Source organism: Aquarana catesbeiana, linkage group LG10 (assembly GCF_042186555.1).
Source record: "Aquarana catesbeiana isolate 2022-GZ linkage group LG10, ASM4218655v1, whole genome shotgun sequence".
NCBI classification, from domain to species: Eukaryota; Metazoa; Chordata; class Amphibia; order Anura; family Ranidae; genus Aquarana; species Aquarana catesbeiana.
In genome coordinates this window covers 21,489,749-21,629,832 of record NC_133333.1, presented here as the reverse complement: position 1 = coordinate 21,629,832, position 140,084 = coordinate 21,489,749, and the positions used below count along the sequence as shown (strand labels likewise).

At 43.3% G+C, this 140,084-nt stretch overlaps 2 protein-coding genes across 2 annotated transcripts; both read left to right on the top strand.

Annotated features, from left to right (window-relative positions):
- Positions 1-37,354: 37,354 nt before the first annotated feature.
- LOC141109947 (phospholipase A2 inhibitor NAI-like) lies at positions 37,355-55,654 on the top strand. Its single transcript, XM_073601201.1, has 5 exons — positions 37,355-38,214; positions 45,289-45,405; positions 48,792-48,941; positions 53,362-53,502; positions 55,191-55,654. The coding sequence occupies exons 1-5, from the start codon at positions 38,163-38,165 to the stop codon at positions 55,382-55,384; spliced, it is 654 nt and encodes a 217-aa protein (XP_073457302.1). The 5' UTR covers positions 37,355-38,162; the 3' UTR covers positions 55,385-55,654.
- A 10,936-nt stretch (positions 55,655-66,590) lies between these two features.
- On the top strand, positions 66,591-81,363 carry LOC141109946 (phospholipase A2 inhibitor NAI-like). Its single transcript, XM_073601200.1, has 5 exons — positions 66,591-66,961; positions 71,481-71,594; positions 76,075-76,224; positions 80,561-80,704; positions 81,069-81,363. The coding sequence occupies exons 1-5, from the start codon at positions 66,910-66,912 to the stop codon at positions 81,260-81,262; spliced, it is 654 nt and encodes a 217-aa protein (XP_073457301.1). The 5' UTR covers positions 66,591-66,909; the 3' UTR covers positions 81,263-81,363.
- Positions 81,364-140,084: the final 58,721 nt, after the last annotated feature.

Below are 140,084 nucleotides of genomic sequence, written 5' to 3'. Positions count from 1 at the left end.
CTCCGTTCTGTCTCCTCTCAGGAGCGATCGCGGGGTGCCCGGTTCTGTCGTTGCACCACAGGCCGCGCCCCCCTGCTGCTCTTAAAGCGGCCAACGTACAGCTACAACGGTTCGCCCAGGGGAGCCAACCTACCGCAGTATAGCTGTGGCGGCTGGTCCTTAACAGGTTAATCTATGTACTGATATCTGTGCCTTAAAAGTCTCATTCTAAACTGATTTTATTAAATACTTCCAATTGGGGTCGTAGCATGGTTTATCTTGGTGGTCAAAATACTCAACGTTATTGTATATTTTCATTGCAGAGAATGATACAATCTTTTTTTTATTACTTACTTGCAGGTACCATTTTTTCAAAATCATATGTGAGGTTATGTGTAATGCAGGACCAGTGTGACACGACAGGAAGTATGAGCATTCCTAACAATACAAGAATGAAGAAGGGGACATCGTGTTGTAGATCTAATCTATGCACCCCGCCTCATCCTTCCTGTAAGTATCTCTATCTGCTCTCTTAATAGAAACCGCTAAATACACATACAGTACATTGTACAAGGCTGATTTACTTTGTACCCCTGTCTATCCAGTTCTGAGATTTACACAGCTCTGCCACCCAGCACAGTCCTCCCAGTCCAAAATGTTATTAATATAATTGGTCAAAAGCAGGAAAAAAAGCGAATGTGTTTTGGGGGCCAAACAGACTTACACCTTCATCAGGGCTACACAACAAATGCAAATATAAAAATGAAAATCGTAAATATAAAAATAAATATGCAGATTAACCACTTGCCTTCTGGAGACTTTTACCCCCTTCCTGCCCAGGCCAATTTTCAGCTTTCAGCGCTGTCGCACTTTGAATGACAATTGCGCGGTCATACTACACTGTACCCATGTGAAATTTTTATCGCTTTTTTCACACAAATAAAGATTTCCTTTGATGGTATTTATTCACCACTGGGGTTTTTTATTTTTTTCTAAACAAATGAAAACAGACCAAAAATGTAGAAAAAATAAATGTTTTTCTTAGTTTATGTTACAAAATTTAGCAAATAAGTAATTTTTCTACTATACTGATGTGTACTGATGAAGCACTGACGGGCACTGATAGGCGGCACTGATGGGGTGACACTGATGGGCACTGATGAAGTAGCACTGATGAGGCGACACTGATGGGCACTGATGAAGTAGCACTGATGAGGTGGCACTAATCGACACTGATGAGGCGACACTGATGGGCACTGATGAAGTGGCACTGATGAGGTGGCACTGATAGTTGGCACTGATGGACACTGATAAGGAGGCACTGATAGGCGACAAGGCTTGGCACTGATGGGTGCCGATAGGCAGCACTGATGGCCACTGATAGGCAGCACTGATGGCCACTGATAGGCTGCACTGATGGCCACTGATAGGCTGCACTGATTGGGCTGCTCTGTCCTGCATTATGTCTAGCATACTAGCTCATTATGTAATACTCACCTGAGATCGAAGCCCTCGCTGCAGTGCCCATACACCGCTCCGGCGGCCGACATCACTCCCGGGGGTTACTTCCGGGTATCGCGGATCCTGGGCTGTGATTGGCCGAAGCCGCGATGACGTCACTCTCGCGCATGTTCTCACTGAAGCAACGGCACGTAAGTGCCATTGCTACTCATTGTGTCAGTGCGCATGTGCCGAGGACAGAAAAGGACAGAAAAGGGGGGGGTGTAAGCCTTAACCATTCCAGGCCACATGCCCTAAGCATGGGGGGAGATGCTTTGGGGTAGGGGGCTTATTCTGGATTTATTGGCACCGGTTGGTGACGTCACAAGGGGCGGTGCCACCAGGGGACATCACCAGGTGGCCCTGCCCTTTACTTATTCAAAAATGGTCAAATGGCAGAGCAGGCATTCAGAAGTTAGCCTTCGTTGGGGGCGGAGCAAATTTTTTTATCGGGTCTGGCGGTGGCGGTGGGAGTCGTAATTGATGATGGATCTACATGGGGGGGCATTGTTTTTTTTAATTTTTTTAACCACTTCAGCCCCGGAAGGATTTACCCCCTTCCTGACCGGAGCACTTTTTACAATTTGGCACTGCGTCGCTTTAACTGCTAATTGCGCGGTCATGCAATGCTCTACCCAAACGAAATTTGCGTCCTTTTCTTCCCACAAATAGAGCTTTCTTTTGATGGTATTTGATCACCTCTGCCGTTTTTATTTTTTGCGCTATAAACGGAAAAAGACTGAAAATTTTGAAAAAAAATGATAATTTCTACTTTTTGTTATAAAAAAAATCCAATAAACTAAATTTTAGTCATACATTTAGGCCAAAATGTATTCAGCCACATGTCTTTGGTAAAAAAAAGTCAATAAACGTATATTTATTGGTTTGCGCAAAAGTTATAGCGTCTACAAACTAGGGTACATTTTCTGGAATTTACACAGCTTTTAGTTTATGACTGCCTATGTCATTTCTTGAGGTGCTAAAATGGCAGGGCAGTACAAAACCCCCCCAAATGACCCCATTTTGGAAAGTAGACACCCCAAGGAAATTGCTGAGAGGCATGTTGAGCCCATTGAATATTTATTTTTTTTGTCCCAAGTGATTGAATAATGACAAAAAAAAAAAAAAAAAATTTACAAAAAGTTGTCACTAAATGATATATTGCTCACATAGGCCATGGACATATGTGGAATTGCACCCCAAAATACATTCAGCTGCTTCTCCTGAGTACGGGGATACCACATGTGTGGCACTTTTTGGGAGCCTAGCCGCGTACGGGGCCCCGAAAACCCAGCACCACCTTCAGGATTTCTAAGAGCACACATTTTTGATTTCACTCCTCACTACCTATCACAGTTTTGAAGGCCATAAAATGCCAAGATGGCACAACCCCCCCCCAAATGACCCCATTTTGGAAAGTAGACACCCTAAGCTATTTGCTGAGAGGCATGGTGAGTATTTTGCAGCTCTCATTTGTTTTTGAAAATGAAGAAAGACCAGAAAAAATTTTTTTTTTTTTCTTTTTTCAATTTTCAAAACCTTGTGACAAAAAGTGAGGTCTGCAAAATACTCACTATACCTCTCAGCAAATAGCTTGGGGTGTCTACTTTCCAAAATTGGGTCATTTGGGGGGGGTTTGTGCCACCTGGGCATTCCATGGCCTCCGAAACTGTGATAGGCAGTGAAGAGTGAAATCAAAAATTTACGGCCTTAGAAAGCCTGAAGGCGGTGCTTGGTTTTCGGGGTCCCGTGCGCGGCTAGGCTCCCAAAAAGTCTCACACATGTGGTATCCCCGTACTCAGGAGAAGCAACAGAATTTATTTTGGGGTGTAATTTCACAAATCCCCATGGCATGTTTGAGCAATATAACATTTAGTGACAACTTTGTGCAAAAAAAAAAAAAAATTTGTCTCTTTCCCGCAACTTGTGTCACAATATAAAATATTCCATGGACTCGACATGCCTCTCAGCAAATAGCTTGGGGTGTCTACTTTCCAAAATGGGGTCATTTGGGGGGGGGGGTTGAACTGTCCTGGCATTTTATGCACAACATTTAGAAGCTTATGTCACACATCACCCACTCTTCTAACCACTTGAAGACAAAGCCCTTTCTGACACTTTTTGATTACATGAAAAAATTATTTTTTTTTGCAAGAAAATTACTTTGAACCCCCAAACATTATATATTATTTTAAAGCAAATGCCCTACAGATTAAAATGGTGGGTGTTTCATTTTTTTTTTTCACACAGTAATTGCGCAGCGATTTTTCAAACGCATTTTTTGTGGAAAAAAACACACTTTTTTAAATTTTAATGCACTAAAACACACTATATTGCCCAAATGTTTGATGAAATAAAAAAGATGATCTTAGGCCGAGTACATGGATACCAAACATGACATGCTTTAAAATTGCGCACAAACGTGCAGTGGCAACAAAATTAATACATTTTTAAAAGCCTTTAAAAGCCTTTACAGGTTACCACTTTAGATTTACAGAGGAGGTCTACTGCTAAAATTACTGCCCTCGATCTGACCATCGCGGTGATACCTCACATGCATAGTGCAATTGCTGTTTACATTTGACGCCAGACCGACGCTTGCGTTCGCCTTAGCGCGAGAGCAGGGGGGACAGGGGTGCTTTTTTTTTTTTTTTTTCTTTATTATTTTTTTGCTTTTTTATCTTATTTTTAAACTGTTCCTTTCATTTCTTTTTTTAAAATCATTTTTATTGTTATCTCAGGGAATGTAAATATCCCCTATGATAGCAATAGGTAGTGACAGGTACTCTTTTTTGAAAAAATTGGGGTCTATTAGACCCTAGATCTCTCCTCTGCCCTCAAAGCATCTGACCACACCAAGATCGGTGTGATAAAATGCTCCCCCAATTTCCCAATGGCGCTGTTTACATCCAGCGAAATCTAAGTCATAAAATGCTTGTAGCTTCCGGTTTCTTAGGCCATAGAGATGTTTGGAGCCACTCTGGTCTCTGATCAGCTCTATGGTCAGCTGGCTGAATCACCGGCTGCATTCTCAGGTTCCCTGTTGAGACAGGAGAGCCAGAGAAAAACACGGAAGACGGTGGGGGGGGGGGGCATTCCCTCCCACTGCTTGTAAAAGCAGTCTAGAGGCTAATTAGCCGCTAGGATTGCTTTTACATGAAAGCCGACCGCTGGCTAAAAAGAATGATACCAAGATGATACCTAAACCTGCAGGCATCATTCTGGTATAACCACTCAAAGTCGTGAATGGCGTACCTGAAGACAAAAAAATGGTTAACAATAAAGCACAGTAAACGGTAAAGTATAAAAAATTGCATACCTGAAAAACAAACATGATAAAACATAATAACAATAAAACATTGCAGAATAGAATACAGTAAAAAAGAGCAGAACAATAGAGAGAGAATAGAGAGAGAGAGAACAATAAAACGACAACTATTTTTTTTTATTTTTGTTTGTGTTTTTTTTTTTTTTTTTTTTTTACACTTTTTTTTGTAACTGTAACTTTTATAACTGTAACCGGTTCCAGGTTCGGGTATCTCAAAATGCGATGGCATCTTGGGAGACCCTGTGAAAGTGTGCCTAGTCTGTGCAATGCTGTACCCTACGCTAATACTCAACTAGTGAATGGTAGCGTTCAAAACATTCACCAATGCAAAGACCAGGATTATCAGGACAGGAGGGACAATAATAGCGGGTGTCACGTCTATATCCGCGCTTGCTGCAGACATATCTTTTTTGGGGGGGTTCGTTGGGTAGGGGTACTCGGGAGGACATATAAATGCCTCTCATGCAGCCGACTGCATTTGGTTGGGGATGTGAATGGGGGAAGTACGGGCGCTGCAGAAGCGGTGGGTTCACAAATTAGGATTGGCGAATGCAGCAGGAAGGGCACTATGGGCACGACAGGCCTGTGTTTGTCTTTTTGGTGGCAGCGGGACACTACTTGTGCTTGCCACCTCACCAGCTTGAACTGCACTTATGGGACTCGCCACGTCACCAAGTGTTACTGCAGTGCTGGTTTGACTACGACCGGGGTGTACTAGGCCGCTGGCGCTTGCCAGTTCACCAAAACGCTACAAAAAAAAGTGACAGTGATCAATCGATACTGCACTTGGGTGGGCTGGGCTAGGCCGGGCGGAGGGGCAAAACACAGGTGCTAGCAGGTATCTGGGCTGATCCCACTAACACTGCGTTTTTGAGAACCCTAAACTGCTGGGGACGCTAGTATAGATCTGATCGGATCAGATATTGATCCGATCAGATACTATACCACTAAGGGAGGTGTACGGTGCGTGCGTGGGTGTTAGCGGTACTGGCGCTAACCTGACGCTGCCTGGGGCTGGTGCTTGCCAGTTCACCAAAAAGCTACCAAAAAAAAACTGTTAGCGATCGCAGGGATCAGGCCTGACTCTGCGAACGCTGCAGTTATGCGTTTAGTGTTTTGTAAGTGTCAGTGATCGATCGATACTGCACTTGGGTGGGCTGGGCTGGGCTGGGCCGGGCGGAGGGGCAAAACGCAGGTGCTAGCAGGTATCTGGGCTGATCCCGCTAACACTGTGTTTTTGGGAACCCTAAACTGCTGGGGACGCTAGTATAGATCTGATCGGATCAGATATTGATGCGTTCAGATACTATACCACTAAGGGAGGTGTACGGTGCGTGTACGGTGCGTGCGTGGGTGTTCGCGGTACTGGCGCTAATCTGACGCTGCCTGGGGCGACGCATATCACCGCCGGGCGATCAGGGGGCTAAACCTTTATTCGGTAATAAACGGCGGGTGCCCTGACACTATATAAAATAAACAAACTAACCAGCGTCACCCGTAACAGTTATACGGTGATCAGTGGTGAAAGGGTTAACTAGGGGGCAATCAAGGGGTTAAAACATTTATTAGATAGTATATGGGGGTCCCTGTCGCTATAAAACGCTGACAGCGAACCTAAATATTTACGTCCCTAACTAGCGTCACCAGCGACACTAATACAGCGATCAGAAAAATGATCGCTTAGCGACACTGGTGACAGGGGGTGATCAAGGGGTTAAAACTTTATTAGGGGGGGTTAGGGGGGTACCCTAGGCCTAACACTAACTGCCCTACCACTGCTAACTGTCACAAACTGACACTATGCAGTAATCAGGAAAAAAACAAAACAAAACAAAAAAACCTGCTTGGTGTCAGTTTGTGACGGGGGGGGGGGTGATTGGGGGGGGATCGGGGGGCGATCGGGGGGGATCGGGGGTGTTTAGTGTGCCTGGCATGTTCTACTGTGTTGTGTGTGAGTGTTGGTGCACTTACATGTCATCTCTCCTCGGCGCTGGAACGGAAACTGGCCAGCCGAGGAGAGATGACATCACATCCTCTGCCTCTGTGTACTATACAGAGGCAGGGGATGTTTCTCATTGGCTGGGAGCGATCGCGAGGGGGGGGCCACGATCGGATGGTCTCCCACTCATCTCTGATCGCTTCCAACCAAACGCCGACCGCCGATGGCACCGGGGGGGGGGGGTCCGATTGGACCCCCCGCCCGCGGGAAGGCAATCACGTACCAGGTACGTGATTTTGCCTGCCCGTGCCGCTCTGCTCACGTATATATGCGTGAGGCGGTCGGCAAGTGGTTAATAAGAAATTGTCAAAAACTCCTGCCTTTATTTATTTTTGACACTTTTATGGCCGCGGACCCCCCCACAACCACAGCCCAGGGTTATCGGGAAGAGGCCCTTGTCCCCATCAACATGGGGATATGCTGCTTTGGGGTGGGGGGGAGCCTCCCCTGCCCCAAAGCACCCCTTTATGTTGAGAGCATGCGGCCTGGTATGGTCACCCCCCCTTTCCTGACTTGACCAGCCGGGCTGCATGCTAGGATAAGGGTCTGGTATGAATTTTGGGGAGGGGTCCATGGCATTTTGTTGTTTCCATTTTGACGTGACGTTCCGCTTAAAATACACACCAGACCCATAGGGTTGTTTTTTTTAACCTATTTGTATTTCCGCCAATAATAATGTATTTCTGGCAATTTAAATGTCACTTTTTTTCTTTATAAATGTCTCTTTTGCTGCAGCAGGTTCTATGCATAGTACAGATGCACCACTTTACAGGCACCAGACTAAGGGGATCCCGTAGGCACTATATTTGAAGAAATTTTTCATTTTTATTGTTTCATTTTAAGCATCATTAAAATCACTGCTCCTTTAAAAAGTATCTATTTAAAAAAAAATGCATTAGTACTCCCCAGGGCAGTAGCTTAGCCCCCATACCCTTTTTATGACCAATAACTTGCATATAAGCCTTCAAAATGGGGACTTTTGATTTTTCAAGTTTGGGTCCCATAGACTTCAATGGGGTTCGTTGTTTGGGTCCGAACTTTTTCAATGTTCGAGAGTTCTGGCGTGAACCAAACTGGGTGTGTTAGACCCATCTCTATTAACTTCTTCCCACCTGGCCACCAGTGGCGTATCTAGGGTATGGCAGATATGGCAGGTGCCACGGGCGCCATGTGAAGGGGGCGCTCGTGAGTGGCCAGGCAGCAAGGCACTTACCACATACTTGCCAGCAACAGTCACAATTTTGTTAGGACACCGCTCTCCGGGAGCCTCAGCACCGTGCCCGGGAGGAGGGAGGACGCCATGGCCTGTGCTGGACTGAAAGACACCATCAAGCAGAACGGGTGAGTTATACAGGCTGACCGGGGGGGAGGGAGGGAGATCATAGATAAGGTGAGAACAGGAGAAGGTGGTGGGAGCTCATTACAGAGCTGATACCAAGAGGAGCTCCCGTTTATGTGACACCTAATGAGAATGGAGTGCTCATAGATAAGGTGATACCAGGAGGTGGGTCTCTCTCTCACAGCTGCAGAAGTCTAAGCAGTAGCTCGCCCGTCCTGTATGCAGATCAGCCAGCACTCACACTGGTTGGGAAATTATTCCCTCGCTCTTCTCTTTATCTATTTACACTGCACACAGGATGGGTGAGCACACTGATAATTAGACTTCTGGAAGATGCTGCAAGAGTGTGACACAGTATTCCTGACGATTCGCAGCTGGTTCTGGAGAGCTCTTAGCGCCAGAGTCCTGTGTGCTCTGCATGATTTGTTTTATTTTTTTATTGCCTTTCAGGATTTATGCTGGTCAGGCTTGGATCTTCACAGACTTTTTAACCATTTATTTTCTTACTAAATGTGCTTGGAAAATAGACTGTTAGTAAGCCAGAAACTGCAGTCTTTGAGCTCCTGTATCACGTCCGCAGTCTGACCATCTCTTGTAATGCGTCTGCACTCTCTGACCATCTCTTGTATTGCGTCTGCACTCTCTAACCATCTCTTGTAATCACATCTGCACTCTCTGACCATCTCTTGTAATCATGTCTGCACTCTCTGACCATCTCTTGTAATCACATCTGCACTCTCTGACCATCTCTTGTAATCATGTCTGCACTCTCTAACCATCTCTTGTAATCACGTCTGCACTCTCTGACCATCTCTTGTAATCGCGTCTGCACTCCCTGACCATCTCTTGTATTGCGTCTGCACTCTCTGACCATCTCTTGTAATCACGTCTGCACTCTCTGACCATCTCTTGTAATCACGTCTGCACTCTCTGACCATCTCTTGTAATCGCGTCTGCACTCTCTAACCATCTCTTGTAATCATGTATGCACTCTCTGACCATCTCTTGTAATCATGTCTGCACTCTCTGACCATCTCTTGTAATCAGATCTGCACTCTCTAACCATCTCTTGTAATCACGTCTGCACTCTCTGACCATCTCTTGTAATCACGTCTGCACTCTCTGATCATCTCTTGTAATCACGTCTGCACTCTCTGACCATCTCTTGTATTGCGTCTGCACTCTCTGACCATCTCTTGTATTGCGTATGCACTCTCTGACTATCTCTTGTATCGCATCTGCACTCTCTGACCATCTCTTGTAATCGCGTCTGCACTCTCTGACCATCTCTTGTAATCATGTCTGCACTCTCTGACCATCTCTTGTAATCACGTCTGCACTCTCTAACCATCTCTTGTAATCACGTCTGCACTCTCTGACTATCTCTTGTAATCACGTCTGCACTCTCTGACCATCTCTTGTAATCACGTCTGCACTCTCTGACCATCTCTTGTAATCACGTCTGCACTATCTGACCATCTCTTGTATTGCGTCTGCACTCTCTGACCATCTCTTGTATTGCGTCTGCACTCTCTGACTATCTCTTGTATCGCATCTGCACTCTCTGACCATCTCTTGTTATCGCGTCTGCACTCTCTGACCATCTCTTGTATTGCGTCTGCACTCTCTGACCATCTCTTGTATTGCGTCTGCACTCTCTGACCATCTCTTGTAATCGCGTCTGCACTCTCTGACCATCTAGTGTGTGTGTGTGTATATATATATATATATATATATATATATATATATATATATGTGCACCAATGTATTTTAATGAGTGTGCCAGTGTGTTGGCATCATCAGTGATTTTTGTATCAGTGTGTGCCCACGGGCCAATGTGTGTGTGTGTGTGTGTGCGCCGAGTGTAGAAAGAGAAGAAACAGAAAAAAAATTACTTTGAGCACATCATAGACCAGTTTGCATCAGTGAAAGTAAGGAAGGTGCAGTTGTAATTTTTATGTAGTGCCAGTCCATAATTTGTTAATTGAAAGATTAAAGAGCTTAACTTGTCGTTTTGTTAGCTGTTTTTTTTGTTAGGTTATCTGAAAGATGGGTTTCAAATGTTTTGACAGGGGCGCAGTTTCAGTGCTTGCCATAGGCGCCATTTTCACTAGATACACCTCTGCTGGCCACTGTACATAAACGGCCGGATGGGTGTTTTGTCCTCCTGAGTGGATGTTCCTGAATGTCCCTCAGAAGGAGCGCAATTATGTGGCTGCATGCCCGCGCAACCGCACGATCTCAGTGTGCCTGTGTTCCCCGGACACAGAGCATCACCACTCAGCAGGAAGGCACTGTGATTGGCCCTCCTGATCACATGATGGCCGTGTCCAATCACAACCATTGTGTGATGTAAACAGAGCCGGCTGTCAGTTGATCGGATCTGCTTCTCCTCACATGGAGCCTGTCAGTGAGGAGAAAGAAAGTCAGTCTGTGTTGTCGGCGGGGCTCAATGATTGTAAAGCACTTTACACTCACTGATCACAAAGTAAGTGTCCCACACAATGTCCCCACACAGTAAAACACATCTGTCCCAGTGATCAACATCTGCACACATCTGTACATGTGATCAACATCTGCACACATCTGTCCCAATGACCAAGATCTGAACACATCTGTCCCAGTGATCAACATCTACACACATCTGTCCCAGTGATAAAAGTCTGCACACATCCGTACATGTGATCAACATCTGCACACATCTGTACATGTGATCAACATCTGCACACATCTGTACATGTGATCAACATCTGCACACATCTGTACACGTGATCAACATCTGCACACATCTGTACATGTGATCAACATCTGCACACATCTGTGCACGTGATCAACATCTGCACACATCTGTACACATGATCAACATCTGCACACATCTGTACACGTGACCAACATCTGCACACATTTGTACATGTGATCAACATCTGCACACATCTGTACATGTGATCAACATCTGGACATATTTGTAACAGTGATCAACATCTGCACATATCTGAACATGTGATCAACATTTGCACACATCTGTACATGTGGTCAACATCTGCACATATCTGTACACGTGATCAATATCTGCACACATCTGTACATGTGATCAACATCTGCACACATCTGTACATGTGATCAACATCTGCACACATCTGTACGCGTGATCAACATCTGCACACGTGATCAACATCTGCACACATCTATCCCAGTAATCAACATTTGTTGAATGTGGTCATTTTGTGGGTAATTCCATTGTCCTGGTGCTCTAGGGCCTTCAAAATGTAATAACTAGTCAGGAAATTAGATGTGTAATTTCCACAGGCTGTGTAAAAGTCTCACATTTGTGTTATTGCCATACTCAGCAGAAGTAGCAGAGTGTATTTTGGGTTGCAATTTTTGCTATGTACATCTTACATGTTAGAAAAATCTTATACATTGACAACTTTGTGTAAAAAAAATGTGTTTCCATATTCTTTCCACATTTTCCAAAAACTTGTGGAAAAAAATGACATGTTCAAAAGACTCATTATGCCTCATAGAATATACGTTGGGGTTTTTGTTTTCCAAAATTGGGTCATTTTGTGGGCGTTTCCATTGTCCTGGGGCTTCATGGCCTTCAAAAGTGTGATAGATTGTCATGACATTAGATGGGTAATTTATGCTCCTAGAATGCCTGAAGGTGCTACTTGGATGTTGGGCCTCTTTTTGTGGCCAGGCTATGGAAAAGTCTCCCACATGTAGTATCATCATACTTGGGGTGTAATTGCAAGTATGCCTATACCGTGTGTGAGAAGTAACTTGTAAATATGACAATTTTGTGAATATATATATATATATATACTCAGGAGATATATATATATATATAATATTTCTTCATTTTCGAAAGCATTGTGGGAAAAAAATTGCAACTTCAAAAAATTCACTATGCCTCTTACTAAATACTTTGTACTGTCTTCTTTTTAAAAAAGGGGTCATTTGGAAATGAGATAAGCCGTCAGTACATCAGGATTGATCAATTTTCAATGATACATAGCATAGCTTGTAGACTCTATAACTTTAACACAAACCAATTATTATACACTTACACTTTTTTTTTTTTTTTTTTACAATTTGCGCTTATATCGCAAAAAATAAAAAAAAACCTAGTGGTTAATAAATACCACCAAAAAAAAGCTCTATTTGTGTGAAAAAAAAATTATAAAAATCAAATTTGGGTACAGTGTAGCATGACTGAGTAATTGTCATTCAAAATGCGAGAGCACTGAAAGCTGAAAATTCGTCTGGAAATGAAGGGGGTGAAAGTGCCCAGAATTGAGGTGGTTAAGGATGTGCCGGCTGGTTTCCTGGCCTGCTCCTTAACAACCAGCTATTCTTCACACAGAATTCAAATCGATTGATGATTTTATAACCAATCCGAATTCGAATCGTTACGAAAATTTGGAATTCATTTGAAAATGAATAAACAAAACTAAACAAAACTAAAATAATTCCGAAACGAGTCAACAAAACTAAATTAGTAACATAACGAATCTATCCAAAACAAAACTAAACATGTTTTTCCATTCTGCACATGTCTACTACATATAGTGCTCAGCATAAATGAGGGCACCCCAACAGATTTGTCAGAAAACCTTTACTTTTCTATCAGAATCAACATTTTCTATGGGACACTGTAGTACAAAATACCCCCACAAATGCGGGCCATTGATTGCAACGAAGATTTGTTAATTTGCACATACAAAAAAAGTATTTTTCCTAACAAATTCATTCAAAGCCATTTTGCAAAAATGAATACACCCCAATGAAAGTCTTAGGAGCAAAGCTAAATTTTAGACAACGAAATCCTAATGAACAAGAATTCAACTACAGGTGAGTTAATTATTCATTAAATAGGTGTCTAGCAGACAGTTGATTATAAAAGGGCATTACTTAACAAAGAAAACCCCTCCCATTTCATGCTGTCAGCAATGGCACCAATGGCACCCCCCACCCCAAACCTACTCGAATGTTGAGGGCATATGGCCTGGTATGTCTGGGGGGTGTGTGCTCGCTCTACAGGGCTGCTTGCTCAGATAAGGGTCTGGTATGGATTTTGCGGGGATCCCTCACAGTTTTTAAAAAAAAATTGACTTGGGGTCCCCCTTAAAATCCATACCAGACCCAAAGGGTCTTTTTATGAATCTTTAATTGCCGGCATTCTTTTCTTTACATTTCAGCTGTCAGTGGGGAAACCCTCTCAGCCCTTCCTTCTTAGCTGTCGGTTAATTGCCAGTACTCATCGTTCCACAGTGGCTCACCTGTTGATCATCTCTTGCTCGTCAGTCAAGCCCACAGCCAGCCCCTTCTGCCTATTTAAACTGCCTGGTTAATTTCTTTATTGCCTTCTCCTACTGTCAGGAACCATGAAACAGACGGAGACAGAAAATGCTGTCAAAATCACACCTTTTAATATGGTAAAAATAGTACAACTGGTAAACGTAGTAAAAACATAGCCAGGGATCGATAGCCAAATTGGATAGTCAGAGCAAGCCAGGAAATCAGGAAGCCAGAGATCAGCATAGTAGAGAGGGTAATTGGAGCGCTAGCAAAAAGCAACTAATAAAATAATTAAATAAAAGGAACAATTGTCCTGTAGAAGTCCATATGCTCCTAAAAACCAGACCTGTGTTAGAAGTTCTGGACGGTGTCAGCAGCGGCAGCCAGCTCTGGAAAGCAGAAGAGGCTCTGTAAACAATAAAAAGAGAGGAGAGAAAGAGCAGCGCCACTCTAAGTGCAGTATATAGATTTAAAATAACAGGTTTATTCATTTCATGTTGAACTCTCATTTGAGTGCCAGCAAACAAGCATTGTATGGGGTCTTTTAGCTTTCCTGGGTGCTCCCTTAGTGTCCAGCTAGGCAGCAGTGATGGATCAGTCCCCGGCCACTCCGGTGGTATCCACAGCTCTGAGGCTAAAGTGTGTCACACAGCAGGTATGTTAGCAGGCACGTCGGCACTTGTGGATGGTGGGAGTGGTTTGAGCTCGTGTTCTGAGCATGCATGCTCCTTCATCAGGCATGTAGTTCCGCCATCTCTAGTGATGTTCATATAAAGAGAGAAAGGGGTGGCGCTGTAGGACTGCAAGGCACAGCAGGAGTCAGAGGCAGCAGACAGGATCAGGAACCAGAAGGGACGTCAGCCTGGCAAGTCTTCAACAGGAACACAGCAGAGAGTTTCTAGATATGTTGACCAAGGCGAGGGCAATTGATGAAATGAGCCAGGAGGGGCTGGCTGTGGGCTTGACTGATGAGCAGAAGATGATCAACTGGTGAGCCACTGTGGAATGATGAGTACTGGCAATTAACCAACAGCTGAGCAATCTGAGCAAAGAGAAGGAAGGGCTGAGAGTCCAACCCTGACACCCGCTCCTTAACAACCAGCTATTCTTCACACAGAATTCAAATCGGTAATCGATAATTTTTTGACCGATCCGAATTTGAATCGTTCCGAAAATTTGGAATTCCTTAGAAAATTAGAACAAAACAAAATTAAACTAAATGAAACAAATCAACAAAGCTAAGTTAGTAACACAACTAATCTATCCGAAACTAAACTAATTTTTCCCTTCTACACATGTCTACTTCATTGTCAGAAGGACCAAGCGTAGTGATCTTTTGTTTATTACTAAAATAAATGTGCTCTATAATCTCATACTAGTATATCCTTGTTATATATTTTTTTTACCTTAGTGCAAAGAGACAGCTCAGTCCTGAATGGATTGACGTGCAGATCCTGCATATCTACTGACTCCAACTGGTGTTACACATCAGATATGATGCAGTGTAAGGGGGATGAGAACATGTGTCTTCTCCAGACCACAAAAATATCAGGTCAGTATTACAGACAGAGACAGTGTTATTTATATATATATATTTTTTTTAACCTTAAGGGCCCATTTACATTATCGCTTTGCAGAAAAATATGGTGAAACACATGAATTATTATTCGTTATGGTACACATTCCACACAGAGAGGTACATTAGGGTACGGTGAAAATGCATTTCTTTATTTTTGGAATTATAAAAATACTGCATTATGGCCAAAAGGTGGCGCTGAAGATCATAGGAATTAAATGTATTAGGCAATAAACGTAGATTATTCTTGACAGTTGAGAGGATCCTTGAGACATTCACACAGTGAATTTTTTATATGAAGACCCCTTCAACTTCACAACATTTATATAAATGTTCATTTAAAAAAAAAAAAAAGTTTTAACCACTTAAGGACTGAGCCTCTTCTGAGATTTGTTTACAAGTTAAAAACTGTTTTTTTTTTGTTAGAAAATTACTTAGAACCCTCAAACATTATAATTTTTTTTTCTAACACCCCACAGAATAAAATGGCGGTTGTTGCAATACTTTATGTCACACCGTATTTGCGCAGCGGTCTTACAAGCATACTTTTTTTTTTTTTTAAATACACTTTTTTGAATTGAAAAATAAGACAACAGTAAAGTTAGCCCAATTTTTTTTTATACTGTGAAAGATAATGTTACGCCGAGTAAATTGATACCCAACATGTCATGCTTCAAAATTGCACCTGCTCGTGGAATGGCGACAAACTTTTACCCTTAAAAATCTCCATAGGCGACGTTTAAAAAATTCTACAGGTTGCATGTTTTGAGTTACAGAGGAGGTCTAGGGCGAGAATTATTGCTCTCACTCTACCGATCGCGGCGATATCTCACGTGTGTGATTTGAACACCGTTTTCATATGTGGGCGCTAGTCACGTATGTATCAACTTCTGCACGCGAGCTCAGCGGGACGGGGCGCGTTTAAAATTAAAAAAAAAAATTCCTATTTATTTTACATTTATTTTTTTATTTTTACACTGTTTTTTTAAAAAAAAATGTGTCACTTTTATTCCTATTACAATGAATGTAAGTATCCCTTTTAATAGAAAAAAAGCATGACAGGACCTCTTAAATATGAGATCTGGGGTCAAAAATACCGAACATCTCATATTAACACTAAAATGCAATAAAAAAAAAAAAGTGCCATTTAAAAAAATACAATAAAAAATGGTCCTTTAAGAGCTATGGCCTCCATGTCACACAAGGGACAACATCTGATCACCTCCGCTGCTGCCGACGGCTTAGGTAAGCGGCGGAGGGCACCTGAGCATGACGGGAGCCTCTCCAGACGCCGATAAAAGTGATCTCGTGACGAATCCGCCACAGAGACCACTATTATCTTGAAGCGGACCGCCCGCTGAAGAAGAGGAAACCGGGGTTATGACAGCTAGCTGCTGCCATACGCGTTGGGTCACATGTCACGTGACTTTATCAAGGGACCTGCTGCCGTAACAACCATACACCTCTTCAAAGTACCGACGTATAACGACGGTGGGCAGTCCGCAGCAACTCCACATATTTGGAGCGTATATTGTTGTAGATCGCATTGATATGTGTCGGTGTTATTGAGATGAAAATGCCATTACAGTTTTATTTTTAATATACTTTTATGTTTTTTAAATATTTGTTGGGAGATGTAAATTTCACAAACTTCATTATGCATTTATTTTTTTTTACAGGAAAAATAACGGTATCAACAGCAGTACGTGGCTGTGCCACAAAAAACTTTTGCGAGTTTGGCAGTGTATCGCTTAGCGCCAAAGGAGTAACGACAGACGTTAAATTTATCTGCACTAGTGGAAGTACTGGTCTCCAAAAAGGCTTCTACCTCCCAGCTGTGATTTATATTTTCTTTTTTAAGTTATTGATCTGAAATGTTTGAAAAAAAATGTCCTCTAGACCAGAAACTAGAACAAAATGGCTGATTTGTGCGCATTTTTTTTTTTTCTTAATGTGTCAGAATTAGAGAACCTTTATATGATAACCACAATCCTAGTAATTTTATTATTCATTTTGCTGAACACAGTATACATGAATACTATAAAGGCACTAGATTGATTTAATTTTCACTTTTTTTTGCAGATTTATTTCATTTTTTTCCCCTTGTTCAGTCTTTTTATTAGGAGAAACAAGCATAGTACAATCATAAGTAAGAATGGTACTTTTGCAGTTTGAAGTGGGCATCACGCCCACCTTGAGTACTATACAAATTACAATTGAACCAATGTACTGTATAGTAGTGACTTACAGATTGACCAATAGCATCTAAACAAAAATAACAATAAAGCCTCGTACACACGATCGGATTTTCGGACGGGAAATATGCGATGACAGGCTGTTGGCAGAAAATCTGACCGTTTGTACGCTCCATCTGACAATTGTCGGATTTTCCGCGGACAAATGTTGGATGGCAGGTTTTCAAATTTTCCGCGGACAAATGTCTGTTGTCGGATTTTCCGAGCGTGTGTACACAAGTTCGTCGGACAAAGTCCAAAGTACAAACACGCATGCCTGGACAAGGATGAGGCGGAAGCGGTCGGTCTTGTAAACTAGCGTTCGTAATGGAGAATTAACATTCGTGACGCAGCAAATTATGAAATCTGGAAATGCAGCGCACAATTCTCTTCTTCTTTAATGGGATAATAATGAAGCTGCTTTGCTGGTGATACTGATGGAGTTATTGCAAACAAAGTTTCAAAGGCTTTTTTTCTAGTGATATCAAGAATAATATTATTATGCTTTTTTAACATTTTTTTATTTGTGCAAGTTACCACAACACCATTATCCCGTAGTTTTTAAGATCAAAGATACAACTATGTTTGTGTCCCTTGTCAATTTTGTAACTGCCGACTCCCAAACTGTCATTTGAAGTAACACACATAGCCAAGTATTATTCTCCACATTTTTTTTTATTGTGCATTAAAAAAAGAAAACAAAAAAAATTAGACATGATATCTGCCAATAGAACTTAACCAAAAAGTGCATTCTATGCATCCAAAAATATAGAAAATATAACAAATCAAATCATTATTATTCAACCAAAAAATAAAATAAAAGCTTCATGCATGTGTCCTGCTTCTTAATATAGGGGGTCAGCAATGCCAAGAGTTGGTGAAAGCAGGGGTCCGTCATCCGGAGATAATTCCGAAAATCATCTGAATTATTTCTCCTGGAGCTCCCGCAGCAAAGGCATATGACATAATTGGTCACGATTAATAAAGCAACCAATTTTTGGTCCAAGAAATCCTCCTCCTGTTCCTGGACTGGACTTGGGTCAAAGCAATAACTCCTAGGCCAATAATAAATAACACGTTATATCCTCCGATTCCGCAACATGTCTGGTTGACGAACGACCGTTCAGAAACGAACTGAAACACACGAAATGAAAAGCGTGAACCGAAAAGCGCAAAATGAAAAGCGTGAAATGAAAAGCGCGAATCAACACTCACCAAACTTCTACTAACACGAAATTAGCAGAAGGAGCCCAAAGGGTGGCGCTAAAGATCTGAAAAACCACGTTCGTGTTTGTTGGCCGACAATTCCTTGCCGTTTGTATGCAAGACAAAATCCAGGCACACGCCTTCAGACAAAAGTCAGAGGTTTTGTCTGCGGAAAATCCGATCGTGTGTACGAGGCTTTAGAAGAAAACCCACAACAAGGGGACATCTTGAATACTGAATACTCATAAGGATATATTTAACCATTATGACCACATTGTTGCTTCCAAACTGCATAATTTTTAAGATAATTTACAGGATGAAGTACATCATTAATGATGTTTTGTAACAGGCAGCTAATAAGACATTAAACCTTTCCAATCCATTAGCAACAAAGAATACAGTACAACCTAATGCATTGTGGCCGGATTATGGTTACGATAATATGGCTTCTGACAATAATCTTACCAATTATACCTATTTTATGAATAGTTTATTGTTTTTGTATTTATTATATACTTATGTTTTTAATAAAGTGGCTGATTTAAAAAAAAAAAAAACAAAACAAAAACAAAAAACCTGCAAGGCAATGGCATAATGTGCTAGTATTCATTGCATACCAGCAGATTATAAAATACTCACCTTGGAACGTAGCCCTTCAGCGCTGTAAAGTCACCGCTGAGAGGGCTGACATGTTCCCCCCTGTCTGTCTTCCGAAGTTCGTGAGCTTTGGCTATGTGATTGGCCGGAGCAGCGATGAAATCACTCCAGTGCATGCGCGGGAGCCGCCGTTTCCGGCACGGGCTCTGAGGGTCCGGCACCCTAAGCTGTGCCGATGATATCACCGGCTGCATGCACTCTAAATATATCCTAAATTGTGCATGTTTAGGAGATATTCACAGTACCTACAGGTAGGTCTTATTGTAGGCTTACCTGTAGGTACAAGTGGTAGTACAGGGTTTACATCCACTTTAACCACTTGCTTATTGGGCACTTAAACCCCCTTCCTGCCCAGGCCAATTTTCAGCTTTCAGCACTCCCACTCTTTGAATGACAATTGCGCGGTCATACAACACTGTACCCCAATTACATTTTTATCATTTTTTTCACACAAACAGAGCGTTCTTTTTGTGGTATTTAATCACTACTGGGGTTTTTATTTTTTGCTAAACAAACAAGGTAATTTTTTCTCCTTCACTGATGTGCACTGATGAGGCTGCACTGATGGGCACTGATAGTCTTCATTTATAGGCACTGATAGACACTGATAGGTGGCGCTGATGAGGCCTCCAGATAAGCACTGATAGGCAGCACTGAAGGGGACTGATAGGTGGCTCTAAAGAGCACTGATAGATGTCACTGGTAGGTGACACTAATAGGCGGCATTGATATGTTGCACTGATGATAAGGCACTGATGGCCACTGATTGGCAGCACTGATGGGCACTTGTAGGTGGCACTGGTGGGCATTGCTAGGTGGCACTGGTAGGTGACACTGACAGGCAGCATTGATAGGTGGCACTGATGATGAGGCACTGATGGGCACTGATTGGCAACACTGGTCGGTGGCACTGGTGGGCACTGCTTAGTAACAATGGGTCTCGAATGTGTGGGACCAATGTCCCGTTTACTCCAGACAGTAATCGGCTTTTTCTTTCCTCCTTATCCTGTCAGAGGAAAAAAAAAAGCTGATTACCGTCTCTGTTTACATCACGTGATCAGCTGTCATTGGCTGACAGCTGATCACGTAGTAAGGGGCCCCTTACTCCAATCTGTGATCAGCCGGGATCTCATTGACCCAGTGATCACAGAGCAAGCTGCACGTGCCCAGCAGGGGGTTTGCAGGCATCACATGCACTGGGGGACATACATGGATGCCCTCGCGGCAATTTAGGCCCGCACTGTAGCCGTCTTTCCACTATAGCGCGGATGTGAAAAGGTCAATTATTGACACCACACTGACACACCAACACCACACACACATAAAAACGAGAGTTATTTACTAAAATTAAATAAGAGAAAGTACTCCAAGCTTCCAATGTAGGAGATCAGAGCGGGGGGGGATATGATAAGTGTTACTTCACATATTATAGACAGTTAAAAATAAATCGTGCTTTATTGGTGCAGTAAAAGACATAGCGTTTTTAAAAACAGTCCATATCCTAAATACACCAACAAGGTAATACGATTTTAGAGCTCGACGCGGTTCGCACGAATACAGTGCTTCATCAGGATCCATGTGCCCTTGGTTCAAACAGATATGGAACATGTAGCATGTATCACAATCTATAGCAAAGAATATAATATAAAATCAGTTTAGCCAATATTACAAAGGTTAAATATATACGCTGCAAAGGGACGGAGGGCTAAAGATGTAAAGAAAATGGGAGAAAAAAAGAGGGGGGGGGCAAAAGAGGGGGGGACAAATCAAAATAATGTTTCTCCAAACAGTGGGGAAGGACCCAGGAGTCTCCAACTCCGGGGGGACAAAAAAGGACACAGGCAGAAGAACACTCCTCCTCACTCAAAATTATTTTTTTTTATTTTGCTTCCCCCCCCCCCCAACTTTTTTCTTTCTTCCATTGTTAGCCCTCCATGCCTATATTACATTTTGGGGGATAGTGTCCAAAAATATATATATATTTTATTGTAAATATTATCTTTTTGCCCACATTTAGTAGATGTTATTTACTAAAACTTCATGGTGTAAAGTCTGATGAAGCTGTGCATATCAATCATTTTCCAGGTTTTATTGTCAAAGCTTAACTGAACAAGCTGAAATTAAAATCTGATTGGCTACCATGCACAGCTGCACCAGATTCTAGGTGTACCAGTTTTAACCGCATGCCGACCAGCTGCCGCAGTTGTACTGCGGCAACATGGCTCGGCAACGTGAATCACCGTCATAGTACGTCGGTACCATAGGCGGCCACTAGGGGGCACGTGCGCGACACCTGCTCGCCCACGGAGCCGATGCGAGTGCCCAGTGGTCGTGATCACCGCCGGGCTCCCGCGATCGCTCGGGGCACACCGAGAACCGGGATCTGTGTGTGTAAACACACAGTTTCCGGTTCTCTGAGGGGAGAAGAGACAGATCATCTATTCATACAGAGTATGAACAGCGATCTGTCATCTCCCCTACACAGTCCTCTCCCCCCCTTCAGTTAGAACACACAGCAGGGAACACATTTACCCCTTCACTGCCCCTAGTGGTTAACCCCTTCACTGCCAGTGACATTTTTACAGTAATCAATGCATTTTTATAGCACTGATCGCTGTAAAAATGCCAATGGTCCCAAAAATGTGTCAAAATTGACCGATGTGTCCGCCATAATGTCGCAGTCATGATAATGATCGCAGATCGCTGCCATTACTAGTGAAAAAAAAAAAATAAAAATGCCACAAATCTATCCCCTATTTTGTAGACACAATAACTTTTGCGCAAACTAATCAATATACGCTTATTGCAATTTTTTTTTACCAAAAATATGTAGAATACATATCGGCCTAAACTGAGGAACAAATTTGTTTTTTAATATATTTTTTGGGAATATTTATTATAACAAAAAGTTTAAAATATTGCTTTTTTTACAAAATTGTCGCTCTTTTTTTTTTTTATAACGCAAAAAATAAAAACCGCAGAGGTGATCAAATACCACCAAAAGAAAGCTGTGAAATTGTGGGAAAAGAAGGACATCAATTTTGTTTGGGTGCAACGTCGCACAACCGCGCAATTGTCAGTTAAAGCGATGCAGTGCTGAATCGCAAAAAAAAGGGCTTGGTCAGGAAGGGGGTAAATCCTTCCGAGGCTGAAGTGGTTAAGCTGAAAATACCGTACTTGGAAATTTTGGCTGTGATGAAGAAGGTATCACCTTTGACTGAACCCTGGTGAGGTCCACCTTCTAGAACCTAGAGACTAGGGATGAGCTTCGTGTTCGAGTCGAACCCATGTTCGACTCGAACATCGGCTGTTCGATCGTTCGCCGAATTGCGAACGTTATGGGCCGTTCGCGCTAAATTCGTGTGGCGCGTCACGGCCCATAATTCACTGCGGCATCGCAGTGCATTGCTGGCTGATGATTGGCCAAGCATGCACTATGACCCGCATGCTTGGCCAATCACAGCGCTGTCAGTAGAGAGAGCTGTAATTGGCCAAAGCCAGGGTGGCTTTGGCCAATTATGGCTCAGGGGATTTAGTACACACCCCACACTATATAAGGCCGCCTGCACGGCGGCCCTGTGTAGTGTGTGTTCCGGTGTGCTGAGAGATAGAGAGAGAGAGAGACAGTGTCATTTGATTTGAGTTAGATAGATTAGGCAGAACAGTCAGTCAGTTAGCTGCACTTACAGTGTATTGTGTATATATATGCATCCCAGGTGTTGCATATATATATATACACTGTATTCAGTTTAGCTAGATCTGTTCCTGTTATCTTCTATCTAGACTATTTACATTTAATGCAGTGCGTCCTGCTCACAGTGTTCAGCTAGATCCGTTCCTGTTAAATTCCTACTGACCGGCAGGCTTGTCTGGTTACAGTATATAAAGCTACCTGAAGAAAATTACAGGTGTTCTATTTGATCCTATTAGTACCACGGTCAGGCAGCTAGACTATTTACATTTAGTACAGTGCGTCCTGCTCACAGTGTTCAGCTAGATCCGTTCCTGTTATCTTCCTACTGACAGGCAGGCTTGTCTGGTTACAGTATATAAAGCTACCTGAAGAAAATTACAGGTGTTCTATTTGATCCTATTAGTACCACGGTCAGGCAGCTAGACTATTTACATTTAGTACAGTGCGTCCTGCTCACAGTGTACAGCTAGATCCGTTCCTGTTATCTTCCTACTGACAGGCAGGCTTGTCTGGTTACAGTATATAAAGCTACCTGAAGAAAATTACAGGTGTTCTATTTGATCCTATTAGTACCACGGTCAGGCAGCTAGACTATTTACATTTAGTACAGTGCGTCCTGCTCACAGTGTACAGCTAGATCCGTTCCTGTTATCTTCCTACTGACAGGCAGGCTTGTCTGGTTACAGTATATAAAGCTACCTGAAGAAAATTACAGGTGTTCTATTTGATCCTATTAGTACCACGGTCAGGCAGCTAGACTATTTACATTTAGTACAGTGCGTCCTGCTCACAGTGTACAGCTAGATCCGTTCCTGTTATCTTCCTAATGACAGGCAGGCTTGTCTGGTTACAGTATATAAAGCTACCTGAAGAAAATTACAGGTGTTCTATTTGATCCTATTAGTACCACGGTCAGGCAGCTAGACTATTTACATTTAGTACAGTGCGTCCTGCTCACAGTGTTCAGCTAGATCCGTTCCTCTTATCTTCCTACTGACAGGCAGGCTTGTCTGGTTACAGTATATAAAGCTACTTGAAGAAAATTACAGGTGTTCTATCCCAGCTTAGTGCAGCTACAGGCCATTAGTATGTCTGGAAGGCCAAGAAGGAGAGGCAGACAGTCACAAGCCAATAAGAGAGGGCAAGCAGGCTCTGTGTCTAGTGCTGGTCGTGGAGACGGTGCATCCTCATCAGCACGTGGCCATGGGACACGCTTGGCCTTTTTTTCGGCAGCTGGCCATGTTGAGCCGCAACATGCGGAAGACTTGGTCGAGTGGATGACCAAGCCGTCCTCATCCTCCTCATCCTCTCTCACCCATGCCCAGGGTGCTTTGTCTGGCAAAGCAGCGGCCTCTTCCCTCAGCTCAATGTCATCAGTGACTCCTTCCCTAGCTCCACCATGTCCTCATGAGGATTCCCTCGAACTGTTTGACCACAGTGTTGGGTACATGCTCCAGGAGGATGCCCAGCGTTTGGAAGGCTCTGATGACGATACTGAGCTCGATGAAGGCAGTAACATGAGCGCGGACAGAGGGGGTGCCCAAGAAGGACAGCAATCTGGCAGTCATGCTCCCCCTGCTGCAGCATACTGCCAGGTTTGCTCCAGTGATGAGGAGGGAGGGGATGATGAGGTCACTGACTCAACGTGGGTGCCTGATAGGAGAGAGGAGGAGGAGGAGGAGGAGGAGGAGGAGGAGGAGGAGGCGGCAGCACATCACCAACGAGGCAGGATGCCCTCCAGGGGCCAGCCTAAGGGCAGCACATTGACTGCATCACACCCCAAAGCTCCACATGTGCAGGGCGCTGCAGTCTCTGCGCGTTATTCAAAAAGTTCTTTGGTGTGGGCCTTTTTTGAGACGAGTGCATCAGATCGCACCGCTGCTATTTGCAACATATGTCTCAAGCGTATCTCGCGTGGCCAAAATATCTCCCGCTTGGGTACCACATGCTTGACCAGACATATGTTGACCTGCCATGCAGTTCGTTGGCAAGCGTATCTAAAAGACCCACACCAAAGAACAAAGAGGATCTCTCCTTGCTCCTCATCAGCTGAGATTTCCAACCCCACTAGACCTTCAGTCCTCTCTGAGACCTGCAGTGAGAGGAATGAAGGTGTAGAATTAGGTGTGTCACAGCCAAGTACTTGTGGGCAATCTGCTTTTGGTACACCGACGTCAGATTGTACCAGGCAAATTTCCCTGCCCCAGCTGCTGCACCGCCGAAAGAAGTTTGCTCCCAGCCATCCACATGCCCAGCGGTTGAATGCTAGCTTGGCAAAATTGCTAGCACTTCAACTGCTGCCTTTTCAGTTGGTAGACTCTGCCCCCTTCCGTGAGTTTGTGGAATGTGCGGTTCCTCAGTGGCAGGTACCCAAACGCCACTTTTTCTCACGGAAGGCGATTCCGGCTCTCTACCGGCATGTGGAAGGCAATGTCCATGCCTCGCTGGACAGGGCGGTCAGCGGTAAGGTGCATATTACCGCTGACTCATGGTCCAGCAGGCATGGACAGGGACGTTACCTAAGTTTCACGGCGCATTGGGTGACTCTGCTGGCAGCTGGGAAGGATGCAGGACAAGGTGCAGTAGTGTTGGAGGTTGTTCCGCCACCACGCCTCCAAAATGCTGATTGTGACACACCTCTCTCCTCCACCCCCTCCTCTTCTTCTTCCTCCATGGCCTCTTCCTCGGAACCAGCGGTGCTCCGTAGGCGTTCAAGGGGCTACGCAAGTACGCAGGCCAAAAGATGCCATGCGGTGCTTGAGCTGGTGTGCTTGGGGGACAGGAGCCACACTGGGGCAGAGGTTCTGTCAGCTCTGCAGGGGCAGGTTCAGAGGTGGTTGACGCCACGCCAACTTAAGGCAGGAATGGTGGTTTGCGACAATGGCACCAACCTCCTCTCTGCCCTCCGACAGGGACAAATGACCCATGTGCCCTGTTTGGCTCACGTCCTTAACTTGGTGGTGCAGCGGTTCTTGGGCAGGTACCCGGGCTTACAGGATGTCCTGAGGCAGGCCAGGAAAGTCTGTGTGCATTTCCGCCGGTCATATAATGCCAGTGCTCGGCTGACGGACCTCCAAAAGGAGTTTAACCTGCCCAAGAACCGCCTAATCTGTGACATGCCCACCAGGTGGAACTCAACGTTGGCCATGCTGCAGCGGCTGCACACGCAGCAGAGGGCCATAAATGAGTACCTGTGCGACTATGGCACCAGGACAGGGTCAGGGGAGCTTGGTTTTTTTTCCCCACGCCAGTGGGCCATGATCAGGGATGCATGCACTGTCCTGTCACCATTCGAGGAGGCCACGAGGATGGTGAGCAGTGACAGTGCATGCATCAGTGACACTGTCCCCCTTGTCCACCTGTTGGAGCACACGCTGCGTGGAATAATGGACAGGGCACTTGAGGCAGAACAGAGGCAGGAAGAGGAGGACTTCCTTAGCTCTCAAGGCCCCCTTTATCCAGACAGTGTTCCTGCGTGCCCGCCGATCACACAGGAAGAGGACGAGGAGGAAGAGGAGGAGGAGGAAGATTGTGTCAGTATGGAGGTGGAGCCTGGCACTCAGCATCAGCAGCAGTCTTTAAGGGATCAGTCCCAAGAAACACATGGACTTGTACGTGGCTGGGAGGAGGTGGCTGCGGACCATGTCGTTCTTAGTGACCCAGAGGACTCCGGACCGAATGCCTCAGCAAACCTACGCTGCATGGCCTCCCTGATCCTGCAAAGCCTGCGTAAGGATCCTCGTATTCGTGGTATCAAGGAGAAGGACCAATACTGGCTGGCAACCCTCCTTGATCCACGTTACAAGGGTAAGGTTGCGGACCTTATCTTGCCATCGCAGAGGGAGCAGAGGATGAAACATCTTCGGGAGGCCTTGCAGAAAGGTCTGTGCAACGCGTTCCCAGAGACTGGGAGGTTACAAACTCCTGTTTCTGGACAACGTGTTGCTGAGGCTTCGGTCAGTCAAAGAAGGAGCGGTGGAGAAGGTGGCCGTCTGACCGATGCGTTCAGACAATTTTTTGGTCCGCAGCCCCAAGGTATGATCGGTTCCAGCAACCATCGCCAGCGTCTGTTTTACATGGTGCAGGAATACCTAGGGGCAAGATCAGACTTGGACACCTTTCCCACCGAAAATCCTCTGGGTTACTGGGTCTTGAGGATGGATCACTGGCCAGAGCTTGCACAGTATGCAATTGAGCTACTGGCCTGTCCTGCATCCAGCGTTCTTTCGGAACGCACATTCAGTGCTGCTGGAGGCGTGGTAACCGATCACAGGGTGCGTCTGTCCACCGACTCGGTCGATCGGCTGACCTTCATAAAAATGAATGAGTCTTGGATCACCACCAGCTACCAAGCACCTGATGCTGATGTAACCGAATAATTTTTTTTGAAATCTCAGATCCCTTCAAAGACTGCCTATGCTGATGCTGAGTGACTATCCCTGAGTAATTATCCTCTTCCTCCTCAATCATCACGCTGATAGCTTGTTGCAGTGTTGTGGCACCAGCACCAGTGCCTAAGGCCCAATTTTTCTGCCCCTGTCTAACAGGGGCGTGTAATTACAATTTTTGATGCAATACTTTGCAGCAGGGCTCGTTCCTGCGTTCCAACTAGAGTGTCTGTGAGGGGTTGCAGTGTTGTGGCACCAGCACCAGTGCCTAAGGCCCAATTTTTCTGCCCCTGTCTAACAGGGGCGTGTAATTACAATTTTTGAAGCAATAATTTGCAGCAGGGCTCGTTCCTGCGTTCCAACTAGAGTGTCTGTGAGGGGTTGCAGTGTTGTGGCACCAGCACCAGTGCCTAAGGCCCAATTTTTCTGCCCCTGTCTAACAGGGGCGTGTAATTACAATTTTTGAAGCAATAATTTGCAGCAGGGCTCGTTCCTGCGTTCCAACTAGAGTGTCTGTGAGGGGTTGCAGTGTTGTGGCACCAGCACCAGTGCCTAAGGCCTAATTTTTCAGCTCCTGTTCAACAGGGGCATGTAATTACAATTCTTGATCTAATATTTCACAGCAGGGCCCTGTGAGGGCTTACAGTGTTGTGGCCACAGCAACACCTAAGGCCCAAATTTCTGCTGAGTATATAGGGCAGGACCCTACTTTCAAACATCTAACTTACAAACGACTCCTACTTGCAAACGGAAGGAGACAACAGGAAGTGAGATGAAATCTACCCCTAGGAAGGGAAATTCTCTCCTGTAAGAGTTAATATGGGAAAACAAGTTCTCCTTTCCACTGATGCTTTCCAATCCTTGTTCCACAAAAAAACCCAAATTTTCAAAAAACATTTTTCATTGGGACAAAAAAGTGAGGTGAAATCTTCTGAAGAGGAGGAAAGACAGCAAAACAAATGTCACAGGGGTGATAACCCTTCCCTATGTTTTCCAAAAAGCTTAGAAAAGATTTTTTGGCTGGAGCTAAACACGTTAAAAATGTTCAAAATTACAAACAGATTCTACTTAACAACAAACCTACAGTCCCTGTCTTGTTTGCACCGCCTGTATACTGCTGTTCAGAGTATATAGGGCCTGGTGGCCCCACACCTTTCCTTATTTTAATTTGGGTGCGGGGTTCCCCTTAATATCCATACAAGACCCAAAGGGACTGGTAATGGACTGGGGGGTACCCATGCCGTTTGTCTCACTGATTTTCATCCATATTGCCATGACCCGACATGACATTAAACCCGCAAGCAGTTTTAAATGAGATTTTTTCCTTTAAAAATGACATTTGGTGCAGGGACTGTTCTAAACATGGGAAACACGCGTCACTTTACAGGCATACTATAGACACCCCCCAGGTACGATATTTAAAGGAATATTTCACTTTTTTTTTTTTACTTTAAGCATCATTAAAATCACTGCTCCCGAAAAAACGGCCGTTTTTAAAAGTTTTTTTTGCATTGATACATGTCCCCTGGGGTAGGACCCGGGTCCCCAAACCCTTTTTAGGACAATACCATGCAAATTAGCCTTTAAAATGAGCACTTTTGATTTCGAACGTTCGAGTCCCATAGACGTCAATGGGGTTCTAACGTTCGTGCGAACTTTCGGTCCGTTCGCGGGTTCTGGTGCGAACCGAACCGGGGGGTGTTCGGCTCATCCCTACTAGAGACCAGTAGCTTGATAAGCTATGGAAATTCACTGACTGACATAAAACCTGATATTGTGTCCCTTGTAAGAAGTAAAGAAAGTCAGTGTTCACACTCGTGTCATCCACTCTTACTTTTTTGATTGTGATTAAACAGTGCGGGAACATCCAATGGGGGGGGGGGGGGGGGGGGTTGGTCCCACTGGAAATGATGATTCTGGTTGTTGTTTAAGAACTTCATTATGCTATTTAAAATAATAAATGTGAAATTCTGAACCGTTTCATTTTATTGCGGACTGCGACCGGTTACCAAGTGACTTCAGTGACCCTCACTCTTCAAAAGGTTGACCGCCCCGATTTAAGCCTTTTTTTTGTTTTGTTTTGGATAGAGTGGAGTTTTTTTCCGTTTTTATTACTGTCTGTGCCCCCTTTAGGGAGATTCACCCTCTTTGTTTGTCCTGTTTACCATTATCACCAAAAGTAAAAGAAAATCCCAAACTTTGGGTTGACACCAAAAGAATAATAGGGGCAAAAATCTTCTAGTGAGAACACTATTATTAGACCCCTTTGGCTGCCATCTTGTGGACATACAAGCTCCCTGCATGCTTTTGAACACAGATTTAGAGGAGTTGTAAAGGCAGAAGGTTTTTTATCCTAATGCATTCTATGCATTAGGATAAAGAACCTTCTGTGTGTAGCACCCCCCAATTACCTACCTGAGCTCCTTCTCTCTCCACAATCCCCTCAGCCATTCAGTACACTCCTCCTGATTGGCTGAGCCAGAGCAGAGGCGCTATTGGCTCCCACTGCTGTCAATCAAAGCCAGTCAGCCAATCAGGGGAGAGAGGAGGTGGGGACAGGTAGGGGCTCTGTGTCTGAATGGATACACGGAGCTCTGACTCGGCTTCGGTGACCCCTATAGCAATTTGCTGGCTGAGGGGCACTCAAAAGAGGGAGGGGCAAGGAGCACAGAAGAGGGACCCAAGAAGAGGAGGATCTGGGCTGCTCTGTGCAAAACCAACTGCACAGAGGAGGTAAGTATAACATGTTTGTTATTAAAAAAAAAAAAAACAAGCCTTTACAATCACTTTAAGAAGTGAGTGTTCATTACTGATTAAGAAGAATTAATTAAAACATTATTTAGAACTGCGCTCTCTCCAAAAATAATTAAAGTGCAAGTGCATAGACCAATGTCAGTAAACACAATCATATACATGTGTGTAAAAAAGTAACGTCCACAAATTATCTGATTGAGTGTCCAAATCAAAATAATCAAAAAATCAAAAATCAAAAATGTGCTTGTGGATCTTCCAGTTCTTGGCAGACAGCAAGGAGTAAATCTTCCACCACCATCACCAGCCACACATCCTACTCACCAGAATCTGATGACACCCATTACAGGTAGTTGTATACGCTTGTAAATGATGCCAGTGGAAAACCTCACAGCCACAGATCCCAAGAAACCTATTCCAGGTAGTCATAAACGCTTGTAGGAAATCCCGATGTGGAAATAATCAAAACCACAGTATCAATCCGAGCAGGTAACCAAGGATTTAAAAGAAGAAAAGGGCTTCCATGGTGAAGTTTGTCGAAATGTAATCAAAAATTGAGGTAAAAACAGATAAAATCAAATCTCCATAACGGCTTGACACAACCATGTGTTGGAGACGCCGTTAGCGTCCCAGTTGCGTTACAAATGGCGGAAGTGACGTATCACGCTCAAGCCACCCTACGCGTTTCATCAGCACTCTCTGACGTCATCAGGGGTAGTGGAGGAAGCAGGAGGGGGGCCGAACACCCGAGGGATGGCGTGCGTCACCTTCTCCGGAAGTGGGGAACAGGTACCTGTCAAAAACAGGTACCAGTTCCCCCCTCCCCCCGAAAGGTGCCAAATGTGGGAGGGGGATGGATAAGCGGAAGTTCCACTTTTGAGTGGAAATCCTGCTTTAAGCTTACTGTATTATACTATAGAGAAAATACTAGGACTCATTTGGGAAATTTATTATGAACTGTTTATTTTTTTATCTAGATCCATATTGAAATCATTGCGGTTCTATACTCTTCTCTGCGGGAGGTCCGGTTGTAGGGCTTTTGGCCCCACCTGGTGGATATACATCGGCACACCTGGACAGACACATCTCATATTTACATTCACTACAATAACTCCTTTCCTCTTTTTTTTTTTAATTTTTTAATTATTTTTTTTAAATGTTATTTGTATGATTTATAAAAAAAAATTTAGGAGCCCTGTTGGGGGGCTTTGGTAAAATATCAAGGGTCTAAACAGACCCACTGATGTCTCACTTTTGAGACAGAGAAAGGGACTAAGAATAGAGATTCCCCAGTCCCTTTTCCTGCAGCCTCAGTTGCACTGGATAGTCAGTAAATGGGAAGTGCTCTGTGCTGAGTGGCTTCCTGTTCATTCACAAACTTAAAATGGTTGTAAACCCTCCACTACAAATTTTGCTCTTTGTAATCTATATAGCACAGGCAGCTTATTGCTGCCCGTGAAAGTTCACTCACTGTATTTGTTGCGATAGAAATCATCCTTCAATGTGCAGTGACGTCAGCCTCGCTTGCGCATTGCGTATAAAGCTTAACGGCGCCCAATGTGTGCCGTTTCTGTCTCCTCTGCATGCCGGGTCATTATCTTACACTGAGAACGGCACAGAGGGAAGCCTCGCGATACCGCCTTGCAAGTGATTTGCCGTCATTATTGTCTTAGCTCAATTGCCGTAGTAATGGCAATCGAGCCAGAGGCTTGGTATCGACGCTATGGCGCATGCGCAAGATTTGGACAGGGAAGACTAAGTAAGGGCGGAAATGACATCCACAAACGATACAACATACAGGGATATGAATGGCGCGGCCAATACCCGGAAGACACTAAATAATAATAAAAATGCAAAATAGGGTATTTGCAAACCTCGTTTTTGAGAAACTTAAATGTGTGTGGCTTAGCAATCATTTACAGCATTTATATATTTAAAAAAAAACCGCATGGGGTGATCAGGTTGTGCCCAGGCACACACTGCACATCCCATGTGCACATCTGTGAGATCAGACCCCAGGTGATCGTATAGAGGAAAACCCACTACATCCAGAAATATATGGAAAAGGGGACTTTTTGAGAATTGAATACTCAGGAAGAATATTTTGACTATTATGACCACTTTGTTGCTTCCAAACTGCGTAATTTTCAAGAATGTACATGATGGAGTACATCATTAGAGATGTTTTGGAAAGGGAAGCCAATAACACATTAAACCTTTCCAATCCATTAGCAACATAATATAGTACAACCTAATACATTGTCACAGGATTGAAGTTATGAGAACATGTCTTCTGACTATAATCTCACTAATATTTGATCATTTTTAAAAAAATGTTTATTGTTATTGTATTTACTATATACTTACAGTATGTTTTCATGAATTATTGGTTAAATGTAATTATTTGTGCTTTCTTCTTTTCAAGTGGAGGTAACTACTAAGCTTGCCTTGCTCTTTCGTCAATGTTTTTTCAGGGTTCCAGGTCTTCATCCACCCGTTTGTCAAGCGCTAGACAATGTAACGCATGCCATGCATACAGAAGTTCTGTCATCCAGCGGCGGCCCGTACATTAGGGCCCCCCCCATCTATGCATATTGCCCCCTGATCTATATACAGGGCACCGGACGCATGGATTCCAATGGCGAGTTTTTTTAAGCACGTTATTAGAGCCACACCGATCCTCCTCCCGGGCCAATCAGGAAGCGGGTCTTGAGAACCATCACCCTATTGGCTGAAAGGACAGGCAATCCTTTTGGATGCCTAGGAGGAGGAGGGAGGAGCCGCACGGCGGAAGCCCCCAAAGCCAGGAGCCGCTGCCTGCAACCCGCCCGCTGCCTGCCACAAAGCCAAGGAGGAGAGAACTCAGGAGCCGCTGCCTGCAACCCACCCACTGCCCTCCGCCAAAGACAAGGAGGAGAGTACACAGGAGCCACCGCCCGCTGCCCACCACCGAAGCCAAGAAAGAGAGGACACAGGAGCCACTGCCAGCAAACCCGCCCATTGCCAGTCGCCGAAGCCGAGGAGGAGAGTACACAGGAGCCATCACCTGCTGCCCGCCACCAAAGCCAGGAAAGAGAGGACACAGGAACCGCTGCCCGCAACCCACCCACTGCCCACCACCGAAGACAAGGAGGAGAGTACACAGTACCCACCGCCCGCTGCCCGCCACCAAAGCCAAGAAAGAGAGGACTCAGGAGCCGTTGCCAGCAAATCCGCCCACTGCCCTTTGCTGAATCCGAGGGGGAGAGGACACAGGAGCCGCTGCCCACAACCTGCCTGCTGCCCACCGCCCGTAGGAGCCCACAACCTGCCCGTAGGAGCCCGCAACCCAGCTGCAACCTAGATGGGGTAAGTGCCGGGGAGGGGGGTGCCACCGACCGAACAACCTGGAGGGGTGGTTGTTTGCCGCCCCCCTAAAAAAAAAAAAAAAACACCATCCGCCACTGCTGTCATCTCAGATCTCTATCATAAACAAACCATTTGATTTTGCACATTTTATCGGGGGCGGGGGTTCAATCATTTTTCTTGGGTATTCACTTAGTTTTATTGTATATATTTACATGTTTTCCAATTAAAAAAAAAACATTTTTTTTTTTCAAGATGTAGCACCCTCCTGATGTAGTGTAGATTATTAGGTAATTTTAGTTAGCTCCTCTATAATCAATGGAGCGAGGATTGATTTTTCAGGCCTGGGGCATGAGGCAGGAGGTGCAGAGTTCCTGGGTCCAGTCCTGCTAGAGGAGACCCTTGTGTAGGGGTTCTGCCCCTGGGGCAGAATTTCTGAAGGTGCCACATAGAAGACATCAAGCAACCTGGAAACTTCAGCTGGGGGTCCTATCTGCAAACGTTTAGTCCCGGAGTTTGTTTGGATTTGGAGAAGCTCACTGGAGAACCAGGAGTAAGTTGGGGAAAAGGTGTCCAGCTGTTCTATGGCAGTATGTCTCTCCCTCACTGGAGAGTTGTTGGCGGATATCGGAAGGAGGAAACTGATGATCCTGTGGCCGGTTTAGTCAGTGCCTGGACAAGGTCATCCAGCACCCAGGGTAAAGATGCCAAACTGCACTCCCCCCTTCCCTTAGGGTTAGAGTCAGGGCACCCCATCCCTGCAATAAACCATATGTGCCCAGGGCAGTTGACCCTCCTGCCCACCCTTTGCCCCGGCCCTGGTGTGAGTAAATGACACAATGCTGGAAGTTAGTGACTGCGTGCAGGTTTTGGGTCCCTTGGGAAAGTCCTAGTCATCTGTCAGCATTAAAGACTCTGTGGGACTCTGTGGGAGGACGGAAGAGTCCTCAAGCATTCAGCTTTTCTCAGTTCTGGGGTATCCAATGCTCCCTGACCCCATTCAAGTTCTATGTTTCAATAAAGCCCTCCAAAAAAGACACTCGCAGACTGTTCCTTCGAGGCAGTAAAAGAGTGAAGAAAATGCTGTGCGCTTGGCAGTGTGTGCCCAAACTGGGGGAATAAAATTAAGTTCACTAGCGGCTCTTACAGGGGTGCACTACAAAGATTTGTCAATAAAATATATTTTGGATTATGATATTATGATCTAGTATTAAGTTTTCAATGATAATATATCTTGTCATCTTACACCATTTCTTACACCATTTCTGAACAGAGCTTGCTTGCATAATATACTATACCTGTACTAGTTCAAAGGGTTATGTAATAGATGTATATTATTGATGTATATTAATGAACAAACATGTTCTACTTACCTGCTCTCTGTAATGATTTTCCATAGAGCAGCCCCTATCCCCCTCCTCTGGGGTCCCCTGACAGCGCTCCTGGCTCCTCCTGCCTTTTGAGTACCTTCATAGCAAGCTGCTTGCTGGGGGGAGGGGTTGTCATGCGGACTCAATCCCAAACTGCACTGTGTGTATCTATTGACACACACAGCATTCCAAAAGATTTAAATACCATATTAATGGGACTTTATATATAGTTACATAGTTAGTAAGGTTGAATAAAGACACCAGTCCAACCTGAGCGAGTGTGGGTGCGTGTCCACAATCATCCCTATTTTATTTTTAAGGTACCCATATAGCGCCGCCAATTCACGCAGCACTCCACACATACATCGTACACCCACATCAGTCCCTACCCTCAAGGAGCCCACATTCCAAGGTCCCCAACTCACATTCATATTTTAGGCCCAATTTTGAACAGAAGCCAATTTACCTACCCACGTGTCTTTGGAGTGTGGGAAACCCACGCAGGCACAGGGAGAACATGCAAACTCCAGGCAGGTAGTGTCATGGTTGGGATTTGAAGCAGCGACCCTTTTTACTGCTAGGCGAGAGTGCTACCCACTACACCACTGTGCTGCCCAATGCATCCAATAGTAAAACAAACTCAGGAAAAAGAGGGGAGGGGGGAGGGGAGAGAAGACAAGAGGGAAAAGGGGGGGGAGCGGAAGGGGGGGGGGGGCATTCACATCATGAGAGACCCAATATCCTCAAAAGTATCAAAACAAACGGGGTATCTCCCCTTTATTACATTCAGCACACAGGGTCTGTCTCAGCCCCACGCCCCCTGCTGGATTTGATTGACAGCAGCAGGAGCCAATGGCTCCCGCTGCTCTCATTGAGTCCAGAGAGGAAGGAGAGCCAGAGAGAGGAGCACCACAACTCTTGGGCACAGCGCTGGATCTAGATCGGGCTCAGGTAAGTATTTAAAGGGGCATAAGGGGAACTGCACCTAAAAGGTTTTTAAGCCAAATGCAGAGAAAGAAATAAGGTACAAAACCTTAAGCCTTTACAATCCCTTTAAATAGCATGGCCCCAAGAAGTTTAAGTGAAGACCTAGAAATAGCCCTAGTGTCTAACTTTCACTTTGTGGTGAAATGTTATCTGATTACTTTTAATAAAATACTTTACTATGCTAGTACTATGCACAACCGTTCTCCTTTTTTTTTTTCCATTTTTATAACTGACTTAAATTTTTATGGAGTGTTAGTAAAGGATAGCATACAGGAAAATTGGAAAATATAAACTAAGAGTATACAAGAACTTGTAAACTTAGTGTAGAGGCATTCACTGTCAAGTCAATACAGAGGACTAGGGGCACTCTTAATGGCTGGTGGAAAAGAGATTTAACCTTCACATAAGGAAAGGATTCTTCACAGGAAGAGCTGTGAAAATGTGGAATAGATTCCCTCAAGAACTGGTTCTGGCCAACTCAGTACCGTTCAATATTTTTTTGTCAGATTCTCAAATTATGAAAATTAAAACATGATCGGGTCTAAGAAGTTCAATCCTTGAATCCCTGAGACCTCGCAAAAGAGGACAGTATGGATGACCTTTGATCTGCATATCTATATACATTTTTTTTTTAAATAAAATGTATTTCTTTTTAATCCCTAATGCATTTTATAACTTTAATCAGCTCTAAATAACTCCCTCATCATCTTCTTTCATTCCTTAAACTGTATAGTAGTGTTCTGATTTTTTTTTTCTATTTTCATAATTTTTAACCAATAGCATTTTAAGCTTTCTCATTTTCATTTTTTTTAGTGTTAAATTAAAGGTAAGGTTTTGGGTATATAAAAAAATAAACATACTCACCTCTATTCTACAGCATCACTTTGATCCCACGTTGGTTCCAAAGCCCAAGAACTGAAAAATCACATGACTACTGATCGCTCAGTTCTCTGTCTTCTCAGAGTGGAGAGCGGTGACTGTCAGTCACCGCTCTCCGCTCTTTCCCTCCAGCGCTTACTGGAACACCAGGTTGGAAAGGAGGTGGGCACAGTTGACTTTGGCTCTCAGCCGCGCACTGAGAGCCAGAGATGGCTGTCAATCAAGCATCTGGTTGGATCCTGGGAATATGGTCGTGATCCTTTTGGAGCAGCCATCCTTGAGGAAACTTTCCGGTCCCAGGGAACCCCTGCTTAAAAATACTATATTTTAGTAGCGGCTGGTGCTGTATATTTTGGGGGGGGAGGGGGCAGCAAACAAGACACCTGCCGCCAACACCCCCCCTAGTTGCTCAGTCAAACCTCCACCCCCCATCGCTCGCTTGTCCCCCCACCCCACCAGCCCCGCACTTACCCCATCTAGGTCCCGAGCAGCTTCAGCTCCTTCCTGCGTCTCTTCTTCCTTGGTGGTGGCTTCCTTCTCTGCAGCTTCACCCTGCGTCTCCGGCTTCATGGCGGCTTCCTCCTCGGCGACTTACCTCTTCCTTCCCTCGGCGGCCAACATGATCGCTTCTCCTCTTGGCCAATCAGGTCTTAAGACCTGCTTCCTCATTGGCCGGGAGGAGAATCAGGAAGACAATAGCGAATATTAATTTGCTATTGTCACACAAGTGGGTGGGCAGGGGGCGCATAGCCCACCCTTTTTTGAAGCCAATTAGATATAGCTACAACTCATGATACATTGGTGGAAGAATGCTCCTTCAACTTGTGGTCATTGGGAGGAATTATCCCCTTATAGATAGCTAAAATGATGAGTGGTGTCAATGGGAACTTATCTGAGAGGCAGAAATTGTTTATTGTTTAAGGAACCCCCAGCACCCTTTGGAGGAACCCCTAGGGTTCCATGGAACCCTGGTTAAGACACCCTGTTCTAGAGCCTGGAATGACCTTAAGGCCTTATCCCACAGCAGACTTTAGTCCCCTGTCGGCAAGCACAAGTACATGGACTCCTGTGACCCAGAAGAGAAGTATGGCCAAAAAAAAGCTTTGCCCATATTTCTCTTTTAAGAAAGTGCTCCAAATTAAAACAAAAAAAGTAAATAAACTACCTTTATTTCTGTTGGAACATACTTTTGTAACAGTTTAATTCCTTTATTGTCATTATAAATAAAAATAAAAAAATACAAAATAATATCTAAACTTTTATGCCCAGGGACACTCGTTTCTTTAAAATGAACGCACCATACATTTGGCCCTGCATGAAAACATTAATGGATACACTATAAAACGTAATGGAATATTACATTTTCATCTCTCAGAGGCAGTCATAGGACTTTCTGTTTAATGCACTTCTCAGACTTGGCAATCTAAATTTGTTTAGAGGTATAGAACTCAAGGGACGAAAAAAAAAAAAAAAAACATGGTCGGTAATGTTTGTGATGGAAAAATATTATATGTAACTGGTCCAAACATTACCACACCCAAATTACAAAAAGGATAAATAAGACGTTCTCCAGCAAACACAGAGACAGATCCTTCTTCTACCAACATAGACGTACTTCATGCTCTCAAAATGTCACCACTCGTACATATTCTCGGTGTGTTCTTGGCTTTGGTAGCATCTGGTAAGTGTTTATTAATATCTTTGTGAAATAATTTATATATGTAATTTATAGATTTTTTTTTTAATTTTGTGTCAAGGTATATAATCTCTCCTAAAACTAATAAAAATAAGGTATGTCAACATTATGTTAACATTAAAATGATTTAACTCAATTTACTAAATTCCAAGCCCCAGGAGCTCTGTATATAACTTGTGCTGCATGCAGCTACAAATATAAAGCCCCGAATTTGTGAAATTGCTTGTTATTTACTGGGATTTTCATTTTCTGTAAAAAAATAAAAAATAAATTAATAAATAACAAGGCTACTAAGAAATAAGGTCTATTTGGTGGAGGGGAAAAAAAACAAAAAAACAGGTCCAGGGTTTTCCAAAGGGGCTTCTGTAACCCTTAGGAACTCTTGGCTTTGGTAGCATAAGGTAAGTGTTTATTAAATATTTTCTTTTAAAAAAAATATCTTTAAAAAAAAATGTTTTTTTTTTTTTTTAATGCATCTAACCTCTCCCAAAATTGATAAGAGTAAATTATATCAGCATAAATGAAACTCACCCTAAACAGTTAAACCAATTTACAAATAAAAAACAATTACACACTGTCCATGATACTTTTTTTATTTGCAAAAAAATCTACATTTTCAGGGTGTGCCCCCTTTTTCGAGGTCCAAGAAGTACTCTGCTTGGACCTTGAAGAAATTGGACACACCACAAAAGCTTGTCCTAAAAATGTGGATGTTTGTGCAAATAAAAAAAAAGTATCATGGACAGTACTTAATTGTTCTTTTAACAAATGCACTAATATGGCTATAATCACTTCAACCAATTTACTGAAAATAGAAAAGGCTGACATATATATATATAGACTTCCCCATTCCATTCCATTCCCCATATATAGCCTTCCCCAAATATATTAGCCTTCCCCATTCTATATATATATATAGAAAGGGGAAGGCTAATATATTTTTTTGTGTTTTAAGAGTGCATTGGGCTTTAAAGGGCTTCTGAGGGTTACAGAAGCCTCCTTGGGAAACCCTGGACCTGTTATTGTGAGAAAGATGGCTACTTATAAACCTTGTTATTTTATTTATTTTTTCTCAGATATTCTTTCTATATAGAAATATATAGATGTGTATATATACTGTATACTTTTTATACTCTTTAAGCAATTTATTTAGAGTACACATTTATATACATCTTTTGGCTGAACGGTCCTATATGTATATTTAGCGCTGCATATTGCAATTTTTTGCTAGGTGCATTGGAATGGGGAAGACTAAAATAATATTTGTTTTTTAAGGGTGCATTGGGCTTTAAATGGCTTCTGAGGGTTAAAGAAGCCACTCTGGGAAAACCTGGACTTGTTATTGTGCCAAAAATGGCTACTTATTAGCATTGTTATTTTATTTATTTTTTGTCATAAAAATAAATGAAATGTATATGTATATACTGTACATGTATATATATATATATATATATATATATATATATATATATATATATATATATATATTTTTTTTTTTTTTTTTTTTATTACATATATATATATATATATATATATATATATATATATATATATATATATACATACATACATACATACACTCCCACAAAGTAAACTACCAGTGCGCAAGTGAAGGTAAATAAATATGAATATAAAATCACAAAGTTCGTAAATTCCAGTCCAAAAAAAATGTACTTTGAACAAATTTAGTACAATAAAAGCTGGACTTAATTTGTTCAATATATATCTGTATTTTTTAAAGTTCTTTAAGCAATTTATTGTATTTAGAGTACATATATATATATATTCTTTTTTTTTTTAAATTATGAATCCTATATGCATATTTAGCGCTGCATAATAATTTAAGGTCAGATGGGCTTGCTTTCATCTAATACAGCTACACTTTTTTTGCATTTCCTGCTATTTTATAAGTATTTATTTGCATTATTTATCCAGAAGCATAGATGAAGGGTGGTGTTATTAAAAATGGCAATGGTTTACAGAAAATCTCCTAATTTTTAATCATTAGATCTTAGGGAAATTAAAACTCCTACATTCCAAGGCAAGATGTGATTTCGCAAATTGTGAAATGTGAGTCATGCAAAATCTATATTGCCAGGGCTGTAAACGGACAGTTCCTATCTTGAGGACTTAGAAGGAGAGTGGGAAATGTGGTGGCAATTGTTGGTAAATGATTTCACTTTCTTGTGAGTTTTGCTTTGAAGGGTATTTCCAGCTGCTATGAAATCAGGAGCAAACAAAGTAATGCATTTTGTAATGTGCGTGTGGTTAAATTGATGCTTTATATTGAATAGGTTCTATTATTATTAGGTAATCTTTTGGCAAAGCCCATTGGTAAACTGAACATTTTTTTTTTTTTTTGTAACATAAATGAAGTCATATCTGGGCATATCGGAAAAACAGAAGAAGACTAGACTGACATACGTGATACAACAAACTCAGAGCTCAGAGCTTTATAAACGCAACGCCCAGTGCAAATTTCTGGCAAAAACCCCCAAAAATCTTCTTCCCAGGCATTCTTTGTAGCTTTTTATGACTTTTTAAAGTATATTTAAACTCAAGAACGAAAAGTTAATAAATTGCAGCATACCAGTCCTTAAATGGAGAGGATCTAATGACTGTGTTTGTCTAAAGCTTGTAATGTTTACCGAAAATGTGCCACACCCCTAACATAATGACCATATTACAGAAAGGTAACTCAAAAGCTGGACCTTTGAGGCACAACTCACATCAATTCAATAGGATATACCTTTTTTTTTTAAATAGAGTTTAAAACAAGACATTCTTTACGTATTACTCCTTAAAAGATACAACGCATCAATACCCTCACTTTCCAATTTTTCAATTTCATATTGACATGTATTATATTCATAACACTTTGTGGAAAAATGACTTTTTCAGCAAATCTTGATCAAGATAGTCATAAACAAGCAAAGAGGGGACGCTTTTTCTGGACAGTATCCACTTCCTCAGGAGAAGACAAAGGGGGTAAAAAAATCAACTGTTCTGGGGACACTCCAGAGAGAAGCAGATAGTATAAACCCCCCCCAAAAAATAGTTCAGAAGCATTGGTGTGCGCACAGGGTGTGCCGGAGGTGTGCTTGGGCACACCCTAATCACCCTGTGCGATGCAGATTCCCTTGGCTGAATGCCCCTCCCCCCATGGCAGCTGAGGCTACAGAGAAAGGAACTGGGGAATCTCTGTCCTTAATCCCTTTCTCTACTATTTCACCAAAGCCCCTTAATTGGGCTCTTTACAAATTGTAAAAAAAAAAAATAATAATAATAATAATATTTAAAAAAAAATAAAAAAATAAAATTGTAAAAAATAATAACATAATAAAATAATAAAAACTACTGACACCAATCTCATCTCTACTGACACCATCCACTGCTCTACTGACACCATCCACTGCTCTACTGACACCATCCACTGCTTTACTGCGCATGTGTGTTTGAGCTTTGGGGTGCACACCCTAGTGCAATAGGCTGCGCACACCTATGTTCAGAATGGAACTAAAGCACCCCCACCATGGGCAGAAGGACACCGCCAGACCACACCTTCATTAACCACCTGCTGACCACCCACAGTAAGTATACTGCGAGCAGAAGGCAGGTGCAGGCACAATCATGTACCTGTATTGGCTGATTCTTCCGGGTTCGCCCCCTGCCAATCTGTGCCGTGATTGGACACATCATGAGTTTGGCAGCTGATTTCAGCCAATGATTTTGGCTGAATTCAGGTGATCGGCCGTTGACCAATCACACACAGAGTTCTGTGTTTATAAAAACACAGAACTCTCTGTACAGGGAACAGTGACCTGGCTGTTTCTTCTCCCTGCAAAGAAGGGAGAAAAACAGCCAGATAATAGAGTAAAAGCAGCATATATTACACATTGATATGCCCTGTACACACAAGCAGAAATTCCGCCAGCAAAAGACCGATGTGAGCTTTTGGCCGGAAATTGCGACCGTGTGTATGCTCCATCGGATTTTTGCTGGCAGAATTCCAGCCCGCAAAAGATTGAGAGCAGGTTCTCTATTTTTCGGTCGGAAAAAGTCCCTATCCGAAAATGCGTTCATCTGTATGCAATTCGGATGCGCAAAAAATCACGCATGCTCGGAAACAATTCGCGCATGCTCGGAAGCATTGAACTTAATTTTCTTGGCTCGTCGTAGTGTTGTACGTCACCGTGTTCTTGGCGGTCGAAAATTCAGAGAACTTTTGTGTGACCGTGTGTATGCAAGGCAAGCTTCAGCGGAATTTCGTTGGAAAAACCATCCAAGATTTTTCCGACGGAAATTCCGCTCGTGTGTACGAGTAACTGACACTAAGATCATTAGTGTCACTAGTGATCTTAGTGTCAGTTACTGACCCTCACAAATAGTGTCTCTAAGCGTCAGATTGGCCGCCATCCTGTCACAGTCACATTATAATTTGCTAATCACTGCTATTACAGTATAGCGTCTATCGCCGCGTAAATTCCAGTATATATTTACCATAGTTTGTAGACACTATAACTTTCACACAAACCAATTAATATACACTTATTGTTTTTTTTTTTTTTTTATCAAAAACATGTTGCAGAATACATTTTGGCCTAAATTTATGAATATTTGTTTTTTTTATTGAATATTTGTAATGAAAAATAGGAAAATATTGTATTTAAAAAAAAAAAAATGGTCTTTTTTCATTTAGATCGCAAAAAAAAAACACCCAGTGGTGATCAAATACCACCAAAAGGGCTATTTGTGTAAAAAGAAAAATGCTAAAAATGTCATTTGGGTACAGTGTTGCATGACAATTTCCAGTTAAAGTAGAGCAGTGCTGAATTTGCAGAAAATGCTCTGGTCATGAAGAGGGTAAAACCTTCCGGAGGTCAAATGGTTAAATACTCCGTTATCAAGACTAATGCCGCGTACACACAATCGGTCATATCGTCGGAAAAAGATATGACGGCTTTTCCGATGGGATTCCACTCTTGTTTGCCTTGCATATACACGGTCACGCAAAAGTTCGTTGAAATTGCGACCGTCAAGAACGCGCCGACGTACAACACTACGACGAGCCGGGAAAATGAAGTTCAATGCTTCTGAGCATGCTTCAAATTGTTTCCGAGCATGCGTAGAAATTTTGCGCGTTGGAATCGCCACAGACGTGCCACAGACGGTCGCATTTTTGGATAGGAACTTTTTCCAACCGAAAAGTTAAGAACATGCTCTCAATTTTTTGCTGGTTGGAATTCGGCCAGCAAAAGTCCGATGGAGCATACACACGGTCACATTTTCCGACCAAAAAAAATCTTCGGTCTTTTGTGGGACGAAATTCCGCTCGTGTGTACGTAGCATAAGGCTTTGTGCCACCCTTTATAGCCTATATAAGAGTCCAAATATTCTTACCACAACGGGGAGTATGTACAAACATCAGAACCTCACCTCCATGGCACTAAATTGTCTGCTTATAGAGTGCAACCATACACATAGATCTCCAGTATACCTGGTCACTCTCGTAAGGTTGCACTTACCATTGTCCAACTAAATGTGTTTGTCTTTGTCCCTCAGGCCAAGGGTTGCCAGTCTTTGGTAGGTTCTTCCAACTCAATCACCAATCTCTGTGAGGAATCTCACTGCCAATGCATCATTTAAGCGTTAAATCTTTTCAGTGAAGATACCTGCTTTTAGGCAAACAGACATTTTAAAGCTTAAAACCTCGTACACGCGATCGGATTTTCGGCAGGGAATTGTGTGATGACAGGCTGTTTGCCTAAAATCTGACCGTTAGTACGCTCCATCAGACAATTGTTGTCCAACTTTCCGCCAACAAATGTTGGATGGCAAGCTAGTAAATTTTCGGAGGACAACGGTCTGTTGTCAGATTTTCCTATCGTGTGTACACAAGTCCTTCACACAAAAGTCCAAAGTACAAACACGCATGCTCGGAATCAATGCTTACCAAATACGACATCAGCAGAAGGTGCCCAAAGGGTGGTGCACAAGAGCTGAAATTCCACGTAGTACCACACGTGTTTGTGTTTGTTGGCCAACAATTGTGTACTGTTTGTATGCAAGACAAGTTCCTGGCACACGCCCTTCAGACAAAAGTCTGATGCTCTGTTGGCCAACAATCTGATCGTGTGTATGAGGCTTTACTTTAATATGCATCTACCCCCCCCCCCCCCACAATAAGCATGCTAATTAGATCTTTACATTAAAACTTTGATGGATGCTGTCAGCTTCTATACAAATCCCAACACTATGGGGAAGGTCTAGAGCAGGGGTCCTAAACTGGTGGCCCTCCAGCTGTTACGAAACTACAAGTCCCATGAGGCATTGCAAGGCTGACAGTTACAAGCATGACTCCCACAGGCAGAGGTATAGTGGGACTTGTAGTTTCGCAACAGCTGGAGGGCCACCAGTTTGAGACCCCTGGTCTAGAGGCATGGTTGGGTATAATGTCACAGGTTCACAGAGGAAAGGTGTGAGTTAACTTGGAGTCCTGTAGTCCAAATGCCAGAATGTGAGCAGGGCAGGGAGATATATATACTATATTACCAAAAGTATTGGGAGACTTGGCTTTACAAAGATAGGTCCATAAAGACATAGATGAGCGTGAATCGAGGAACTTGACTGACCTCAAACAGATAGAACACCTTTGTGATGAATTAGAGCGGAGACTGCGAGCCAGGCCTTCTCGTCCAGAAGAATGGTCAAACAATCCCATAGACACACTCCTAAACCTTGTGGACGGCCTTCCCAGAAGAGTTGAAGCTGTTATAGCTGCAAAGGGTGGGCCAACTCAATATTGAACCCTACGGACTATGACTGGGATGCCATTAAAGTTTATGTGTGTGTAAAGGCAGGCGTCCCAATACTTATATATTTTTTAAAATGTTATGTTTAACAGTTAAAAGGAATTAAATTTATTGGCATACATGTTAAACTTGCACTGGAAATTTCAAGTTTCAAAAAGTTGGAAAGCAAATGAGGTTCTCAATTCGGTAAAACATCACCTGGCTTCTGTGGTTGATTCTCATCCTGTGCTGTATTTTCTCTCTTTAGGATACTCGCTCTCTTGTACACACTGTGTTTCTTCATCAGACTCATGTACCGGCACCAGTATGCCTTGTCCTTCTGGCTCTGTGTGTGGAGCCCAATATACAGAAACCTGGGCTTTGGGTAAGTTATTCAATAATGCTGTGTGAATTTTTACATCAAGAGTTTTACAAGCGTCAGTTCACATCATAGGAGATGCCCCTTGTTCTGTTTTATGTGCACAATGTGTGAATAGCACACTCAATTTCAGTAATGTCACCGGAACAGCAAAATGGTATCTGAAGTATATAAGGGGGTGTTTTTCCCTAGATAAAATAAATATATATAGTATCTTGTCTGTTCCTATAAGGTGTTTATATTTTATTTACAATGAAAGTAGAATACCAATACTTAAAGATCTAAAGCAGTGTTTCTCAAACTTCTTTGTCTTGCAGTGTACCAAAAAAGATCTAAAAATTGTCATGGCACACCTGAAAAGATTTAACAATTTTTGTTCATTTTTATTTTTGATTTTAAATTAAATGTGAAGGATGTGCCTGTTTTTCGAGAACAAATCATATTGATGCGATTGTAATCTTTGTACTTTAAAAACTTCAAAAATAAGTTGCGCCAAGCAAATAAATAATACAAATAGTGAAAGTTAATTAGGTAATTGAGTCCATCCAGTGAAGTGATATCCAAGGTGATCTCACAATTATAAAATGAAAGTGCGCCAAGAAATGAGTGATGTTTAGAAACCTCCTAAAGAATGGTCGCTTACCAACTCCCTATGATCTCCTATTACGGGAGATCATACACGCTTTTGGCTCTATACCCAGCAAGGGTCTTTCATGAACCAGGGAAAATCGCACTTCACGAACTTCCACCACCCCTATTGGGCACAATCGTAGAGGAACCCCAAAGAAAAATAGAAGCCTCCATAGCATAAAATCTTTGTGGAGTTTTGGTTGAAGCTCAGAGCTTCAGGTAGCGGCTTCAAACAAAACTCCACAAAGATTTTATGCTATGGAGGCTTCTATTTTTCTTTGGGGTTCCTCTACGATTGTGCCCAATTGGGGTGGTGGAAGTTCGTGAAGTGTGATTTTCCCTGGATTCATTTTTATTGGATTCAAATTAGGCGGTCGCCTAAGGCCTCGCACTCACAGGGGCCTCGCGGCTGCCTAATTTGCCTATTGCAGTGTTTCTCAACTGAGGTTTCCCAGTTGTTCTGTGGTGAAGTCCCCAGGAGGTCCATGATGATCTACCCATCAATCACAGACAGCTGACGCCTGACATGTAGATCGTGATTCAGTCAGCATTCAAAGTAGCGTGGGAAGCTGCTGTAATAACTCTTCTCTCATGTCGTTCTGCTCCCCGCTGGCCCCTCCTCTCTTCCAGTCCATCCCAATTTGCTTGTGACAACACCTGGGATGGACAAGAAGAGAGTAGGGGCTGGTGAGGAGGGGCTGGCGAGGAGCAGCGTGACATGAGAGAGGAGTTACTCTGCATTTGAAGAAAACAGCTTGGAAACACTGTACCCTGATGTGCTTTGCCCCAGTACCCTGATGTGCTATGCCCTGATGTGCCCTGAGGTGCCCTGTGCTCTGATGTACCCTGATGTGCTGTGCCCTGATGTGCTTTGCCCCTGTATCCTGATGTGCTGTGTCCTGATGTACCCTGTACCCTTCATGAACTTCCACCACCCCAATTGGGCACAATCGTAGAGGAACCCCAAAGAAAAATAGAAGCCTCCATAGCATAAAATCTTTGTGAAGTTTTGGTTGAAGCTCAGAGCTGATGTTCTGTGCCCCTGTACCCTGATGTGTCCTGATGTGCTTTGCCCCTGTACCCTGATGTGCCCTGATGTGCTTTGCCCTGATTTTCTGTGCCCCTGTACCCTGATGTTCTATGACCCTGTGCCCTGATGTGCTGTGCCCTGGTGTCCTGTGCCCTTATGTTCTGTGCTTATGTTCTGTGCCCTGATGTACTGTACCCTGAGGTGATGTGCTCTGATGTGCCCTGTACCCTGATGTGTCCTGTAACCAGATGTGCTCTGTACCCTGATGTACTGTACTCTGATGTGTTGTACCCTGTACCTTGCTGTGCCCTGCACTCTGATGTGCTGTGCTTTGTACCCTGATGTGCTGTACCCTGATGTGCTGTACCCTGCTGTGCACTGTACCCTGATGTGTGCTGTACCCTGATGTGCCCTGGACCCTGATGTGCGCTGTGCCCTGATGTGTGCTGTGCCCTGATGTGCCCTGTCCTGATGTCCTGTGCCCTGATGTGCCCTGTACCCCAATGTCATGTGCCCTGATATGCTGTGCCCTTATGTTTCCTGTACCCTGATGTGCTGTGCCCTGGTGTCCTGTACCCTTATGTTCTGTGCCCTGATGTACTGTACCCTGATGTAATGTGCCCTGATGTGCCCTGTACCCTGATGTGCCCCGTACCCTGATGTACTGTACCCTGATGTGCTGTACCCTGTACCCTGCTGTGCCCTGTCCTCTGATGTGCTGTGCCTTGTACCCTGATGTGCTGTGCCCTGATTTGCCCTGTTCCCTGATGTGCTGTGCCCTGTACCCTGGTGTGCTGTACCCTGCTGTGCCCTGTACCCTGATGTGTGCTGTACCCTGATGTGCCCTGTACCCTGATGTGCGCTGTGCCCTGCACCCTACTGTCCCCTGTATCCTGATGTGGCTGTGCCCTGTACCCTGATGTGTGCTCTGCCCTGTACCCTACTGTGCCCCATACCCTGATGTGTGCTGTACCCTGATGTGCCCTGTTCCCTACTTTACCCCGTACTCTGCTGTGCCCCGTGCCTTGCTGTGTGACCTGTACCCTGCTGTATGTACTGCTGTTCCCTGTACCCTGCTGTGTGCCCCATGTTCTGCTGTGTGTCCTATGATGTGCCCCATGTTCTGATGTGTGTCCTATGATGTGCCCCAAACCCTGCTGTATGCCCTATGCCCTGCTGTATGCCCTATGCCCTGCTGTGTGCCCTATGATGTGCCCCATGAACAATTAAGGCGTCAGCATACCAAGACATTTTGAACAACTTCAGAGAGCACTTAGATTATTTTATTTATCCACATGTGTATTGAATCCATTTGAGTTTCAAGACCCCCGCTGACTTCCACATTTACCCCAGTGCTTTTGACCTTCTGTTAATTCAGGGGTCCATTGGTTAGGGTGAGCGAGCAATCTGCATGGTGGTTACATAGTTAGTCGGAACAATTCAGAACAAGTCTGATCATTGGAGGAGAGTAGGTTGAGATCCCAGCACAGCTCGAGAACTGACAATGCGGTCCTCTCATGCCTAATGTGGTCATTTTTTAATAGGAAAGCAGAGGTACTGGCAGGAACACCAGTGATTTCACACGAAGGAAGCAATACAAAGAGAACAGGATCATTTTTCAAACAAGTACATGCTACAGCAGGCACATATCAGGAATATGAAATGTTGGGTTGACATATTCTTCAAACCTTTATTTTCATAGCAGAGAATGATACATTTTGTTTACTTGTAGGTGCCCCCACTTCAAAAGAATACATGATGTCATGTATACCACAGAACAAGTGTAACATTAAAGGAAGTTTCACCCAACCTAAAAATGTAAGAGTGAAGATGGGTATATCATGTTGTACAAGTGATCGATGCACCCCATCTCTTCCTTCCCGTAAGTGACTATCTGCTGTCCTCATATAAACCGCTAAATACACGTATGTGACTGATTTACCTGCCAAAGGATTTTCATTCTTGTCCATCCAGTTCTAAGATTTTCACAGCTCTTCCACACAGCACAGTCCTCAAATATACAGTCCAATGAGAGTGTCAAACACACATCTGAGTGTCCAGAATGCTATTGATAAAATTGGCTAATAGCAATAAAAAATCCAATGTGTTTTTTTGGGGGGGTTAGAAATCCTGTATATAGCCCTACAGAACAGAGAATGCACAGTCCACATGGGCTTTACAGTATCTGCTGCGACAGACAGGAAACAGGAACTTTATTATACAGAGAAAAGGCAGAGTGTTACCATAGATGTAGCTACAAACTTGTAAACACTGGCATCTTTTGGCTGATGTAGTTGTTGCTTAAAATACAAATGAACATTGTATTCCAACACCCCCACTCAACAACTACTCCTTATATTAGTCCCTTTTTGGATCTCAGTTCTATAAATCTGTTTCAGTTCACTAAGAGATGTCATCTCTTCACTGGCAACTCTAAACCACTTTTGTTTCTCATGAGGTGGAAGTCTTTGCATCTTATCCCATGAATCTGGCTCTGGTTTTAAAGCTATGCGAGCAAAATAGGACAGCCATTTGACTGGGATGTCTTTATTGTTTCTGGTGGATTTCTTCATTTAAGCCTCTTGTAGCCTGGTTTCTTCTTTTACAGTATTTGGATTGTCTGCGTTAATTTCTATTTCTGTGTCACTTTGTTGCTTATCTTCATGTGACGCTGATGTGGAATTTCCCTCAGTCTGAAGCGTTTGTGTTAGTTAATGAAATTTTTAATGCACTGAAGTTGACTTTGACAATTACGCTTCTACTGATGGTTACCTTGTTTGTGTCTTGGTGTAAAATTCTGTATCCCTTTTGAGATTCACTGTACCGCACAAGCACACCTTCCTTTATGCAAGCATCCCATTTTGTAAGTTTTTCTTTTGGGGTGTGTGCATAGGCTTTGCTTCCAAACATTTTTAGATGGTTCAAATTTGGGGCTTTTCTATTCCACAGTTCATATTGAGTTTTCTCAGTTTATTTTCTTGGTAGTCTATTTTGGAGATATCATGCAGTCATAATTGCCTCCCCCTGATATGTGGTTGGCATATCTGCATCAAACAGCATGGCTCTTCCACTCTCACATAGAGTACGGGTCATTATTTCTGCAACTCGTTTTTCTCTGGGTTGTATGGTACAGTAGTTTGAAATATTATGTCATACCATCCTCGGGACTATTAAAGTTACATAACCTTGTTACTTCCTCTACTTTTCTCCCCTTCCTGACTCTTAGCAAATCCTCTAATCTACCCCATCAGAATTGTTTCAATGCCTCCAAATCAAAAACTTTTACGCACCCAACATAAACACTGGTACCCTTCTCAATCGTCTCACTAGTTTCGAATCCACATGTAAAAATGAACCACATGCTAGAGGATTGATCTCATCCCTTTACTCCCAACTCTTAGTCAAACCTGACTCTGAAAAATTTCAATATACATGGAAATGGGAGGTGCACCTTGGATGCACCCTCAACATTGCAGACTTGTCTGAGATCTGGTCAGCTACTAAATCATCCTCACCTAATATCCTGTCAATGGAAGTCAACTATAAAGTACTGACCCGCTGGTACCTAGTGTCCCCTCCTACTCAGCTCTCAGTTTTAGAGGCTGTTCGTAACAAGGTACACACCTTCATATTTGGTGGACTTGCCCAATAATCCAAGGCTTCTGGAATGACATTTTTGCTCTTGCCACCAAACTGTTTGACGTCCCCGTACAACCAGACCCAACCACAGCACTTCTTAATCTAAAACCGGATTCCCTGTTGTGCACGCAATTTAAGCTTCTTATTCAACTTCTTACAGTTGGGAAACATACTATAACTAAAGCATGGAAATACCCCTCTTTAGTTGTAGCTGAGACCAAGCATAGAGTAACCCGTTCCATGATACAAGCCAAAATTGAAGCCATGGAAAAAGATCTGGTTCCCAAGTTTGACCAGATTTGGAAGCCCTGGGTCATACACTGTTTACCACCAACCTTCAACTTGACACTTGACACTTTTGGCCTTTTGTAGTTTAGTTTGTTTGTTTGCATTCCAGCTTTTTAGATTCTGCAATCTGCTTTTAAATTACCTTGTTGCTTGCACAAAAAAAACTCACGTATTTCTTGTTGCATGTTACTGTTTTTATTCCTATCTTTTGTCTCTATAGCAGACTCTGCAACAGGGGAACTGTCACTATTAATGCTTTCTGTTTTAAGCTTATGTTCACCCATAATCTTGTCCTTAACAATGTCAGTTCATCATCTGGTCATGTATCAAGTGCTGTGACAAGTGTTTCATAACTTTATGGTAAGCCACGTATTAATAGTGCTGCGACACGGAAAACTTTTCCTGGAACTGCGGCTAGACTACAATATATTATTGCACCTCATCCCTAAATTAATAAGAATAGAGTAAATAACTAGTGGGATTATAGCGGTGCCAAAGACAAAATACATCCAAGTAAAAAAATTTACAAACTTTAATTAATACATAGTAAAAACATGATAATTTGAGACAAAGATAAAATACACATGTCCATGGTGTGTTCACATTGATATGTTAGGTAAATTCTGGTGACCACACCATAACCAGAAAAATACTGTTTTGTTTCAACTCTGTCACCTTCTCAAAAACAATTGTATACAAATTGAATTTTCAATTTATTTTGTTTCACACCCCATAAAATATAGTATTGTAGTATTGAGAGAACTGCATGATCTTCTTTCTATGCTCATTTTAACTGTATTTTTTTTATTGCCTTCTGCTTCTAACTTCTTGCTTGTTTCTATACTGTACCAGATCTCCTGCTGTAAGTTCCATTGAGTGCATAGTCTACATACTGCTGCATAGTCTACATACTTTTTTCATAGATTGCACCCGGGCCAATACTTCTACAAGCATGTGTGGTGGGCCATCTCCACACTACCTGTAACAGATCTTATTTATTTGCTTTGGCCTTAGAAGACCTGAAAGCTCCTGATCCCAGACAGGGCCTCCAATTGTGGAGATCTGTACCACCTCTATATTTCATCAGCCAATGAGAGTTCTGTTATTATCTATATAAAGTGATCTTGCGCAAAAAATAAATAAATATCACTGTAAAATACTGTGGTAAAATAACCCAACAAATAAATCACTAAAAAAGAAAAAATATAAAAGAATACCTCCACGAGTAGTGAAGTAATGATAAATATAAATATAGATGTGCAAAAATGCAATAAAGTGTCCAAAATAATCCTGAATCACGTGAAAAAGTAATAAATCACACAAATGTAATATATCACAAAGATGTACATAAATCACAGAAATGTATAATGAGGCTAAATAGTCCTCTAAAGTAGTGAATAAAGTGTAAAGCTTCTGCCGTCTTCACAAGTTGATGGATCCGATATATGTGATGTTGCATAGATACACACACATATAGATGTCCATATATATTCCTAGGTATTCCGCAAATAGCCTCTTAATGCTAAAGTCTCGCCTTAGTTATAGAAGTAAATCGCATCCATAAGCAATAAAGGGTCTCCACTATCATCTTTGGGCACTTCTTTCAGATATACACACTGAAGATGAGCTCATAGGTATTCCTCCAATGAACAAAGTAATCCACTCAGTTGCCCCAATTTTAATCCAGTACACAATGCCTCAGTGTAAGAAAAGGGAAACAAAAACAAAAAAGCCTCCAATAGTGTAGTGTGTTATGGGCCAAACAAGATATTTATTAAGTACCCAGGTGGACTCTTACATTTAAAAACGTGTAAAACAGACAGAGAACAAAATCGGCGTTGTTCGGCGCCTTCTTACGTCACTTCCGGTATACATCTATTCTGGCCAATCTCTACGCATTACGCCACGTCTCGTGACTTCTTCTGGGGAGATCCGGTGTAGAAGGCAGTACTAGATCTTTTTGGCTGTTGGTTGTGAAAGCCAGATGTCTGTGGACCACGGGAGCAGGAATCACCCGCAAGAACACTAGGATACCAGAAGGCTGAGTGAAGGAGATAGGTGGAAGATGGGAGTGCTACACTCCCTATTACCACTTCCAGGGGTATTGGACAAGAGGTGCAAGAGAAGACCCTAAAGTAGTTTGGTCCTCACCAAGTACATGATGCTTAGCCACAAACTAATCTCCTTGCCATAGCACCTGTGGCAGCAGACAAGCAGCATGGAAGCACTAAAGACTGAAGTAGGCCTTCATCATAACATTTCATTAACATCTTCATTGTTTGAATGACCATGTGTAGTCACCCTTTGTTTATTACTAAAATAGAAGTGCTCATTAATCTCATGCCCTTATACCCATGTTATTCTTTTTACCTTAGTGCCAAGGGACAGCTCAGGATCCAATGGATTGACGTGCCGATCCTGCATGTCTACTGACTCCACCTCGTGTTACACTTCAGATACGATCCAGTGTACGGGGGATGAGAACATGTGTCTTCTCCAGACCACAAAAATATCAGGTCAGTATTACAGACAGAGCCAGTGTTATTTATTTATTCATTTATTTTTAAATCTTAAAGTGATATTAAAGGTTTTTTTTTTTTTAAATAACAAACATGTTATACTTACCTGCTCTGTGTAATGGTTTTGCACAGAGCAGCCCGGATCCTCTTTTTCTTGGGTCCCCCGCCGATGCTCCTTGTTTCCCCCCTTGACCGGTAACCCCAATAGCAAGCCGTTTCCTATGGGGCCACTGGCTCCCACTGCTGTCTCAGCCAATGAGGAGAGAGAGAGTCGGACAGCTGAGGTTCCCGTGCACATTGCTGAATCGAGAGGGGGTTCAGGTAAGTATTGGGGGGTTGGGGCTGTGGGGGGGTGGGGCAGCACACGGATGGTTTGGCTTTTCATCCACCATCATTGATGTCACTTTCTGTTGGGTCTTGGGCATCACTTCCAGTTGTTGGAAGGAACTCCGGCTCTATAAGAGCGGCTTGAATTTATAACAAGGCTGGTTGTGATGGTGCTAATCCCAAATTATTTGAGGCGTGTTAAATATTTATGATTGGTGAGTGTGCATTTTATACACACTGTGGTGGAGCACTAAGTGAAGGAGGTTTAAGCACTTTGCATCTTTAAACATGGTGGCTGAAGAGTTTTAAAAGGACTATATTTCTTATGGGACTTTTTTTGCACATATATTGTATATGAATTAAGATATTAAAGTGGTTGTAAACGTTACATTTTTTTTTCTAACAAACATGCCTATACTCACCTGCTCTGTGCAATGGTTTTGCACACAGCAGCCCTGATCCTCTTCTTCTGGGGTCCCCTGCCAGCACTCCAGGCCACTCCTCTTCATCAGGTGCCCCCATGGAAAGCGCTCCCGTGCTGCGCCCCCCCCTCCCCCAGCGCCCATGTCACAGCTTTTAATTGACAGCAGTGGGAGCCAATTGCTCCTGCTGCTATCAATCTGTCCAATGAGGAGAGCGATAGTGGCTGGAGTCGCTGCACTCCTACACATCGCTGGATTGGATCGGGCTCAGGTAAGAAAAAGGGGTTGGGTCTGGGGGCAGGGCCGGGACAAGGGGTGGGCAAAAATGCCATTACAGATTAAATGTTTTTTTAAATATTTGTAAAAATTTAAATTTTCCAAACTTCATCACCTATTTATTTTTTTACAGGAAAAACAGAAAATCGATATATTTTGAGCCTAATTTTTTTAAGACCTTATTGAAATGTGTTGGTGTTATTGCGATCAAAAATGCCATTACAGTTTAAATTTTTTTTTTTAAATATTTGTTTATACGGTTTACATTTTTTGTAAATATTTGTAAAAATGTAAATTTCACAAACTTTTTTATGTATTTATTTTTTTACAGGAAAAACAGAAAATCGACAAATTTGGAGCCCAATTTTATTTTAAGACCTTATTGAGATGTGTTGGTGTTATTGCGATCAAAAATGCCATTACAGTTTACATTTTTTTTTTAAATATTTGTAAAAATGTAAATTTCCCAAACTTTATCACCTATTTATTTTTTACAGGAAAAACAGAAAATCAATACATTTTGAGCCTATTTTTTAAAACCTTATTGAAATGTGTTGGTGTTATTGCGACCAAAAATGCCATTACAGTTTAAATTTTTTTTTTAAATATTTGTAAAAATTTAAATTTCCCAAACTTTGTTATGTATTTATTTTTTTACAGGAAAAGCAAAGGGATCAAAAGCAATACGTGGTTGTGCCACAAAAAGCATCTGCGATTCTGGCAGTCTATCTAGTAGTTCCCAAGGAGTAAAGACAGACATTAAATATATCTGCACTAGTGGAAGCGCTGGTCTCCAAAACGGCTTCTACCTCCCAGCTATGATTTGTATTTTCTTTTCGAAGTTATTATTCTGAAATATCTAATAAAATGTTCTCTAGATAAAAAAAAAAAAAAGAATAAAGGCTGATTTCTGTGCAGACTTTTATTTTATTTTTATTTTATTTTTATTTTTATTTTTTTACTTTTGAGTCAGTAGTAGAGAATTTGCTAGAGAACCTTTTTTTTATGATGACCACAATCCAGAATATTTTTCTGTACACAGTATACATAAAAACTACAAATATATTCAATTTATTTATTTGTAAAATCTCATTGTTTAGAGACTACTGATTTATTTATTTTTTATTTTTTGTCAATATATGAATAAAACACTTTTTGCTTCAAATAAAAATGTAATACAAATTTTTTACTGGCTTTCAAAACGTACAGTTTTATTTGAAAATATAATGTGCCCAGCAGAGAGGGAAGGGTTTGTGCTTTCAAATATGTTCAGTAGTTGGGAGGCTGTAGCGTTTTTTAACACCCCCCCGCCCAACGTGGTTGTAAACCCTTACATATACCCAGTGAAGTGACTGGCCTCAGATGATACGCAGGGATGAGACAAATCTCCCTACATACACTATATTACCAAAAGTATTGGGACGCCTGCCTTTACACGCCCATGAACTTTATTGGCATCCCAGTCTTAGTCCGTAGGGTTCAATATTGAGTTGGCTCCGCCCTTTGCAGCTATAACAGCTTCAACTCTTCTGGGAAGGCTGTCCACAAGGTTTAGGAGTGTGTCTATGGGAATGTTTGACCATTCTTCCAGAAGCCCATTTGTGAGGTCAGGTACTGATGTTGGATAAGAAGGCCTGGCTCGCAGTCTCCAAAATTTATCCCAAAGGTGTTCTATTGGGTTGAGCTCAGGACTCTGTTCAGGCCAGTCAAGTTCCTCCACCCCAAACTCGCTCATCCATGTCTTTATGGACTTACAAACTCACAAAGATGGAAAGAAAACCACACTGTAACAATCTTTGGCTTGTGAAAATCCGTCTACTGATAGCAGTCTCCAGATCCTGAAGAGAGGACGTGCGGACCACTGCTGCCTGACGCGTTTCGAAGGATTACCTTCTTCCTCAGAGCCCATGTGCTATAGCTCCCTCCCCTGTCACCTTTTTAGCTCTGGGTGTCAGAAAAACGTGTCAGAAGTGACTCATTCTGATAACAGAGGAACTAGACAGCAGAGAGAAATGACACTTAGTGCATTGGGAAGAGGCAAGTAAACATGATAGAAATATGTGCTTTGTTCCTTTTTCATGCCTGAGGTTTTACAGCCACTTTAGGCTACAAAGGCAGCTGGACAAGGCTGCGCACGATGCCGCGATCATTTGCTTTGCAGTGCCACCAAAATGATCCCCTCAACCAGTGTGACACGGTATTCTTATTCAAAAACCCTGTTCAGATGTAAGATGCTCCCTGAAACAATGATCTACCGCGGATCACTCTTCAGACAGCAGCATGAGTGTAACTATAATGCCGCGTACACACGATCGGATTTGCTGACAACAAAATCCATGTTTTTTATTTCCGACGGTTGTTGGCTCAAACTTGTCTTGCATACACACGGTCACACAAATCTTGTCGGAAATTCCGAACGCCAAGAACGCGGTGACGTACAACACGTACGACGAGCCGAGAAAAATTAAGTTCAAAAGCCAGTGCGGCTCTTCTGCTTGATTCCCGAGCATGCGTGGCACTTTGTGCGTCGGAATTGTGTACACGCAATTGGAATTTACGACAACAGATTTTGTTGTCGGAAAATTTGAGATCCAGATCTCAAATTTTTGTTTGTCGGAAATTCCAACAGAAAATGTCCGATGGAGCCTACACACGGTCGGAATTTCCAACAACAAGCTCCCATCGAACATTTTCCGTCGGAAAATCCGACCGTGTGTACGGGGCATTACAACCTAGACTTTTCATGGCAATAAATGAAAACCACAGGCATCTCACAAGAGGAATTTGTTGCAGCAAATTGGACACAAACAAGATACAATTTTTATGAATAAGGATAAAACATGTATTATACAACAAGATGAACCACTTCAATACCGGGCACTTTCCCCCCTTCCTGCCCAGGACAAATTTCAGCTTTCAGCGCTGTCGTGCGCATTTTGAATGACAATTTCGCAGTCATGCAACACTGTACCAAAACAAGACTTTTATCATTTTTTCCCACAAATAGAACTTTCTTTTGGTGGTATTTGATCACTAATGGGCTTTTTTTTTTTTTTTTTGCGCTACAAATAAAAAAAGACTGAAAACTTTGAAAAAAATAAAAGTTTTACTTCGTTTCTGTTACAAAACTTTGTAAATAAGTACGTTTTCCCCTTCACTGATGGGCACTGGTGAGGCAATACTAATTGGCACTGATGAGGAGGCACTGATGAGGTGGCACTTATATGCAGCACTGATGGGCACTCATAGACGGCACTGATAGGTGGCACTGGTGGGCACTTGTAGGCGGCACTGATGGGCATCACTGATCAGGAGGCACTGGCAGACATCATTGTTGGGCACAGAGTGCCATCCTAATGGGCACTGATTGGCACCCCTAGTGGGCTCATTTGGTGGTCTGAAGTGGGCATCCCTGGTGGTCTGAAGTGGGCATCCTCGATGGGTCTGCACTGATAATCAATGCGCTGTCAGGAGAGTAGCCGATCGTTTCTCCTCTACTCGCACCTGTCAGTGTGAGTGGAGGAAAAGCCGATAAACGTGATTGGATCACATGATAAAAAGCCCACGTCATAGGCTCTTTACCAAGATCGAATTAAATGATGAAAAAACTGCGCTTTAGGGCCTGGCTATAGGGTCAGAAACCACAGGTTGCTCCCTCCCTTTCCACAAAGTCCCTATAAGGTTCTTTGCACAGTGTATAAAGGTAAAGAGTTAGGGTATATTGGCGCTACCTATAAGCATAATATACTGGGATAGCCTAAAAGTATATCCCCCCCTTACTAATAGTGATAACTCTATAAAATGTATAGGGTATCTAAATTCCCCTTATAGTATAAATGATACCCCAGCAAACAATTATATGCCTACTACTCATAAATTATGGTAAATATGTAACACACGTCAAGTGTCGCACACCATAGAAGGTCCTACAGCTTCTAGAGAAAAGGCCAGAGGCTATATTCCATTATGTGCATTTACTAAAAACCATATACCAATGCGGTGATGTGCATATAGGTTATATATACTAAATTAATACCATATGCGTTTTAGACATAACTTGAAATCGCATACAAACAGAGCAGCTAGTAAAAACACAGAACATCCAGCAGTTAGATCTCCAATATATATTATGACAGTCCATATACTGATATTACTATGACAATATTCAGATTTCCAATGGTGACTTTGGTGATGAATCAATTTGTCAGGTGACTCTCGTGCTCCCCCTATTGGTTGCCTACTCACCAGCTTCCAGAACCCCACCAGGGGTATAATGCCTGTGGTGTAGTATGCTGGGTCACTTCACTTGCTGCTTCATCTGGTAGATATTGCTGTAATCAGCTCCCCAGACCCCACGCCGGGGAAATGCTCCTATGTTGGAAAATGGGCCGTCTAGCTGTTGTATATTGTGCTGGGTGACTCCTATATTTTTCAATCCATAGAGGCGTTGCTTCCCCTCATATATTCAAAAAGAAAGAGCTTCCATAGCGTAATAAAGTATGACCACTTTATTTAAAAAACATATATGCCCACAAAACAAGCATACTGGGCTAAAAATAGTAAATTCAAACAAACAAGGCTAGACCACAGAAAATGATTTGCAATAAAAAATTAAAAGTAAATAAAAAGTAAAAAAGGAAAGATCCAGGTACTATTGTGTATCTCTGTCCAGATGGAATAGGACAGCAGTAGACCTGAGCAATATAATATTTAAAAAGTCCCTCCAAACAAGCATAAACAGCGAGGTGGGGGTATGTATCCACCAGCCGCTACACAGCGTCCTCCTCTCTCGTATGCCCTGGAGCTGACTGACAGAGCGTGATGCCATTGTGCGCGCTTCGTCACATGACGTCCTCAGCAACGGTATCACACTCATGCTTCTAATGGGTTTTATAAGGAGAGAGTGTTCATACACAGCCCGCACTTCAGATTACAGGACTATGGAGATAAATATATCCACTCTGAAGTTAATATATGTATAATCCAAATTAATCTGCTATTTATTATGTGTTAGAAACTTATATACAATATATATATCTAGATTATTATATGTACGGATCACGAAGGCGCTCTCCATTAAACCAGAGAAAGTTCATTCACATCAATTATAATATCCAAAACTCCCCCTGCTGGTTCAAAAAGGAACAGCAATCAAATTAATTCAGTATACCACTAATACAAGAAAAATTCCTGAGTAATATCTCATATAAAATTAATACATCGTGCTTAAATATAGACATAAAGGTGCAGTTACGTTCCCAACATGTATATTATATATATATTTATATGCTAACCCCCACTATTCTATCATGAAGAATTATATATTATAAACTAATAAAATTGTGTTTTATGTCAGGATGTCTGACCTCTCACAGAATGGGAAATATAGTGATAGTCTAAACTCCATATAAAAAACATATCATAATAAATCTAGAAAGATGATTATATGTAAAATTAATAGTTATTAGTGTCGCGTGCTAATATCACCCATGTGCTAGTGATTAAGTGTATTGGTGAGTATCATCATACAAATTATGACGCCATACCATGCATGATCTGTTTAGGAATCCTGCATAGTAGGAGTTAAATCCTGATATTGTAAATATTTAATATATACTCTAAGAATGTGGATGCCTTATTCAAACTAAACCACCCATAGTATATAGGCATGTACATAACCCTAAGTACATGTGAATAGTGTGCCCCTATGGGTAGTGTTAGAGAACAAATCCCAAAATTAGTAATTAATATGTGTATAAGTAGTGCCTATATAAGTAACGTAAAAACCTATTTAAAATTGTGTCTATGTATGGGCTAGGTTAGCTCATGAAAGAGAGAGAGCCAGGCATATAGGGAGCTTGTTATAATTCCTACATGTCAGCTAAGGTGGAGATTAACTGTACCCCACGTCCACGTATGGTGAAAGTATGAGAGTATCAGGATTCGGCTATAAAACAGTTCAAATCTATATCCAGGTTGAGGTCCCTAGGCGCCAGGGACCTCAACCTGTATATCCAAGCCGTTTCATTCTGTGAGATGAGGGTGGTCTTGTTCCCTTCTCTCTTTACCAAGATCGGAGATGCGGTATGTCAGACGCGGGGGCGCGCTATCGGCTTATCCTGCTGGGCGCCATACGACGCCCAGTCAGGGTAATGCAACCACTTTCGGCAGTCATTTTGCTATATGGCAGGCGGGAAGAGGTTAAAATATTTCTAGTCTATACAATCAAGTTCCTGGTCTAATATTTAATATTCTCTCATACTCTCCTAATGGGGGGTGGAGATACCAAATATCTGTACATAATCTGATAGTTGGATAACCACCAAAATGCCCCAACGCATTTTGACTTTGTTCAGTCTTCCTCAGGGGATAGGTGAGGTGGAAATATTCCTAGATTAATAGAAAAATAACAAGTATATGGATCCAAGTATATTACATATAGCCATGGACTACAGGGTCACCAACTTTAACTCGCATAAGTAGACAGACAAGATGTAAAATAAAATGATTGGTTGCAGCATGTCTTGTGGGACTCCAGGGTGCAGTGGCGGTTGATGCTCAATATTTGGGGGGGGCAGAAAACCAAAGCCAAACCCTCTCCCCCCCGGCGGCAGATGGATGGGAATACGGCGATCTCCCCCACTCCCCCGCGAGAGATGGATGGGAATGCGGTGGCGATCAGAGACCTCCTTACCTTAGGAAGGAGGCAGATCAGGCAGACATAGATCTGAGCTGCAGCTCCTCACTCGGGGGGCCATTGCTTCTCCTCCAGGCCGAACAGAAAGTGGGTCCTGACTGAGACCCGATTGGATGGAAGTCCTAAGACTCCCTGGCCAATCGGGTCTTAGGAACCTCTTCCTGATTGGCCAGGAGGAGAATCAGGAAGACAATAGTGAATAATAATTCGCTATTGTCACACAAGTGGGTGGGCTTGGGGCGCAGTGCTCTGCGCCCCAAGCCCACCCTTTTTTGAAGCCAATTAAAGCCTCAGGCTCTAATCATGTGCTTAAAAAAAAAAAAATGGAATCCATGTGTCCGGTGCCCCGAATGTAGATTAGGGGGCCAGACGTATTGATAGGGGGAGCAGCCGCCACTGCTAGTGTGGATTGTAAGGTCATGCAACCCACAGGGGATCAAGGATGGCCAAGCAGAGGCAAAGAATGTGAATCTAACCATACACTTGTTAAACTGGAATATAAACATAAAGGCAAATACTAGTACATTGTGTATTGAATAGATTTATTATGGTGAGGCAATAAGATTCTATATAAAACATACCCAGCCAGTGGTAGGTAGGCATGTGAGGGAGGTGGAGTATACTGGAATGAAAACAGGGGAATATAATGTAAGTGATCAATAATGAGCACTATGTATATGAAAGATGTTACATGGTAGTACGTGCAAAAAAAGTAAGACATACCCAGCCAAGGGTAGACGGACATAGATGGACATATAAAATGGATAAGATACACTTATGACTAAGGTAGCCCACATAGATCTAAATAAAACATAAATGAGATGCGTCATCACTTTTGTGCACCTGCTCCTCATTCCAGCACAGTGGCGGAGTTACCAGGGTCGCAGCAGTCGCATTTGTGACTGGGCCCTCGGGTTCCGCCACTGTAGGGGGGCCTGCTGCCTGGGAGATAGTACAGTAATGTACACTCACGGTGTACACTACAGTCATTCATGGGGAATCCACTCCACCCATCCTCTCCGGCCACTCCGCCCATCCTCCCCAAGCACACTCACGGGCACACTGCACAGGCTCTGCCCATCCTCTTCACCCATTCTTTCATCTCGCACTCAGGGGCATAGTCCCCGCCCGCTTCACCCATCCTATCCGCCCATGCTCTCTGCCTGCACTCACGGGCACAGTCCCCACCCGGTCCGCCCATCTTCTCCAGTTCCATCTGCACTCACAGGCCCCGCCCATCCTCTCTGCTTGCCCAAGCAAGACCCAGCAAGGAGGGGGAACCAAGTGATCTGCAAGTAAGTGGCACCCATCCCTCTATATCAACACTGCCACTGATCCCCACACCACCACTACTGCACCGATTCCCTCCCACACCACTACTGCCACTGATACCCCCCACACCACCACCACCACTACTGCCACTGATATCCCCCCACACCACCACCACCACTACTGCCACTGATACCCCCCACATCACCACCACCACTACTGCCACTGATATCCCCCCACACCACCACCACCACTACTGCCACTGATACCCCCCACATCACCACCACCACTACTGCCACTGATACCCCCCACACCACCACTACTGCCACTGATCTCCACACCACCACTACTGCCACTGATACCCCCCACACCACCACTACTGCCACTGATACCCCCCCACCCCACCACCACCACTACTGCCACTTATACCCCCCAAACCACCACCACCACTACTACCACTGATACCCCCCCACACCACCACCACCACCACTGCCACTGATGCCCCCCACACCACCACTACTGCCACTGATCCCCACACCACCACTACTGCCACTGATACCCCCTACACCACCACCACTGCCACTGATACCCCCCCACACCACCACCACCACTACTGCCACTGATACCCCCCACACTACCACCACCACTATTGCCACTAATACCCCCCCACACCACCACTACTGCCACTAATCCCCACACCACCACTACTGCCACTGATACCCCCCACACCACTACCACCACTACTGCCACTGATCCCCACACCACCACCACCACTACTGCCACTGATCCCCACACCACCACTACTGCCACTGATGCCCCCCACACCACCACCACCACTACTGCCACTGATACCCTGATACCACCACCACCACTACCACTACTGCCACTAATCCCCCACACCACCACCACTACAGCCACTGATACCCTGAACCCCCCACACCACCACAACCACTGCTGCCACTGATCCACCCCACCATGACCACTATTGCCAGTGATCCCATCCTTGCCACTGATACAATTCCCCTCCCCACCACTCATCCCATCCCACCCCCCAAACCACCACCCTCGCCACGGATCCCATCCTCCCACCACCGCTGCCACTCATTTCATCCAATGTCCACCACTGCTGCCACTCATCCCATCCCACCCTCCTCCATCCATCATATACAAATCATTCATTCATTCATTCATTCATCACCCTTGCCACTGATCCCATTCCCCCAACCACCTCTTCCACTAATCCCATTCAATCCCCCTACCACTGATCCCACCCCCCAACCACAACCCTTGCTACTGATCCCATCCCCCTCACCGCTGCCACTCATCCCATCCCCACCCAACCACCGCTGCTGTCACTGATCCCATCCTCCCACTGCTGCCACTCATCCCATCTCTCCCTCACCGCTGCCACTCATCCCATCTCCCACCACCGATGCCACTGATCCTATCCCTCCCCAACCACCACTGATCCCATCCCCCACCAGCACCACTGCCACTCATCCTAGGGGCATAACTACAGGAGTCACAATTGTAATAGCACACATGTTGCCCCTGAACACCTGGATATGGGGGGGGCATTTAGAGGAACAAATCCCCTCCATTTTTCTCCTGCAGCCATTAAAAATCTGCTTCTCCTCCTCTCCCTCTGATAGGCATTCAGTGGCTGCAGGAGGAAAACTGAGGGGATTTGTCCCCCCTCCTATCCAGGTCCTGCTGCCCCTGGGATCAGTGGGAAGGGCCCTGGCTGGAGGTCAGGGGGGTTCTCCATGGTTTCTTGCACCGTGGCCCTGAAGGTTCTAGTTACACCACTGTTCCAGCATCCAGGTGATTGCTGTTGCATTCTCCCTGTTTGTGTCTACCTGCAAGGTGATTGATATGGTCAGTCACCTGTTATAAGCAAACTGAACACTCTATCCCTTGCTTGTGATAGAGACAGTATACCTGCATTGTTCCTGTTCAAGCCTCCCATTTGTCTGCCCCGCTTTGCTAGTCTGGATTTCCCTGTGCATGGCCTGGATCGGATATTGGACTATTCCCCGAACTCTGCCTGCCTTTTACCTGGACTCTTATTGGATCGGATATTGAATAAAAATATTTAGCCAGCAGTATTGAGCAAAAAATGAGTGCAACATCCTGTATTAGAAAAAAAGAAAAGAGAATCCCCTTGTGGTGGACTTTTAAGACACAATATATTGAAGAAGATAATGTTATTTTTAAGGTTTCAAGATATTTATTTAGAAAAATATAGAAAACATAAAAAACAGGGAATGCTTAAACATGTCTAAAACTTTGTCACCATCATTAGAAATACAATACAGTCTATACTTCTTGCAACCGACGCATTTCAGAGTACCCTCTGTTGCCAGTCTTATGGCAACAAATGTCCGATGGAGCCTACACATGGTCGGAATTTCCAACAACAAGCTCACATTGAACATTTGTTGTCGGAAATTCCAACCATGTGTACACGGCATTAGTCCGTAGGGTTCAATATTGAGTTGGCCCACCCTTTGCAGCTTTAACAGCTTCAACTCTTCTGGGAAGGCTGTCCACAAGGTTTAGGAGTGTGTCTATGGGAATGTTTGACCATTCCTCCAGAAGCACATTTGTGAGGTCAGGCACTGATGTTGGAGAAGAAGGCCTGGCTCACAGTCTCCGCTCTAATTCATGCCAAAGGTGTTCTATCGGGTTGAGGTCAGTTCCTCCACCCCAAACTCATTCATCCATGTCTTTATGGACCTTGCTTTGTGCACTGGTCCAAATCATTTGGTGGAGGGGGGATTATGGTGTGAGGTTGTTTTTCAGAGGCTGGACTTGGCTCCTTAGTTTCAGTGAAGGGAACTCTTAAGGCGTCAGCATACCAAGACATTTTGTACAATTTCATGCTCCCAACTTTGTGGGAACAGTTTGGGGATGGCCCCTTCTTGTTCCAACAACCCTACAGCATAATCCCCGCTCCACAAAATGATTTGGACCAGTGCACAAAGCAAGGTCCATACATGGATGAGTGAATCTGACGTGGAGGAACTTGACTGGCCTGCACAGAGTCCTGACCCCAACCCTTTAGAACACCTTTGGGATGAATTAGAGCCGAGAATGCAAGCCAGGCCTTCTCATCCAACATCAGTACCTGACCTCACAAATACGCTTGTGGAAGAATGGTCAAACATTCCCATAGACACACTCTGAAACAATGTGGACAGCCTTCCCAGAAGAGTTGAAGCTGTTATAACTGCACAGGGTGGGCCAACTCAATATTTAATCCTACGGTCTAAGACTGGGATGCTATTAAAGTTCATGTGCGTGTAAAGGCAGGCGTCCCAATAGGGGTTTTATTTAAAAAGAAACGGCACCCTCCGAATCTGGTGCAGCTGTACATGGTAGCAAATCTGCTTCTAACTTCAGCTTTTTCAATTAAGCTTTAACAATAAAACCTGGAAGCTGATTGGTTTCTATGCAGAGCTGCACCAGATTTTGCATTCTCCAGCTTTAGTAAATCTCCCCCCATTGTGTATCTTTAGAATGGCTTGGCACACAGAGACACTGTACCCAACCCATCCGAGGGTCTGGGTACCATGTGATTGCTGTGATTGCTTCACGCTATCACAGCAATCACATGGTACTGTTTACAGTACTGATCCTTCCCCTTACAGCAGGGAAAGGATAGAGATCAGTACTTATGAATTTTTACTTAATGAATTAACTTTTACTTTTACCTAATTACTTTTGGTAATATAGTGTAATTTCATTGTCATTATACTGTAAATAGGAAAAAAAAATACAGAATATTATTAAAATGTGTATCCACAGTGACACTAGTTGTTTTAAAGCTAACAAATGGTCAGAAGTAGAAAAAAATGCCAAATTTTGTTACATCTTTTTGTCTATAGATTGCATAGCAAATAAAATATGTTTTTGCAAAACAATATCACTAAACACATAAAAAAAATGTATTACTTTGTTCATTTAGATGTGACTCTCCACTTGGTCCTTGCCCCTTTTAGGTTGGAGACCCCTGTTTTGTCTTTTAGATGGAGATTAGAGAGGCAGTTGGAGGACCTTTAATGGTTTTGTATAGGGCCCCACCCCACATTTTGCTATGCAAAAAAAAAAACAACTTTAATGTATAAGAATATTAAATTTTAATCTCTCAGATGGTAATAAGACTTTCAAACTCTAATGCATTTTCAGACTAGGAAATCCAGTGTCCATTTAAAGGAATAGAACTCAAAGGCATTAATAAATAAATAAATAAATAAATAAAAAACATTGTCAGTAATGTTTGTGATGCAGAAATATTATTTGTAACTGGTCCAAACATTACCACACCCAAATCACAATAAGCAAGGCGTTCTCCAGCAAACAGAGACAGATGTCCCTTCTACCAATGTAGATGTACTGCAGGCTCTCATAATGTCATCATTCTTACATATTATTGGTGTGCTCTTGGCTTTGGCAGCATCTGGTAAGTGTTTATTAATATCTTTTTGAAATAATTTATAAATGTCATTTATAGATTTTTTTTTTTATTTTTTTTTTTTATATATATTTTTTTATTTGTTAAGGTATATTATTATTATTATTATTATTATTATACAGGATTTATATAGCGCCGACAGTTTACGCAGCGCTTTACAACAACAATTAGGGCAGACAGTACAAGTACAATACAATTCAATACAGGAGGAATCAGAGGGCCCTGCTCGTTAGAGCTTACAATCTAGGAGGGAGGGTCAAGTTATACAAAAGGGTAATAGCTGTGGGGGATGAGCTAATGGAGAAAATAATGCAGTTGTTAGATGGAGGCAGGATAGGCATATAAACTCTCCTAAAACTAATAACAGAACGGTATGTCAACATTAAACTGATCTAATTCATCTAAACCAATTTACTAAAAATGTAAAAGCTTGAACATGCTTTTATTTATTTATTTATTTTTAATAATTATTATTCTGAGTACTCAAAGATCTGCACCAAGTCCCAGGCTCTGTTTGCAACTTGTGCTACATGCAGCTACAAATTGAAAGCACTGGATTTGTGAAATTGAATTTTATTTACTGTGATTTTCTTTTTTTTTTCTGTAAAAAATAATATAAATAAATAAATATTATAACAATATTAAAAAAAATAAAATAAAATAAATAAATACTATAACAAGGCTACTAAGAAAACAGGTCCAGGGTTTTCCAAAGGGGGAACCATTTAAAGCCCATTGCACCCTTAAAAAAATGCCTTCCCCGTTACAATGCATCTTGCCAAAAAAAAAAAAATTTGCAGCTTGCAAAAAATCTTTTGATTTTTACTCAAGATTTTAGGGAAATTACTGTAAAACCCAAATTATGTACATTTCGAAAGTAAGATGTGGGTATTGCAAGGGGTGAAGGAGCCATGCTAGATCTCTAATGTTAGGGCTGAATATGGACAGCTCCCATCCTGGACATGTAGGAGGAGAATGATAAATGTGCCCAGGCACTTCTTACTTAATGATTTTTACTTTCTTGTGAGTTTTGCTTTGAAGAGTAGTTCCAGCTGATATGAAAGCAAAAACAAACAAATGAATGTGTTTTGCAAAGTACATGTGATTAAAGCGGAACTTTACCAGTAACAAATTAATAAAAAATAATGATTTTTAGCAATGAACATACATTGCACATTAACCACATGCCGACCAGTGCACAACGATATACGTCGGTAAAAGGGCGCGGCTGGGCAAATGGGCGTACAGGTACGTCCCCTTTAAGAAGCGGCATTGTGGGCCCTCCGCGTGCTCCGTGACCGCGGGTCCCGCAGACTCGATGTCCACCGGGTGCTCGCGATCATGTCACAGAGCGGAAGAACGGGGAGATGCCTGTGTAAACAAGGCATTTCCCCGTTCTGCCTTGTGACATGACAGAGATCACTGCTCCCTGTCATCGGGAGCAGTGATCGCTGTCATGTGAGTTGTAGCCCCTCCCCCCACAGTTAGAATCACTCCCTAGGACACACTTAACCCCTTGATCGCCCACTAGTGTTTAACACCTTCCCTGCCTATGTCATTTCTGCAGTAATCAGTGCATTTTTATAGCACTGATCTCTGTATAAATGCTAATGGTCCCAAAATAGTGTCAAAAGTGTCCGATCTGTCCGGTCGCAGTCACGATAAAAAAATCACAGATCGCCGCCATTACTAGCAAAAAAAAAAAAAAGGAAGAAAAATGCCATAAAACTATCCCCTAGTTTGTAGACGCTATAACTTTTGTGCAAACCAATCAATATACACTTATTGTTTTTTTTTTATTTTTTTACCAAAAATATGTAGAAGAATATATATCGGCCTAAACTGAGGGAAAAAAAATATATACAGAGAGGCAGAGAGCTTCATGCTTGTTAACAGTTGGGTTGGACGGCCCTTCAGGGTTGGATCGGGGTGCGCCAGGGGTGTCGGCTGAGCCCTTTGCTATACATCTTCGCAATCGACCCCATTCATCAGAAGGCTAGAGAGCGGACCGTTGTGTGGGGTGCTGGTGGGCATTACTGGTGAGCCGCCCTTGAGGGTTGTAGCCTATGCTGATGACGTTTCTGTCTTTATCTGTCGGACAGAGGAGGTGCAGGAGGTGGTCTCAGTTATAGAGCAGTATTCCGAGGCATCAGGATCCAAGGTCAACCGTGATAAAAGTGACTTTTTTTGGATGAGTGAGGAAGGTGAGAGCTTTGCACTTCCGGACACCTACCCGAGGCCTCAGCAGAAAGTCAAAGTATTAGGCATCGAGTTTGTCCCTGATGATTACAGTAGGTCAAATTGGGAAGCCAGGCTGAATGATGCTGATGTCAAGGTAAAATGCTGGAAAGGGTGGCAGCTCTCCTTGAGGGAAAGGGTGGACTTGATTAAGACCTACCTGATTTCTACCTTTCTGTATGTCAGCTTTGTTTGCATCTTGCCAGAGTCTTGCTATACCAGGATTTATAGTTGTTTCTTCCAATTATTATGGGGGAACAGGCTGAATCTTGTGAAGCGGAATGTGACTTACCTATCTAGGTGGAAGGGTGGCCTAGGGATGGTCAACCCAGTTGTGTTCTTCGCTCTGATTTTTTGAAACATAATTTTGGTAACATGCTAGCAGAGAGACCACCTGGATGGGTAGGTATTTTCCAGATCTGGTTTAGACCTTTTCTGGGCTATTGGGAGAGTGGCGGGCCAGTGAAAGGCCTAAGGGTCAAGCATGGTAAGCTCCCGGCTTATGTTGCCCCGTGCCTGAAAATTCTTACATGGTGGCATGTGACAGCAGAGGATATCAGGTCCCTCCCTAGGAGACTCCTGGGTGAGAAGATCAAGGATACTGTGTTTCATGTGCCACTGGCCTTAAGGGATTGCCCAGGTCATATTATGAGGGAAAGTTTACATTTGATAAATTCTGAGCGGATTCCCTTGAAATTTAGGGACCAGGCCTAGCTCACTTTCCACGATAGGCTCTATGTGAGGGGGAACGTGAAGTGCCGCTCTTTGGACAATCATAGTTGTCCAAGAGTGGAGTGTCAGGGTGAAGTGTAAACCATGGACCACTTCTTGCTTCAGTGCCCTTTCAATGTAGAAGTCTATAAAAAGGTGGGGGGGGGGGGCTCTGAATATTCCTTTCTTGCCTAGCATGTCTTATGCTGAGTGGGTGCATTGAGCATTGCAGAATCACAAATGGATTTGATTTGGACACTCTTTTTGTAGTCAGCTTAGTAGTCCGATATTACACCTGGAATGCACGGTGTCATGGTATCCCTTCGGCAGAAAGTCCTTCCTGTTCCAGTGGTGGTGTGTGAGATTCTTGGTGAGGTAGGGAAAATTCAGGGTCTCGAGAAAGACAGATAGCGGCAAAGGGTCTGGATAAAGGCGTGGAGGAATATCAGGCCTGTAGCTGCTGTTTGTTGATCTCTGGGTGTTGGGTTCTTTCCCTGTTTTCTATCTGGACACCCCCTTAGATTTTCAAGGATAAACATAATTTTGAAGAAAGGCTACATACACATGATAATCTATGTTTCTTGGTCTAAATGTTAATCAAGCTGAGTAATGGAGTAATGTGTAGAATTTTTGAATATTATATACTGTGTGTGTATGTATATATATATATATATATATATATATATATATATATATATATATATATATAGTGTAAGATAATACAGTGATATTGCTCTTGGTTGGAAAAAAAACAAAAAACTTTTGTTCATAAATTATAGGTTGAAGTAAGCCTTTATTATTATTATTATTATGTTTAGTCGTGTATACAGTAAGTTATGCATACATAACTTACTGTTATGTATTAACCCTTTCATGCCCCCCTCTTCTCCAACACATCATATCTGCATACTGTCGTCATGTGACCTCTATATTAACCTTTTCACCTCCCTTATCCTACACATTAGCCCTTTTACCTCCATCCTGCCACTGTATGTGACCTGTAAATTAACCCCTTCACCCTCTTCTTCCTCTATGTATAACCCATACATTCATTTTTCTAGTGCACCATTCTCTAACTCCGTGTTTAAAGAGAAATGAAACTGTATCTGAGCACCAGAAACTGAAAACACTGTTTAATTCACTTTTAATATGCAAAGAAAACTCTTTCATCCATATCTCCAACCTTTATTTTGTTGAGAAATCACTTCAAATCTCTACTATCCTGCCATTTTAATTTCTAACACAAAGTAAAGAAAACGTTTTTTTTCTTTTTTCCAAAATGTTTGTTCATTTTTTTCTTTTTATAGTAAAAAAATAAAAACACAAAACTTACTTAATACTACTATAAGAAATCGCTATCTGGAAACCTAATTTGTTAATAGCTTTGCATGATTGCGAAATTGTCAGTCAAACTACCATAGTGCTGAAAACTAAAAAATGGCCGGTAATGAAGGGGTATTAAAGGCCGGTACTCAATTAGGTAAATCCCTTTTTAGTAAATGATAAAAGGGCTTCTAGGACTGCTACTCACTTGGTGTTGTGATTTCTCTCTATTTAGGCTGCTCTCTCTTATGCACTCAGTGTATATCTCGATCAAAGTCGTGTGTCGGTTCCAATGTAAGTTGTCCTTCTGACTCTCTTTGTGGAGTTGCATACTCAGAAACCGGTTATGGTAAGTTTCTTTTTTTTTTTAAATACAAAAACTGGTGCTAACCTTCAAATGCGTATTTGATGGTAGAGCTTTAAGGGCATCAGTTAGTATGATGAGTTGAAGGGAGATGATGAAATGGGGGTTATGGAGTTGAGGAGGAAGGAGATGATAATGATGAAGGGTCATGGTGATGAGGAAGGGGTGGATGATATTGAGAAGGGATTATTGAGATGGGGGGGGGGGGTGTGATGAAGAGTTATAAAGATGAGGCGAGGGGGAGATAATGATGAGGAGGGGTTATAGAGATGAGGTGAGAGGGGAGATGATGATGAGGGGTTATTGAGATGAGAAGCAGAGGTGATGAAGTGTTATCGAGATGAGGATGGGTTATGCAGATGAAGGGGGAAGATGAACAGTTATGGAGATGAGGAGAGAGAGACATAATGATGAGGAGGGGTTATAGAGATGCGGAGGGGTTATTGAGATGAGGAGAGGGGGAGAAAATGATGAGGAGGGGTTATGTAGATGAGGGGGGGAAGATGACCGGTTATGGAGATGATGAGAGGGAGAGATAATGTTGAGGAGGAGTTATAGAGATTAGGAGAGGGGGAAATAATGATGAGGAAGGGTTATTGAGATGAGAAGGGGTGGCGATGAAGTGTTATGGAGATGAGGAGAGGGGGAGAAATGATGAGGAGGGGTTATGTAGATGAGGGGGGGAAGATGACCGGTTATGGAGATGAGGAGAGGGAGAGGTAATGTTGAGGAAGAGTTATAGAGATAAGGAGAGGGGAAAATAATGATGAGGAGGGGTTATTGAGATGAGAAGGGGTGGTGATGAAGTGTTATGGAGATGAGGAGAGGGGGAGATAATGATGAGGAGGGGTTATTGAGATGAGGAGGGGGGAAGATGATGGTGAGGAGGGATTATAGAAATGAGAAGGGGAGGTGATGAAGTGTTATGGAGATGAGGAGAGGGGGAGAAAATGATGAGGAGGGGTTATGGAGATAAGGGGGGGGGGGGAATGACCGGTTATGGAGATGAGGAGAGGTAGAGATAATGATGAGGAGGAGTTATAGAGGTGAGGAGAGGGGGAAATAATGATGAGGAGGGGTTATTGAGATGAGGAGGGGGGAAGATGATGATGAGGAGGGGTTATTGAGATGAGAAGGGGTGGTGATGAAGTGTTATGGAGATGAGGAGAGGGGGAGATAATGATGAGGAGGGGTTATGGTGATGAGGAGGGGGGAAGATGATGATGAGGAGGGTTTATGGAGATGAGAAGGGGTTATAGAGATGAGGACGATGGAGATGATGATAAGGAGGGGTTATGGAGAAGAAGAGGGGGAGGGGGAAATGACGGTAGGTCTATGCTCCTTGTAATCCATTAAAGTGGAGTAGGCAGGGCTGACACCACATATTTAGGAATTAGGGGTCATTTATTCCATCACCGTTTTTCTGTCTTGCGCAATGTTTCTGTAATAATGTCGCCAAACAATACAACAGATATGCAATGCACAAACAACAGTCACCTATAGTAGCCAATAAATAATCACCCCTTAAAGTGACGCTGTCATTAGATTACAGCATATGTATAGCCAACACTTTTTTTTTTTTAATTTTTGAAAACAGCAAGGAAGTGTAGCGCTCTTTTGGGAGTGGGGGAATGTTATGAGAAATGGCACTGCAACCAGGATATAACATTGATCGTAAGTATGTAGATGCACACCAATATGGAAATAATACAAGCTGTATATAAGACAAGAATAATAATTGTACATACCTCTAATGTACACACAGGTATTATCAGGGCTCAACAATAGTCATGACGGAATTCTGCACATATACCCAGGTATATACCCAGGTATACAGTATATATTTATTAATAGAGATACATCCTGAAGTACATTGCAGCAAAGTCCAGTTGCAGGGGCCCTTGGGGATCATCACAATGTGGCATTCGTATTTTTGTCAGAGACCTGAAGACAAAATCTGCAGTGATGAGGAGCCATTCTACAACTCAACTGGAATGCAGTTTCTCATACACAGAAACTCTGGTGTGACACTGAAACTAAGAGCTTCCCAGTGGCAGCCCGTCCATTAGGGGTGCACAGGCGCCGTCCTCCCTATCCATGCGTCTGGCCCCCTAATCTACATGTAGGGCGCCAGGACACATGGATTCCAACAGGGTTTTTTTCTTTTTTGAAGCACATGATTAGAGTCTGAGGCTCTAACAGGCTTCAAAAAAGGGTGGGCTTGGGGTGCAGAGCACTATGCCCTGAGCCCACCCAGTTTTGTGACAATAGCGAATAGCGAATATTCGCTATTGTCACACTGAGGAACACACTGAGGAAGCGGGTCCTAATTGGCCTAAAGGAGAAAAGAGTCCATTGTCCTAGGAGGAGGAATAGGGAGGAGCAGGGTGGGGACAGTATAGCGGAGGGCTCTGGAGCTGCTGGAGAGTTTCACGGCCATGGAGCTGTTGATCAGAGCCATGCAGAGTATGGGCAGAGAGGAGCAACAGTCCCCAGTGTGAGTACTGTACTGAGCCTGAACTGACAGCTATGTAACCAACCGACCCACGGGGGTGGCTGTGGGTGCTTTGTTTGCCACCCCCCTAAATATACCACCAGACGCCACTGGAGTTACTCTATTCACTCTGTTCTTAGTCCCTAATAGTGTCTAATATGTCACATAACTGGACCTCTAACTACCAGAAGTGGCTGCCTGGATGCCTAACCTGGCTCTAGCCTATGCTGGTGATCGAGTCCTAAGCTCAACCTAGCTACAGAATCCCAGACCAGAAATACCTAAAATAACCGGAGCTGCATATAACTAAAATAACAGGAGCTGAATATAACTTCTATTGCAATAAACATGTTCACCTACTAATATACAGGAAGGTGACCACTACATATATAAGCAACAGACCTAGTTGTCTGGCACTGTGTATGTAAGATAATAACAATAGGACAGAGACTGGTCTGTCACCAGGATTCAGATTAAGGTGTTATAGACAGCTACAGTTCAATAACCAGAACACATGAACAATTACCTAATAGTCTCTGCTTCTGGCCTGGATAAAATACAACAACAGCTCGTGTATGTGGGCATGTAGTCTCCAAAAACCTCTCTATCTACTTGCTTCCTCTGGGGTATTTTAACCCAACCTCCCAGAGACAGGAAATGCATACATAATAAACTGTGTATAATAAAAGAACAGGTATTTACATTTACAAACTGTAGGGGGCAGCAGATTCCTACAGAAGAGTTGAACCCCCTTAGTTTATGCAATCTGTATTCAGTTAGAGAGATTTCTCTGTACTTTTTGCCCCAGAGATGCAACAGAATTTGAAAGAAAATCTCTGCAAAGTGGGGGAAATCCCCTCTTTAGACTGTTGTCACCAGAACTGGTGTCCTAAATAAGGGTTTTACCCTCACTACTTCTATTGGCCACTGTCTTATAATTCTAGATTTTCTATTATCTCTGCCTCAGTGGCAGCGGTCACCAGAAGAGGGAATCTACCTAGCTGGACAGAGATAGCAATAAAAATCTCACAGGGATTCTAACCTTTCCTTACTCTATATAAATTAGGAAAAAAAAAAAGTTTTGACTATATATTTATTGTGTGCATATCAAAAAATACATCATAGTAAAATAACTGTAGTATACCTACCCATTGCATCCAAATATTTACTCTTTTCTCTTATGCCCCATACACACAATCAGAAATTCCGTCAGAAAAAACTTGGATGGTTTTTCCGACGGAATTCCGCTCAAGCTTGCCTTGCATACACACGGTCACACGAAAGTTCTCTGAACTTTCGACCGTCAAGAGCGCGGTGACGTACAACACTACGACGAGCTGAGAAAATGAAGTTCAATGCTTCCAAGCATGCGTGATTTTTTGCGTGTCCGAATTGCATACAGACTAACGCATTTTCGGATAGGAACTTTTTCCGACTGAAAAATAGAGAACCTGCTCTCAATCTTTGGCTGGCTGGAATTCTGCCAGCAAAAGTCAGATGGAATGTACACACGGTCGGAATTTCTGACCAAAAGCTCACATCCGACTTTTGCTGGCGGAATTTCTGATCGTGTGTACAGGGCATAAGGCCAGAATTGACCACGTTCCTGTGCAATTCTTGTGTGCTCCCCTGCAGTGCAATTTTGCAGCCCATTTAAATGGGCTACAAGTCATACCAAAATGCACAAAAAGTAGTGCATGCATTACTTTTGAAGAATGAGCTGCACCAAATCGTATGGTATTACGGCACCATGTGATCTGGTGCCTGTAAATGCTCTGCAATCGGGGTGCCCGTTAACAATGTTTTTCAGCAGGTTGCGAAGGCAGTGCATTTTGAAGACAGTGTGGGAACGTGCCTTTTCCTGCACCGCTTTTTGGTGTGAGCCATCCCTAAATGCGCTAAGTACTTGTTTGCTTTTAAAAAATGTGTTTATATTCATGGCAGGAAATGATATGTTTTGTTTAATTCTAGGCTGCGATACTACAAACCTCTATGTGATCTCATGTTTGCCTCAGGACGAGTGTGGTTTGAGTGGAAGTGCCACCTTTCCATCCGGGGTGACATTGAGGATGGGTACTTCATGTTGTTCTACCAGTCTTTGCATACCAAAGTTTCCTTCCTGTAAGTGACTTTCTTGACTTCCTCCCTGGCAGTACTTTATTGAAAAGTTAAATGCTCTGACTATCGACATTAACCTATTGCTGCTGCCTCCCTCTAGCCCTTTAAAGTGATTCTAAAATCTAAACCTTCTGTGTGCAGTAGCCCCCCTCAGCCCCCCTCAGCCCCCCTAATACTTGCCTGAGCCCATCTTCATCCAGCAATGTTGCAAAAGAGTCTCGGCTGTCCGGGACTCTCCCCCCTCATTGGCTGAGACAGCAGCAGGGGGCCATTGGGTCACGCTGCTATCAATCAAAGTCAGTGAGCCAATGAGTAGAGAGAGGGGAAAGGGTTGAGCCACAGCTCCTTGTTTGAATGGACACACAGAGCAGAGGCTCGCCCCGCCCCAGCAAGCTGCTTGCTGTAGGGGCACTCGGCAGGAGGGAGGGGCCAGGAGTGCTGGCGAGGGACCCGAGAAGAATAGGATCTGAGCTGCTTTGTGCAAAATGACTACACAGAGCAGGTAAGTGTGACATGTTTGGTGTTTTAAATGAAAACAAATGAGACATTAGTATCACTTTAGGTTGGTTTTAATTTGATATTTATGGCAGTTTTTGTTAAATAACAATCATGTTATGCTTACCTGTTCTATGTAGTGGTCTTGCACAGAGCAGAGCAGATCCTCCTCTTCTCGGGTCCCCCTCCAGTACTCCTGGCCCCTCCCTCCTACCGAGTGCCCCCAGAGCAAGCACCTTGCTATGGGTGTACCCAAGCAGGCTCGCTCCTGAGCCGCTGCTATGCATGTCCATTCACACACAGAGCCGTGGCTTGTCCCCGCTCCCACTCTCTCCTGATTGGCTCAGTGGCTGTGATTGACAGCAGCAGAAGCCAATGGCTCCTGCTGCTGTCTCAGCCAATGAGGAGGCTCTTGTGCACATCGTGATGTAAGGTAAGTATTAGGGGGGCTGCTGCATAGAGAAGGTTTGTTACCTTCATGCATAAAATGCATAAAGGTAAAAAAACCTTGAGCCTTTAAAACCACTTTAACTCTGAGAGGTGGAGTTCCTGATCATGTGATCACTGTATTTGACTTTCACAGGAGTCACATGATTGGGAACCTGTCCCATTGACTCCCAAATATAAGCAGTGAAAGGGAGCTGTAAGTGACAGACCAGCCAGTGTGCTGGGATAGTGCTCTCAGCACAGAACAATGAAGGCCAATGGCTGCATATGTATGGCAGTCCAGGTACCTCTGGGAAACATTCTACTACTATACATGCAGTGGATCTCCCCCTTCAATGCCAGGGTTTAAATGCTCATTTTTGTCTGGTACACAGTTTTACTTATGTAGCGCTCTCCCCAACCTCCAGAGGCCTGGTGGTGACCCCCATAGAGTGGGAGGGCTGATATTCCTCCTCTGGGTGCAGGTTACTAGGCATGGTGGTAGCTGTGCAGAGTGGAAAGATGGGCTATTTCTCTTAACAGGAAAATGCGGGAGAGAGGGGTAGGCAAATGCAATAGCAAATTGGCAGACGCCTCAGACAAATAGTAGAACAATGCCGACAGCAACACAGAAAAAGTGCCTTTAAGCTGAACCCAACAATCTGTATTCTTTAGCTGTCTCCTGTAGCAACAACTTAACTCACAGTATCCCACTGAATTTCCTCAGATGAGTTCTCTCCTGAAGCTTTTCCAGCCACTTTATAGTCCCCGGCTTATGAAGAGTCTCCTCTGATACTCATTCAGAACTCCCTCCCTCTCAACCTGTCAGAAGTGTTGACCCTCTGGCAACTTCCTATCTCATGCCTCCCGGCATCGACCAGGCTCCCTCCGGCAGAGCCCTTTTACACGTGGTTAGGCCTCAGGCTTCAGGCCTACACCGCAACAGCTGCTCCTCACGCACCCACCCAGACCGCAGTTCGGGTGGAAAAAACCCAGATCATCTGACCTCCACCGAATGAATACCTTCTCCCAGCATCCTCCGCAGCCAAAGAAGCTCCTGGTGATTGGCTGAGAGAAGTATACACACTCATAACCTGCATTCTCTGTCATTCATCACACTGATGACAAAGGTAACAGTGCCACCTATTGACAAATGGGAGAAATTACAGTTAACACCAGGCTTAGGAGAAACCCATTTGATCAATAGACTACAAATTAGCCAGGCTAGCTACCACCTAGCTCAGCTACATTTATTATCAGCCCTGTTTAGGACAAGGGTGCTACACTTACCTTATCCCACTCTCCCACAGTCTTCCTCCTCTCTGTGCAACCGGTCCTCTTTTCTTCAGTGCTCTATTAGTTAAACTCTAATGTCATCACATACAATGCAGGACCAGCAGTCTTAGATTGTAAGTGAAGATGCCTAGGGCCCAACCACATCCTGAAACATGGGAGGGAAGAGGAGAGTGCTGACTGCTGGGTGAAGACAAATTTGAAGACAGATTTCTCCACAGTGCCTACAGAGAGTGCTAGAGAAGTGAATGAAGGCTTGTTTTAATGTGTTCCTGCCAACCTAACACATATGTGCAGCAGTATGGTGGGTGTACTTTGATGCTGAGCCACTGCATATATGTGTCAGCCAGCTCCATTTTGCTGTACTGAGGGCATGCTTATTGACACTCTCCCAGCACAGTGACCAAACTGTCACTAAAAGCTCCTAAATACTGGAGTTTAGGCAGGTTGTTAACAAATTTAGTTTGCCAGGTCGTAATTATCCTGGTTAATTGTTGGAAGATCCACTGATTCCTCTCTAATTCTGGAATTGCTGCACCTTTTCTATTCTGTCACTAGGTGGCGCTGTAGCTGGTGACATTAGAATGACAAGGGCTTAGCAAGGTCAGATCATGAATAGATGGGTGTCTCAGTGAATTGGCAGGGGTTTCTTTAGTCCCTTGGCCTGCTGGGAGAACCTATTTATTTGGGTGGAGTCAGATAATCGGTTTTCTGTGCCACCTGGACGGCTGTCTGGGTGGATGTGTTATGTCGCCCCGGATTGCTAGGCCGGAAGCCTGAGGTCTATCCTGGGGACACCTGACTGCTAGGCTGCCTGAGGCCTATCCAGGAGCAGGAGAAGCAGCGTGGGGTTGGGACTGCAGGATTGGAGTCCAACCGAGTTGTGAAGGTTCAGCCGGATGGGGAACCAGTTGTGGACGGAGGTAAAGGGGAAGCAGTCGCCACTAAGGGACCATCCACATTATTACCAGAGACTACTGGGAGTAAGCTTGAGCAAGTATCAGAGCAGTCTTCTCACCAGCCGGGGATGGTGAAGAAGTGGGAAAGCAATAGCAAATGCCAAGCCAGGGAGCCAGCAGGATAGCTGGGTTGACGCTTGAGGAGTATACAGCGGTATAGCTGTGGAAGACCTCAGGGGATCCAGTGATGACTGGGATCAGGAAGTCTAGTGAAAGACTGGGAGCTCAGTGAGTGAAGAGCTACAGTGGGATACTGTGAGATAAGTAAAGGACTATTCTGTGTCACCAAGAGTTATGTAAAACTACCGTTAGTGACTGTTACAAGATTGGTTGCCATAAGAGACAGTGGTCCTACCTATACAGAAGTGGTATCCGGCTGGAGGCCTTCCCCTGTATAGCTGTCTACCTATAGAAGACTCGGAGTCTGCTAATCAGCATTGCATCTACTTAAGGGTGTCCTGGGCCTAACCCTCTATCCCACAGTTCTGTTAAGAGACAATAAATCTATTGTTCGCATTTAAAAAGTGACTGGCGCCCATCATTTCTTCTTGCATTACACCCACCATGCCTGGTAACCCACTCAACAGAGAAGGATGTAAGCTCTCCTTGACTCTGGAGGTCACCATTAGGCCTCTAGGGGTCAGGCCCTTGCTGCATACTGTTTACGAGAGCTAAGGTAATGTAAGTGCTTACATTTGCGTGAAACTAATCTACCTCTTTGTCCCCTGCTCCATCTGTTAACCACCTGTCACATGGAACTTTAATAAAAGGGTTTTTGAAAGTGCAGCCATCCGGAATTATTGCTTTATGTTTACGAGAGTTGTTGGGATGGGTTCCCAGTCATGTGACTATGGTACCAAACCAATCACAAGGACCACATGATCAGGAAGTGGCATGATTTGGAGTTGACAGCAAAGGGGGTACCATGCTTTTACTGCTTGTACAGAATATAAATACTGAATGTAAATATTTTAGTAAATACTAAAGTGTGCACAGTCTAGGTACATTCTGCATACTACCGGTTTGCACAGCCAGGAGCTAGGCCTTCACATTTCTCATTCTAAGATCTTCATTGTTGGAAGGACCGCGTATGGTGTCTGTCTTCTCTATCCTTATTACTAAAGTAAGTGTAATTACCTGCAATTTTATTTTCCTTTTTCTTTTAGTGCCATGGTACAATTCAATGTCCAACAATGGGTTGACGTGCCAATCTTGCAAGTCAGCTGACTCCACCTGGTGTTCCACTTCAGATACCATACAATGCACCGGCCATGAGAACATGTGCCTTCTGCATACTACAACAATGTCAGGTAAATAGTATAGACGCGATCTGTGTTATAAAAAAAAAGGCACGTCCGTGAAGAAGGAAAACTACCCATTTGCAAAATTTTATAACAGAAACAAAGAAAAAAATATTTTCCAAATTTTCAGTCTTTTTTCGTTTATTTAGCAAAAATAAAAACCCCAGTAGTGATTAAATATCACAAAACAAAAGCTCTATCTGTCTCAAAAAAATGATAAAAATGTCATATGGGTACAATGATGCGTCAATGATGAGTAATTGTCATTCAAAATGTAATAGTGCTGAAAGTTGAAAATTGGCTTGGGCAGGAAGGGGGTGAAATTGCCCGGTATTGGAGTGGTTAACATTGAAAAACTATTTTTTTTTTTTAGGAATGATGTCAACGTCAACAACATTTCGTGGTTGTGCCACAAAAAGCCTCTGCAACCTCAGCAGCCATTCTTATAGCACCGAAGAAGTGTCAGCAGAAATGAAGTTTATCTGCACCAGTGGAAGCTCGGGTCTCCGAAAAGGCTTCAACCTTCCTGCTGTGATCTGTCTTTTCTTGCTGAATTTATTCATCTAAAATGTTTGGAAAATAATTACTAGTACACAAACAAATACACAAAAGCTGTTTTGTTTTGCAGAATAAGAGATCCATTTATTAAAGTTTTCATCCAAGATTCACCCAACTGTCACTCAAGAGTCCACAATTTCTAGGTAAATCCTAGACAAAAATGTTTGAATGTGTATGGAAGTACAGCTGGTACAAACATTCATCTCACTCAGTGGTGGCTGGTTGGTCGGCTGGCACCCAATACCCGCCCCCCCCCCACCCCATGCTTTTGGTCAGTCGGGTCACCCGCACCCCCCCTCCCCATGGACGGTTGGTCAGTAGGTCGGTCATCCAGCCACGCAATTACCCCATCTAGGTCGTGGACGGGCAGCGCTCCTACGGGCGGTGGCTTCCATCGCGTCTCCTCCTCCTCTGCATCACGGCGGCTTCCACCGTGAATCTCCTCCCCCCTCCTCCGAGGTGTCCAATAGGATCACCTGTTCTTTCAGCCAATCGGGTGACGGGTCTCACAGCTTCCTGATTGGCTGGGAGGAGAATCAGTGTGACAATAGTGAATATTCACTATTGTCACACAAGTGGGTGTGCTCGGGTGCAGTAGTGCTCTGCACCCCGAGCCCACCCTTTTTTGAAGCCTATTAAAGCCTCTGGCTCTAATCATGTGCTTCAAAACAAAAACCCATTGGAATCCATGCATCTGGTGCCCCGCATGTAGATTAGGGGCCTGGATGCATGGATGAGGGGGGTAGAGCCCCTGCGCCCCTTATGAATGGGCCACCGCTGGTGGCAACATGAACAAGATGTACCTTCTAACAAGGTTTTTCCCCAAATGTGCTATTAACCAATAAATGTTGGAAAAAGTCCTACAAGTGATGTTAGTGGTGGCCCATCCATTAGTGGATGCCCAGGCACCGCCCCCTGTCTCCAGCCACCCCCTATATGTATAATGGATAGATTCATGCATAGCATGAATCTATCCATGGCCACTGCAGCTACCCCCAATTCATGCGTCTGGCCCCTTTTAGGATGCTGGGAGCCTGAATTACAGCGGCGGGGGTGTTTTTTTTTTGGAGAACCTGATTAGAGCCAGAGGCTCTAATAGGCGTCAAAATAGAGTGGGCTCGGACTACAGAGCATTGCGCCATGAGGCCACCCAGGTGTTACTACAGCAAATGAATATGTGCTGTTGTAACACTGATCCTCATTTTGGCCAATCAGAAACAGGTCTGAGACCCATTTTCCGATTGCCTGAAAAGAGAAGAGTCCCAATTGGCCTCCGAGGAGGAGGGAGGGAACGGAAGCCGCCGATGCCCATGGAGAGCAGGGGAAGGGAGAGCCATTACCGCCACCACCAAGGAGGAGCAAGGAAAGCTGCCGGTGAAGCTCGGGAGAAGCGTTGCATAGATGGGATAAGTGCAACAGACCTGTCCGCCAACCGACCAAACGCCAAGGAGGGGGGTATAACTCTTTTTCCGCCCCCCTTAAAAAAAAAATGACCACTGGCTGCCATTGGTTTACACATATTGGGTTGGGTCTCTAGTATCCACAGGATATCGTTTTTTAATTTCATAGGGGAGGGCACTTACAAGTAGTGTTAAGGCCTATAGCATTAATAGAAGTGATTTTATTAACAATGAAAGAGGAGAGTGCCACTTGGAAGTATCCTCATGACGCCCAACAATACATACTTGCATATCTTGTTACCATAGCACAAGTTCACATTAGGAATTATTAATGGGGCAATACCATATACAGGAGTGAAGCTAACTAGTGTTAAGTTATAAGAGCATGCAGTAAAAAGCCACAAAGTGAACATTATGAGTGTGCATGACATAATCATTTGTTGTGGAGGTGAACATAGAACACCAAGGTTCTAGAGGTATCTGTTCAGGATAGGAACATTTTGACCACCGACCGCAAGAAAACGCATACTGTGGCAAAACCTTGGCAAAACCGTGTTTTGTGTTTTCCCGTGGCCCGTGGTAAATGACGGCCAAGTGTACATGAAGCCTTAGGGTTTTGAGGCTTCAGTCCAGTTGCTAGTGAGGCAGGGAGCATCAGATTTCCCTGGTAGATTATGGGGGGAATTCAGACGAAAAACCACAAGAAACAAAAAACTTGCTGGAATTTCTGGGGCACTGGGAGCCATTTGCTCCCAGTGCTGCCAATCAAAGCCAGTGATGCAGGAGCGGGGAGTGGTGCCGAGTCCCACTGTTTATGTCAATGGACACACTGTGATTGGCCGGAGCCACGATGACGTCACTGCCGCGCATGCGCGGGAGCCACCGGTAACGGCACAGCAGCTGCAGAAACGGTACGAGTGAGCCGTTTCTTCTGTGTGCATGTGCCAATGATGTCGGCACATGCTGATACAGTGAATATCTTCTAAACAGTGCAAGTTTAGGAGATATTCACTGTACCTACAGGTAATTCTTATTGTAGGCTTACCTGTATGTAAAAGTTGTGTTTAAGGGTTTACAACCACTACTAAACCCTCATTTAAAAAAAAAATATAACAAACATATCATACTTACCTCCACTGTGCCGTTCGTTTTGCAGAGAGTGGCCCAGATCCTTGTATTCTGGGGTCCCCCGGCGGCGCTCACGGCTCCTCCCTGCATTGGGAAACCCCCTAGGAGAAGCGCTCTCCTTGGGGGTCCCCATGAGGGCGCAATCCCGAGTCCAGCATTAGCATCCATAGACACAGAATGCTGGATTTGGCTACGCTTCTGTCAATTTATCCATTCAAGAGACTCTGGGCAGAGAGGTGTGGGGGCTGGGGGGCTGGTCTCTGTCATAAATTTTTCACCTTAATGCAAGGGATGCATTAAAGTGGATGTAAACCCATTTTTTTTTTTTAATTAAGGCTTGCACCTTGTACAGTATAGGATTTTATGTCACAGTCTTGCCATAAAGAGTTAATCCAGCTCTGAGTAATCCTCTTATCTTTTTTCACTAAGATAAAAACTGACACACAGAGAAATAGAGTCAGTTCTTCCCCCTTGCTGTGAGTGACGGGTGATTTACATATCTCATGCACTAGTGTGAGATAGACATTCTGTGTACTTCACATCCCCCCTCCTTTCTTCTGGATGTTAGTGATCATGAGGCATAATCCACAAGACCAGCAGAAGTTCAGTGTAAGAAATACACAGGAGAAAATTAATGTTGACAAGCTCCGGACAACAGACCCACCCACAGAATCTGCAGTTTTTCTGGTCTCATAACAGACAGAAGAGAGACATTTGACAGGTAATAATACATGCAGGAGGCATGTATATCCCTATAGATATCTCCTATGGCAGTAGTTTAGAAAGGATGAGAGTGGGTTTACATCCACTTTAAGGTGAAAAAACATGACGGTTTACAACCCCTTTAAGTCCTCACAACTCCTTCTCCCATGTTTGATATGCAAACTTGTTGTATGGTGTGATATAGTCACAAATGTTCCGTCAACAAATGTTGGATGTGAGCTTGTTGTGAGCTTGTTGGTGGAAAGTTTGACCGTGTGTACGCTCCATCGAACATTTGTTTCGGACTTTCCACCAACAAATGTTGGCTAGCAGGTTCTCAAATTTTCCGCCAACAAAACTTTGTTGTCAGAAAATACACAAGTCCGTCGCACAAAAGTTCACGCATGCTCGGAATCAAGCAGAAGGAGCTGTACTGGCTATTGAACTTCATTTTTTTCGGCTCATCGTACGTCTTGTACGTCACCGCTTTCCCACGTTCATAATTGTTAGCCAACATTTGTGTGACCGTGTGTATGCAAGACAAGTTGGAGACAACAACCTTCGAACAAAATTCCACGGTTTTGTTGTCGGAAAGTCCAATCGTGTGTACGGGGCATAAGTCCTTTTGAATCTCCTCGGTAGTGATAGTAGCATTTGTTTGATGGTAAAAGCTAAGGCTGATGCAGGGAAATCACGTGAGGATGGAAAATATTCTGACTGCTCTGGAGTAATAGTAGTAAATAAAATAGATTGCTTTTTACTTACAGGAGCCAAGATAGATAGATACATAGATGATAGATAGATAGATAGATAGATAGATAGATAGATAGATAGATAGATAGATAGATAGATAGATAGATAGATAGATAGATAGATACATAGATGATAGATAGATAGATAGATAGATAGATAGATAGATAGATAGATAGATAGATAGATAGATACATAGATGATAGATAGAAAGATAGATAGATAGATAGATAGATAGATAGATAGATAGATAGATAGATAGATAGATAGATACATAGATGATAGATAGATAGATAGATAGATAGATAGATAGATAGATAGATAGATAGATAGATAGATAGATAGATAGATACATAGATGATAGATAGAAAGATAGATAGATAGATAGATAGATAGATAGATAGATAGATAGATAGATAGATAGATAGATAGATAGATAGATACATAGATGATAGATAGATAGATAGATAGATAGATAGATAGATAGATAGATAGATAGAAGTCAGGCAGATCACAAGTTAACAACCATGATATAGTTAATGTACCTATATTAGTAATAAAACTTAATTTTTTGTGTAATATTTTTTATTGTAAAAGAGGGAACATAAAACAAATGCGATATTTGACACTGTTTGTGTTAAAGTGGATGTAAACCCAAATTTTTTTTTTTTTTCTATGTCATAATGTAAAAAAAAAAGTCAACATTTTTAAGTAAGTTTACAATTTTGAATTTTGTGTTGGGCTGCATTCATAGCCATCTTGGCCTGCATGCGGCCCACAGGCCTGTTCTAGTGCCTCCATATGAAAAGCCTGGGTTGTGGATAGACCTAAGGACTCATTTACACTTGGTTTGTTGTCTGAAGAGCAATCCATGGTGGATCCCTTTTTTGAAGACTGGTGCAGGCATGGCTGACAGGCATTTAAGACACGATACTGCCAACTCCGTCTTTTTGTTTTGGAAAGCCAAATGTATTTAACCACTTGCTTACTGGGCACTTAAACCCCCCTCCTGCCCAGACCAATTTTCAGCTTTCAGCGCTGATGCACTTTGAATGACAATTGCGCGGTTATGCTACACTGTACCCAAATGAAATTTTTATCATTTTTTTTTCCATAAATAGAGCTTACTTTTGGTGGTATTTGATCACCTCTGCGGTTTTTATTTTTGTTAACAAAAATATAAAAAACAATTTAAAAAAAAAAATTATATATCTTTTATTTTGTTATAAAATTTTGCAAACAAGTAATTTTTCTCCTCATTGATGTACGCTGATGAGGCTGCACTGATGGGCACTTATGGGTTGCACTGATGGGCACCGATGGGCTGCACTGATGGGTACCGATGGGCTGCACTGATGGGCACCGATGGTCTGCATTGATGGGCACCGATAAGGCGGCACTGGTGGGCACTGATAGGAGGCACTAGTTTGCACTGAGAGGTGACACTGAGAGGTGGCACTGATAGCTGGCACTAATAGCTGGCACTAATAGCTGGCAATGATGGGCACTGATGGGTGTCAGTGAAGGGCACTGATGGGTGGCAATAATGGGCACTGATAGGTATTGGTAGGTTACACTGATAGGCAGCACTGCTAGGTGGCTCTGATGAGGCACTGATTGGCACCACTGATGGGCATTGATAGGTGGCAGTGGATTGTCTGTTGACAGACTGTTGTCCTAAAATCTTACCGTTAGTACGCTCCTTTTGACAATTGTTGTCCAATTTTTGGCCAACAAATGTTGGATGGCAGGCTAGTAAATTTTCGGCGGACAGCGGCTTGGCATCTGTGAAGGACACTGACAGGCATTACTGATGGGCACTGATTGGCACTTTAATGAGCACTGATTGGCACTTTGGGCACTGATTAGCACTCTGGTGGGCACTGACTGGCAGCTGATGGGCAGTGATTGGCAGATGTAGTGGGCACATCAGATGGGGGCTGATCTGATAATCAATGCACTGATTATCAGCGCAGACCCCCCACGACAGGAGAGACGCAGATCGGCTCTCCCTGTCAGCGCAAACCGAGGAAAGCCGTTTACCGGCACATCCTGGTTACTCACTGTGATCAGCTGTGATTGGTCACAGCTAATTACGTGGTAGAGAGCCACGATCAGAGTTGCGGTGTATCAGAGTGACACACCACCGATCGCCATGCTGCTCACCCCCGCAGGCGTGCAATTGTGGCTTATCCTGCTGGACGTCGTATGACGCCAGTCAGGATAACGCAACCACTGCCTAGCCATCCATCTGTTATAGGCCGGGCGGGAAGTGGTTAAAGGGGAATGCTGTGCACCTGATAACATAGGATTATCAGGTTGAAGGTAGGGTTGAAGATGGACCTTTCCTCCATGTTTTCCAATTAACTATTTGAGTGCCAAGTCCAGGTCACATAAGATGACTACTTCCGGGGTGTGTTCTTATAATCTACACTAGCACTCTTACAGCAGTGGTTATCAACCCTGTCCTCAAGTACCCCCAACAGGCTATGTTTTCTGGTTTTCCTTTATCTTGCACAGGTGCTTTAAGTCCCAGTCAATGGCTTGGTATTTTGGACTGCTATTTTATGTAAGAGAAATTCCCAAAACATGGCCTGTTGGTAATATTTGAGGACAGGGTTGAGAACCATTGTCTTACAGAATCACTACCATACACTCAGGGTACCTTGCTCTGTGCAGTTTCCAACAATGCCCTGGGAAAAGGCTAAGGCCACTGTCAGGGAATATTTGACTTTGACTACCTCTGCTTTTAAAGATTAATTTTCACCATAACTGTTCTCCAGTTAATTCTTGAGTCCCCATGACAATGTATACCTTCTCTGTAACTTACATTTAGGAGGGACACGCTGAGCATTGTCCACATCCACCCATCCAGCAAATCACTGCATCCTCACTCCCAGTAATGGCATGGGGTCCCGTTATGCACCTAGTGTGGACTCAATGTGTGCAATTCACTTAACTCTTCTGTTCCTGGGTATAGGTTGGGGACCTCTGAGTCTGCTCCCACTACTATTGGAGCCTGACCTCTCATGGAGAAATTGTTGGTAACAACCCCCTCCTGCAAGAGGCCCTCCCACCTGTTCCAGGCACATGCTTAATGACAGGCTGCTTGGTAAACTTCCATTATCCTAGGTAACCACTTGTTTCTGCACACTACATCAATTTTGGTACTGACACCTTCATACCCCAATGTGTTGAATGACCCGAGCTGTAGGCCATAAGTGTCGGTTACTTGCATTGCACCTCTTAAGTAGCTTCAAACCAGAAGGGAACTAGATTTCAAAGCTTTACTTAGAAAAGTGTAAAAATTTGCATCTCAAAGTCTAACATGCAAGAACAGTATTTCTCCTACATCCCTATTCTTAACTCAGGCTATGAGCTGCCCCAGCATAACAGCAAAGGTAGAGTCCATGTACAATAGAGAGGATCCATTGGTAGCATTTCCCAGTGTTGGAATCTTCGGGGACGAGCTCTGGATTCTGAAGGCCATCTTCATCACGGCAGTAACAATCAGCATTCTTTTGCTCCTCCGATTTACTTCCATATGGGGTTTTCTTATGGGCTCTGGGCCCCTCTGCTTGAGGGTTAACCATTCCAGACCACTGTCCCTCTTTTATATCACAGGACCAGTCAGTCAGACCCAAAGATAATCCGCCAAACCCCAAAACCAAAGAACCAGGAAAGGCATTAACCCTTACCCTCCCATCCAGAGAAGCACTTAACTGGCATCATTTCAAACCGCTTACAACAGCATAGCCCACCTCTTCCTTGCCTGATTTTTAAAGAGTATTGTATACCTGATAGCCTGTTACTAGGGTTGCCACCTGTACGGTTTTCTACCGGAAAAGTTTGGTTTTTGAATGATGTGTACGGGTTTTCATCTGCCCCTGACGGCAGCTTGGGCTTGGTTCAGCAGAGCAGAGCACAGTGTCAGTGAATTAAAGCTCCTCCCCTCCTCCTCCTTCTTTTGTTCTGTATACACATACAGGAGGAGGGGGGGGAGCAGGGATGCACTGATCTCAGGTCTGTAGAAAGTTTTTATTATGCTCTGTAGATGGAGGATTGAGGGGGAGAGAGTGGCTGGGAAGGAGGACAATTTAGAAAATATGTGGAGTGATGGAGAGGTTAGAAGGATATGTGCTGGGGGGGCTTTGGCAGGGGGAAGACATGCTAGAAGAAGTGCGGGTTGGATTTGAAATCTGGCAACCCCTCCTAGCACTTTTGTTCCCCCCTTCCCAAAGCACCCCCCCAGCACATATCCTACCCCCCCAGCACATATCCTACACCTCCAGCACATATCCTACCCCCCAAGCACATATCCTACCACCCCAAGCACATATCCTACCCTCCCAAGCACATATCCAACCCTCTAAGCACCCCCCCAGCACATATCCAACCCTCTAAGCACCCCCCCAGCACATATCCTACCCCCTAGCACATATCCTACCCCCCAAGCACATATCCAACCCCCTAAGCACCCCCCAGCACATATCCTACCCCCCCAGCACATATTCTACCGACCCAGTACATATCCAACCCCCCAGCACACATCCGACCCCCCAGCACATATCTGACCCCCCCAGCACATATCCAACCCCCCTAGCACATATCCTACCCCCCCAACCACATATCTTACCCCCTCAGCACATATCTTACCCCACAGCACATATCCTACCACCCTTGCACTAGCCCTCTCCCCACACAAAGAGCCCCACAAGCACATATATGACACCTCAAGTGCCCCCCAGCACATATATGACTCCCCCCAGCTCCCCCAGCACAACTATAAACCTGCCATCCTACATATGTCCGCGGAAAGTTGGCCAACAATTGTCTGATGGAGCGTACACATGGTCGTTTTTTTCGCCAATAGCCTGTCATCTCACATTGCCCAGAATGCTAATTTGTAGTCCTGTGAGCCTCCAGGTAATTGACCAAATCTGGTCTCCAAAATAGTATATCTTTGCAAATGATCAGCTGCTAATGTTACGCATGTCTCATAACCATGAAAAATAGTTAAACCAAATTGTACACACGCTGCGCTTATCAAAATAAAAAATAAGAAATTTCCACTAAAATATTAATAAAGTGATATTGTGCCTAACATATACAAAATCTATTAATAACTATTATTACTATACTATACGTTAATGTGCAATAAATTTCAATGAATGAATAAATAGGTAAACGTGCTCCAATAAGCCTGTGTATTGCAAATATTCCACAAAGCTTGAGCAATTTTAAAACATTAATAGATAATTCAACACAAACATCCATGCGATTTAGTGTTGCATCCAAGCATATCAGTACTGCATCTATGCAATATGTTGTTAGTGCAATGTTCGAACAACAAAAAGTTAAAAAATACAAAAAAACGCATCCATGCGATTTGGTGCTACATCCATGTGATTCTATTCAATTCAGTGCTGTGTTGCTGTGCAATGGTTAAATTAACAGTCCGATTTAGTGTTGCATCCATGCATTTCAGTGCTGCATCTATGCAATATGGTGTTAGTGCAATGTTCAAACAATAAAAAGTTAAAAAAATACAAAAAAACGCATCCATGCGATTTGGTGTTGCATCCATGTGATTCTATGCAATTCAGTGCTGTGTTGCTCTGCAATGATCAAATGAACAGTCCACAGATCTTCCACAATCCATTCATGTGTTATGGTGAACACAAACTAAAGTGTTGTGCGCTCATACAAGTGCTCCCCCCCAGGTGATAGCCCCTCACCTTAGGGCGTGCGACCTTGCAATTAGGCTTGGTCAGAATGCGCCTTAGAATCTCTCTGGGTTGGATGTTATATGCAGGGTCCTGGATAGATTTGCACTGGTGCCTCTGTTCCTCACAGCAGTCCCGTTTGTACCTCAATATATCAACATAAAAAGGACTTCATGGTGCAGTATGTACTAAATTTATTAAAATCATAAACAAATCCCGCAATGGGTACTCACAGTAACAAGGCGCTTCAGGGCGCCACACTAAAACAGCAGAGACGAACGGGCAACAGCGGCCGGTATGGGGTGGCGTGCTAATCTGTCCCAACGGGTTGTATGTATAACGTTCCGTCCTGTCCCCTTCCCCTACGCGTGTTCGATACAAGGGGTATCGGTGGAGCTCCACCCTTCTGTTCCCTGTGGTTGCATTTCCGGCCTCATCGTTGTCCCGGTTTTGGTTGGTGCACACGGGGAGTGACAAGGTTTTGGGTCATTATGGGGGTAAGCACCCTATCAGTGCTGTTTCAGAGAAGACACTGCGCTAGATTATGTTCAATTACTGTGTTATTTTGTCTCCCTGTGTAAATCACAATGTCATTTTGTAATTTTCTATTTTTATGAATCAATAGGAGTGTTGGATGATATCACCTTCAGTTTGCATATCCCTTGAAAAAGCGACAATGCGAAACATGTCGGGCTAGTATGCAACTATATCATCTCCCAAACTATACTGTATGTACACTCATATCCCACTTGACCACCGTGTTTTTATCAACATTGAAATTTCATGAATTTTGTACAAACTGTATGTTTTTTAAAGGTTGAATTAAAAATGTTTGTTTTTTAAGAAAATTTTCCATGTCTAATTTGCCTGCACCGTAAAAATCCCTTTATCCCTCCTGTAACCTATTACTGTTTTCTTATTTTCTTTATTTAAAAAAGTGTATTTTTTCCCCCCAAAAAATTACGACTGTACGACTACTTCGCAAATACGGTGCAACAATCTCCATTTTATTCTCTAGGGTCTCTGCTAAAAAAAATAATATATAATATTTGGGGGTTCTAAGTAATTTTCGAGCAAAAAATTCAGATTTTAACTTTTAAACAACAAGTGTCAGAAATAGGCTTGGTGTGTTCAGCAAAACATTAAGGGATAGGTTCACCTTTAAAAAAAAAAAATAATAATAAATGCACATTTTTGTGCAGGTAAATTGCAGATGCAATGTCCAGGTCCTGCAGAATCTCAGCATAGCAGTCTGCCCATACCTCATACAAGCTGACAGTTACCATAGAGCAGGAAGATCAATGGACTACGAGGACGCTCACCAGCACCCTTGCAGCTCATTGAAAACTACAAACTGTCAGCCGCAATGGTACTTGCAGGCATTCATTCACAGGAAAATGTAAATGAATGATGGGTGGGCGGAGCCACGCATGGCTGCGCTCTTTACAAATATTGACAGTGGGTGCAGGGTGAAGATCTCCAGCCTGCTGTCACAGGGAGGGAGGGCAGCTGGGGGGGGGGGTGACAAATGCTGAAACATGTTACGTGTTCCACCCTAAAAAGAGGTAGAACATGTACTGTGTTTCCCCCAAAAGAAGACCTACCCCAATAATAAGACCTGGCGCTATTTTCCAGGAGTGCTGCAATATAAGCCCTACCCTGAAAATAAGCCCTAGTTTGGTGCGGCGCCACTTAGCCGATTTCCTCTGCTCGGCCCCCCCTCCCTGCATTGCTCAGAGTGGGGAAGACAGCTTGGAGCAGACCATGGAAGCACCGAGCAGGGCTCAGCTGATCTCTTCTTCTCTTGGGTGTCAGTGGGGGATCTCGGCCCCGCTCCCTCTGCATTAAATGTAGCCGTGAAAGACGCCTCAGGCAGGCCATTGAAGCGGGGGATCTGGCCCCCCTCCCTCTGCAGTGGTCGGAGTGGTGGAAGACAGCTCAGGCAGCCCATGGAAGCCTAGCTTTGAGGAAGGGGGTGCACCCCCGAAACGCGTTAGCTGTACCCCGTGTTCTGTGCATGTCCATGCATTGTTTTTATTGCCTTTTGTCAGTTGCATTTTGTGAGTACCCACTTTTATATAAAACATTTTTATTATTAAATTATCTTTGGTAATGCACTAGGTGTGCGCGCCTTCCATTTATGTTTTTCTTGTAGTCCATGAAAGAAGGTATTTGCATTATTGCATTGCAGAAACGCACACCTTTTGCATTATGCAATCCTGTGATAGAGGGGATTCTGTCATTTTGCAACCACTGGGAAGATAGCACATTGCATGGCAAGCCCTACCCCAAAAATAAGCCCTAGTGTGTTTTTGGCTGACAAAATTAATATAAGACCCTGGCTTATTTTCGGGGAAACACGGTGACCTGCTCAAAAAGTGAACTTATCCTTTAAGGATTGTGGTTATTTTACCGTAGTTTAGAGGCCATTTTTTTAGACATTTGAGATCAACATTTTTAAAAAGAAAATACAAATCATAGCTGGGAGGTTGAAGCCTTTTTAGGGACCAGTACTTCCACTAGTACAGACATATTCAATATCTGTCGTTATTCCTTCATCACAGATATATACGCGGGCGATATCGCAGACGCTTCTTGTGGCGCAACCACACATTGTTGATAAAGTTACTATTTGTTCTGTAAACAATAAGTACATAAAACGTTTTAGAAAATTTAAAATTGTCCCACAAATATTTAAAAAAAATAGAATGGCAATTTGATTTCAATACAATCCCAACAAATATCATCAAGTGCTTAAAAATGAGGCTCCAAATGTGTCAATTTGCTGTTTTGTTTTTTTTTTTTTGTTTGTTTTTTTGTTTTTTAATCTTGTTAACCTTTTTTTTCAATGAACATTTGTTTAAATGTTGTGAAGTTAAATGGGTTTATATATGAAAATGTTGCTGTGAGAATGTCTCAAGCAATGATTTAGCTGTCACTAATAATCTACATATTTTGCCTACAAAATTCATTTCCTATGATCTTCAGCTCCAACTACTGGTCATAATGCAGTATTTTCCTAAATTAGGCATTTTAGAAAAATACTGCATCATGGTAACTAAATGGCATTGATGAATATAGGAAATAAACATATTCCAAAATAAAAGATTTTTGCCACCTCTTTTAGACATTTACTTGCCATTTTTTTTATTTTATTTTTTTAAATAGACCTCAACATGTATCTATAGCTAAAATGATTTTTCTCCTCGTTTTGGACAGAGTGGTGAAAGGATAGAAGCCCAGTCAGGTTTTACTTCTATTAGAGAGATTTCCCCTCATGTCCTGTTTTGGGGACAAGGTTCTCTAGACAGGAAGTGAGAGAAAATCTGCAACAGGAAAACAGACCGCAATAAAAAGATGTCTTCTAGCATTCCTCTACTTAACTTAACCAGTTCCCATCCATGTCACGCAGATATACTGCAGCACAATGGCTCTCCTGCGTGAAATCCCATACGGTTACGTCCTACCCTTTTTCGGCCACCAGGGGGCATGCACGCGTGCCTGCTGCACGGCGGGGGACCTGATGTGCATGGCTGGTGGGCACGATCGCTGCAGGCCACACGCGATCCCGTGCACAAGCGCCAGCACGGGGATTTGTGTGTGTAAACTAGGAATGAGCTTTATGTTCGGGTCAAACATGAGTTTGACTCGAACATTGGCTGCTCGCCCGTTCGCCGAATTTGGGGTGTTCGCGGCAAATTCGAAAGCCGCAAAACACCCTTTAAAAGTCTATGGGAGAAATCAAAAGTGCTAATTTTAAAGGTTAATATGCAAGTTATTGTCATAAAAAGTGTTTGGGGATCCGGGTCCTGCCCCAGGGGACATGTATCAATGCAAAAAAAAAGTTTTAAAAACAGCCGTTTTTTCGGGAGCAGTAGTTTTAATAAAGCTTAAAGTGAAACAATAAAAGTGAAATATTCCTTTAAATTTCCTACCTGTGGGGTGACTATAGTATGCCTGTAAAGTAGCGCATGTTTCCTGTGTTTAGAACAGTCCCTGCACAAAATGACATTTCTAAAGGAAAAAAAGTCATTTAAAACTACTCGCGGCTATAATGAATTGTCGGGTCTTGGCAATACAGATAAAAGTCATTATAAAAAACGGCATGGGATTCCCCCACAGTCCATTACCAGGCCCTTCAAGTCTGGTATGGATATTAAGGGGAACCCAGCGCAAAAATTAAAAAAAAAAATGGTGTGGGGGTCCCCCTCAAAATCCATACCAGACCCTCCAGGTCTGGTATGGATTTTAAGGGGAACCCCGTGCCAAAATTAAAAAAAAAACGGTGTGGGGGTCCCCCCAAAAATCCATACCACACCCTTATCCGAGCATGCCACCTGACAAGCTGCAGGAAAAGAGGGGGGACGAGAGAGTGCCCCCCCTGAACCGTACCAGGCCACATGCCCTCAACATGGGGAGACCGAGAACCGGGATCCGGGATCTGTGTGTGTAAACAGAGTATGAACAGCAATCTGACAGGCTGCAGGAAAAGAGGGGGGACGAGAGAGCGCCCCCCCTGAACCGTACCAGGCCACATGCCCTCAACATGGGGAGGGAGCTTTGGAGTAGCCCCCCAAAGCACCTTGTCCCTATATTAATGAGGACAAGGGCCTCATCCCCACAACCCTTGCCCGCTGGTTGTGGGGGTTTGCGGGCAGGGGGCTTATAACAAGGAGACTCCCAGATCCCGGCCTCCCCCCCTGTGTGAAATGGAAACGGTGTACAAATGTACCCCTACCATTACACAAAAAAAGTGTCAAAATGGTAAAATAGACAAGACACGGCTTGGGACAAGTCCTTTATTAAAAAATTAAAAAATAAAAATGTCCCACATAGTCCATTCTTCTTCTTCTCTTGCTCTGCTGACGGACCGAAAAATAAAAATAAAAAAAAGCCGCACTGACCCGCTTCCATGGGAGGCACCCACCGTATGATGCGTCCTCGCAGGTGACAGTTCTTTTATAATTGAGGGTGGGGCCACATGGTTATGTTCCTGGGTGGGGCTTCCCCATAATGTCAGAGGGGGGCGGGGTCACCCGGTCACGTCAGCAGGTGGCTCCGCCCCCTCTGACGCTATGGGGAAGCCATAGGGATGTCCTCATGCGTCAGAGGGGGGTTACCCGGGGACGTCACTGCGTGGCCCCGCCCTCAGTTATAAAAGAACTGTCACCTGTGAGGACGTGTCATACGCCATTTTTTTCAATGACTTTTAAGTGTATTGCCGAGACCCGACAATTCATTATAACCGCAAGTACTTTTAAATGACTTTTTTTCCTTTAGAAATGTCATTTTGTGCAGGGACTGTTCTAAACACGGGAAAACTGTGCCACTTTACAGGCATACTATAGACCAGTGTTTCTCAACTCCAGTCCTCAAGGCGCACCAACAGATATTGTTTTCAGGATTTCCCTCAGATAAAACAGCTGTGGTCCCATAGACTTTAACGGTGTTCATGTGTTCAAACAAATTTTTTGTCTGTTCGCATGTTCTGCCGCGAACTGAACGGGGGGCTCATCCCTAGTGTAAACACACAAATCCCTGTGCTGCCAGAGGAGAGGAGCCATATCGTTTGTTCCTACTAAGTAGGAAAAACGATATGTCTCCTCTCCTAGTCAATCCTATCCCCATACAGTTAGAACACACCCAGGGAACACACATTTAACCCCTTGATCGCCCCCTAGTGTTAACCCCTTCCCTGCCAGTGACATTTACACAGTAATCAGTGCATTTTTATAGCACTGATCTCTGTATAAATGCCAATAGTCCCAAAAAAGTATCAAAAGTCTCCCATCTCCCCACCACAATATCACAGTACCGCTAAAAATCGCTGATCACCGCCAAAACCAGTGAAAAAAATTTAAATGCCATAAAAATGTCAAATCTTTCCCATACTGTAGTTTTCAGATGCTATAACTTTTGCACAAACCAATTAATATACGCTTATTGCGATTTTTTTTACCAAAAATATGTAGAAGAATATATATTGGCCTAAACTGATGAAAATTTTTTTTTGTTTGAAATTTTTGGGGATATTTATTATAGCAAAAAGTAAAAAATATTGTTTTTTTTTCCAAAATTGTCGCTCTTTTTTTGTTTATAGTGCAAAAAATGAAAACCGCAGAGGTGATCAAATACCACCAAAAGAAAGCTCTATTTGTAGGAAAAAAAGGACGCAAATTTCTTTTGGGTACAGTGTCGAAGGACCGCACAATTGTCAGTTAAAGCAACGCAGTGCCAAATTGTAAAAAGTGCTCTGGTCGGGAAGGGGGTAAAATCTTCCAGGCCTGAAGTGGTTAACCGCTTGCCGACCAGCCGCCGCAGTTGTACTACGGCAAGATAGCTCAGCTGCGCAAATCGCCGTTATGTCACGTCGGTAACATATTCAGCCACTAGGGGGCACGTGCACGCCACCGGAGGCTTGCGCGTGCACACCCCCTGCTCGCCCATGGGGCCGATGCAAGTGCCCGGCAGTCGCGATCACCGCCAGGCTCCCGCGATCACTTGGGGCACACACAGAACCGGGATCTGTGTGCGTAAACAGAGTTTGAACAGCAATCTGTCATCTCCCCTGCACAGTCCCTCCCCCTTTCAGTTAGAACACACAATGGGGAATACAGTTAACCCCATTCATCGCCCCCTAGTGTTAACCCCTTCCCTGCCAGTGACATTTTTACAGTAATCAGTGCATTGATCGCTGTATTAATGCCAATGGTCCAAAAAATGTGTCAAAATTGTGCGACATGTCCGCCCTAATGTCGCAGTCATGATAAAAATCACAGATCGCTGCCATTACTAGTAGAAAAAAAAAATAATAATAAAAATGCCATAAATCTTTCCCCTATTTTTTAGATTCTATAACTTTTGCGCAATCCAATCAATATACGCTTATTGCGATTTTTTTCACCAAAAATATGTAGAAGAATACATATCGGCCTAAACTGAAGAAAAAAAATGTTTTTTAATATATTTTTGGGGGATATTTATTATAGCAAAAAGTAAAAAATATTACGTTTTTTTTCAAAATTGTCGCTCTTTTTTTGTTTATAGCGCAAAAAATAAAAACCACAGAGGCGATCAAATACCACCAAAAGAAAGCTCTATTTGTGGGAAAAAAAGGACGTCAATTTTGTTTGGGTGCAACGTCGCACAACCGCGCAATTGTCAGTTAAAGCGACGCAGTGCCGAATCGCAAAAAGTTCTTTGGTCAGGAAGGGGGTAAAATCTTCCGGGGCTGAAGCGGTTAAAGGGTAACTCCACTTTCGTGGGGGAAAAAAATAGCAAATAAAGAACAAATAATATAGCGTGTACAATTGTGACACACGTCATTTTGTAATTGAATGTTATTAAAAATAACCTTTCCTTTTCAATCTGCAGCCTCTGCAAATTTATATATATGCAATGCAATGGAGCTGTTCTTTACACAGAGTGTGTACTGACCACTCCCAAGAAACATAATTTCCTGCTTGTGTGATTGGCTCACCAACTTTCCCAGAAGTCTGCCTACGATACAAGTCAGATTTCAGGCATCCCCTGCAACAAAAATGTCATTTTTGGTGAGGTATTTCCAATTAGGAACATGTCTAAAGGGATGCAGGCCCAGCAGCTTTCCTCATTAGTGCTCTGCAGCTGCCACAGCTGATAGATTATTATGAAACCACTCCCATTAGACCTACTCAGCACAAAGGCGCAGAGAAAGTGATTTCTTCAGAATAACAAAAGGTAGGAATCTGCAGCAAAGTTTGTAATAATCCTTGCAATGTACATAAGATCACCCAGAGGGGAATGTTTTTTCTCATTAAGGGTCCTTTCACACTGGGGCGGTTTACAGGCGCTATTGCGCTAATAATAGCGCCTGCAAACCGACCCGAAAGTGCCGCTGCTTTAAGTCCAGTGTGCAAAACCCCGAGGGCTTTCACACCAGAGCGCTGCGCTAGCAGGATGGGAAAAAAAGTCCTGTAGCAGCATCTTCGGAGCGGTGAAGGAGCGGAGTATGTACTGCTCCTTCATCGCTCCTGCACATTGAAATCAATGGGACGGCGCGGCTATACCGCCCGCAAAGCGCCTCTGAAGGGGCGCTTTGCGGTGGTTTTAACCCTTTCTCGGCCGCTAGTAGGGGGGTAAAACTGTCCCGCTAGCAGCCGCATACCGACGGTAAAGTGCCGCTTACAATAGCGGCACTTTACCGCCGACACCGCCCCCGCCCCAGTGTGAAAGGGCCCTAAAAGCGTAGTTATGCTTTAAAAAAAATGACTTCTTTCTGTTTTCTGTTGGAGAGTTCCCTTCACTTCTGGTTGTGAGAAACTTCTCCCCAGGACAGGAAGTGAAGTGAAATCTTTCTGAGGGCTTGTTACACTAGCATTATTCCTCTTAAGAGTGATTGACAATGGGTCATTCTTTAGACGGCATTTGACAAGTAGTGAGATGGTGTTTTGTTGCCTCCTCACCTCCTGTTTTGTCCCTAAATACTATACCACCATGCCACAACCACAGGCATTGCACACAGTTGAACTGTGGCCCTTTTCAGGAGAATGGGAGGCATTCAGAGGGCGTTACTGCCCACTAAGGAAAATAGGGGATATAGTTTTTGCCACAACATAACCCTCATCTACTGCCTCACAGCTTAAGGGGGGCCAGTTGAGGGTGATAAAAATGGAACTCAACCATGTATTTTCATTGTCCCCTGGCTGCAAGTATACACAAAGCCTAATGGAGTCCTGGAGAGCAGTAATAACCATATATTATATGTTAGTATATTAATAATACACGCGTTTCACCACATTTTACTGCAATGAAATAGTGTAAACGGGCCCATAATGATTAAAAAAAAACCCTTTTTATAAATAACACTGGCTGTATCAGTAATACTGACCTGATATTTTTGTGTTTCGAAACAAGTTTTCATCCCCCGTACAGTCTATCGGATCTGAAGGGTCACACTGTTTGGAATCAGTAGGCATGGAAGGCGGGCATATCAATTCATTATTGGAGCTGTCCCTTGATACTAAGGTAAAAAAAAAAAAAAATTGCATGAGATTCAAGAAAATCTATATTTTAGTAATAAACAAAGGGTAACCACACTTGGTCCTTCCAACAATGAAGATGTTAATAAATTGTTATGATGAAGGCCTACCTCACTCTTTACTGCTTCCATGATGTTTGGCTGCTGCCACAGGTGCTTTGGCAAGGAGGTTAGTTTGTAGGTGAGTATCACATACAACATTTTGTGGGGGTCTTCTCTCGCACCTCTTGTCCAGCACCCCTGGAAATGGTGAAAGGGAGTATGAGGACACTTATGCCTCGTTTCCACCGAGCGGATCGGTTCGGTTCGGTACGGTACGCTATTTTGGGTGTTTCCATTATGAAAGCGGCCCATACAACCGAACCGAACCATTCCATTCAGGGTCCTGCTTCAGATGTGGGGCCATAGAAAATGGAACGGTTCGGTTAGGGCGGAGCTACGATACTTTACACTGATTGGTGGACGTGTGACGCCATGACGGCATTTTTTCTAAACCCACGTATGGCCCCTGTCGGTCCCACTTGCAGTGGAAATGCTCGCCTGAATAGGCCGGACCATTCTAGGCCGTCCAAACCGATCCGACCCGAACCGATCCGCTCGGTGGAAACGAGGCAAGAGTGTCATGAGGACATGGAGTGGCCAGTGTGGTAGGTAGTACCAGATCTCTATGGCTGTCAGGTATGTAGGATGAATGACTGTGGACCACAGGCCAGGAACCAGCTGCAGGGACACCAGGATACCATTTAAAAATACCTGCTGATCTTCCAAAATCCAGTGTGCTCCTAAACTCATGTCTGGGCTGATAACACAGGCCTTCTACTGTAGTAAAGTCCCAACCAGCATTGTCAGTCCTGCCTACTGTGTGATAGACTCACCCAGGACAGGGGCTTTTTGAGGGGACTGAATGCTAGACTGAAAAGTCATATGTCTGAGTCACCTAGTCTGGTTAAATAATTAGTTAATTAGGTTTCTGGTTACAGTTTGTATTGTCATCCTGGTGTGTATATATTTGTGTGAGATCTCAAATAAACCAAGTTATTTCTGGTGTACTTCAAGACTGGTGTTGTCTGGTTCTTGGGGGTTACTATAGCCAGATACATTGGTCTTGTGTTCCAGGACTTAGGAAGCAGCTTCTTGATGGAAATATCCAACAGGGTGTCGGTACTCCGTCACATTCGGTGGCAGCAGTGGGATGCTTCCTTGTGCCTGGAACATCCAAACCACCAATGGGACCTAAGATCGGGATAGCAGACTTCAGTCACCCCAGCGGAGATATGGACCTGGCATCAGAGTTCCAGGGGCTGCTGTGGATCATCCTTTCAGCATACACCTCACAAAGAGTAGTGTTCCCTTAAAATCCAGGGCCCATAATCAGTAGGCAAGAGCCTAGCATTCAGTCTCCTGCAAAAGCCTCTTCCCGGGTTGGTCTATCACATACTGGATGACAGAACTCCACCTATTCACACCTCTTTCTACATGCATATGCTGTTTTTTTTCCCTAGAAAAATAATCTGCTGCCTTAAGTTTCGATACTGCATTACGCCAATTAGATGGCACTGATTATAGGAAATAAACATATTACAAAATACAAGATTGTTTGTGACTGCTTGAGACATTTGCATGTCAATTTTTTTTATAACTAGACCCCAGCATGTATATATAAATTATTTTTCTTTTAGTTTTGGAAAGAGTGGGGAAAAGATAAAAGCCCAGTCAGGTTTTACTTCTATTAGAGAGATTTCCCCTCACGTCCGTTTGGGGACAAGGTTTTCTAGGAAGTGAGAGAAAATCTACAAGCGAAAAACAGACAGCAATAAAAAGATGATGTCTTCTAGCATTCCTCTACTTAACTGCTTAAGGACCGCCCCACATATACTGCGGCAGGGCGGCCATTAAGCGCAAAATCACGTACCTGTATGTGATTCCTCTCTTCGGCTTTGGGGCAAGCGCACACTGACACAGTGGGAGCCAATCAGTGGGACCCACCGATCCTTCCCAGGATGTAAACAAGGCAGACCGCCGTTATGTGTGGGAGGAAGATGGAGATCTTGTGTTTCTGCTAAGCAGAAACACAGATTTCTGTTTTCCTCCAGTTACAGAATTCCCCCAACAGTTAGCAAGCACTCCCTAGGAGCACATTTAACCATTTGATCGCCCCTGATTAACCCTTTCCCTGCCAGTGTTATTTATACAGTGACAGTGCATTTTTTTAGACACTGAACACTGTATTGGTGTCACTGGTCCCCAAAAAGTGTCACTAATGCCGCGTACACACGAGCGGGCATACTTTGCCCGGCGGACTTTTCGACGGACTTCCTGACGGACTTTCCGAATGAACGGACTTGCCTACACACGATCAACCAAAGTCCAACGGATTCGTATGTGATGACGTACGACCGGACTAAAACAAGGAAGTTCATAGCCAGTAGCCAATAGCTGCCCTAGCGTCGTTTTTTGTCCGGCGGACTAGCATACAGACGAGCGGACTTTTCGACCGGACTCGAGTCCGTCGGATAGATTTGAAATCTAAGTCCGTCAAACCTTTGAGAAAAAAAAGTCCGCTGGAGCCCACACATGATCGAATTGTCCGACGGACTCCGGTACGCCGGACCAAGTATGCCGGAAAGTCCGCTCGTGTGTACGCGGCATTAGTGTCAGATTTGTCCGCCACAATGTCGCAGTCACGCTAAAAATTGCTGATTGCTAGTAAAAACAATAAAAAAAGATATAAAAGTCTCCAAATCTATCCCATAGTTTGTAGACGCTATAACTTTTGCGCAAACCAATCAATATAATTTTTTTACCAAAAATATGTAGAAGAATATATATCGGCCTAAACTGATGAATACATTTGTTTTTTTTTATATATATATATTTTTTGGAAATGTATTATAGCAAAAAGTAAAAAAAAAAATGTATTTTTTTTTCAAAATTGTCGCTCTTTGTTTGTTTATAGCACAAAAAGTAAAAATCGCAGAGGTAATCAAATAGCACTAAAAGAAAGCTCTATTTGTGGGGAAAAAAAAACATCAATTTTGTTTGGGTACAGTGTAGCACGACCGTGCAATTGTCAGTTAAACCGACGCAGTGCTGTATTGCAAAAAATGGATTGGTCATTAAGGGGGTAAATCCTTCAGGGGCTCAACTAGTTAAAGAATAGAATATAAAAAACAATAGAATAGAATTGGATTGGAAAAAATATAACCATCATCTGAAATTCGAATTTCAAATAGAATACATTTGATTTCAAATAGAATTCGTTTCTAATGCAAATCGACTGGAATCTGGTAAATTTAAATGCGAAAAATGAAACAAATAACGAAAACGAATTAAACAAATTTAACTAAACTAATTTATGTAAATGATGAATCAAAACGAAAGAAAACAAAACATTTTTTTTCACTCTGCACATGTCTAATGGAGTATTGCACAACCAGGGAAAGAGGGGGGGGGGGTTGGATCCGTTGGATCTTTGGTATATTTTGCTAGTTCTTCTACTGGCTCAGCCAGTGACGGTGGGTGCCTCTTCTGTACACTGTATGTAGTTTGCTATGTCAAGTGTATGGAATGTTTTCTATACCACCATGCCACAACCACATGCATTGCACGCAGTTGGACTGTGGCCCCATTCAGGAGAATGGGAGGCATTCAGAGGGCATTACTGCCCACTAAGCAAACTAGGGGATATCATTTTTGCCACAACTTAATCCTCATCTACTGCCTTTGCAGCTTAAGGGGGACCAGTTGTGGGTGGTAAAAATGGAACTCAACCATGTATTTTCATTGCCCCCTGACTGCAAGTATACACAAAGTATACACACGCAAAGTATACACAAAGCCTAATGAAGTCCTGGAGAGCAGTAATAGTTCTGATCCTTCCCCATGCTACCAAAACCTAAAAATCTGGCTATAGATAGACTTTAATCTTGGTGGAAGATGAATAGAACTCCAATGGACCACATTGTGTGTAATGCAAAGCATAACGTATAAAAATACGCACGTTTCACTACATTTTAATGCAATGCAATAGTGTAAATGAGCCCATAATGATTTAAAGAATAACTTTTTATAAAAAAAAAAAAAATTGGCTCTGTCTGTAATACTGACCTGATACTTTTATGGTCATGCGAAGACACGTGGTCTCATTCCCAGTACACTGCATCATTTCTGAACAGTCACAATGGTTGGAATCAATAGATATGCAGGCTGGGCACGTCACTCCATTGGATTCTGAGCTGTCCTTTGGTACTAAGGTAAAAAAAATGGCATCAGATTCAAGAGCATCTATATTTTAGTAATAAATGAAGGGTAACCACACTTGGTCCTTCTAACAATGAAGATGTTAATGAAATGGTATGATGAAGGTGTGATGAAGGTATGATGTCTTTAGTACTTCCATGCTGTTTGTCTGCTGCCCATAAGTGCTATAGCAAGGAGATTAGTTTGTGGGTGAGTGTCACTCACTTGAAGGGGAACAAAAACTTGAGGAGGTCTTCTCTTGTACCTATAGTGAAAATTCAATGATTTAGCGCTGCACTATAACCAACCGTATATAATGAAAGTCCAAAGCAAAGTCCACCGGATTTATGAAAAATATAAGTAAAATTGAAAAAAAAATAAAAGCGAAAAACGAAAAAAAGAAAAAGATCCACGAGCTGTACCAATAAGTGACTATCCTCAACGTCTTACATTTTTAGTAACATAAACACACCATGTGCTGCACAGATCACCACCATTGGCCGCTCGCCAAACTGTTTGACCTATGCTCAATAGGTAACTTGGGCACGTCTCCTTATGAGATGTAATAAGATGTGTCAAATGAATAGGTCTCTCTCCTAATCCAATTAAACTTTACACGTGCTCCCACAAATCCTAATGGAAAGGGATAAAACATATGGACAATCACAGTGCCTTCCTAAAAACACACTAATTTATTAACTACTTCCATACCAGACCTATTCTGGCACTCCTCTCCTACATGTAAAAATCATATTTTTTTCCTCTATCCCCCCCCCCCCCATATACTATTAGCAGCAATTTGGATGGACTTTCATACTTCCAGCTCCTTTTTACCCTCTGTCAATGCCACAGTCGCAAACAGGAAAGCTATACAACAAACCTTACAAGGGATCCACATAAATGCTCTGCAGACTCTTCCACTCCTCTCTCTCCAACTACTATCACCAAACTTACCACTACGGCATTGGTCTACAGCATGGATTCATAGGATTGGAGACCTATACCATCAACTACATCTTAAAGGCTTCCAGCAACTCTCAACCTCATACAACCTCCCTAGTAAGGACTTCTACATCTACCTCGTGATTCGTCATATTATTTCCTCAATATCCATTACTGATGGAACTGTATCTAATGCCGCGTACACACGAGCGGACTTTACGGCAGACTTTGCCCAGCGGACTTTTCTACGTACTTTCCGACGGACTTTCTGAATGAACGGACTTGCCTACACACAATCCATCAAAGTCCGTCAAATTCGTACGTGATGACGTACGACCGGACTAAAACAAGGAAGTTGATAGCCAGTAGCCAATAGCTGCCCTAGCGTGGCTTTTTGTCCGTCGAACTAGCATACAGACGAGCGGACTTTTCGACTGGACTCGATTTCGACGGATTGATTTAAAACATGTTTCAAATCTAAGTCCGTCCAACTTTTGAGAAAACAAAGTCCGCTGGAGCCCACACACATCGAATTGTCCGATGAAATCCCGTCCGCCGGGCAAAGTCTGCCGTAAAGTCCGCTCGTGTGTACGCGGCATTAGGATTTGCTCTCCTTTTGCACTCGACTATCCACCAAAACCAAGGGGATATCCTACATTTATAGTCTTCTCTCCTGACCGGCTTCCGCATCCAAATCCTCAAGTATGGTATTTTGGGAATCAAAACTGCAGATCTCAATTCCCACAGATATTTGGCATCAATCACTCATGTCTCTCACAGGGAAACTCTCATAAAAATATAGCACAAATGGTATTATACGCCTGGCAGACTGGCCCACTTCTTCCCATCTCACTCCCCGAAATGCTGGAGAAATTGCAATGCAATAGGGGACATCTTTCATATTTGGTGGGACTGCCCTGTCATTGCTACCTTCTGGGAAAATGTATCTACACTGATTTCTGAAATTACTCTTGTTTCACATGTGCTGACTCCGCAAATGGCTCTATTTGGTCTAGACCAGGGATATGCAATTAGCGGACCTCCAGCTGTTGCAAAACTACAAGTCCCATCATGCCTCTGCCTCTGGGTGTCATGCTTGTGGCTGTCAGAGTCTTGCTATGCCTCATGGGACTTGTAGTTTTGCAACAGCTGGAGGTCCGCTAATTGCATATCCCTGATCTAGACCCTCCTATCTGGCCTACTACATTTTTTCCCATTGCAACTCACATCTCAATAGCAGCACATGTAACCCTAGCACGGGCTTGTAAGGACCCACTTCCTCTGACACTATGCTCCCTCACCTCAACTATCAATGACCACTGTCACATGGAATTTCTATTCGCCAAATCAAACATGACTGGAGATAAATTCCACAAGTACTGGTCTCCAGGTCTCCATGGCTAGTCATATTATAGACTGTATGGGCACTTTTGCTATAGGTACTCATTCTGTCTCTCTCTCTCTCTTTCCCACAATGTGCCATAGTGCATATACCAAGCTTTATTGGAATGCATTTTGTAGATTTATTAAATGATTATTAAAAGAGATGTAAATTAGATGTGATATCATTTATTAACATTAATTATTAATGTTGAAATATACAATGAACGTATATATTTTTCTTGGTATATGTTTTCTATATGAATTTTTGTGTTAATAATATGTATATACAGTATCTCACAAAAGTGAGTACACCCCTCACATTTTTGTAAATATTTTCTTCTATCTTTTCATGTGACAACACTGAAGACATGACACTTGTCTACAATATAAAGTAGTGAGTGTACAGCTTGTATAACAGTGTAAATTTGCTGTCCCCTCAAAATAACTCAACACACAGCCATTAATGTCTAAACCGCTGGCAACAAAAGTGAGTACACCCCTAAGTGAAAATGTCCAAATTGGGCCCAAAGTGTCAATATTTTGTGTGGCCACCATTATTTTCCAGCACTGCCTTAACCCTCTTGGGCTTGGAGTTCACCAGAGCTTCACAGGTTGCCACTGGAGTCCTCTTCCCCTCCTCCATGACAACATCACGGAGCTGGTGGATGTTAAAAACCTTTGCACTCCTCCACCTTCTGTTTAAGGATGCCGCACAGATGCCCCACAGATGCTCAATAGGCTTTGGGTCTGGAGACATGCCTGGCCAGTCCATCACCTTTACCATTAGTTTCTTTAGCAAGGCAGTGGTCGTCTTGGTGGTGTGTTTGGGGTCATTATCATGTTGGAATACTGCCCTGCGGCCCAGTCTCTGGAGGGAGGGGATCGTGCTCTGCTGTTGGCATTCAATATTTAGCTGTTGGCTAAAGAGAGCCAGGAGGCTTGGTATTGTTTGCAATGTTGCATGTGTAAGCCAGGAGGCTGAATATCCTTTTATTTGGTGCTGATTAGAGATGAGCCAACCCCCCCCCCCCCCCCGTTCAGTTCGCATCCAGAACATGCGAACAGACAAAAACTTTGTTCGAACACTCAAACACCGTTAATTCATGGGACACGAACATGAAAAATCAAAAGTGCTAATTTTAAAGGTTAATATGCAAGTTGTTGTCATAAAAAGTGTTTGGGGACCTGGGTCCTGCCCCAGGGGACATGGATCAATGCAAAAAAAATTTTTAAAAACGTCTTTTTTTTTCGGGAGCAGAGATTTTAATAATGCTTAAAGTGAAACAATAAAAGTGTAATATCCCTTTAAATTTCGTACCTGGGGGGTGTCTATAGTATGTCTGTAAAGGGGCGCATGTTTCCCGTGTTTAGAACAGTCTGACAGCAAAATGACATTTCTAAAGGGAAAAAAAAAGTAATTTAAAAGTGCTAGTGCTAGTGCCGGCTGTAATGAATTGTCGGTCCGGCAATACACATAAAAGTTCATTGATAAAAACGGCATGGAATTTCCCCACAAAGGAACCCCGAACCAAAATAAAAAAAAAAATGCGTGGGGTCCCCCTAAATTCCATACCAGGCCCTTCAGGTCTGGTATGGATATTAAGGGAAACCCCGTGCCAAAATTTTTTAAAAAATGGTGTGGGGCCCCCCAAAAAACCATACCAGACCCTTATCCGAGCACGCAACCTGGCAGGCCGCAGGAAAAGAGGGGGGGACAAGAGAACTAGACAGGAACACAAATCATTCAGCAGGTAAATCAGCCACATACATGTATTTAGCTGTTTATATGAAGGCAGCAGATAGTCACTTACAGGAAGGAAAAGTCGGGGTGCAATGGTCAGTTGTACAACACGATACACCCATCTTCGTTCTTATATTGTTTGGAAAGCTGATACTTCCTCTCATGTTACACCAGTCCTGCGACACACATATCCTCTTATATGATTTTTTGAGAACGAAATCTACAAGTAAAAAAAATGTATCATTCTCTGCAATGAAAATAGGGGTAAATGAAAATTAAGAAATGGTGTGACCTGACACAACCCTGTATAATAATGGCAGGCCTCCATCCCTGTTGTACATGCAGAGAAAAAGAGGAAAGATTGGGACTTTAAATGAAGCCTGTCATTATAATTTTTGAAAATAATGTATTTTATTTTCAAGATCCTATTTAAACATGCCAAATCATGAAAACCCATCTACAGTACCTTGCAAAATTATTCACCCCACTTGGCTTTTTACATTTTTTGTTACATTACAGCCTTTAGTTCAATTTTTTTACTGTAAAATCTGAATTATATGTGATGGATCAGAACACAATAGTCTAAGTTGGTGAAGTAAAATTAGAAAAATATATACATAAAATTATTTTTAGAAATAAAAAGCTGATAATTGGCATGTGTCTATGTATTCACCCCCTTTGTTATGAAGCCCATAAAAAGCTCTGGGGCAACCAATTACCTTCAGAAGTCACATAATTAGTGAAATGATGTCCACCTGTGTGCAAACTAAGTGTCACATGATCTGTCATTACATATACACACCTTTTGGAAAGGCCCCAGGGTCTGCAACACCTAAGCAAGAGGGACCTAACTAACCAAACACTGCCATGAAGACCAAGGAACTCTCCAAACAAGTAAGGGACAATGTTGTTGAGAAGTACAAGTCAGGGTTAGGTTATAAAAAAAATATCCAAATCTTTGATGATCCCTAGGAGCACCATCAAATCTATTATAACCAAATGGAAAGAACATGGCACAACAGCAAACCTGCCAAGAGACGGCCGCACACCAAAACTCAGGGACCGGGCAAGGAGGGCATTAATCAGAGAGGCGGCACAGAGACCTAAGGTAACCCTGGAGGAGCTGCAGAGTTCCACAGCGGAGACTGGAGTATCTGTACATAGGATGACAATAAGCCGTACGCTCCATAGAGTTGGGTTTTATGGCAGAGTGGCCAGAAGAAAGCCATTACTTTCAGCAAAAAACAAAATGGCACATTTTGAGTTTGAGAAAAGGCATGTGGGAGACTCTCAAAATGTATGGAGGAAGGTGCTCTGGTCTGATGAGACTAAAATTGAACTTTTTGGCCTTAAAAGAAAACGCTATGTCTGGTGCCAACCCAAAACATCACATCACCTAAAGAACACCATCCCCACAGTGGAACATGGTGGTGGCAGCATCATGCTGTGGGGATGTCTTTCAGCAGTCGGGACTGGGAAACTGGTCAGAGTAGAGGGAAAGTTGGATGGTGCTAAATACAGGGATATTCTTGAGCAAAACCTGTACCACTCTGTGTGTGATTTGAGGCTAGGACAGAGGTTCACCTTCCAGCAGGACAATCACCCCAAACACACTGCTAAAGTAACACCTGAGTGGTTTAAGGGGAAACATGTAAATGTGTTGGAATGGCATAGTCAAAGACCTCAATCCAATAGAAGATCTGTGGTCAGATTGCTGTTCACAAGTGCAAACCACCCAACTTGAAGGAGCTGGAACAGTTTTGCAAGGAGGAATGGGCACACATCCCAGTGGTAAGATGTGGCAAGCTCATAGAGACTTATCCAAAGCGACTTGGAGTGGTGATAGCCGCAAAAGGTGGCTCTACAAAGTATTGACTTTTGGGGGGGGGGGGGGGGGTGAATAGTTATGCACATTGACTTTTTCTGTTATTTTGTCCTATTTGTTGTTTGCTTTACAATAAAAAAAGAAACACATCTTCAAAGCTGTGGGCATGTTCTGTAAATTAAATGATGCAAATCCTCAAACAATCCATGTTAATTCCAGGTTGTGAGGCAACAAAACACGAAAATTGCCACAAGGGGTGAATACTTTTGCAAGGCACTGTAGATGTATACAAGTATTTCCCAGTGCTAAACCTTTCATCCAGTTTCTAAATTGCTGCATTTTTAAATGTTAAAAGCCAATATAGAGGAATAGTAGTGGTAAAATAAAAGCCCTTGTGGCAGGAGGTGTGTCCTATGCCTGCATACTTTTGCTAACAGGTGTCCCTGGTTCCCATCTCAAAAAGTTGGGAGGTATGCATTAAGCCCCATATACACTATAAGATTTTCTGCTGAGTTTTTCCTTCAGATCTACCAAAACCATATAATATGAGGTCAAACCTTAGGAGTTGCAATGTGTATGCAATCAGGCAGGCCCTTCCACTACATGGTTTTGGTAAATCTGAAGGAAAAACTCAGCAGAAAATCTGATAGTGTGTATGGGGCTTAATATAGACCTTCCCTAACCACTTAAGGACCAAGCCTATTTCTGACACTTGTTTACAAGTTAAAATCTGTATTTTTTGCTAGAAAATTACTTAGACTCCCCAAACATAATATATATTATATTATATATTTGCAAAGACTCTGTAGAATAAAAGGGAGATCATTGCAATACTTATTGTAGCACTGTATTTGCGAAACGGTCTTACAAACGCAATTTATTTGGAAAAAATACCCTTTTTTGAATTAAGAAATAAGAAAAAGTGAAGTTAGCCCAATTTTCTATAATGTGAAAGATAATCTTATGTCAATTAAATTGATATCTAACATGTCATACTTCAAAATTATGCACGCTTGTGCAATGGCGACAAACATTGGTACTTCACTTTGGTACTACCATGGTACTCCATAGGGGATGTTTAAATATTTCTACAGGTTACCAGTTTAAAGTTACAGAGAAGCTCTTGGGCAGGAATTATTGTTCTTGCTCTAACAATCGTGGCAATACTTTACATGTGTGGTTTGAACATTCGGAGGGATGGAGAGCTTTAAAGTGTCCCTTAAAAAAATAGAAATAAGCAGGACAGGGCCTCTTTAATGTATATATACTACATACAATGTATACAAATCAACAAAAGCACTCTCTTTTTAGAGAAAGTGCTACAGTGCATATATATTAATCCCCAGTTAATCAAGGGCATCCATAAATAATCAAATCTTATAAAAAAATATTTAAAAAATGTCCAAATAAATATGTCCGTATAAAAATTATTATTATCAGTTTATATAAAATTCCACTGTATAAAGTGCTCAGTGCTTTATGTGCAAGTTCCATTAGTGCTTCAAATCCACTCTGTGACAGTACGAGCGCAGTCCATGTGTACTCTCACCGCTTCCAGCTGTCACCTCACAGACAGATTAACTTGCTTCCTATATGCCCCTACATACGTTTTGTCATAATAACGTCCACAGGAAGCATTGCAGGAAGCATTCCATATAACCCGTCTTAAACACAATAAATGAATTGCATTCCATTCTTTCCTAATTTACCAACCATCTAATTAGGAAAAAGAAAAAAAAAAGAGTCTCATTACTCTCTAAGATCAGGCTCGTCAAGCCTTAAATCCAGAAATAGGGATACACAGCCAGAAGGGACTTTAAGATGGAGGGTTTCCAAGTCCAGTACTTTTATCTAGCCTTGGTTCCATTGGGATGGATCAGGGTGGAGTACATCAATCAGCAGCCTTAGTGAAAGTCAATGATGGGTTATGTGCAATGCTTCCTGCAATGCCTCCTGAGGACGTCTTTGCGACGAAACGTACGACAGGGCATACGAGAAGAGAGCTAATCCATCTGTGAGGTGACAGCTGGAAGCGGTGAGAGAACACATGGACCGCGCTCGTGCCTGTCACAGATTGGAGGCAGCCGGCAATAACATATTGTATATTCAAGACTACTTTAAATTTTAATTGCTAGCAGTTCTAAGGCCAAAATAAACAATTTGAGCAACAGGGGGCAACCCTGTTGAGTTTCTCTATGTATATCAATACTTTGTGATTTATAGCGTTTAATTATAAATGGACACTCAGTAAATTTTATGTGGACACATTTATTTGAACATTTTGATTTGTTTATAAGATTTGATCATTTATGGATGCACTTGATTAATTGGGGATTGATATGCACTGTAGCACTTTATATGTAAAAATAGAGTAATTTGTTTTGGTTGATATGTATACATTGTAGCACATACAGTATCTGCAAAAATACTGGGTACTTTCCCCCCTTCCTGCCCAGGTCAATTTTCAGCTTTCAGCGCTGTCGCATTTTGAATGACAATTGCGCGGTCATGCAACACTGCACCCAAACCCATCAGCTGACGAGGCTGCGCTGATGGGCACTGATAAGTGGGCACTGATGAGGTGGCACTGATGGGCACTAATATGCAGCACTGATGGGCACTGATAGGCGGCACGGATATGAAGCATTGATGGGCATTGATGGGCAATGATAGGCGGCACTAATGGGCACTCATAGGTGGCACTGATGGACACTGATAGGTGCCACTGATGGGCACTGATAGGTGGCACTGATGGGCACTGATAGGCGGCACTGATGGGCACTGAGAGGTGGCACTGATAAGCACCGATAGATGGCTCTGAAAGGCAGCATTGATGAGGATGCACTGGCAGGCATTACTGCTGGGCACTGATTGGCATTTACAATGGGCACTGATTGGCACCTCTAAAGGACATACCTGGTGGTCCTGGGTGACATCCCTGGTGGTCCTGGGTGGCATCCCTGGTGGTCCAGGGTGGGCATCCTTGGGGAGGGCTGTGCTGATAATCAATCAGCGCAGACCCCCCCTGTCAGGAAAGCAGCCGATCGGCTCTCCTCTACTCCCGTCTGTCAGACGCGAGTGGAGGAAAAGCTGATAAACGGCTCTTCCGCTTTACACTGTGATCAGCTGTGATTGGACACAGCTGATCACGTGGTAAAGAGTCTCCATCAGAGGCTCCTTACCCAGATCAGAGATGCGGTGTGTCAGAGTGACACACCACCGATCGCCATGCTGCATGCCCCTGCGGGCGTGCGATCGCGGGTTATCCTGAAAGACGTCATGTGATGTCCAATCAGGATAACTGAACCACTTTGTGCACGTCATATTGCTATATGGTGGGCGGGAATTGGTTAAACAACCTGTGAGCAACACAGACATGTGGCAGAGGTTTTCATAGTTGAACACAGCAGCACCATATCACTAATTAAAGGGAAATTAGATATTAAGCACTGTATACTAAGGTTTATCAAAACACTAGTATAGTATACGTATATTTCTAAACCTGTATTATATACACATACATTACACATATTTATATGTTCATATTACATCTTGCAGGCTATGTCAGTAACCAGCTGACCAAGTAATTACCCAGACAGCTGCAGCTGGGGAAATCTCGAATGAAACAAAGGGGTGGGGATGGTGGCTAATAACATTATCCAAATATGGCCACATGACCAAATTTGGACCATGTCACAATGTCATTCACCAATATGGCCATATTAGATTAATAATGCCACCAACATCCCCAACCTTTTGTTTTGTACAAATGCAAGATGAGGAACTTCCTGGACGTAGCTGATTGGGCAATGGCCTTCTACCATGTGGCAGCTTTCTGCAGGATTGGGCAGAACTGGGTTAGGCCCAAACAATTGCTCATTACAAATGGATACAACAAGTGGCTGCCTAGATGCCCAATGCACACTCATGCACTGCAGTTTTCACCATCAGAAAGCCCACCATGAAAAATGCCATGCAGCCACCTATAGGGTTCTGAGATGGAAAAGGTCAATACAGTATTCTTATAGTATTCTAAAAAATGCCAACTATTTAAGATACACAGCGCTTTAGCAAACTAAACTTCATCCAGATAGAGTTTGGAGCTTTTGAGGCTAATTTGTTGGTGTTTCAGGCCATTCTAAGGAGGGTAAGAAGAAGAGGGTGGGCTCTCATGTGTTCATGATCCATTAAGCAGCACACCTTGCTGGATGATTTATCTGAGGCAGAAGTGTTCACTAAATTTCAACTGTCTAATGTGTTGATTATGCTGCTGTTTGGGGATTTGCCCCCTTTTCTGGAACCCACCACACTGCGCGGTCATAACATTCCACCCATGACCAAGTTACTGGCTGTCCTGCTCTTTTTTTGGCAAGATGGTTACTGGAGAGGTGGCTGGAGTATCACAGACATCTTTGTCACATTTGCTTGCTAAGCCCTGCAGGGTTTCTGGAAAATTGTGCCCAAATATTTCTACATGCCTACCACACATCAGGAGTGGGATCAGATAAAGAACAATTTGTATGCGGTAGTCAGTATTCCAAATGTCACAGGTGTCATAGACGGTACGCATGTGTCTTTTTTTGCCCCCTCTGATAAAGAGAACATCTACCGTAATAGGAAGGAAGGAGTACCACTCCCTGAACATCCAGGTTGCTTTGATACAAATATGTTCATCAGAAATCTGGCCACTGGCTTCCTAGGATCTGTCCACGATGCTCACATATTAAGGCAATCACAGCTCTACCACCATTTTGACACTAACGGGATAACTGGAGGCTGGATTCTTGGTAAAAAACTTTTAATCAAATATGTCTCAATGCATATCACATACATCGTAAATTGCTCATTTCTTTTCCTCACTACTAGGGATGAGCCGAACACCCCCCGGTTCGGTTCGCACCAGAACCCGCGAACGGACCGAAAGTTCGCACGAACGTTAGAACCCCATTGACGTCTATGGGACTCGAACGTTCGAAATCAAAAGTGCTCATTTTAAAGGCTAATTTGCATGGTATTGTCCTAAAAAGGGTTTGGGGACCCGGGTCCTACCCCAGGGGACATGTATCAATGCAAAAAAAACTTTTAAAAACGGCCGTTTTTTCGGGAGCAGTGATTTTAATGATGCTTAAAGTAAAAAAAAAAAAGTGAAATATTCCTTTAAATATCGTACCTGGGGGGTGTCTATAGTATGCCTGTAAAGTGACGCGTGTTTCCCATGTTTAGAACAGTCCCTGCACCAAATGTCATTTTTAAAGGAAAAAATCTCATTTAAAACTGCTTGCGGGTTTAATGTCATGTCGGGTCATGGCAATATGGATGAAAATCAGTGAGACAAACGGCATGGGTACCCCCCAGTCCATTACCAGTCCCTTTGGGTCTTGTATGGATATTAAGGGGAACCCCGCACCCAAATTAAAATAAGGAAAGGTGTGGGGCCACCAGGCCCTATATACTCTGAACAGCAGTATACAGGCGGTGCAAACAAGACAGGGACTGTAGGTTTGTTGTTAAGTAGAATCTGTTTGTAATTTTGAACATTTTTAACGTGTTTAGCTCCAGCCAAAAAATCTTTTCTAAGCTTTTTGGAAAACATAGGGAAGGGTTATCACCCCTGTGACATTTGTTTTGCTGTCTTTCCTCCTCTTCAGAAGATTTCACCTCACTTTTTTGTCCCATTGAAAAATGTTTTTTGAAAATTTGGGTTTTTTTGTGGAACAAGGATTGGAAAGCATCAGTGGAAAGGAGAACTTGTTTTCCCATATTAACTCTTACAGGAGAGAATTTCCCTTCCTAGGGGTAGATTTCATCTCACTTCCTGTTGTCTCCTTCCGTTTGCAAGTAGGAGTCGTTTGTAAGTTAGATGTTTGAAAGTAGGGTCCTGCCCTATATACTCAGCAGAAATTTGGGCCTTAGGTGTTGCTGTGGCCACAACACTGTAAGCCCTCACAGGGCCCTGCTGTGAAATATTAGATCAAGAATTGTAATTACATGCCCCTGTTGAACAGGAGCTGAAAAATTAGGCCTTAGGCACTGGTGCTGGTGCCACAACACTGCAACCCCTCACAGACACTCTAGTTGGAACGCAGGAACGAGCCCTGCTGCAAATTATTGCTTCAAAAATTGTAATTACACGCCCCTGTTAGACAGGGGCAGAAAAATTGGGCCTTAGGCACTGGTGCTGGTGCCACAACACTGCAACCCCTCACAGACACTCTAGTTGGAACGCAGGAACGAGCCCTGCTGCAAAGTATTGCATCAAAAATTGTAATTACACGCCCCTGTTAGACAGGGGCAGAAAAATTGGGCCTTAGGCACTGGTGCTGGTGCCACAACACTGCAACCCCTCACAGACACTCTAGTTGGAACGCAGGAACGAGCCCTGCTGCAAAGTATTGCATCAAAAATTGTAATTACACGCCCCTGTTAGACAGGGGCAGAAAAATTGGGCCCTAGGCACTGGTGCTGGTGCCACAACACTGCAACCCCTCACAGACACTCTAGTTGGAATGCAGGAACGAGCCCTGCTGCAAAGTATTACATCAAAAATTGTAATTACACGCCCCTGTTAAACAGGGGCTGAAAAATTGTGCCTTAGGCACTGGTGGTGGCGCCCAGAACCAAAAATGTTCTTACAAGCTATCAGCGTGATGATTGAGGAGGAAGAGGATAATTACTCAGGGATAGTCACTCAGCATCAGCATAGGCAGTCTTTGAAGGGATCTGAGATTTCAAAAAAAATTATTCGGTTACATCAGCATCAGGTGCTTGGTAGCTGGTGGTGATCCAAGACTCATTCATTTTTATGAAGGTCAGCCGATCGACCGAGTCGGTGGACAGACGCACCCTGTGATCGGTTACCACGCCTCCAGCAGCACTGAATGTGCGTTCCGAAAGAACGCTGGATGCAGGACAGGCCAGTAGCTCAATTGCATACTGTGCAAGCTCTGGCCAGTGATCCATCCTCAAGACCCAGTAACCCAGAGGATTTTCGGTGGGAAAGGTGTCCAAGTCTGATCTTGCCCCTAGGTATTCCTGCACCATGTAAAACAGACGCTGGCGATGGTTGCTGGAACCGATCATACCTTGGGGCTGCGGACCAAAAAATTGTCTGAACGCATCGGTCAGACGGCCACCTTCTCCACCGCTCCTTCTTTGACTGACCGAAGCCTCAGCAACACGTTGTCCAGAAACAGGAGTTTGTAACCTCCCAGTCTCTGGGAACGCGTTGCACAGACCTTTCTGCAAGGCCTCCCGAAGATGTTTCATCCTCTGCTCCCTCTGCGATGGCAAGATAAGGTCCGCAACCTTACCCTTGTAACGTGGATCAAGGAGGGTTGCCAGCCAGTATTGGTCCTTCTCCTTGATACCACGAATACGAGGATCCTTACGCAGGCTTTGCAGGATCAGGGAGGCCATGCAGCGTAGGTTTGCTGAGGCATTCGGTCCGGAGTCCTCTGGGTCACTAAGAACGACATGGTCCGCAGCCACCTCCTCCCAGCCACGTACAAGTCCATGTGTTTCTTGGGACTGATCCCTTAAAGACTGCTGCTGATGCTGAGTGCCAGGCTCCACCTCCATACTGACACAATCTTCCTCCTCCTCCTCTTCCTCCTCGTCCTCTTCCTGTGTGATCGGCGGGCACGCAGGAACACTGTCTGGATAAAGGGGGCCTTGAGAGCTAAGGAAGTCCTCCTCTTCCTGCCTCTGTTCTGCCTCAAGTGCCCTGTCCATTATTCCACGCAGCGTGTGCTCCAACAGGTGGACAAGGGGGACAGTGTCACTGATGCATGCACTGTCACTGCTCACCATCCTCGTGGCCTCCTCGAATGGTGACAGGACAGTGCATGCATCCCTGATCATGGCCCACTGGCGTGGGGAAAAAAAACCAAGCTCCCCTGACCCTGTCCTGGTGCCATAGTCGCACAGGTACTCATTGATGGCCCTCTGCTGCGTGTGCAGCCGCTGCAGCATGGCCAACGTTGAGTTCCACCTGGTGGGCATGTCACAGATTAGGCGGTTCTTGGGCAGGTTAAACTCCTTTTGGAGGTCCGTCAGCCGAGCACTGGCATTATATGACCGGCGGAAATGCACACAGACTTTCCTGGCCTGCCTCAGGACATCCTGTAAGCCCGGGTACCTGCCCAAGAACCGCTGCACCACCAAGTTAAGGACGTGAGCCAAACAGGGCACATGGGTCATTTGTCCCTGTCGGAGGGCAGAGAGGAGGTTGGTGCCATTGTCGCAAACCACCATTCCTGCCTTAAGTTGGCGTGGCGTCAACCACCTCTGAACCTGCCCCTGCAGAGCTGACAGAACCTCTGCCCCAGTGTGGCTCCTGTCCCCCAAGCACACCAGCTCAAGCACCGCATGGCATCTTTTGGCCTGCGTACTTGCGTAGCCCCTTGAACGCCTACGGAGCACCGCTGGTTCCGAGGAAGAGGCCATGGAGGAAGAAGAAGAGGAGGGGGTGGAGGAGAGAGGTGTGTCACAATCAGCATTTTGGAGGCGTGGTGGCGGAACAACCTCCAACACTACTGCACCTTGTCCTGCATCCTTCCCAGCTGCCAGCAGAGTCACCCAATGCGCCGTAAAACTTAGGTAACGTCCCTGTCCATGCCTGCTGGACCATGAGTCAGCGGTAATATGCACCTTACCGCTGACCGCCCTGTCCAGCGAGGCATGGACATTGCCTTCCACATGCCGGTAGAGAGCCGGAATCGCCTTCCGTGAGAAAAAGTGGCGTTTGGGTACCTGCCACTGAGGAACCGCACATTCCACAAACTCACGGAAGGGGGCAGAGTCTACCAACTGAAAAGGCAGCAGTTGAAGTGCTAGCAATTTTGCCAAGCTAGCATTCAACCGCTGGGCATGTGGATGGCTGGGAGCAAACTTCTTTCGGCGGTGCAGCAGCTGGGGCAGGGAAATTTGCCTGGTACAATCTGACGTCGGTGTACCAAAAGCAGATTGCCCACAAGTACTTGGCTGTGACACACCTAATTCTACACCTTCATTCCTCTCACTGCAGGTCTCAGAGAGGACTGAAGGTCTAGTGGGGTTGGAAATCTCAGCTGATGAGGAGCAAGGAGAGATCCTCTTTGTTCTTTGGTGTGGGTCTTTTAGATACGCTTGCCAACGAACTGCATGGCAGGTCAACATATGTCTGGTCAAGCATGTGGTACCCAAGCGGGAGATATTTTGGCCACGCGAGATACGCTTGAGACATATGTTGCAAATAGCAGCGGTGCGATCTGATGCACTCGTCTCAAAAAAGGCCCACACCAAAGAACTTTTTGAATAACGCGCAGAGACTGCAGCGCCCTGCACATGTGGAGCTTTGGGGTGTGATGCAGTCAATGTGCTGCCCTTAGGCTGGCCCCTGGAGGGCATCCTGCCTCGTTGGTGATGTGCTGCCGCCTCCTCCTCCTCCTCCTCCTCCTCCTCTCTCCTATCAGGCACCCACGTTGAGTCAGTGACCTCATCATCCCCTCCCTCCTCATCACTGGAGCAAACCTGGCAGTATGCTGCAGCAGGGGGAGCATGACTGCCAGATTGCTGTCCTTCTTGGGCACCCCCTCTGTCCGCGCTCATGTTACTGCCTTCATCGAGCTCAGTATCGTCATCAGAGCCTTCCAAACGCTGGGCATCCTCCTGGAGCATGTACCCAACACTGTGGTCAAACAGTTCGAGGGAATCCTCATGAGGACATGGTGGAGCTAGGGAAGGAGTCACTGATGACATTGAGCTGAGGGAAGAGGCCGCTGCTTTGCCAGACAAAGCACCCTGGGCATGGGTGAGAGAGGATGAGGAGGATGAGGACGGCTTGGTCATCCACTCGACCAAGTCTTCCGCATGTTGCGGCTCAACATGGCCAGCTGCCGAAAAAAAGGCCAAGCGTGTCCCATGGCCACGTGCTGATGAGGATGCACCGTCTCCACGACCAGCACTAGACACAGAGCCTGCTTGCCCTCTCTTATTGGCTTGTGACTGTCTGCCTCTCCTTCTTGGCCTTCCAGACATACTAATGGCCTGTAGCTGCACTAAGCTGGGATAGAACACCTGTAATTTTCTTCAAGTAGCTTTATATACTGTAACCAGACAAGCCTGCCTGTCAGTAGGAAGATAACAGGAACGGATCTAGCTGAACACTGTGAGCAGGACGCACTGTACTAAATGTAAATAGTCTAGCTGCCTGACCGTGGTACTAATAGGATCAAATAGAACACCTGTAATTTTCTTCAGGTAGCTTTATATACTGTAACCAGACAAGCCTGCCTGTCAGTAGGAAGATAACAGGAACGGATCTAGCTGTACACTGTGAGCAGGACGCACTGTACTAAATGTAAATAGTCTAGCTGCCTGACCGTGGTACTAATAGGATCAAATAGAACACCTGTAATTTTCTTCAGGTAGCTTTATATACTGTAACCAGACAAGCCTGCCTGTCAGTAGGAAGATAACAGGAACGGATCTAGCTGAACACTGTGAGCAGGACGCACTGTACTAAATGTAAATAGTCTAGCTGCCTGACCGTGGTACTAATAGGATCAAATAGAACACCTGTAATTTTCTTCAGGTAGCTTTATATACTGTAACCAGACAAGCCTGCCGGTCAGTAGGAATTTAACAGGAACGGATCTAGCTGAACACTGTGAGCAGGACGCACTGCACTAAATGTAAATTGCAGGAACGGATCTAGCTGAACACTGTGAGCAGGACGCACTGCACTAAATGTAAATAGTCTAGAAGATAACAGGAACGGATCTAGCTGAACACTGTGAGCAGGACGCACTGCACTAAATGTAAATAGCAGGAACGGATCTAGCTGAACACTGTGAGCAGGACGCACTGCATTAAATGTAAATAGTCTAGATAGAAGATAACAGGAACGGATCTAGCTAAACTGAATACAGTGTATATATATATATGCAACACCTGGGATGCATATATATACACAATACACTGTAAGTGCAGCTAACTGACTGACTGTTCTGCCTAATCTATCTAACTCAAATCAAATGACACTGTCTCTCTCTCTCTCTATCTCTCAGCACACCGGAACACACACTACACAGGGCCGCCGTGCAGGCGGCCTTATATAGTGTGGGGTGTGTACTAAATCCCCTGAGCCATAATTGGCCAAAGCCACCCTGGCTTTGGCCAATTACAGCTCTCTCTACTGACAGCGCTGTGATTGGCCAAGCATGCGGGTCATAGTGCATGCTTGGCCAATCATCAGCCAGCAATGCACTGCGATGCCGCAGTGAATTATGGGCCGTGACGCGCCACACGAATTTAGCGCGAACGGCCCATAACGTTCGCAATTCGGCGAACGATCGAACAGCCGATGTTCGAGTCGAACATGGGTTCGACTCGAACACGAAGCTCATCCCTACTCACTACCTATCACAGTTTCGGAGGCCATGAAATGCCAAGATAGCACAAACCCCCCCCCCCCCCCCCCCGAATGACCCCGTTTTTGGATAGTAGACTACCCGAAGGTATTTGCTAAGAGGCACGGTGAGTATTTTGTAGCTCTCATTTGTTTTGGAAAATGAAGAAAGGAAAGAAAAATGTATTTGTTCTTTTCTTTTTTCAATTTTAAAAACTTTGTAACAAAAAGTGAGATCTGCAAAATAATCAACATGCCTCTCAGCAAATAGCTTGGGGTGTCTACTTTCTGAAAAGGGGACATGTGCTATCTTGGCATTTCATGGCCTCTGAAACTGTGATAGGTAGTGAGGAAGTGAAATGAGCAATTTACGCCCTTAGAAAGGTGGTGATTGGTTTTCGGGGTCCTGTGCGCGGCTAGACTGCCAAAAAGTCTCACACATGTGGTATCCCTGTACTCAGGAGAAGCAGCGGAATGTATTTTGGGGTGTAACTTCAAATATACCCATGACATGTTTGAGCAATATATCATTTAAGTAACAACTTTGTGTAAAAAAAAATGTTTTTTTGTAATTTTCCCGAAACTTCCCGAAAATATACAGTAAAATACTCCATAGACGCAACATGCCTATCAGCAAATAACTTGGGGTGTCTACTTTCCTGAAAAGAGGTAAAATGGGGGGGGGGGGGGACTGCTATCTTGGTATTTCAGGGCCTCCAAAACTGTGATACAGTAGGTAGTGAGGAAGTGAAATGAGCAATTTACACCCTTTGAAATCCTGAAGACAGTGATTGGTTTTCGGCACCCGTATGCGGCTAGGGGTGTTTGAACTGTTCTGGCATTTCATGCCCAACATTAGAAGCTTATGCCACACATCTCCCACTCTTCTAACCACTTGAAGACCAAGTCCTTTCTGACACTTTTTGTTTACATGAAAAAATTATTATTTTATGTGAAAAAAATACTTTGAACCCCAGTATCAGGCATGTACTGGCCAATGGGACTACAGGGAGTTTCCCGGTGGGCCGATGGCTCAGTGGGCCAGTTTTTATGCAGTGTTCGGCAGCAGTGGGAGTGTGGCAGCAAACACTCCCTCTCTCTTACACTCACCCCCTCTCTCTCTGTCTCATCCACCCCCTCTCACCCCTTTCTCTCAACCACCCTCTCTCTCACTCCCACCTCTCTCTCTCACCCTCTCATGATATTTAATAATGGATGTGGGGTCCTTTTGGTGGGTGTGATTTTTTTTTGGGGGGGGGCAGCATTTTATTCATTAAAAGTGGGCCAGTCTGGATAAAGTCCAGAGCCACATTTTTGTCCCAGTCCAGCCCTGCCCAGTATGTAGCAAGGACTCTGGCCTCCTCCAGTCTAATGAGAACCTTCAAGGCCAAAGATAGCTGACATCCTTCTGTGTGTAGTGGGCTGTGAGGCATAATGGGTACATGAAAGTTATTGGGCGCCAGACACTTCTTGAATGCAAAAGAGATGTTTATTTCTCTTACAATCTTTTAGGAATGAAAGAGGGTTAGGGCCAAGACACCCTTAAGTAGTTGCAAGTTCAATTGGCAGACTCCGAGACTTCAGTAGGAGGACAGCCATGCAGGGAAAGGCCCCAGCAAAGCACCACATCTGCACGTGCAGGAATGCTGTCTCCTATGACAACAGTCTTTAACAGTTCCTAACACAAACGTAACAGTTCCTTCAGCTTCACTACAACTTATCCTTGTAGTTCTTCAGCACTGAGCTCCGGTCTCTGATTCACTGACTCTGAATCCCTTGAGCTCCTCCAATATTTACAGTGGTATCTTCCTCAAATGTCACCCCCACTTCCCTGCAGAGTCCCGAGCTTGGCACTCCTGATACTTCTCAAGCTTCACTCCTGCTGGCCTGCTCGGTCCCTGGCTTGACTCACAAGGATGCTCTGCAAGCGTCTCCTCCGCTGGCTGGGTGCCTGACTTGATCACCGCCTGAAGTTTCCTGATTCTCCACCGTGCACGTTCGGTGAGAATGCTGCTCCGGTACTTCAGTTACTCACTGTGGTCCCTGGTAATAAGGTGTTTGGCCCCCTAGTGGCGACAGCTTCTCTTTTACCTCTGACCACTGACGGTTCTCCGGCAGCAGAACTGTGACTTCTGGTTGGACTTCAAGCCGCAATCCCAACCCTCCGCTGCTATCTTGATTCTGGATAGGCCCTCACACATCCTAGCAGCCAGACACCCCTGGGATAGGTCCAATCTCTGGCCTAGCAGCCCAGGGCACACAATAAACGTCCACCCAGACAGCCGTCCAGGTGGCGCAAAACATAGATTACCTGACTCCACCCGAATATATAGGTGCTCCCAGCTGGCCAAGGGATTTTAAGAAAACCCCTGCCCATTGGCTGAGATACCCCATATACCCATAACCTGACCTTGAGTTGTCCTTCTCATATCTAGTACCACCAAGTGCCCGGCCACCTTGTGGTAGAAGAGAAAAGCACAACATGCCAAACTTAGGGAGAAATCAATAGATCTCTGGCAATCAACCAGGGTAATTACTCCTGGCAAGTAAATTTGGGAGGAGCATCCCTGCCTAAACTCCAGGGTGCTACATCTATATATATTAGTAGCGCTGCACTCTCCCAGTGGACAGGCAATCTTCTGGGACCTGTCACGTGTCCCAGAAGATTGCCAGGAGGGAGGGGCCGCCTAGGGGAGAGGAGGACTCGCCTAGGCGGCCCGTGGGCGAAAGGAGGAAGTGGAACAGGAAGTCCCTCTCTAAGGAGGAGTGCTTAAAGCGGAAGTTCCACTTTTGGGTGGAACTCCGCTTTAAGTATGTTATTCACACATTGTGCAAATAAAACATAAAAACGGACATCTCTGAGGCCTTTGATGTGAACTGAGGCTTGTGAAACTCTGACATAGATTACACATAGCATATTTTTGTATATCTTACCTGTAACCCCGGTTTCATGGTACATGAGTCCACATGGAGATCCAGGAACACAAAGCTCACTGGGACCGGTACACGAGTTTCGTTTTTTAGTAGAACACTGTGTACAAGAGAGCGTGTAGCCTAAAGAGAGAGAAAACACAACACAGGATGAGCATCAACCATAGCAGCCCTGTAATATTTTACCAAATTAAGAACCTCATTTATAAGCCATTTTCCAACTCTCATCTTCCAGTGCAGATTCAATGTGTAAGTCAGCCCAAACAATGCTTTTGACTTTCTGTGAGCAGGTGACAACTAGTGTTGGGCAAATGGTTCTCTGCATGGTCTGCGGGCGGGTTGGCTTATCTAAATCTGGAAGGGGACCCCCAGATCCTGTCCCCGCTATGTGAATAAATATTGAGTACATAGTACCCCTACCCCTATTAGGCATGTGCATTTCGTTTCGTTCCGAATCGAAATTCGGACGAATTTTTCATTATTCGGAAATTCGGATGCATCCGAATTTCCGAATGACAAAAGTAAAGAATTTAAACGAATCCGAAAAAAAACGAACGAATTCGAATCGAATTCGAAAACATATTCGAATCGAATTCGAAAACATATTCGAATCGAATTCGAAAACATATTCAAATTAAAAAAAAATAGAAAACGTTTTTCTAAAAAAAACAATAAGGTAGAATATAAAATAATAAAGCAATAGAATATGTATATATGTATATGTGTGTGTATATATATATATATATATATATATATATATATATATATATATATATATAATGTTTTTTTATGCTTTTCTTTTCTATTATTTTATATTCTATAATAGTATTTTCAATTCAAATTCATTCTATACGAAATTCGAATTTCGGAACATGGCTTCTGAAGTTTGAATTTCGTATAGAATGAATTCAAATTTGAATAGAAAAGATTAGAACAGAAAATAATAGAAACGTATAGACTATAAAAACAATAGAACAGAATAGAAGAAAATATAATATATATATTATATTTTCTTCAATTCTGTTCTATTGTTTTTCTAGTCTATTCTTTTCTATTATTTTCTATTCTATTCTAATCTTTTACATTCAAATTTGATTTGGTCTATATGAAATTTGAATTTTGGAAGATGTTATATATATATATATATATATATATATATATATATATATATATATATATATATATATATATATATATATATATATATAATTTTCTATTCTGTTTCATTGTTTTTCTATGCTATTTTTTTCTATTCTATTCTAAACTTTTCTATTCGAATTTGAATTCGGAAGATGGCTTCTGAAAGTGGAATTTCGTATAGAATGAATTCGAATTTGAATAGAAAAGATTAGAATAGAAAATAATAGACTAGACAAACAATAGAACAGAACAGAATAAAATATAATATATATAATTTATTCTATTCTGTTCTATTGTTTTTCTAGTCTTTTCTCTTCTACTCTATTCTAGTCTTTTCTATTCAAATTCGAATTCAATTATATATATATAAAACCATCTTCCGAAATTTGAATTTCTTATAAAATGAATTCGAATTTGAATAGAAAAGATTAGAATAGAATAGAAAATAATAGAAAAGAATAGACTAGAAAAACAATAGAACAGAATAGAAGAAAATATAATATATATATATATATATATATATATATATATATATATATATATATATATATATATATATATATATATATATATATATATATATATATATATATATATATATATATATTTTCTTCTATTCTGTTCTATTGTTTTTCTAGTCTATTCTTTTCTATTATTTTCTATTCTATTCTAATATATATATATATATATATATATATATATATATTATATTTTCTTCTATTCTGTTCTATTGTTTTTCTAGTCTATTCTTTTCTATTATTTTCTGTTCTAATTCGAATTCATTCTATAAGAAATTCAAACTTCAGAAGCCATGTTCCGAAATTCGAATTTCGTATAGAATGAATTTGAATTGAAAAGACTATTATAGAATATAAAATAATAGAAAAGAAAAGCATAAAAAAACAATAGAAGAGAATAATACAAAAAAATTACCGTATTTATCAGCGTATAACACGCACTGGCGTATAACACGCACCCCAAGTTTAGGAGGGAATTTTAAGGAAAAAAAAACTTTTAGGAGGGAAGTTTAAGGGAAAAAACTTACATTTAAATGCCCATCATTGCAGCCTTCTCAGTGCAGCCTTGCCCCAGTGCAGCCATGTCAGTGCAGCCTTGTCAGTGCAGCCTTCCCAGTGTCCATTGCAGCCTTATCCCAGTGCAGCCTTGCCCCAGTGCAGCCTTGCAGCTCGCAGTTTGAAAATCCTGTGATCCCCTGCGATCCTGAGCTTCAAAATCGCCGACCGCGATTTGAAAATGGTGCCGCCGGCGCCAAAATACACAGAGCCGGTCCTCGGCTCTTCTCGGCGGCTCTCGTTCACTTTCGGCTCCATTCGTAGTCCCGCCCGGGATGGGCGTGACTGTGAGCGGAGCTATCCGAACCTAGCCGAGTACACTGTGTATTTCGGCGCCATTTTCAAGTCGCGGTCGGCGATTTTGAAGATCTGTCAGCTCAGGATCGCAAGGGATCGGCGTATAACACGCACCCATGATTTTCCCCTGATTTTAAGGGGAAAAAAGTGCATGTTATATGCCGATAAATACGGTATATATATTTATATATATTTTTTTTATTTTTATTTTTTTTCTATGCTGGTCTATTGTTTTTCTATTCTTTTCTATTCTTTTCTATTTTATTCTAATCTTTTCTATTTGAATGCGAAATCATTCTATACGAAATTTGAATTTCCGAAAATGGTTATACAGAAACAGAATGAAATAGAATGAAATCGAATTCTAATAGAAAAGACTAGAACAGAAAAACAATAGAACAGAATAGAAAAAAAAAAATATATATATATATATATATATATATATATACACACACATCTTCCGAAATTGGAATTTGGTACAGAATGAATTCAAATAGAAAAGATTAGAATAGAACAGAAAATAATATAAAAGAATAGCATAGAAAAACAATAGAACAGAATAGAAAAAAATATAAAATATTCTGTTCTATTCAAATTAATTTTATACGAAATTCGAATTTTGGAAGATGGTTTTATATATATATATATATATATATATATATATATATATATATATATATATATATATATATATATATTATATATATATATATATATATATATAAAACCATCTTCCAAAATTCGAATTTCGTATAAAATTAATTTGAATAGAAAAGATTAAAATAGAGTAGAAAGAATAGACTAGAAAAACAATAGAACAGAATAGAATAAGATATAATATATATATTATATTTTATTCTGTTCTGTTCTATTGTTTTTCTAGTCTATTCTTTTCTATTCAAATTCATTCTATACGAAATTCGAATTTCAGAAGCCATCTTCCGAAATTCGAATTTCGTATATTGAATGAATTCAAATTCGAATAGAAAAGTTTAGAATAGAATAGAAAAGAATAGCATAGAAAAACAATGGAACAGAATAGAAAAAAAATATAATATATATATTTAACCATCTTCCAAAATTGGAATTTGGTACAGAATGAATTCGAATTCAAATAGAAAAGCTTAGAATACAATATATTATATTTTTTTCTATTCTGATCTATTGTTTTTCTATGCTATTCTTTTATACTTTCTATTCTATCCTAATCTTTTCTATTGGAATTCGATTTCATTCTATACGAATTTCAAATTTCGCAAAATGGTTATATATAGTTTACTTTTTCAAATTCAGTTATTGTTTTTTTCAAATTTTATAGTTTTTTTCGAATGTGGTAGAAATTTTTCGAATTTGACAGTTTTTTTCGAATGTGGTAGAATTTTTTCGAATTTAATATTTTTTTCAAATGTAGTAACATTTTTTTTTAATTTGATAGTTTTTTTCGAATGTGGTAGAATTTTTTCGAATTTGACAGTTTTTTTCGAATGTGGTAGAATTTTTTCGAATTTGACAGTTTTTTTCGAATGTGGTAGAATTTTTTCGAATTTGATAGTTTTTTTCGAATTTGACAGTTTTTTTCGAATGTAGTAGAATTTTTTCGAATTTGATAGTTTTTTTCGAATACGGTCGAATTTTTTCGAATTCGGTCGAATTTTTTCGAATTCGAATACGAAACGAAATAAATTCCGAAAACGAATGTAATGAATGCAACGAATTTAACTAAACGAATTAAGTTAAATAACGAATCGAAACTAAACTAAACTAAACTAATTTTTTCATCCTGCACATGTCTAACCCCTATGGCATGACCTTTTTTGGGCCCGGCGGGCGATTGACAATAGATTTACATTGAGGGACACTTTTTAATTTTTTAATAAAGGATTTGTCAAAAACATGTCTCTTGTTCTCATTTTTGTATACTTTTTTGGTGAATGGGTTGGGGTACTATGTACCCGATACTCATTCACATGGGGGGCTTCAAGATTCCAATAAGCCCCCTGCCCACAGACCCCCACAACCACTGGCCACGGTTGTGGGGATGAGGCCCTTGTGCCCATCAACATGGGGACAAGGTGCTTTGGGGTGGGGGGACAGAGCCAAAGCACCCACCCCCATGTTGAGGGCATGTGGCCTGGTATGGTTCAGGAGGGTGAGGACACTCGTTCATACCCCCCTTTCCTGACATGCCAGGCTGCATGCCTGTATAAGAGTTTGGTATGGATTATGGGGGGGCCCCCAAGATGTTTTTTGGTTCCCCTAAAATCTATACTAGATGCGAAGGGCCTGGTATGGACTGGAGGGGGGGCATGCCATTTTTTTTGTTTATTTTTTCAATAGCCAGGTGCTGACAATTGCATCCGAGAGTCAATTCAAATGGAATTTGACACGTTTTTTTTTTTTTTTTTCTTTGGAAATGTCAGTTTTGCTGTAGCATGTTCTATATATGCTACAGATGCGCCAGCATGAATCTATCCATGGCCACTGCTGACACCCCCTATTCAGGTGCCCAGCCCCTTTTTGGGCACCGGGCGCCTCAATTACAGCGGTACGGGGTGTTTTTGAAGCACCTGATTAGAGCCAGAGGCTCTAATAGGTGTCAAAAATGGTGACCTGGTGTTCACCCAGGTGTGTTAGAACAGCAAATTAATATTAGCTGTTCTAACACTGAACCGCCTCTCGGCCAATCAGATGCTCGGGTCTGTTACCTGTCACCTGATTGGCTGAAACATCAGGCGCTGTGATTGGACACCTATCAGAAGTCCAATCTCCTATAGGAGAGGACAGGAGGAGAGGTGGATGGGAGAAGACTCATGGAGGACACCGCTCCCAGTCACCTGCTGCCTCACTGAGACAGGGTTAGTGCTGGGCAGACAGCGAGTAGGCGGGGGGACCACAGTGGCGCACTTCGATGGGCAGAGTGGGAGCATTTGATGGCACAGTGGCAGCATTGGATGGGCACAGTGGCAGCATTGGATGGCACAGTGAGGGCATTTGATGGCACAGTGGCAACATTCGATGGGCACAGAGGCTGCATTTCATGGGCACAGTGGCTGCATTCGATGGGCACAGTGGCAGCATTTGATGGGCACAGTAGCTGCATTCGATGGGCACAGTGGCTGCATTTGATGGGCACAGTGGCAGTATTCGATGGGCAGAGTGGGAGCATTTGATGGCACAGTGGCAGCATTGGATGGGCACAGTGGCAGCATTGGATGGCACAGTGAGGGCATTTGATGGCACAGTGGCAACATTCGATGGGCACAGTGGCAGCATTTGATGGGCACAGTGGCTGCATTCGATGGGCACAGTGGCTGCATTTGATGGGCACAGTGGTGGCATTTGATGGCCCAGTGGCTGCGTTTGATGGCACAGTGGCTGCGCTTGATGGGCACAGTGGCTGCAATTGATGCTTTTTTTTCTGAATTTTTCAGTTTGTTTGCGCCCCCCCAAAAATTTTGAGCACCAGCTTCCACTGTTCTCACTAAACTTTTTGAAATACCCTTAGCTCCGGACCCCTATGTAGCACTCCTTAATAAGAAACCACAAGACTTAACTGGCCGAAAATTTCAATTACCACTCCAAGTCACCACTGCAGCTAAACAGATGATAAAGAGAGCATGAAAAAACCCTTGCCTTAGTGCCCTTGCAGTTCGCAACCGTGTCACTCAAGCAATGATTCATACTAAAATTGAGGCTGTCCTTTTAGACAAGGTTACCAACTTTGAGAAGCATTGGGACCCATGGGTGACTAATTTCCTACTCCCCAATTTTGATTCCACTCTGCTGCTTCCCTGAACACTTTTAAGTACTCATCGTATAACCTCTAAAATCCACCTCTCACTGCCTTGTGGATTGTAATGGACAAACGGTCATGCCCCTCCCAAAATCAGAAAGGAGGGTGGGAGCTGGCTTTAGTAGAGAAAATGGGGTACAAAGGTTTGCCAACAGTGGGTTTTGAGGTGTGGGGCTGAGTAAAGAAGGAGGTTTGGGGTTCAAAGATGAGCAGAGAGGGGGTTTTGGGGTACAGAGGTGAGCATTGGGGGATTTAGGGTACAGAGATGAACATAGTGGGGATTCGATTTATGAAGTTAAACAGAGGGTTGGGTGTGGAGATGAACAGAGGGGGGATTTTGGGTACGGAAGTGAGCAAAGAGGGTGGTTTGGGGTACAGGGATGAGCAGAGAGGGGGTTTAGGAGTACAGAGGTGAGCAAAGAAGGGGGTTTGTGGTACAAAGGTGAGCAGTGAAGGGTGTTTAGGGGTACTGAGGTCAGCAAAGGAGAGTTTGGGATGCAGAGATGAGCAAAAGGGTTTTTTTGGGGTATAGAGGTGAGCAGAGATGAGAAGTTGGGGTTCAGAAATGAGCAGAGAGGGGGTGTGGGGTAAATTAGTGAGCATGCTTTTTTTTATTGGGGGGGAGGTACAGAGGTAAGTAGGCATGGATTTTGGCATACAGAGATGAGCAGAGAGGGGGTTTTGGGGAACAGAGGTGAGCAGAGAGGGGGTTTAAGGATACAGAGGTGGGTGGATAGGAGAGTTTGGGGTTCAAAGATGAGCAGAGAGGGTTTTTTGGGGTACAGAGGTAAGTAGGCATGTATTTTGGCATACAGAGATGAGCAGAGAGGGGGGTTTGGAGTGCAGAGGTGAGCATAGGGGGGTTTGGGGTACAAAGGTGAGCAGCGAGTGGGGTTCGGGTTATAGAGGTAAGCAGAAGGGGGGTTTGGGGTACAGAGGAGAGCAGAGAGGTGGGTGTGGAGGAAAACAGAGAGGGTGTTTCTGGGTGCGGAGGAGAGCAGAGAGAGGGTATGGAAGTGAGCAGAGAGGAGGGTTCAGGGTACAGAGGTGAATAGAGAAGGGGTGTGGAAGTGAGCAGAGTGGGAAGTGTGGAGGTGAGCAGAGAGGGGGGTGGGGTGAGGTGAGTACCCCAAAGTGGAGGTTTACATATGTGCTGCTGCATGTAGGGCGGTCCATTTGTTTCAATTGGCTTCCCTATCCACAGAAAAACAGGAAAAAAGTTGTCACTAAGTTGCTGTCTGGATTTGGACAGCAAACATATCTTTCTCTCTCAATCTCCATTACACGGGGGAGGGGGGCATTATTAGTTTGCAGGTGAGTAGTACTCTTCATAGAAAGTTACAAGGATGCTGCATTTCTAGCAAGATCAACGGGTAATTTCTCTGCTTGCAAAAAATGGACTTCGACCAAAAAAATAAAAATACATTTTATGTATATATATATATATATATATATATATATATATATATATATATATATATATGAATGAAGCCACCCTATTCAAGGACTGGTAAGCTGCTATAACATGTACTTGTGTTCTTCCATTTAAACCAAATTCATTATGCTCCTGGAGTAAGTTAGAAATGTATTTTCTTATGACAGGTTTACTATAAGTAATTTACTATAAGTCATTTTGTGCAGGCAGATGATTAAAATAAATAGTATTCAACAATGATAACACATAACAGCGCATATAACTAAGATCCAACCTCCAGACCCTAAACCAAGAGGCAAATGGGTATATTAATGGGCAATCAACCCCTTTGCCGCTTTTTTTGGTTCCTTTTATTGGTTTTATTGATTTTATTGATTTTTTTGTCCTTTATTTAATTTTGGTTTTGGTTTTAGGTCAGTAGTTACTTTTAGCTGCTGTCCCATACAGAGCAGATGTTTTTTTCAATGCTCAGTAAAAAAATGGCCCTTTTCAAGTGGGTTGTCTTTGAGATCTTCATTTATTTTGGGGGTACAAGTCTTCCCTATTAAAGAGTAGGCTTTTGTTTCAGGGTTGGTATTTTGCAGTTTTAATTCCTTTGGGGCTGTTCTGCTGCTGGCAAATTTTGTACTGTTGGAGGGGAGGGGAGAGGAGAGGGGAGAAGAGGAGAGGAGTGGAGAGGAGAGGAGTGGAGAGGGGGGAGAGGAGAGAGAAGAAAGGAGAGAGGAGAGGAGAAAGAGGAGAGGAGAGAGAGAAGAGTAGAGCAGAGGAGAGGACAGAGGGGAGGGAGGAGAACAGAGGTGAAAGGGGAGAGGAGAGGGGAGAGAGGAGATGAGATGGGGGAGAGGAGAGGGGAGAAGAGGAGGGGAGAGGGAAGGGAGGATAGGAGAGGAGAGGGGGAAGGAGAGGGGAGAGAGGAGAGGAGAGGAGAGGAGAGGAGAGGAGAGGAGAGGAGAGGAGAGGAGAGGAGAGGAGAGGAGAGGAGAGGGGGGAGAGGAGAGAGGAGAAAGGAGAGAAAAGAGGAGAGGGGAGAGGGGAAAGAGGAGAGGGGAGAAAGAAGAGTGGAGCAGAGGAGAGGACAGGGGGGATACAGGAGAGGAGAGGAGAACAGTGAGAGGAGAGGGGAGAGAGGAGAGGAGAGGGGAAAGAGGAGAGAAGCAGAGAGGCTTAAGTGCCCCTAATATTTATTCAAGATAATACTTAGACAAGATGGTATATGCTAGTGCCAACCCCAGCCTGTGCCACCCTGGGTGTTGGGGCTTTGATTTTGCAGCTAAATGTCATATTTTGAATACTTCATTCCCAGGACCTGAGTCTTGGAGTGCTTTGAAGGAGTAATGTCCAGGTACTTCCTGGTGTAAACTCTGACCTTCTAAAATTGTCCAAATTACTAGATAGCTTAACTTTATGTTAGTATTGATTTCTGTAATTTAGTTTTAGAACTGCACATGTTGTTTCAAATGAAATAAAATAAAATTGTGAACACTTTTAAGTAGTTTTGTGAAATATTACTTCAGATTAGGAAGCTCTTACCAGATACTACCAAAGCCGAGAGTACCCCGAGAATCTGGAAGAGTGATGCCATTATGAGAGCCTTCTGTTTCTCTAGGTTGGTGCAAAGGAGAACTGACTGAGTGTGCCGGAATGGTTTTTCTTTCATTTTATAAGACTTATGGGCGTGGACATATGGTCTTTGGACTGCTGAGGAGTAGCTTGGATGGTTGTTGTAGTAACACGATCTTATAAAAGAGCTTGGGCTAGAGGGCTTTCCCATCCTACTGAAGAAGCCAATCAGATGGCGATACGCGTCTAGGAGAGAGGGGCTCAGCCCACAGAGTTCCAGAGCCACCGCTAATTTGGCCGAGTGGTGAGCTGTCTGATGAGAATATTATATGCTTGTTTTTATTGTATATCTTGTAAGTGCTATTTTTAGGAGGCCTTTTAATAAAAGCTATCAAAATTGAGAACAATATGTAGCTGCTTTGTATTTCATGTGGTCGGAATGATACATCGTCTATGAGAACTGATCTACCCCAGAAGTGTATAGAGAAGATTATGCCAATGACATCAGCGGGTGAGTGAGTGAATAGCTGTGATAATCCGGTGCGGGGGAGGAGGGGGAGACAATCCGTCCCAGGAGAGAAAGGAGGAAACCACCTTGATGAAAACAGCAGGAGAGATAGTGAATATGTTTTAACTATCTGTTGGGAGGTGGTGGTATTGCACTTTGATCTGTTTGATCAGAAGACTGATAAGGACTGTGGTGGATCTCACAATATGAAGGACTACTGTATATCATTTATTTTCATTTGTATTTGTTTTTGATTTTAGTTTCTTTTTATTATTTTTTTTATTACTTGTGGATACATTTATTTATAAATTACACTGGATGTTTATATCGGTATGATTAATAGCGCTGCGCTGTATTAAGTATTGCAGTCTGTATTTGTAGTGTGGTGAAAGCACTAATTAGTGTACAGCTGCTACTAAGATAAGAAGTTTTTACTGCGTGATTTGAACTTTAACCACTTGTGTGCAGGACGTATATAATTTGTAAACAACGTATTTGTAGGTAGCTCTGATTACACATAGAGTTAAAGACCCCATACACACTATTAGATTTTATGCAGATTTTTATCTTCAGATTTACCGAAACCATGTAGTGCAAGGGCCTGCCTGATTGCATGCACATTGAAACTCTTAAGGCCCGTACAGCAGCTGCTGCCATAACCGAGATATCCCTCTTCAAAGTGCCGACGTATATAGTCGTGCGGTGTTCCGGAAGTGGTTGAGAGCCATAGCAGGCGCGTGTGCGTCCTCTGTACAGTGGGGGGGGGACCCTATGCGCGGGGCCGGCAGCTACGATGGCCACCAGCCATCCGCGATCGTGGGAACGAGAGTCAGAAGGGGATCTCTGAATGTAAGCAGACAGATCCCCGTTCTGACAGGGGAGTTAGAGAGAGATCTGCTGTTCCTAGTGATTAGGAACAACGATCTCTCTCCTCCTCCAGGCAGCCCCATCCCCAATACAGTTAGAAACACCACCCAGGAAACACACTTAACCCCTTGATCGCCCCCCTAGCGTTAACCCCTTCTCTGCCATCGTCATTTATACAGTAATCAGTGGCTATTTTGAGCTCTGATTGCTCTATAAATGTCAGTGGTCCCAAAAAAGTGCCAAAGGTGTCCGATCTAAACTGATGAATATTTTTTTTTTTTTGGGGGGGGGGGATATTTATTATAGCAAAAAGTAAAAAATATAATTTTTTTTTTAAAAATTGTCGCTCTTTTTTTGTTTATAGCGCAAAAAACAAAAACCTCAGAGGTGATCAAATACCACCAAAAGAAAGCTCTATTTGTGGGAAAAAAATATGTCTATTTTGTTTGGGTACAGCGTCGCATGACCGCGCAATTGTCAGTTAAAGCGACGCAGTGCCATATGGCAAAAAATGGCCCCGGCCAGGAAGGGGGAAAATCCTCCGGTCTGTAAGTGGTTAACGGATGAAGAGTCGATTAAGGAATGATATATTTCCTTCAATATAAAAGGGATTAACTTGCATCAATTTTTACTCAAACGGAAACAAACTAAGATCAAAAAATCTGGATGCACATATACAGACTTTGAAAGATATAGATGAACCACATAAAAAAGAACCGGAATTGATAAGATTATCGGGAAAGTTGAAGGTTAATACTGAAAAATGTGAGAAGGAAGTAAAAGATTAAAAAAAGAGACATTTTTGAGAGATAAGTGCGACTACAGAGATAAAAAAGTGTTTAAGTGGCAAAAATTTGAAGAACAGGAGAACCCCCTCTCAAAATACCACCCCATCTAGATCAGAGGTAGGAGGTATTATTACGGCACAGGGGGTTATTCAGAGAGGGCAACAAATTAAGGAATCTGCAAATTGGCAACCATATAATCGCCCACAGAATGGGCAATACAGCAATTTTAACAATGGGAATAGACCCTATAATACACCTAGAGGATATACAGTATCTCACAAAAGTAAGTACACCCCTCACATTTTTGTAAATATTTTCTTCTATCTTTTCATGTGACAACACTGAAGAAATGACACTTTGCTACAATGTAAAGTAGTGAGTGTACAGCTTGTATAACAGTGTAAATTTGCTGTCCCCTCAAAATAACTCAACACACAGCCATTAAAGTGGTTGTAAACCCTTACAGACCACTTTTACCTACAGGTAAGCCTAGATTAAGGCTTACATGTAGGTGCAAGAAACATCCCCTAAACCTACATGGTTTAGGAGATATTTCCAAATGACAGGCACCGATGTGTACGGTGCAAGCGCACTGAGCGTGCCATCTCTAACGGCGATCATGCCGTTAGTGGCGGCATCATCACGAATGCGCAGGAGTGACTTCATCGCGGCTCTGGCGCTGTGATTGGCCAATACCCAGAAAGAAGATGGACGCTTCGTAGGAGAAGGGACAGCGGTGAAATCGCAGGCTCCTCGGGTAAGTGACACATAATGGGCTACTATGCGATCCATAGTAGCCCATTATGCTTTACCTTTGCAGGGAAACACAGAGGAAGTAAACCCATCAGGGTTTACTTCCTCTTTAATGTCTAAACCGCTGGCAACAAAAGTGAGTACACCCCTAAGTGAAAATGTCCAAATTGGGCCCAATTAGCTATTTTCCCTCCCCGGTGTCATGTGACTCATTAGTGTTACAAGGTCTCAGGTGTGAATGGGGAGCAGGTGTGTTAAATTTGGTGTTATCGCTCTCACTCTCTCATACTGGTCACTGGAAGTTCAACATGGCACCTCATTATTATTATTATTATAATTATACACGATTTATATAGCACCAACAGTTTATGCAGTGCTCTACAATGTAGAGGGGGGACAGCACAATTACAGTACAGTTCAATACAGAAGGTACAGGAGGGCCCGGCTCGTAGAGTTTACATTCTAAAGGGAGGGAGTGGTGGTACAAAAGGTAATAGCTGCAGGGGATGATTTGATGGGGGTGGCTCGGGTACAGTTCTTAGGTGGGTGTGGGATAGGCTTCCCTGTATAAATGAGTTTTCAGGACTCATGGAAAAGAACTCTCTGAGGAGCTGAAAAAAAAGAATTGTTTCTCTACATAAAGATGGCCTAGGCTATAAGAAGATTGCCAAGACCCTGAAACTGAGCTACAGCACTGTGGCCAAGACCATACAGTGGTTTAACAGGACAGGTTCCACTCAGAACAGGCCTCACCATGGTTGACCAAAGAAGTTGAGTGCACGTGCTCAGTGTCATATCCAGAGGGTGTCTTTGGGAAATAGACGTACGAGTTCTGCCAGCATTGCTGCAGAGGTTGAAGGGGTGGGGGGTCAGCCTGTCAGTGCTCAGACCATACGCCGCACACTGCATCAAATGGTGCATGGCTGTAGTCCCAGAAGGAAGCCTCTTCTAAAGATGATGTACAAGAAAGCCCACAAACAGTTTGCTGCAGACAAGCAGACTAAGGACATGGATTACTGGAACCATGTCTTGTGGTCTGATGAGACCAAGATAAACTTATTTGGTTCAGATGGTGTCAAGCGTGTGTGGCGGCAACCAGGTGAGGAGTACAAAGATAAGTGTGTCTTGCTCCGTGATGTCGCCATGGAGGATTGGAAGAGGACTCCAGTGGCAACCTGTGAAGCTCTGGTGAACTCCATGCCCAAGAGGGATAAGGCAGTGCTGGAAAATAATGGTGGCCACACAAAATATTGACACTTTGGGCCCAATTTGGACATTTTCACTTTCACTTTCACTCCCTTTTGTTGCCAGCGGTTTAGACATTAATGGCTGTGTGTTGAGTTATTTTGAGGGGACATCAAATTTACACTGTTATACAAGCTGTACACTCACTACTTTACATTGTAGCAAAGTATCATTTCTTCAGTGTTGTCACATGAAAAGATATAATTAAATATTTACAAAAATGTGAGGGGTGTACTCACTTTTGTGAGATACTGTATAGCGGACAATAGGTGGCTAACTAGTGACATAGATTTTTCAAACTTCACTTCATCTAATCAGTGAGCAGTAAACATTTATGTAAAAAACAAAAGGGTATGGAAATGGAAAAGGTATTAAATATTATAGGGAATATATACTAAATGTATTAAGATAATCTATATAGATAGTATATTTATGAAGGAAAAAACTATCAAGAAGGAATGCAAAATGTGCCAGATGGATTTAACCTATTAAATTAAAATAAAAGCAATAATCGGAAATAAAGCAGTTTAGACCAAAATCAATATTTCTCATTCGTTCATTGACAGACACAGCCTTCTTTATTCAGAACGGTAGGGTTATATCATCTCCGCAGGAGTAGGACTAGGCAGAACAAAAAAACAACCCCTGGCTACGCCCATGGACTGTCCTCCGTAAGTATATACCGTATTTATCGGCGTATAACACGCACTTTTTTCCCCTTAAAATCAGGGGAAAATCACGGGTGCGTGTTATACGCCGATCCCCTGCGATCCTGACCTGTCAGAATTAAAAAATCGCTGACCGCGATTTGAAAATGGCGCCGAAATACACAGTGCCGGTCCTCGGCTCTTCTCGGCGGCTTTCGGTTTCACTCGAGCGCCGCCCGAACCTAGCCGAGTATACTCGGCTAGTTTCGGATAGCTCCGCTCACCGTCCGAGTGGAACCGAAAGTAAACGAGAGCCGCCGAGAAGAGCCGAGGACCGGCTCTGTGTATTTCGGCGCCGGCGGCGCCATTTTCAAATCGCGGTCGGCGATTTTGAAGCTCACAGGCTTCAGCAAGGCTGGACTGGGGCAAGGCTGGACTGGGGCAAGGCTGGACTGGACACTGGGGAAGGCTGCACTGACATGGCTGCACTGACATGGCTGCACTGACATGGCTGCACTAGCAAGGCTGCACTGACATGGCTGCACTGACATGGCTGCACTAGCAAGGCTGCACTGACATGGCTGCACTGACATGGCTGCACTAGCAAGGCTGCACTGACATGGCTGCACTGACATGGCTGCACTAGCAAGGCTGCACTGACATGGCTGCACTGACATGGCTGCACTGACATGGCTGCACTGGCAAGGCTGCACTGGCAAGGCTGCACTGACATGGCTGCACTGGCAAGGCTGCACTGACAAGGCTGCACTGACAAGGCTGCACTGACAAGGCTGCACTGGGCAAGGCTGGACTGGGGCAAGGCTGCACTGAGAAGGCTGCAATGATGGGCATTTAAATGTAAGTTTTTTCCCTTCAACTTCCCTCCTAAAAGTTTTTTTTCCTTAAAATTCCCTCCTAAATTGAGGTGCGTGTTATACGCCGGTGCGTGTTATACGCTGATAAACACGGTAACCCCCTCCCTGCTCTAGGTATTCAGTTTTTTCTGCCTAGTCAGAAGTAAGGACCTAGTTCCCTGCTGGGATCTCTAGTCCTGGTAATTTTTTTGGTTGGGCCTGGGAGGTGAATGGCTGCCGTAATTTAATTGCAGCCTACCAGCTGGGGGGCCGCTCTCGTGGCCGGCGGCTGATAATTTAGGCCGCGGCTGTGCGGCCTTCCGCAGTCGCGGCCGACAGCCAAAAATTGAGGCAGCGGCTTTGCCCCCCACCCCCTGTGTTTTTTGGGGTAGAACTTAGGCGTATAGCCTAGTATATGGCACCCCTGCCCCCCCCTTTGTCTCCTATCTGGCTCTGAGAACATGGCCCACCTTGCGGGGTGGTGGCCATGCTCCCTATTTTGTCAGGGAGTAAGGATGACTGCAGTAGGGCATGAAAGAGCGCTGGTTATCGCACTTATTACATCTGTGCAGGAACCTTTCAAGATGGGAGATGCAGCGGTGGCTGCGGCAGAGAGCCGATACCTCATAAGCCGTCTCGCGCGGTGAAAGCGTTTCCTTTTCCCTCTTATCTTGACAATATTGTCCTTGGAGACTG

What these genes read in the sequence shown, in the direction of transcription:
- LOC141109947 (XM_073601201.1), top strand. Translation starts at nt 38,163, where the DNA reads ATGTCACCACTCGTACATATTCTCGGTGTGTTCTTGGCTTTGGTAGCA. An exon ending in CTTGGCTTTGGTAGCATCTG is followed by an intron (nt 38,215 to 45,288) that starts GTAAGTGTTTAT and finishes TTCTCTCTTTAG; the next exon opens with GATACTCGCTCTCTTGTACA. An exon ending in CACCCCATCTCTTCCTTCCC is followed by an intron (nt 48,942 to 53,361) that starts GTAAGTGACTAT and finishes TTTTTACCTTAG; the next exon opens with TGCCAAGGGACAGCTCAGGA.
- LOC141109946 (XM_073601200.1), top strand. Translation starts at nt 66,910, where the DNA reads ATGTCATCATTCTTACATATTATTGGTGTGCTCTTGGCTTTGGCAGCA. An exon ending in CATACCAAAGTTTCCTTCCT is followed by an intron (nt 76,225 to 80,560) that starts GTAAGTGACTTT and finishes TTTTTCTTTTAG; the next exon opens with TGCCATGGTACAATTCAATG. An exon ending in GCATACTACAACAATGTCAG is followed by an intron (nt 80,705 to 81,068) that starts GTAAATAGTATA and finishes TTTTTTTTTTAG; the next exon opens with GAATGATGTCAACGTCAACA.